At 35.2% G+C, this 126,938-nt stretch overlaps 2 protein-coding genes, 2 long non-coding RNA genes and 3 pseudogenes across 12 annotated transcripts; all 7 read left to right on the top strand.

Annotated features, from left to right (window-relative positions):
• The first annotated feature begins 21,124 nt into the window (after positions 1–21,124).
• Positions 21,125–24,559, top strand: LOC142634062 (pathogen-related protein-like). Of its 2 annotated transcripts, XM_075808332.1 has the most exons (5): positions 21,125–21,365; positions 21,444–21,602; positions 21,679–21,811; positions 22,272–22,570; positions 24,167–24,559. In XM_075808332.1, the coding sequence occupies exons 2-5, from the start codon at positions 21,453–21,455 to the stop codon at positions 24,299–24,301; spliced, it is 717 nt and encodes a 238-aa protein (XP_075664447.1). In that variant the 5' UTR covers positions 21,125–21,365; positions 21,444–21,452; the 3' UTR covers positions 24,302–24,559. The 2 variants fall into 2 exon arrangements, with proteins under 2 accessions (XP_075664447.1, XP_075664446.1); XM_075808331.1 differs by having other exon boundaries at positions 21,126–21,602.
• LOC142635924 (putative disease resistance protein RGA1) lies at positions 24,542–35,128 on the top strand (annotated as a pseudogene).
• Positions 35,129–35,529: 401 nt separating this feature from the next.
• On the top strand, positions 35,530–104,770 carry LOC142634415 (uncharacterized). Its single transcript, XR_012844168.1, has 4 exons — positions 35,530–35,638; positions 103,771–103,949; positions 104,052–104,126; positions 104,439–104,770. It is a non-coding gene; the product is annotated as an uncharacterized LOC142634415 (long non-coding RNA).
• LOC142634412 (putative disease resistance protein RGA3) lies at positions 48,864–57,561 on the top strand. The gene is made up of 4 exons (XM_075808698.1): positions 48,864–52,161; positions 54,247–54,519; positions 56,016–56,165; positions 57,356–57,561. Exon 1 carries the CDS (start codon positions 48,950–48,952, stop codon positions 52,055–52,057), a length of 3,108 nt encoding a protein of 1,035 aa, XP_075664813.1. The 5' UTR covers positions 48,864–48,949; the 3' UTR covers positions 52,058–52,161; positions 54,247–54,519; positions 56,016–56,165; positions 57,356–57,561.
• On the top strand, positions 57,807–65,756 carry LOC142637104 (U-box domain-containing protein 34-like; annotated as a pseudogene).
• On the top strand, positions 99,830–103,004 carry LOC142637109 (putative disease resistance protein RGA1; annotated as a pseudogene).
• Positions 104,771–105,082: 312 nt separating the features above from the next.
• On the top strand, positions 105,083–109,480 carry LOC142634414 (uncharacterized). Of its 8 annotated transcripts, none has more exons than XR_012844163.1 (9): positions 105,083–105,725; positions 105,841–105,922; positions 106,014–106,237; positions 106,662–106,816; positions 107,319–107,580; positions 107,757–107,923; positions 108,009–108,126; positions 108,428–108,765; positions 108,940–109,480. It is a non-coding gene; the product is annotated as an uncharacterized LOC142634414 (long non-coding RNA). The 8 variants fall into 8 exon arrangements; XR_012844167.1 differs by having other exon boundaries at positions 107,401–107,580; XR_012844161.1 differs by having other exon boundaries at positions 105,083–105,357; positions 105,628–105,725; positions 106,662–107,580.
• The last annotated feature ends 17,458 nt before the right edge of the window (positions 109,481–126,938 follow it).

A 126,938-nucleotide genomic window follows, 5' to 3' on the forward strand; every position in this document is an offset into this window, starting at 1 on the left:
GAATTCACTACACTTGAGGAACAGGGGGCAGAAGAGGCGCCCACATGGAGAATTCACATAGACGAATCCTCTAATAAGCATGCGGGAGGAGTCGGAGTTGTACTCCACACCCCGGAAGGAGATAAGATTGAATGCATGATCCGTCTGGAGTTCCCCACTACGAATAACGAAGCGGAGTATGAGGCCCTGATGGCGGGATTGGAGCTTGCAATAGCGGCTGGGGCCAGGAAGGAAGTGGTCTACTCCAATTCCCAAATCGTAGCTAGCCAAGTTAATGGGAGCTATGATTGTAGGAGTGAACGAATGAGAAGGTACCTCGAAGAAGTGAAGGGTCGAACGAGTGACCTCCAATTCACGATAGCTCAGATCCCGAGAGAAGAAAATCAAGAGGCGGATCGACTCGCAAAGGCTGCTTCGGCCGAACCTATGATCGTCCCAGAGCAGGTATTGTCCTTCGTCCAATATTCATCGCTGCTAGATAACGTTCAAGTGCAGGAATTAAGCACTAAAGACGATTGGACGGTTCCAATTGTGGCGTACCTCAAGGACGGCAAACTGCCAGACAGGAAGGAAGACGCAAGGAAATTGAAGGTTAGGGCTGCCCGATTCATACTGATAAAAGACGTCCTCTACAAAAGAGGATTCTCCCGACCATATCTGAGATGCCTTGGCCATGACGAAGCAGACTACGTGATGAGGGAAGTTCATGAAGGAGTTTGTGGAAACCACTCCGGATCCAGGTCTCTGGTACACAAGCTACTCCGAGCAGGGTACTACTGGCCGACAATGCAGAAGGATGCCCATATGTACGTTAGAGCCAGCCATAAGTGTCAACGGTTTGGCAATCTGATAAGACAGCCAACGGAGGAACTCACACCCATGACGGCCCCATGGCCGTTCGCACAATGGGGGTTAGACATCATGGGTCCATTTCCAATAGCGGCAAGACAACTGAAGTTCTTGGTGGTTGGTATCGACTACTTCACCAAGTGGGTGGAAGCAGAAGCTCTTGCTACTATCATGGAGAAAAACATTCGCAACTTTGTATGGAGAAGTATTATTTGCCGATATGGGATCCCGAGAGTGCTCATTTCAGACAATGGGAAGCAATTCGACAACAATGCATTCCGAGACTTTTGTTCTCAGCTGGGAATCAAGAATCATTACTCATCGCCCGCTCATCCACAAGCCAATGGACAAGTTGAAGTCACGAACCGGTCCTTGTTAAAGATTATCAAGACCCGGCTCGAGGGGGCAAAAGGCATTTGGCCAGACGAACTACCAAGTGTGCTATGGGCGTACAGAACAACGGCAAGAACGCCAACAGGAGAGACACCGTTTCGATTGGCATTTGGTGCTGAGGCCCTCATACCGGCAGAAATGGGATTGACGAGCTACCGCATGGAAAGCTATGACGAGAGTAAGAATATTGAAGCATTACATCTAGAGCTTGACCTTGTAGATGAAGTCAGGGCAGCAGCAGCCCAGAGACTGGCACGGTACCAAAACATGATGGCAAAACACTACAACTCCAAGGTCCGGCACCGAGACTTCAAGGTTGGAGATCTAGTGTTACGAAAAGTGTTTGGCGCTACGAAAGATGCATCATTAGGAAAGCTGGGTCCTAACTGGGGAGGCCCGTACAGAATCATCTCATGGCACAAGAAAGGGACATACTACTTGGAGACATTAGACGGAAGGAAGTTGGGCCATCCCTAGAACGCGGAGCACCTGAAGAAGTACTACCAGTAGTGCAACAGTCATAAGACGATACCTACTGCCTTATTTTTAGTTTAATTTTAGACAGTCATGGCTTTTACTTTTTAGAACTCAATTTTTCTTTTCCATTGACAATTTGGTTTGTTGAACTTATGAGAGGAATTTTTATTTAGAAAATATGAAATGCATGCTGTTGGAAAATCTACAAGTCCACAAAGTGGACGGATCATCCAAAGGATGAAATTCTACAAAGGATGAAATTCTACAAAGGATGAAATTCTACAAGTCCACAAAGTGGACGGATCATCCAAGGGATGTAAATCTATAAGTCCACAAAGTGGACAGATCATTTAAAGGATGAAAAACCTACGAATTCACAAAGTGGACGGATCATCCAAAGGATGAAATTCTACAAGTCCATAAAGTGGACGGATCATCCAAGGGATGTAAATCTATAAGTCCACAAAGTGGACGGATCATCCCAAAGGGATGAAAACCTATAAGTCCACAAAGTGGACGGATCATCCCAAAGGGATAAAAAATCTAGTTCACTAAGTGGACGAGTCTTAAAAATACATTTGAAAGTCCAGTCCGAATAAAGGACGGACGCCTAAAATTTTCATTGTAGACGGGTTATATGAATGAGATAAACAAGCATACAATATACAACGGATAATAAGCAAGCAATAGGCAATAAAAGATTTGATAAGTTAAATTTAATAATTACAAACGACTAATCAACAAAGTTCTCTTACAACGGTAAGAATTTTTTTACAAAAAGGAAAGTATCCTACTCATTCTTTGGAGAAGAGTTCCCGACCAATGGACCGTCGTTTGGCTGATTAGGAGGAAGAGCTTCGCCTTCGTCAGCTGGAGCAGTGACGGTAAACACTTCATCTGTGCTTTCTGAACGGACGGACTGTGCAAGTGTTTGCCCTTGAGCTTCAATGGAAATGTGGGATACGTCCAGATTAGGATACGATGACTTCACCTGACGGATGCCGTCATCGAATCTGTCAACAAAGGAGCTCCCAAGCTCCATCAGAAGGAGTTCAGAATCACGGTAGTCCTGGACGGCTATCTCTTTTGCATTGTCAAGTTTGGACATTGTCTCCGTCAGCTGCTTCTCCTTGTCCTTCAAAATCTCGCGCAAATGCCCATTCTCCTTTTCCATCTCACTTCTGACCTGCTCCGAGCACTTGAGCTTTCTGTCTACGTTGATCTTGTAAGTTTTCAGCTCGTGAAGCTCATCCTCCATCGTCTTGTTTTTCTTTCTCAGACGGTCCATGTTTGTCTCGTGATTGAGACAATGGCCAAATAGCCCTTTCATCATCACCATGGCCTGGAAGCGAAATACAACGTCATGATAATGACGGGTGTGAAAGAACTTAGCAACACTAGTAGACGGATTCAAAATTACCTGTGCAAGGGTGAAAAGACCAGTCTCACCCATCGCCTCCGTTGAATGGTTGCCGAGGTCTGTGTAGTCGTCAGCTGTCAGGATAGACGACAGCTTCTCGAGGGCATAGCTTGAATCCTCCCGAAAGAGAACGGGTGGTTTCTCCCCGGAGGGTACTGGACCCTTCATCAAGCCTTTGCCCTTTCCATGCTTGACGGGTGTTTTCTCTGCCTCCAAGCCACGACGGGTTCAGTGGTGGTCTCTTGCTTCTTTGGAGGACGGTCTATTTTTTCATGTTGAGTTCGTTTTGACGGTACAGGTGGGACCGTCCCCTTTGTTTGACCCCCCTCCTGCTTTTTCTTCGCTGCCTGTTGTTTAATGAAGGCTCTCCTCTTGGCGGCGTCCATCTCTGCAAATCAAAGACGGATGTGAAAGGAAAGGTAAGGTAAAACAAAAAAAAGAAGAAAGACGGATAGAGTTTCGACGAACTTACGTTTTCGAATTTTGTTATCGTATCGACGAGCAGCAGATGAAGGTTCGGGTTCGTCACAATACCAATGTAGAGTATCAAGGGTGACGAGTTGAGCCCAAGTCCTCTCCTGCAGTTTCGTCTTGTTAAAAATTTTCTCCAAAAAACTCCACTGCTCCAAGTCAACTTGAGGACGGTCCCGAGTTGCAGGAAAAGACGGTTAGATTTTAAAGAGTAAACTAACTTTTAAAGATAAACTGGACAGAAACAAAAGGAATGCATACCCAACGGAGGCATTATGCCCCATGTTGTGTCGACGAGCATGTAAGTTATATCTCCTGGACGACACATCCATTCGTCCCCTTCCAAAAAGAAATAACGACTCTTCCAGTCTCTGTTTGAGTCTAGAGTATCACTGACGAGCCTCAGTAATGGGCTTCTAGCCACAAAACTATACATCCCCTTGGACTTGACAATCTCTGTTGGACGATAGCAATGGAAGAATTCTTCCACCGCCAACCTTCGGGCACCGTCAGACATTGCCCCATACAAAACTTCAACCCCAATGAACACCCTCCAAGCGTTTGGAGAGATTTGGTTGACGGATAGGCCAAGGTACTGAAGAAGGCGGCGGTGAAGAGAACTTAATGGAAATTTGAGCCCCGCCTTTAAAGTTTGCTCGTAGATTCCAACACCATCTACCCCCCTATAGTAACATTTTTTGGATTTTTCGGGAAGACGTAGACGGATGTTGTCTGGTATTTGGTACTTGGTCCTAAGTGTGTTAAGTTGAGATTCAGTCATAGATGACCTAAAATCATTTACCGTCCAAAGAGGTAGCATGACGAACTCTCTAAGGCCATCTGGGCCGATTACTGACTGGACGGGGCGATCCACACCGTCCAAGCTACTACTGGACGACTCTGAACTCTCCGTCTCCAGACCACCATCAAGGGAAGAAGAGGTACTGGACGGATTCCTCTCTTCACTTGGAGTGTCAGGATCTCTTGGACCTAACGGAAACCTTTCATCGTAGCCCGCCCCCTCGCGGACAAACGGCTGGTTACTTGACGCACTAGACATTACCTACATTTATGACGGTATAACCTAAGACACCAACGGATCTAAAGAAAGCGCATATATGTGAAACAATGAAATTAAAAGAAAGACGGATAAAGGTTTGGAATACATACCGGATCGAGATGGTTTCTAGCGAGGAACGACGGATGAATCTGCTGAACGACAGGAAGGCACAATAGCTGTGACGGTTGCGCTCTGCTCACAAATTTTTGATAAGAAGAGAAAATGAAGGGAGAAATGTCTGGCTTTTATAGAACAAAGGGCGCGGGATACGAAGCGACGCCTCGTTTTGGGGAAACGGACAATCCACAAAGACCACGTGTTCTTCGTCAGAAATGCAGGCTACGTGTCATCCGTTACGGTATACTAAGACCGTCCCCTCTCAGTACATTGCTTTTGGTCATTCCATGAATCTGTCAGGTGTCAAAGATGGATCCAAGGACTGAAGGGGGCAACTGAAGGGGATAAAAATAGGAGATGGGTATTCCCATAGAACTCGAAGGGATTGAGAGCATGAAAACGGATCGACACGGTAGGTGACGCGACTATGACGGTTAAATTTGGCTGAGTATCCGTCATGTACGAATTAATTGAAGATTCCAGGTTGTATGTCATTTGATATGTTTTAAATCAACTTTTGCTTTATCCCCACGCAAGCGTGCATACTTGGACTTCTTGCGACACACGTTTGGGAAGACTCCTATATGGAAAGAAACTTGAGGGGGAAGTTGTATCCTAAAAGAAAGGCAATTCTACGCAATATAAATACCCCGGAAACCCTAGATATGAAGGTACGCACAATATTCTTAACTCTGGCATTCTAGCGTTGAGGAAACAAAATTCTAACTTGACCTTCGGAGGGTTTTTGGCCGGCACCACACCGGTGCTCTCTCCCTTAGGTTCTCTATTTTCTTCTCGCAGGTATTGCTTTGATTTGAGGAGTGCTTGCAACTCACTGGTGATATTTTCGGCATCATCAGGTAGTAAGAGCAAGCAAGGTGAGATTCCCTTTTTACCAGCATGAACATTATGAACATTACATTTAAATCTTATTCCTACTTACGGCTAATATTCCTATTTTGGATTGACTGTTTCAATCCCATTGTGTGTTCAGATCAACAATTATAGTTATCAAAACTACTTTAGTTGTTTATTGATTGGCTTCATTGAATTTTTATGTGTTTGTGCGTCGAGGGTCATGAATTTTAGCTACAAGTAGAGTTTTTGTGTGTTTGCAACATTATATTTACTCTTACGTTAGAGCCAAAAGGGTCAATTCCTCCCCAGCCTCACAGTGCAGGTTTGTGTGCTTTATTGTTTTTGTATCTACTCTTCTTAATGTAATATTTTACTGGTCCTCTGGATTCTATAGTTTAAAAACGTCGTTAAATTTAGTTCAAAGGAAGTTTCATTTATAGTCGTTAATTGGTGTACATCTCATAACAAAAAGACAAGCCCATTGGTGTACACGCCTGAAGATGAATACAATATTAATAGGGGTCTTTAATTTCCTGAAGCAATGATCATGGAAAATGGATGGAATTACATTTTGTGACTTGTGATATTACAATTGCACTAGTGACAACATTTTGGGCTTTGGACAGACCTGGACCCATGTATCATAATATATGTCACGAGTCACGACTCTTAGGCTCCACTTGAAGCCCAGGGGTTCAAATGAACCCCTGAACTGGCAATAAAACATATTAAATATAATTTTTTTTGATCCCTTCAAATAAATATTAAAGCACTTTATCATAATTTTTTTTAAAGCCCACCTGAAATAAGCTTAAATATGATCCTTTTAATAATATTTAGGACTTTTTAAACGCCAAAAAAAAAAAACCCAATAAGAAACTAATTTGATCTAAAATCTAGAAAAATAAAAAATAAAAAACCTAACAAAAAAAGTAGGAATTTGTTAATTTTAAAATTTAGAAAAATGGTAAATCTTAAAAAATTTGAAATAAATCAATCAAATGAGAGATAAGTGGATGAATGATTGATTGACTATGTACATTAAAGAAATGTAGCTCGTAGGATTGATAATGAAAATATAACACAATGATTTCAAAATAAGAAATTTCGTTGAAAGAAATTGTAAAATTTTATTTATCGGGGCTTTTTTTTTTTTGTGATGTAAATATATTCAAGTTATATTTTGTTTTGTTTTGTTTTTGTGTTGGTATTAATGATTTTTTGGTTTTAAGGACTAATTTGGTTAGTTTTGAAAAGTTTTGAACTTGATTGAAATTAGCACAAATATGTGAATGGAATTTACCCAAAAATAAAATACTGTAGTAAAATATTTTCCAAATCCTAACCATCATTGGTACATATATGTGTTTTTTTACTGTACTTTTTGCATGACTCAATTAATATGAGGCCCTCTATAGAATATAGATTACTCATAGACTTTAGTAGCACAGCAATCTGTATATTCTAGTATATATGTATGTGGTTTCTCCTTTCATCAAAGAATCATAACATCTTCCTATGATTTAAAAAACTGAAATAATTAAAATATTATAAAAATGTTTGGTATTCACCATTCAGTTTTTATTGGTTGAATTGGCAGTTTTACGGTTAAACCATTGGGTTTTATGGTTTTTATCGGACCAGTTGAAGGACCGGTTCCTGTTTCCTCGATGGCAGTTTGCTACTAATGATTTTGGTCATGCCCTTCATTATAAAACCTATAATTGTTTGTTATTATAGGTGGTGAATTTTGGTAATTAATTTAATTAGAATTTTAATAAGAAGTTCTTGTATATTTACAAGATTTGTGATTTCTTGTCTTTAGATAATTTTTTATTTAAAAAAATAAAATAAATAAATAAATAAAAAACTCAAACCCACAAGACCAAGACTACTTCAGTTTGGTTCCCCTATATTTGATAGCTAAAATTATGAATGTGCACAATCCTTTTATATTTTATTTTATCCTTTGCTCATAATAACGGTGTATCATATATGTTAAGCGATTTCAAAAGTACGTAAATTGCTTAGGTTAGTGGAAAAATTGTGTATAAGCAGATGAGTTATAAGATAATATTTCAAAAGTGTTATATAATCTTCTCCCAATAACTATAAGCTTGCTTAATATCAAAATAATATCAATAAGTTCACTTTGAGAAGCAGTTGTTTCAATATTTTAAGTTCTCATGTTTGTTCGGGCCTGTAACCATTGCTTAAATTAAATGACTAGTGCAACTAATTAAAATTGAAGTGTTGTTTTTGCTGGTCCTGCTTCCTCCCCTGCTGCTTTCTCTATTTTCATGAAAATGAGTGCCCTTCAATTTTGTACAATTGTGTCCGTTTCTGTAGCCTAGAAGCATTGTCCCATGCACTTATCAGAGTGTCCTAATAATGCAACTTATCACTTGTTGAATTTTTTTTTTTAAGGATATATATATATATATATATATATATATATATATATATATATATATGGTTAAATGAAATGTCAAATAAAAGACTTCAAAATTTTCTAACTTTACTTTTTATATAATTTTTATATTTACTAGAGAATATATATTTTGTAGCTATGATAAGAAATATGGTTTCCCTTATTAGAGTTTGATCAGTAATAAAGCTTGACGGACAAGGACTACTGTGGACCTGAATTGTAGTTTCCATTTATTTTTGGCAACAATCCTTTTTTTTCATTTTTCTTTTTTTTGTAAAAAATGAAGCTAAAAGGACTAGGATTTAAAAATTAATTTCACTTTTAATTTTTAATTAATTATATATTGAACCACATTATTGGGGCCCGCGCCTATTACTGTCACAGGGACAAACATGCTGCAACTTGATCTCACAATTTTTTGTGTTTGATTTATGTTTTACTAGTTATTTATTTTATTTTAAATTTTAACTATTTTATATAAAAAAATCAAATAAATACGTGACATATTATAATTCGATGAAATATAAATTAGATTATAAAAAATATTACTAAGTATTATTTGTATAGGTTAACTGCCAGTATTCAGCACCAAAAAAAAAAAAAAAAAAGAAAGGGATCTAGCTAATGTTTTAATGTAATATGCAAATATCATTAAAAAAAGAAAAGAAAGGGATATTGAAATCAAAATTATTGAATTTAGTAAAAAATAAATCTTACATTATTTTCCAAATTTAAAAGAATATCAAGTCCCATTTTGATAAATTATTGATTTAAAATCTATTGAGAAACAATTATTTTATGTCTTTTTCTTTTGTTTATATCTTGTTATCATTGAATGGATATCAAATTACTTGGTTTTAATATATATTTAGTCTTATATTTTTAATATTTTTGGCTTTTTAAATTCTATACATATTTTTGATAATACCTTAATATCCAAACTTAAAATTGTTTCTTCCATGGCTACATATCAGTCAACTCTTTAAGCCTTAAATGTTGGATGATTATTGTACCATTATTGTACCAGTTTACGCTCCGTTTGTTTCGATGGAAAATTTTGTATAAAGATAGTTTTTCATGTTTTCTAGTGTTTGATAGCATAAAAAAAGATGAGTCAAAGGAAAACTATCTTTGGTCAACATAAAAAATATGGCTTATTTTTAGAGATTTTTTTCCATTAATTTTTTTTGGAAAACAATTATATCTCACAACAAGCTAAATAAGGGAAGTTAGGAGGTTGTTTTTCAACTCATTTAAAGTTGCTACCAAACATTAGAAAATAAGATAATTTTATAAAAAATACTTTTTGAAAAATAACTCATTTTCTAAAAAACGTCATTGCTAAAAGCCTGAAACACTTGCTGAAACGTCTTGAAAAATGACTCGTTTTCTAACAAATGACTCCTTTTATAGAAAGTACTTTGTCGTTTATCTAGCACTTAGCTGGTGAAACTTTTTATTCCCATTTGATAATAACAAAAGAAATCCTAATAACGGTTCTGAATGTTCGAAAGTCAAAGTCGTCTACCAGCTACCTTGAGCATATGATATGAATCCAGCTAATTTTCAATATAATATTAAAAAATGTTGATCATTTGCGATCACTTTGATTCTTAATTTGGATTTGGGATTAATGGGAGTTTCTTATTTAAATAAATTGCTTTTCTAATTTCTCTTTCTCAACCAACTAAAGTTGACTTTTATTTGTATGCGGCTACCTCAATTTATGGATGGAACCTGTCTCTCCTAACATAAATAAATACTTAAATAAAATAAAATAAATTAAGGGATGAAACCAGTCGATCTGTAACATGTTACCTATAATATCATATCCCCAAAGACCCGCATTTTTTCTTAATAAACGTTATATTAATCATGCTTACCCATTAGTATGGTGGCTTCCCAAAATATTATGTAGTAATAGTTTGCAAAAATACCATTTTTGTTCCTCCACTTTGAGATCACAATCAATTTGGTTTAATTTCATATTTTTGTTGGTAATCATTAAGTACTTCCGGAGTATTATAAATGCATTCTATCACTTCTCACATAATTGTGGGTCTTCACTAATTAAATTTATGATAGAACCCACAATTCATGTGAGATAGGGGAGTACATATTTATGGTACTCCCGAAGTATGTATTAATTTCTCATTTTTGTAGTAATCAATTTGGATCTTGTTATTTTTCAACTTGTAGTCAATTTTAACTTAATAACGGAAAATACTTACGTGGCAAACAGTGTGCACAATTAATATATTTGATGTTGACATGGCAAAAAAAATAAAATAAAATATTTATTGAATATTTTTTAATGTCACATCAACATTTAATTTGAAAAAAAAAATTGTAATTTTGAAGATGAAAAAAGAAATCTCAGATTTTCATGTACTTTTCTTGCCAACCAAACATAGAAATACAAATGTCAAATTTTTATTTTTGACATTTGACCAAAATATATATATATATATATATATACACACACACACACACACCATCAATTAGTACATCAATAGAAAGACCAATTTCATTAGAAACATCACAACATTCATAAACTATTAAACCCATCATTTATCCTCCTCACAATCTCAATCACAAATGAAAACAACCAAAATACAACTAATCTTAAATCACCAGACCAATTTTAACTTGAAACCCAGAACCCGACCATTACAGCCAATCTTAAATCCCCAACCCAATTTTGAAAGCCAAAACCCGACCACCACACCTCTTTAATCACCAACCTAGTTTATTAATCTTGAATCCACATGCCGCCTCCTAGAGCTCTTAGGTTACCAAATTGAAGAGAGATAACAAGAGCTTAGGGTTTGGAAAGATTTGCCAATTGAATTCACTAGTTTCATGTTTAGCCGCCGCTAGCCACCCCATTACACCAACTGAAGCTCCATGCATGCTCTAGCCCAGGACGATTTGATTGTTGTTCTCGTCTCACACCATCGTCATCGTTCTTGCCTTGCGTCATTGTAGACGACTAAATTTCTTAGTTCGAAATAAATCAAACAAGTAAAATAGTTTCACAAGTGCAAATTTGTATTGATAAATATGTGGTACAATTCTCTGTAATTACAAAAGAGTGATCCTCTGATTCGATCTCCTTGAAAGATTTATTGATTGGAATTGTGGTAATGTGATTTTGATTTGAACATAAGATATTCTTCAATTTAGCTAAGGGATGGATCGAAGATCTTTGAAATGGAATTACAATGAATCTCTGGCTATGAGCTTGTTAGAAATTCTTTGTTCTTCGTGTTCTTCGTATGTTCTTCGTATGTTCTTCGTGTTTGAAGGTTTGTGGTGGAAATTCTTTGGTGCTTTAGAGGCTTGATTCCGTAGAGCTTCGTTGATTTATGGTTTGTTGAGGTTTCTGGAGGCTTTTGAGCTTGATTCCAGTGAACTTTGAGATCTGGACGAGTAGTTTGGATGATTTTGTTTCGAATGTTGTCTGTATTCGAGGTTGAAGTTCTTGAGATTCTTGAAGGCTTTGGGGTTTGATCCTGGCAGAGCTTCTGGGTTTCTGAACTCAAGATATCTTCTTCCTTCTCTCCCTGTTCTCTCTGTCCTCTGTCTGTCCTGGGAAGGCTTCTATTTATAGGAGTTTAGGGGTGGGTGAGGGACACGTGGCGGAGTCTGATTGGTGACACTTGTCACAGCCTGATTGGTTCGCTTATGTCATCGCTTACACGTGCTGGATTGCTTGTGTCATCGCTTACACGTGCTGGATTGCTTGTGTCATCGCTTACACGTGCAGGGCTGCTTGTGTCATCGCTGATGCATGGCTGCTTGTGTCATCACTGACGCATGCTGATGCAGTTTCATGCCTTTATTTCAATGACACTTGGCAAATTTCTATTGGTTTCTGAATAGTGATGGCAAAACCTAGCAGCAATACGTGGCGCTTTGTAATTGGTTGCATTTTGTGGACTTGATAGTATGATGTGTCAGCTTGTGATAGGTCGGGAATTTTCCCTCTCTACAAATGCCCCCTCGAGACTCGTTCATGCACACAGTTTTGGAGTGTGGTGAGTGAATGAGTCTTGAAAGAAAATGGATTTTTTTTTTTTATACTTGACTCTTCTAGTGAAATAGTTGAAGGTGGTGGAGCTTTTAATAGGATGAAGTAATTGCAGAAGAGTAGACCCATCCATATGAAAGTCTTTGATGAGACCGAGAAGGGGTTTGCGAGTATTTGACTGTGCTCGTGTGACCGAGCTTTCTCAGCAGAGGTTAAGTCGAAGTAATTTCAAAAGAGTGTTCAATGGTACTTGGAGTGGGTTGGTGGGGCTGAAAGTTATTTGCAAGAAGTTGGATGTACTTGCAAGATTGAAACATTTCGGTAGAGGTTAAGCTGAGGTAATTTCAGAAGAGTATTTTGGATTGTTGGTGGCGATCACAGGGTGTTGAAGATAGAGAAGAGGTGAGGATATTGGCTGGGTACAGCATGCAGAGCTCTGGAGCTAGCTTCTTATTTTTAAGGACTTCTGATGAAGTTATATCTAAAGGGTATACTTCGGATCACAGAGAGAACATGTGGGAGTGTGGTTGAATGTGCTTGTGTTATCGCATCACTCAGGTTAAGTTGAGGTAATTTCAGAAGAGTATTGTGGGTTTGTTGATGTTGATGGTGAAGAAGATAGTGATGAAGCAAAGTGAATGGGTGAAACATATGACACCATGGTACTGACCATGTATGTTGGGGATTCTCTGGCGTAGATGTCTCTGGGAAGTACACCTTCGGATGTGGGACTGGCTGCATGCTGAATGAAGTCCGACGGCAAGTCGTTGAATGCGCCTGTATGACTGGACCATACTGACGGACATTAAGTTGAAGTAATTTCAGAAGTATATTTTCTGAAATTCTTCAAGCTGATCTTAAGTTGGAGTAATTCCAGAAAGTGTGCTTTGTGGTACTAGCAATGATGACCTTTGGACCCTATGCTGGTGGAAACATGGAATGAGGCTTTGGTGACCATTCACCGACACCAAAGGCTAATTTCTGATGAGCTGGTACCTTGGAGGTCATCACAAGTGTTGGATGGGAGACAATTTGTAGGATACCCCAACGCTTTTTACCACCTTCACCTGATGCAACTTTATTGGGAAAGCATAACAAATGAAAGATGGAGCTAACTTGTGATCCTGGTTTTAGAAACCAGCCAAGTTGCTGTTTGTTCCGAACCGCTGCTTCTAATGGGAGACCAAACAGTTGGAGAGAGACTACGGAAGCCCTGATTTTAGGAACAGGTGTCTCTGCTGGACTTAGGTTTCCTGGTGAACCAAATCCAAGAAAGCATGGAACAACGATGCCGACCTTGTTATGAATAACTTTATGAACAAATGTGGTCGTTAAGTAGGGAAACAAAATTTGTTTGAAGCCTAAAACAGCGATAATGTTGTGAGAAGGGTTTCTACTGAACCATGAGAGGGCTGATTCCAAACTGATTATGAAGTGATTTTGGTTGCTAGGTATTAAGAATGACGAGGCCATAGTAAGAACTGGCTGTGAGAAGGAGGATTTGAAAATTTGAAAGAAGCAAATCTTCATTTCATGACTCAGTGTATGCGTTTTTTTTTTCTTGATGGATTTAGTGGATCCGGCCCTTCTATTTATAGTGAAGAGATGAAGAATGGTAGCTGGGTGGTTAAGAATGGCGGACGAGACTTTTTGGTGAGAACGGTGGATGGGAACGGTAGGCGCCGAATGAGAATGTTAGGTTGGAGACTGGTAGGTACCGACGGAAATAATTGGCTAAAGTAGTGACCCAATGTAATTTCAATTTTGAGACATACTTGTGAGAGTTCGTCTGTTTTTGAAAGGGGAGCCTTGATCAAGTCTGGAGGATAATTTTGAGGGAATCCAAACCAAATGGATGGATCTCAAATTATGATCTTGAGAGCTTAAATTTTGGACACCGCTAGTACTTTGGAGAAGCGGGTGTAGTTTCTAAGTCCAAAACAAATACCTGGATTTCAAAATCAAAATCTTTGTGAAAACCTAATAGGACAAGCTTTGCTCGAACATCTTGATTTTCGGTCAAAGTTTACATCAAAGCCAATAGTTGTAGAATCACACTATTTGAGCAATTTTAGATTCTCAAATAGACCCCAAAATTGGAAAGTACGCGAAAAATTGAGCAAGACAGGTCAATCTCAAAATTTTTGACTTTTGGTCAAAATTTGTGCAAAGTCAATTTTTCTAGAAATTGGACTGTTGTGCAATTTTTGAGTCTCGGTTGAAGAAACAGACCCCAAAATTAGAAAGTACGCGAAAAATTGAGTAGGACAGGTCAATCTCAAAATTTTTGACTTTTGGTCAAAATTTGTGCAAAAGTCAATTTTTCTAGAAATTGGACTGTTGTGCAATTTTCGAGTCTCAGTTGAAGAAACAGACCCCAAAATTGGAAAGTACGCGAAAAATTGAGTGGGACATGTCCATTTCAGATTTTTTTTTTTTTTTTTTTTGATTTTTGATTTTTGATTTTTGATTTTTTTTTTTTCGGGTGGTCCGGATCCGGGTCGGGTCGAACCGGGCCGAACCGGGTCGGGAGGATGACGTCATCCGTGACGTCATTGGATTGACCTGGCACGTGTGGCGTGTGTGGAGCGTGTGACGCGTGGGGCGCATGTGAGAAGATGATCTGGCGCGTGTGTCGCGTGGAGATGACGATCCGGCACGTGGAAGATGATGGTGGTGCGTGGGAGCGCGTGTGACTTCGTCGGAGCTTCTGGCGGCGCGTGGAGGCGCGTGTGGTGGCCTCTGAACCTAAAATTTTTAAGTTTTGTAGATCTAAGGCCGTTGAAGAGCCCTGTGTGGTCAGCTTTGTGAAATTGTGCGCAGATTTGCACAGTTTTGAGTGAGAAACCCGTGGGTAACTGAGAATTTGTGGCAGCGCGTGGTGGCACGTGGCCGGGTATCTGGGCCTGTAATTTTCAGGTTTGGCGGATCAAAGGCTGTAGAAGACTCCTGTGGTGTCAGATTTGTGAAATAAGGTATGGATTTTCACAAACTTGGACGAGAAAGTCGTGGGTCTTTGTTGGACTTATGGCTTTTTTTTTTCTTTTTTTTTTTGGGTCTAATTTTGTGGCGGCCGCCTTGACAAGATGCAAAAATTCTGGTGGCCGCCCTGACAGGATGAAGACATTATGGTGGCCGCTGAATGTTGATTCTTTGGGTCATCTTTGTCAGAGAACTTTGAAAATGTGGAAGAGAAGCAAGCATTGTTGGACTTCTCTTTTTTTGTTTAAAGTCCTCTGAAGATTGCATGCATTGTTGGACTTCTCTTTATTTGTTTGAAATCCTCCGAAGATTTTTGCGGCCTCTTGTCAGAGGATTTTGAAATTTGGAAGAGAAGCTTTGATTGTTGGACTTTGTTACCTCTCTTTTTTTTTTTCTTTTTTTTTGTCTGTTATCTCAGAGGATTTCTATATAAAGGCATACGGGGTATGCATGATTTATTCAAAGCATAATCTTCTGAAAAAGTGTAGAGATTTTTTTTTCTTTTTTCTTTTTTTCACTTTTTGATTGATTTTTTTTTTTTTTTTTGACAGGCTAGAGATTGGAACTGAAGCTCTCTCTCTTTGTTGATTTTTTTTTTTTTTAGACGTGCCATGAGATTTTCTTCTGACAAGTTCTTTGTGGTTGCTTGTTTTTGTTATGCAGCAATATCAATAATCTTTGCAAAGTAGCCACATCACGACTCTTGGCCATTGAAATCGCACCAGCATTTGTCCTTGTACTGAAGCTGCACTGACGCTCTTTTTTTTTGCCATAAAGCTGCCTCGACACTTTATTTGCATGGCCATGCCAATATTTATTGTTGCCATGAAACCACGTCAACACTTCATCTGCACAGAAGCCATGACAACATTCATCTTTGCCATGAAGCTACGTCAACACTTCATCTGCACAGAAGCCATGACAACATTCATCATTGCCATGAAGCTACGTTAACACTTCCTTTGCACCAAAGCCATGCCGATATTTATCGTTGCCATGAAACCACGTCAACAGTTCATTTGCATCAATGCCATGCGGACATCTGTCTATACCATGAAGCAACGTCAACACTTCATTTGCATCGAAGTTGTGTCGACATTCATTTTTACCATGAAGTTACATCAACACTTTATTCGCATCGAAGCTGGGCCAACATTCATATTTGCCATGAAACTACGTCAACACTTCATCTGCACAGAAGCCATGACAACATTCATCTTTGCCATGAAGCTACGTCAGCACTTCATCTACACAGAAGCCATGACAACATTCATCTTTGCCATGAAGCTACGTCAACACTTTCTTTGCACCAAAGCCATGCCGATATTTATCGTTGCCATGAAACCACGTCAACATTCCACATTGGCACTTGCATTCGCATTGAAGTTGCACTAATATTGGCCTTTATAATAAAGCTTGAAGTTTCAAGAAGCTCCCATTAAGACTTTGAGGATGCAAAGAGATTCCAACAAGACGTTGAAGTTTCAAGAAGAATGCCGCCACGATTTTGACATTGCACGAACATGCCCTTAGAGGAGAGATGATGCAACACCAACTTAAGATGTTGGAGGAAGGTGACATTATCTAGATTTCAGAGACATGATATGAAACAACACCACTCAGAAGGGAGATGATGTGGTTCAAATTTCAGAACTATGAAGTGGCACAACCTAGAAGAGAGATGGTGTAACTTAGACTTGCAAGGTACAAGAAGATGCCCCCCAGAAGATAAGTGATGCAAAGCATACTTCATACACGTTGGAGAATGTCCATAGAAGATGGGGAATGCCATTTTTTTTTCATGTGACTGAACTTAGTGAAAAGTACTAAGCTGCCTACGTACCCCGGAGAGGGATCAAGTCATCACGTAGTTCAACCAAATTTTTTTTGATGATTTTTTTTTCATGGTTTTGATGATTTTTTTTTTTTCATGGTTTTGATGATCTTTTTTTTTTTTTTTCTTTTGTTTTGTTTTTTTTTTGTTTTTTTTTTTCATGATTTTTTTTTTGTTTCTTTTTACAAAAAGGGAGGGCTCACGTGTGTAATCCTCGCCCTACACCCCACGGCATTTCATGGGTACTAATTGTGCAATAGTGGGTATCACCACTAATCGAACCCGAGACCTTGGCCTCAAGGGTGACATGGGCATCCAACCACTACGCCACACTCACAAATGGTGACATAGAGTGGGATTAATTTCTCCTTATTTGTGCACTTTCAAAGGTAATGGGAAAACATCATGTACCCTTGTAGTGCTGCAGTGGGTAGTTTAAGCTCTTACCGAGGAGCAATTCTCGATTTTCAAGCAGAGAAGTGTTTGAGGAACTTCCCATTGATGGGGCCGATCCTTACGCCATCATTGTCAATCAATTTGTAAGCTTTATTGGTGTTTGCCCCCTGCTTGAGAGTTGGCAGTACATCACAAACAACGGTCACATAGTTTGACCCAACAACTTCATCAAGGTCTAGATCAATCTTGTTTTCTTTGGCTAGCTTCATGATTTGTTCTTTGAAGACGAAGCATTTTTGAATTGGGTGGCCAATGATGCGATGATATTTGCAGTAGTTAGGGTTATCAACTTTCCCTATGTCTTCTGGTTGCTTGCATTCTGGCAATTCAATTAGCTTCAATTGCAATAGTTGTTCTAAGATGTTTGGCACATCTTCATCGGGGAACGGATACGCTTTTTGCTCACGTTCCTTAAAGGTCAGACGACGCACTTCGTTCTTTTGCCATCCTTCAAGTTGTTTTTCATTTGCCTTTGCTTCTCTCCTTGGAACCTTAATTATGGCAGTGTTAACAGTTATTGGGTCTTCGCCTTTTGCATTCCTGTCATTCATCTTTACTTCCTTTCTGCTTTCCTCAGGTACGGGAGGTTTCATATTTTCGTGGCAAGAGATACTCAATTCCATGTCATGCGCACGAGTTGCCAATTCTTCGAATGTTCGGGGCTTTATCCCTTGCAGGATGTACAGAAGTCCCCAGTGCATGCCTTGGATGCGCATTTCTACAGCAGATATTTCAGAAAGTCTATCCTTACAGTCTAGACTCAAAAAACACCACCGATTGATGTAGTCAACAACGGGTTCGTCTTTCCATTGCTTAGTATTGGTAAGCTCCATCATGCTTACCGTGCGGCGCGTGCTGTAAAATTGGTTAAGGAACTCCCTTTCCAACTGATCTCAACTATCTATTGACTCAGGTTCCAAATCTGTATACCAATCAAAGGCGTTCCCTTTCAGATAACGAACAAACTGCTTTACAAAGAGGCCTCCTTGAGTCCCTGCGTTCTCACAGGTTTCTACAAAGTGTGCAACGTGTTGCTTAGGGTTTCCCTTGCCATCGAATTGCAAGAACTTGGGGGGTTGATACCCATTTGGCATTCTCATATTGTCAATGCACTTCGTATAAGGTTTTGAATATATGAGAGAATGTGTAGAAGAACCTCCGTATTGTGCTCGTATGGTGTTCGTTATCATGTCCTGCAGTTGTTGGACAGATATCGAGGCCATTGAGGTGGAATGTCCTTGTTGAGAAGTGCCTTCACCTCCTTTTCCCTTATCACCCCTAGCGTTTTCTCCCTTCAAGGTAAAGCCAAGAGGGTGCTCAAGGTCTGGATTTGATTCACCCGAATCTTGGACTTCCAGTTTGTTCATCAGGGTTGCGATTTGGACATCCTTATCTTCAAGTGCTTTCGTGAGAAGGGTGACCCTTTGTTCCATTTCAACCATCTTTTCTTCCACAATAGAGGTGTTGGTCATCATTACTGGCATGACCTCTAGATATGATGGAGAAAACGATGAGACAGGATGAGTCAAAGGCATTTTGTTCCTTAGGCTTCTCATCACGGGTGAAGAGTTGATAGAAAAGGTTTTTGTTGGAGATGATTCATCATTGATCTCAAAATCCTTTGAGACAGATGAATCCTTAGCGGTAGCTTTCCTTTTTGCAAGAAAATCTAGAGAGATGATATTATGAAGCTTGCTTTCTTTGGTTGATTGGGGTTGCGGTTGATCAAGAGCTTTGGATCGACTACGAGTGATTGGGCCGACATAATCATCCGCAACGGAAGCATCCATCACCGATTTTTGAGCATTCTTGTTAGAAGCCATCGAAGCTAGCAGCAAATCGAATTTCTTTTCTTTTAAAGGAGAAAGAGATGAGAGGCAGAGAGGTCCCACCGGGCGTGCCAGAATTTGTAGATGACTAAATTTCTTAGTTCGAAATAAATCAAACAAGTAAAATAGTTTCACAAGTGCAAATTTGTATTGATAAATATGTGGTACAATTCTCTGTAATTACAAAAGAGTGATCCTCTGATTCGATCTCCTTGAAAGATTTATTTATTGGAATTGTGGTAATGTGATTTTGATTTGAACATAAGATATTCTTCAATTTAGCTAAGGGATGGATCGAAGATCTTTGAAATGGAATTACAATGAATCTTTAGCTATGAGCTTGTTAGAAATTCTTTGTTCTTCGTGTTCTTTGTATGTTCTTCGTGTTCTTCGTATGTTCTTCGTGTTTGAAGGTTTGTGGTGGAAATTCTTCGGTGCTTTAGAGGCTTGATTCCGTAGAGCTTCGTTGATTTATGGTTTGTTGAGGTTTCTGGAGGCTTTTGAGCTTGATTCCAGTGAACTTTGAGATCTGGACGAGTAGTTTGGATGATTTTGCTTCGAATGTTGTCTGTATTCGAGGTTGAAGTTCTTGAGATTCTTGAAGGCTTTGGGGTTTGATCCTGGCAGAGCTTCTGGGTTTCTGAACTCAAGATATCTTCTTCCTTCTCTCCCTGTTCTCTCTGTCCTCTGTCTGTCCTGGGAAGGCTTCTATTTATAGGAGTTTAGGGGTGGGTGAGCGACACGTGGCGGAGTCTGATTGGTGACACTTGTCACAGCCTGATTGGTCCGCTTATGTCATCCCTTACACGTACTGGATTGCTTGTGTCATCGCTTACACGTGCAGGGCTGCTTATGTCATCGCTGACGCATGCTGATGCAGGGCTGCTTATGTCATCGCTGACGCATGCTGATGCAGTTTCATGCCTTTGTTTCAATGACACTTGGCAAATTTCTATTGGTTTCTAAATAGTGATGGCAAAACCTAGCAGCAATACGTGGCGCTTTGTAATTGGTTGCATTTTGTGGACTTGGTAGTATGATGTGTCAGCTTGTGATAGGTCGGGAATTTTCCCTCTCTACAGTCGTCATCAACCATCAAACTCAAGCATTGAATGAAGATCTCATTTCAGCCAATAGGGTTTTGGGATTGATTTTAGATCCGTGGTTTTGGTGTTTTGATTTGGGTTTTTGGGGTTTCAAGGGTGTTTTCTAGAAATTTGGCCACCTCATAATCTTGGTTTTATGTAAAAATATTTGGTTGGATTTGTCCCATGGATTGGACTCGAAACAAAAACATTATGATGCTCGCACAAGGCTTGGGACAAGTGCGTCCATGCACTAGAATTGTTGGGATATGGACTTGTAACAAGTGTTTGACACATATCTATAACCTAATGGATCCATTGCATAGGAGCACTAGACCCAAACTAGTTCCATGGAGTTGGTATCTTATGAACTGGTAGTATGGAGCACACCTCTCACATTCGTGAGGCCCGCAGTCATATGAGAGTTGCACTCCATACATCATATGCATATGATAATTTTCTAGTTTGATGATGCTCTACAAATTAAATTCATGTAGGATCTACTATTCATTTAAGAGCAAGGAGTACCACATACTGGACTCCAACAAAATTGAATAAATTTTCATGACACTCTTTGTTTCCTTTTTTTTTTCTTTTTTTCTTTTTTTTCTTTTTTTGAGGGGAGGGGGTAGATAACAATTGCTGTCCGAATTGGACCACATTTAATTTCCATAGTACTAGGATTAATGTGGTGGTCCATGTGGAAATAGATAAGAAAGAAAAAAAGAATGGATATAATGTTAGGGAATCATTTAGTAGGTGGAAAGATAAGGTTTTCAACTACCATTAATAAATGCAAATTGCTTGGTTCATTAAGACACTTGCACAAAGAGTGGGATCTTTCTTTTGATTTTGGTTTTGCGCGCCTTAGAGAGAGAGAGAGAGAGAGAGGTTGAACTATGGTTTAAATATAAGTATAGTTTAGGCTTGAGGTGGTTACACAAATCTTGGAATTTTCATAATAGAGTTTCAGTTGACCGAGTGTCTAACGGGACTCTATTGACAGTGTATGTCTAAGCTTGCATGATCGAAGCTTGATCTCACTCAACCAAGTTCTTCATTTTTGCAAGGTAAACAAGCTTTAACTTTCAACCCTTATCTATATATATAATAATAGGTGAAGCTGAGAGAAAGTTAAACCTACATAGAAATTGAGCATGGCTACAGAAGAAGCTACACTACTTAAAACCATGGGAGATAAGTACAGGTCTTTCTTGTATGATGAAGCAGACGATATTGAATGGAGACATGGTGGGCCTCCAACATATGATGACGTTAACAAGCTCTTCGAAGATGGCAGGACTAAGGTGGAAATTAATTAAATCAAGATTTTTTTTTCTTCTTCTCTCTAGTTAATAGCTTATCTTGTTGCTTGTATTGCAGGAATGGCCTAAAGGGTCACTAGAAGAAATAGTGCAAAATGCTGTGAAGTCCTGGGAGATGGAGCTCTCACACAAGACTCGCTTGAAGGACTTCAAGACAATCAACCCTGAGAAATTCAAGCTCTTTGTTAATGGTAATAAAGATAAATTTCAAGTCATATTTAAAGCCCCCACTTACTTTTCTAATATTAATTACTTTTATCTAATTCATAAATAAATATAACCAAAAAGAAAAATGATCTGTAAATTAATTTCCATAAATCATGATCTACTATGTACATGTGACCTGAAAAAAAATCTAAAAACGCAACTTTTATCATAATTTTGATGTGATTAATTGTGAGCAATAAAAAAAAAAGTAATAAATTCATGTAATATTACATAAATTCATGTGAAAATAATAAATAATCTATCACAATCTGTTAGGTTAAAGTCATGGCATAAAAGTTGTGGTATAGAACAACCATTTGACCCTGATGTTCAAGGCTGTGACAAAAAATTAAAGACAGCTAGCATGACTTATTAATTACGCCGCCATATCTTTCATGATGAGCTAATAATAATAATAATAGGTGGTGAATTTTGGTGACACAGGAAGAGAGGGGTTATCAGGAGAAGAAACTCTAAGACTTGGGAGCTACAATGCGTTGTTGAAGAATTCACTGCCAAAGGAGTTTCAGTACTACAAAGCAGAGGAAGAGAGCTTTGAATCATCTCATGATGTATTTCGATCGGCTTTGCCTCGTGGGTTTGCATGGGAAGTACTTAGCGTTTATACTGGACCTCCTGAAATAGTTTTCAAGTTTAGGCACTGGGGTTTCTTCGAGGGACCCTTCAAAGGACATGCTCCTACTGGAGAGGTCGTTCAATTTTATGGATTGGCTACTCTCAAGGTATATATTTCATATACTGGCCCAAGAAAATAAATAAATCAGGCTTTCATCTAAGATTTTTTATTGTTTCTCCAAAAAAAAAATCTAAGATTTTTTATTCAACTGGTAATAATAAGAGTTCATACTTATTATTATATATATTGATTAGTGTTATAAGCAATATATTTTCATAATAATTGATTCAAAACAAAACTTAAGTGGTAAGTTGTTATAGAGTTTTATTTGAACTCACCATTTATATCACTTTTTCATCTACTGTTTAATTTATTATTAACAATTTAACACTTTAACTTTGTTGTGAAATTCTTCTTAAAAAAAATACCTTTGTTATGAAATTGTCATATCCGTAGCGTTATTTAATTATATTATATTATACGATATTGCTTAATAGAATACATATTTTTGCAAGGTTTTCTAGTGCTATAGGGGAAAAAGAATATTAAAGACAAGGAATCGGTGGTAATCTACTGGTGTAAAATTAGTATGCAGTTGAAAAGTTCAACCTTATAATTGTATTGATCCCACTATTTAGTATTTACTCGCCCACCAAATTGTTGTGGATAAAGTTCCTCAGCGTCATTCAAAAACTATATAATAAAAAAAATCTTATAAAAAAATAAAAATAAAAACACTTATGATTGTTTCGTTAAACTATAGTATGAATCATCCATTTCTTGGACTTTTCAAAAACCCATCACATCAATAATTATAAATTTTTCTTATAAAAAAATATAATTATAAAAATTGTGGTAGAAAATTGTGTCCCCTTTTTCATTATTCCTTATGGTTGAATTTAAAGGCTCAAATGAATTTAAATATAGTCGCATACTTCAATAGTCAAATTGATTGTATCTCTTTTTATTTTTTTTAACCCACCCAAATTCAGATTTAATTCTTAAAATTTAAAAAAAAAAAATGGGAAGAAATTTGGGAGAAATCAAAATCAAACTCACAACAATTTTTCTTAAAAGGAACCTACAACAGATTTTAACAATCAAAAGTATAATTTAATTTTTAAATAATAATAATAATAATAATAAGTTTAGACTACATAGTTTTTCCGTGGTCGGTTAGCCACCATGTTTTGTTTTCTATTTTTTGTTTTTTCTGCATGTGCTAACTGCGGGAGTAGCTTGTTAGCTCAAAAATAAGTATCAATAACAATAAAAAATGTCTCTACCAATTTACCAGCAAATAAGTAATTTTTTTTTTAATTCAAATAATTAGTAAGTTCTAGTTAGCTCAATTTATAAAATCTTTTGTTAAAAAAAAAAATTGATATTTTGGGGTTTGCATACACCAAATATCAATTTGTATCTTGAGCTAATAATAAAAAATAATTATCATAAAGCAAATGCCATAAGCTAAAATATTATTGATATGATATATTAAAAAAAATGTATTTTTTTGGGGAAAAGTATATACTCCTATAACTTCTTTTTTATAGAAAATTTTTTTGTAAACCCTAAACACTATGCTGGACTTTTTTAATAAATTAGTTAAATAATAGATGTAACTTTGTCGGCCTTGGAATTTGCAAGGCCTAAACTAATTAAAATCATTTGCTGGTTAATTACTAAATACATCCCTGCATAGGTTGATGAATCTCTAAGGGTAGAAGAGGTGGAGGTGTACTATGACCCAGCAGAGCTATTTGGAGGCCTTCTAAAGGGACAACCTGCAGCCACTGAAAGCTCCACTGCTACCCATAAATGCCCATTTTCCAAATAAAATTAAAATTAAAATTAAATCTACATTTTACCTAAGTAATGTAATGCTCTATCTGGTCATTTCTCCTCTTTCATGCTTTTGTTGTATTAAGCATGCTTGTCTTTTGTATGTACATTTCCAAATAAAATTGTATGTACATTTTACCTAAGTAATTCTCTATCTTGTCAATTCCTTGCCATCTTTCATGCCTTGGTTGTACCCTACAAGCTTGTAACCTTTTTTTTTAGAGAGATTCAACACATGGCGCTCATTCCGAATAATAGCTCTTTTATGATCAGAGCTCTTTCATTTTTAGACCAAAACACCAGTCAGTTTTTAATGTATGCAGGGATTGAATCCCAGATCTCTTATTCAACCATCAAAGATTTTACCAGTTGAGCTAATTGGAACCCGCTTATCTTCTATAACCTTGTTATGCAAAGGTTTGCATTTTATTTTTAATACATTGAGAGTTGGGGGTGACGGGAATGAAAATATCATAAGGTACTGGTCAAACTACAAGACTCTTGACAATCTGGATTTATTTATGACAATAAATTATATCTCAATACTTCAACAATATGTCACATATGTTCTCTATTGTTTGAGGCCTACAATGATAAATTTAATGAGATATTGTTTATTTCTAAATATAAATTAAATAATAACTATGGGGGGCGTTTGAAAAAAGATACCAAAAGGGCCTGCACTGAAGTATTTGGGCTTTGGTATTAGGCCCACAACAATTTATTTGTAGAGATGGGTGCAACAGACTAACTTATGGGCTCCTAATCTAAGGGCTAAAGTTAACAAGAATAGATGCTGATGAAAAGAGGCGTCGCAATACAAAAATAAAAGAAGTGCAAGGTTTATAAATGTCTTCTCGGTCAGCCAAGGGAGCTAGTCACACTCTTGGGCAGTACAAGTTTAAGAATACTTTCTCCTTAAATCTCTCGATCCCCCGTCTCTGGGGTATCCTCCCCTTTTAATAGTGGTTCCCCTTCTCATCATGGCCCTCCACATATAGGGTGGTTGATCTCCTTTTGATACTTGTCTCATCCCCCTTTGAAGGGTGTTCTGCCAGAGCTATAGGTTGTCCTAGCATTATTCAAATGTCATTCAGTCATTAATGCGGCTGACTTGGTTGGTATAGTATATTTAATGTAGAGGTAATGAGAGCTTCCTTGACAAATTTCCTTCTCTCTTTTCCCGTTCTAGAACTAGTATATATAATAGGGTCATGCTAACGAATGCCCTTAGGGCATTAGTTAACCATTCATTTTAAGAAAGTTTTAATACCACTTTTATGGAAAATGAAAAAAGCTATCAAAATATTAATTGCTTTATTTCATTTTCCCATAAAAACTTTCTTTAAATGGATTATTAACCAATACCCTTAGGGCATTCGTTAGCATTTTCCTATATTATATGATAATAGGTGAAACTGAAAATAAAAAAAAAAAAAAAAAAAAAAAAAAAGAAGAAGTTAAATTAGAATTCCAAATTAAAGTTCTAATTTTGCTCTATGTGTCATAAATTATTTATTCTTAAAGAGTTTTATTTCTTAATTTTAGAATCAAATGTGGGACCACATCATAAATATTCATCCAAGTGAGTTATTAAGTACAAAAATCAAGGAATCTAGAATAAATGAATCGTAAAAAAAAAAAGGTGCTTCACAATAATTAAAAAAAAATGGACAATTTACATTTTATATCTAATAATATCCTTATAAATTTTTTTAAAGAGTTAACAAAATACAAAAAAAAACTATCAATAGTATTTAAATGATATATATATATATATATATGAATTATATTATGCATCTTATTATATATCTTTAAGTGTGTCCATGCATATGCATGGGGTTACAAGCTAGTTACCATAATATACGAAATATAATTTCACAATCCAAATTAAAAAAAAAAAAAAAAAGTTGTCACATAATTAGCCAATACTAAAACTCCTAACTTTCATTCTTGCAAGGGCTCGATTTATTGCTAAAAAATTGTATAGGCTGGAAATATGGTTTTTTTCTAAAGAAAAATATACACCCACTGTAACTACTATAATTGATACAATCTTAACACTGATAATAGTCTCAATCAAAACTGAAACAAAACAATTTTTTTTTTACAAAATAGAAAATTTACTTTATTCTAATCTAAAGATATATGTGTGTGAAATTCCCTCTTAGAGAAATTTGAACCCCGATCTTTGCCCCACTGCCTTACAAAAACTTTGCACTTGTAGTTGTATAGTGACCATTACACTAAGGGTGCATGGTGGACATGGTTTTAAAAAACCGAACGGGGGGCAAAACCGGATTTGCCTCCCATTCCTTGTTTAACACAACTTTTGACTAGTTATTGGGTTTTTCCGGCACCGGACTAGTGGTTATAGCTCGTTCAACCGGCCGGTCCGGTCCGATTTTTAAAACCATGACGATGGAAAACCAAAAAAATTGTTAATGGCCTATAAAAAGTCCCATTGATTGCTAAGAATCTGAAAAGATGTGCTTGTTTGAAATAAAAAATATACCTACCGCTGTAATTGAATTATTGATGTAACAATAATAGTCTCAACTGAAAGAGTAGTTTGATGACCTAGACAAAGTGGAAGGAGGAGTTTATTGCCAAAAAAAAAAACCGTAGGATTATTCACGTACCACTGTTATTGAAGCAACCACAATAGTCTCAACTGAAAGAGTAGTTGATGGCCTAGACATAGTTGAAGGAGGTCTCAGCGATTGCTATAGTCTGTAGGCCTCCTGGTGTATGTCAGGTAGCTCATTTCTCTCCAATATTATAAAGAAACAAAAAAAATCAGTCAAATCCACAAGATTATAAACACCATGAATTCGGTTTAGTTCCCCAATATTTGATACCAAAACTAATGAATATGCATAATCTTTTTTGAAGGACACTGTTTGTATATATGATATTACCCTTTGCTCATATTATAATGGTGTACAGTATATGTCAAGTGGTTTCAAAAGTATGTAAATTGCTTGGGTTAGTGGAAAAATTGTGGATAATATTGCTCAATTGTTAATAATCTTCATCTAGAGAGCTTGCTTAATATCATATATATCTGTTAACATATATAGTGTTGTGGGCTTTAGGCCCAACTAGTTTACTTGTTTAGCACTCTTACTTGTATAGCACTCTTACTTGTACTACACTCATATTTACTTGTACTACACTCATATGCCTCCTATATAAAGGCACTCATGTATATTCTTTCAGTGAGAAATACAATACTATTCAATTCAGTATTTCTAACATGGTATCAGAGCCACTGCTCTGACCTTTTCTTAGCAGTTTTGTCTTTATTGGTGTAACTTCGTTCTCAATATTGCTTCCGCTGTCACGACAACTGCCGCAGCCTTTCGCCGTTGAACCTTCGAGTCTTCCAGACATCGTCCTCAGGTTCCGGACCTGCAGCAGCCGCCGTTGAGGAGTTCGAACACTGCAAAGACCACTGCCTTTTTCGGCACCGCCGTGAATATTGCTCCGAAAAATTTTCCGAAGGTACCACGAAGATCGTCTTGCTCCGATCTGCCTGCTCGTGAAAACCTTACAGTCATCGGAGCTTCCACGTGCCCTAACGCGCCGCCCAAAGGTTCGGCCCTAAAGGTCACGCGCCCACGCGCCTCCACGCGCCGATCTGAGCCGCCACGCGCTGCCACGCGCCGTCACGCACCGTCACGCGCCAGGTCCGTCCTGCTGACGTCAGCCCTAGACACGTCAGCCGCCACGTCAGCCTGCCACGTCATCTGCCACGTCAGCCTGCCACGTCAGCTTGCCACGTCATCGCTGACGTCACCTTCCAGCGCGCTGCTGACGTCACCTTTGACCGTTGACTTGGACCGTTGACCGTTGACTTTTCTGGAGTTGACTTTTTGGGGCCAGGTTCTCCTTACTCAGTTTTTCGCGTAGATTTCATTTTTGCAATCCATTTTTGCATATTTTGCTTCTAAATGAAGAATAAGGACAGGTCTTCTTCCTTTTGCAACAATCATCGCAGACAATCTAGTAAACGCTTTTGCAATTTTTGCAAACGTTTTGGCCATAATATTAAGACTTGCTTTCAGCGCAATAAATCAGCTGTTTCAGGTTCTTTTGCCACTATTGCTAACATTGAGAGTGTCCAACCAATGGCTCCCGTCTTTGCACAGTCTAAGTCTTCAGGTCGCACTTTCACCATGACCACAGATGACCTTAAAAACATCATCGCCAATGTCATTCGTATGGTTGGTAATGCATCTTATTCCTCTTCTCTCTCAGCTTTGTCCGGTATGTCTTCTTCCTCTTGGCTTATGGATTCTGCTTGTTGCAATCACATGACACCTCACTCATCCTTATTTTCTGAACTTAAACCTGCACCACACCCTCTTACTATTCACACAGCAAATGGTTCCACAATGTCTGGTCATAATATAGGTTCCGTTTCAACCTCCAACTTCTCCGTTTCTGGGGTCTTTAATGTTCCTGACCTTTCTTACAATTTGTTTTCTGTGGGACAATTAGCTGAATTGGGTTATCGAATCATATTTGATTATTCCGGGTGTATTGTGCAGGATCCAAGGAAGGGACAGGAGCTAGGGACCGGTCCCAGAGTTGGGCATATGTTTCCCGTGGATAACCTTCGTCTTCCCCTTGTTGCTCCTGTTTCTATTGCCGCAGCTGCTGCAGTTTCCTCTATTCCTTCTCTTGCTCTTTGGCATGCTCGACTTGGTCACGCATCTTCTTCTCGTGTACAACAATTGGCTTCTAGAGGTTTGCTAGGTTCAGTGTCTACAGAAAATTTTGATTGTGTTTCATGCCAATTAGGAAAACAACCAGCTTTGCCTTTCAATTCTAGTGAATCTATATCCACTGATATCTTTGACCTTATTCATTCTGATGTTTGGGGACCTTCTTCTGTCTTTAGTATTGGTGGATCTCGATATTTTGTTATCTTTGTTGATGATTACTCTCGCTATAGCTGGATCTTTAATATGAAACATCGTTCTGAATTATTGCAAGTGTATTCTAATTTTGCAAAAATGGTTGAAACTCAATTTTCTAAACGTATCAAAATTTTTCGATCTGATAATGCTCTTGAGTACACTCAATATGCTTTCCAAGCTGTTTTGCATTCTTATGGCACTGTTCATCAACTAACTTGTCCAGGTACCTCTCAAAGAAATGGTAGAGCCGAACGAAAACTTCGTCATATTCTTGACACTGTTCGTGCTCTTCTTCTCTCTGCCAAAGTTCCTGCTCCTTTTTGGGGCGAAGCTGCTCTTCATGCTGTTCATACTATTAATCGCATCCCCAGTCCTGTCATCCAAAATCAAACTCCATATGAGCGCCTTTTTGGGTCACTTCTAGACTATCACCACCTACGCTCATTCGGCTCTACTTGTTTCGTTCTTCTTCAGCCACATGAGCACAACAAACTCGAGCCTAGGTCAAGACTTTGTTGTTTTCTAGGTTATGGCGAAACTCAAAAGGAGTATCGGTGTTATGATCCTATTTCTCATCGTCTTCGTGTCTCCCGCAATGTTGTCTTTTGGGAACATCGCCTCTTTGTCGAGCTCTCTCACTTCCGTGCTTCTTTATCTTCCTCTTCTGTCTTAGATCTATTTCCGGATGAGACGCAAATTCCTTCTGTAGCTGCTCCTGACCCTCCTATAGCTGATCCTGATCCTTCTGTAGCTGCTCCTGATTCTCCTATTAACTTCTCTGTCCAACCACCAGAAATCCTTGATCCCTTTCCTAGTTCCCCTTTTAATGAACAGGTGGAAGATGAACAGGTTGAAGACGAGCTACCCAACCTTGATCCTGGTTCCCCTGCTCCTGCTCCGCCTGAAGATCATGTACAAGACATTCCACCTCGTCACTCAACTCGGGTAAGGTCCATTCCTGCACATTTACTTGACTATCATTGTTACACTGCCCTTGCTACATTGCACGAGCCTCACACCTATCGTGAGGCTTTCACTGACTCTTTATGGCAGATTGCAATGAAAGAGGAACTTGATGCATTATCTAAAAACCATACTTGGGACTTGGTCACTCTCCCCCCTAGGAAATCTGTGGTTGGTTGTAAGTGGATCTACAAGATTAAGACTCGCTCTGATGGGTCCATTGAGCGCTACAAAGCTCGTCTTGTTGCAAAAGGTTTTTCACAGGAGTATGGGATTGATTATGAAGAGACCTTTGCTCCGGTTGCTCGTATCTCATCTGTTCGTGCCCTCTTAGCTGTTGCTGCTGCCAGTAAATGGGATCTTTTCCAGATGGATGTCAAAAATGCATTCCTTAATGGGGATTTGAGTGAAGAAGTTTATATGCAACCTCCTCCTGGTCTCTCTGTTGAATCAAACAAGGTTTGTCACCTTCGACGTGCACTTTATGGTCTTAAACAAGCTCCACGTGCTTGGTTTGCCAAGTTCAGCTCTACCATCTCTCGTTTGGGTTACATGGCCAGTCATTATGATTACGCCTTATTTCTTCGTCGCACCGACAAAGGCACTATTTTACTTCTCCCCGTATGTGGATGATATGATCATAACCGGTGATGACCTCCCTGGCAGTCAAGAACTCAAAGATTTTCTTCAGCTTGAGATGAAAGATCTTGGACATCTCGCCTACTTGGGTCTTGAAATCACTCATTCTACAGATGGACTTTACATTACTCAAGCCAAGTATGCCTTCGAACTCTTGTCTAGAGCCGGACTCACCGATAGCAAGACCGTTGACACTCCGAGCTTAATGCGCATCCGACTCCCTCGGGGGAAACCATTGTCTAATCCCTCTCTTTATAGACGCTTAGTTGGCAGCCTAGTTTATCTCACCGTTACTCGTCCAGACATTTCCTATGCTGTTCACCAAGTGAGCCAATATCTGTCTACTCCACGATCGACTCACTATGCTGCTGTTTTGCGCATTCTTCGGTACCTAAAGGGCACTCTCTTCCATGGTCTTTTCTACTCTGCTCAGTCTCCTCTTGTTCTCCGTGCGTTTTCTGATGCTGATTGGGCAGGAGATCCCACTGATCGCAGGTCCACCACTGGTTATTGCTTTCTTCTTGGTTCTTCTCTGATTTCTTGGCGAAGCAAGAAACAAACTCATGTGGCCCGTTCTAGTATTGAAGCAGAATATCGTGCCCTTGCTAATACCACATCTGAGCTTCTTTGGCTACGATGGCTTCTCAAAGACTTAGGTGTGTCGTCATCCTCTGCTACTCCTCTTTATTGTGACAACAAGAGTGCCATTCATATTGCTCACAATGATGTCTTCCATGAACGGACTAAACACATCGAGATCGATTGTCATTTTATCCGTTATCATCTTGTCCATGGTGCTCTCAAGCTAATCTCAGTCTCCTCTACAGATCAATTTGCAGATATCTTCACCAAGTCACATCCTAAGAAACGCCTTCGTACTTTGGTTGACAACCTCAAGTTGGTCTCACATCCACCTTGAGTTTGAGGGGGGCTGTTAACATATATAGTGTTGTGGGCTTTAGGCCCAACTAGTTTACTTGTTTAGCACTCTTACTTGTATAGCACTCTTACTTGTACTACACTCATATTTACTTGTACTGCACTCATATGCCTCCTACATAAAGGCACTCATGTATATTCTTTCAGAGTGAAATACAATACTATTCAATTCAGTATTTCTAACAATATCAATGAGTTCACTTTGAGAAGAATTGTTTCAATATTTAAATATTGAAATTGTTTCAACATTTCCTCAGTAAACACAGCAATTATCTTAATAAATAAATATTAAATGTTTTCATTATTCATTGAGACTGCTAGTTCGTTATAAAATCCGAATAGTAGGAGCGAAGAAGCACAAGCACACCTGCTATTGCGTAATCTATTTCTCACTTTGCTCCTTATTTTTGTCATTCGCATTCTGTTTCTTCATTGTATTCTCAGGTTATAACTTTCAGTGTCCATTAACTATGGCTGATGAACTACTGTACTAGCTACTGATCTCTTGAAGCAGTAGGGTTCAATCGCTGTTCAGCAGGCTCAACAAGAGATAAACTTGATTGTTGGCGTTGATGAAGAAATCGAAATGCTTTCTAACAGTTTCAAAATCATCTAGGCAATGCTCAACAACGCTGAGGAAAGACAAGTCACGGACGAAGTTGTGATGCCTTGGTTTGATTAGCTCAGAGACGTGTACTACATGATGGATGACGTGTTGGACAAGTGGAACACTGCAAGGATCAAATCAGAAATTCAAAAAGAAGAAGAAAGAGCTGTTACTAATAACAATCCTGCTGCCCTGAAGAAGAAGGAGGTACCATGCTCATTCTTCCCCTCTCTGTCATGTTGTTTTCGTCAAGTAGATAACCTTTCTCTGCGTCATGAGATTGGTCACAAGATAAAAAACCTAAAACAAACATTAGATAAGATTCTCAAAGATAAAGTGACCTATGGGTTTGACTTGACTAGGCAACCCGTACTAGTTGAGCGACTAAAAACTAGTTCCCCCGTTGATGTGTCCAAAATAATTGGTCGAGATAAGTACAGAGATGACCTGGTGGGTTTGTGTTTCTGATCCTTTTGATCAGTGCATGGTGGCCAAAGCTATCATTCAAGAGGCTAACCCTAAACATGAATCCCTCAGTAATTACTGAATTTGAAACTCTTTTGGGTCAAATTCGTGCTTTAATTGAGGGAAACAAATTTCTTCTTGTCTTAGATAATGCGTGGACTGAAGACCCAACAAAGTGGGAGTCGTTCAAAAATACCCTCGAATGTGGTGCTCAAGGTAGTAGAATTTTAGTTACCACTCATAATAACAAAGTTGCAATGATAATGGAGAGTGCCCATATTATTAATTTGAGGGTATTATCTAACAAGGATTGTTGGTTTTTGTTCAACAATATAGCATTTTTTTTTTATAAGGATGTAGAACAACGTAACGAATTGGAAGACCTTGGCAAACAAATAGCAAATAGGTGTAAAGGCTTGTCATTTGCTGCAAAGACTCTAGGGAGTCTTATGCGTTTCAAAAGAAGTAGAGAAGAGTGGGAGGGAGTTTTGCATAGTAATTTGTGGAAATTAGAATATGTTAAAAAAAGGTCTTTTTGCACCGTTATTATTGAGTTTCTATGATTTACCCTTACCAATGAAACTTTGTTTTTCATATTGTGGTGTCTTTCCAAAAGATTATATCTTTACAAAAGATCAATTGGTCTTCTTATAAATGGCACAAGGATATATTGAGTCAAGGGAAAGTATAGAAATGGAAATCATGGGAGAAAAATACTTTGAAAATCTAGTCATACGCTCTTTCTTCCAAGATGTTGAGAATGATAATGGGGAAATAATAAGTTGCAAAATGCATGATATAGTGCATGACTTTGCCCAATCATTTAGGATAAATGAATGTTTTGAAATCAATGGTGATAAGAATTTGGGGATAGATTGTAAAACTCTTCGCCATTTAAGTTTAGAATTTTCAAAAGAAATGCAAAATCTTGAACTCATTTACCGTGCAAAAAATCTACGCACTCTCTTTCTTCACTATCGTGGAATGGACTATGAGTTTAACATGCACCTATTTGACTCATGCCATCACTTTAGATGTTTACGAACATTAATTTTGGATTGCCCATTTATGGAACTTCCAGATGCGGTGGAAATTTGATACATTTAAGGTGTCTCCATATTTATTGGAATGTTGAAATAGAAGAATTGCCTGAAACCTTATGTAATCTTTGTAATTTGCAAACTTTAAATATTGATAATATTGATTATTTCAAGAAATTACCACAAGGGATGGGTAAACTAATTAATTTAAGACAGCTTAGATTTGATACAAATCATACTGGCTGGTACAGACTAAAATTTCCAAATGGGATTGGGAAATTGACTTGTCTTAGAACATTAAGTGATTTCAACATAGGCGGTAAGGATGATAAAGAAGGATGTAAACTTGGAGAATTAAAAAATTTGAACCAACTTCGAGGGAGCTTTAAAATGCATGGGTTGGGAAATGTAGTAGATGTAGGGGAGGCCCAGAATGCAGAGTTGAAGAAGAAGATACGTCTCCACGATTTGGAACTAGATTTTTTCATTGACGGTCAATTCCATGAGAAAGTGGAAGAGATTAGAAGAAGAATGAAGAGTGATGTAGCAGTTTTGAATGCCTTGCAACCACCTCCACACTTGGAAAAATTATCAATTAGGGGCGTCTTGGGCGCCACAGTGTATTCTAATTGGATGACCAATTTGAAAAGTCTTCATATCAATCGGTGCTCGCAGCTAAAATGTTTGCCACCTTTGGGGAGGTTGCCGTTGCTCAAAGAATTAAATATACAGGGTGCAATATATGTGAAAAAGTTGGGAGATGAATTTTTAGGAATAGAATCCAAAAACAAAAGCAAGAAAGGCGACTGCCACATCATAAATATTTCCCAAACCTGAGAGTTCTCAAAATTGAGTTTTTGTACAGCTGTGAAGAATGGATTGGGATCGGTGGAAAGAGAGAAGAAGTGGAAGAAGAAAAAGATAGTGGTTTGGTTTTAGATCCAATAATAAAAATAATGTCATGGCTTGAAAGCCTGATAATTGGGGGCTGCCGCAAATTAAAGCGTCTGCCAGACTACTTGCGTACTACTCCATTACAAGAATTACACATTTATGATTGTCCAATTCTCAAGCAACGTTGTGAAAGAGAGATCGGAGATTACTGGCCCATTATTTCTCACATCCTAACAATCTACATTAACGGTTTTGATTCAATCAATAAGTTTGAGGCAACTCTCCTTCCTTTCTTCTCTCGTCTTGTTCTTTTATTTTTAATTTTGCAAATTAAATGGAAGTTTTAAGTTTACTTAACTCCAACTCTCATCCATTTAAAGTTGATATATTTTATCAGATTACCCAAATTCACAAACCCACTGCCACCAAATCATTCAATCTCGTATGCCCATTAATTATTTCCAAATCTAACATACTTATTTTTCTTTCTGGGCATTCGTAATGTTCTTTATATCTATAATTCCCATAAGCTGAAAATTCTTTTGCTTAAATTTGATAATTTTTTTTAATGGTCTTGGCCCTAGTTGGCCAAATCTTTTATTAGTATGGGTTTTGATTAAAATTTATTTTTCTTGTTCATTTTTGTTTTAATATCATAATATATGGGTCTTGCAAGTTTTGTTGATTTCCGAATTTAGATTAATCTAACACAACTAATGTGCTTTTCTTTTGGGCTTTAGTATGAGGTGGATGGGCTGAGTATGAGGCGGATGAACTAGTGGAAGAAGACATTGATGAGGGGGATTCGTGAAGCGGACAGATACATATTATGAGATTGGGTAGTAAGAGCAAGCAAGGTGAGATTCCCTTTTTACCAGCATGAACATTATGAACATTACATTTAAGTCTCTGTCCATATTACTATGTTGTGCCTCTTATTCCTACTTACGGCTAATATTCCCATTTTGGATTGACTGTTTCAATCCCATTGTGTGTTCAGATTAACAATTATAGCTATCAAAACTACTTTAGCTGTTTATTGATTGGTTTCATTGAATTTTTGTGTGTTTGTGTGTCGAGGTTCATGAATTTTAGCTACAAGTAGAGTTTTTGTGTGTTTGCAACATTATATTTACTCTTACATTAGAGCCAAAAGGGTCAATTCCTCCCCAGCCTCAAAGTGCAGGTTTGAGTGCTTTATTGTTTTTGCATCTACTATTCTTATTGTAATACTTTACTAGTCCTCTAGACCCTATCGTTTAAAAACGTCTTTAAATTTAGTTCAAAGGAAGTTTCATTTGTAGTCGTTGGTGTACATCTCATAACAAAAAGACAAGCCCATGGGTTGTCTTACATGTTCCTATGCCGTATTGGTGTACATGCCTGAAGATGAATACAACATTAATAAGGGGTCTTCAATTTCTTGAAGCAATGATCATGGAAAAAGGATGAAATTACATTTTGTGACTTGTGATATTACAATTGCACTAGCAACAACATTTTGGGCTTTGGACTGACCTGGACCCATGTATCATAATATATGTCACGAGTCACTACCCTTCGGCTCCACTTGAAGCCCAGGGGTTCAAATGAACCCCTGAACTGGCAATAAAAAAAATTAAATATAATTTTATTTTATTTTTGTTTTGACCCCTTAAAATAAATATTAAAGCACTTTATCATTGTAAGTGCACAATTGCACCTGGACCCAAAGACAACTACGGGCTCAGGCCCAATGAGCCTTAGACAATAAAATTTGTAGAGCGTGGGCTTGAAACCTAGGTTAGAAGTGCTGAGAACTTGATAACGGACTAAGAGTTACAAACACATGTAAATAACAAAAGATAATTGTAAATAGGCTTCCTCGGACGTAAGCCGAGGATTACTTCTGTATTATTTCTATTTCTTACTTAAAAGTTACAATTCTTAGTTTCTTTCTTCGTTTTTTGATCCCCCTTTTCTCTGGCCTTTACCCCCCTTTAATACTTCCTTTTCTGATACCTTTTGGACAGTGACTAGAAGTTTCAGCCCTACTGTTCAGGGGTCACCTCCCCATCAATGCGGCCAGGGAGGTAAGTGCAGAGCTTTTAATGCGGAGGTGGCAGCCTTTCCCCTTGATATTTTTTTTAACACTGGGGCATCTAGAAGGTTCAGGGTGTCCCCCTTTAACCATTAGTCTTCCCAGAGTTGTGCATTGACCTTCATAATGGAGTCTTGAGTTCTCTTGGATCTGTCTGAGGAGAAGCTTGCCCTCGGCTGTACCCTCGGATCCTCGGCGTATGGGCCAATTCATAGAGTTTAATCCTAGAGCAGGTCGGCCCTCCATGCTACAGTCCAAAGGCCCATATGCCCATTTGGGTCCTTTTACTCCCCACAATCATAATTGTTTTTAAAGCCCACCTGAAATAAGCTTAAATATGATCCTTTTAATAATATTTAGGACTTTTTAAACACAAAAAAAAATTTAAAAATTTAAAAAAAATTCAATAAGAAACCAATTTGATCTAAAATCTAGAAAAATAAAAAATAAAAAACCTAACAAAAAAGTAGGAATTTGTTAATTTTAAATTTTAGAAAAATGGTAGATCCTAAAAAATTTGAAATAAATCAATCAAATGAAAGATAAGTGGATAAATGATTGATTGACTATGTACATTAAAGAAATGTAACTCGTAGGATTGATAATGAAAATATAACGCAATGATTTCAAAATAAGAAATTTCGCAGAAATAAATTGTAAAACTTTATATATCGGGGTTTCTATTATGTTTTTGTTTTTGTTTTTTGTGATGTGAATATATTCAAGTTATATTTTGTTTTTGTTTTTGGTTTTTTTTTTCTTTTTTTGTGGAGAGAGTTTCAATTTATGGCATCTACTTTTGATGATAGATCTTTATCATTAGACTAAGATATCAATCAGTTTTGGTGTGGGCAGGAATTGTACCCCAAATCTTTTATTCAAATTATGATGTCCGCTCCTAATGATAGCTCTTTACATTTTGTTTTAGATTTTATATAATATATGTTTTTTATTGACCCCTTAGAAAATAATCCTAGAGCCGCCACTGCGACCCAAACCATAAGATACATATTTTGAGCATTTTAAAATTGATCTTTTCCTACTTTAAATAGTTATACATGAGTTTCTCAAGAAAAAAAAAATTATACATACCAAGAGCTTTGTAGTTTAATTGATTGACACTTCTTGATGTTTCCAAGCGTCAAGGTTTAAATCTCCTCTCCTCCATTGTAACAGCCAAATTAAAAAAAAAAACAAAAACAAACAATCACAAATCTAGGTTGAAATCCCTCACCCAAATATTTAATTATATAAAAAGTCATTACACAAGTTCATGACTAATTTAAAACTATAAATAATATATTTTCCCGGCATTGATGATTAAAATCCTTTGATTCTCTATGAAGAATTTATCTTGGCAATTACTTGTTATCAACTTCAAATAGATAACTCTTCTCAAAAAAAAAAAAAAAAAAAAAAAGACAAAACATAGACACAATTTTGTTTGGGCTGGGCTCATTTTAGAATTACATCTTTTACTCAGCTCTCACTCAAAATTGTCACATGAACGGACAAGCTACGCAAATTTCATTTCTTGGAGAAAAAAAAACATTTTAATCCAATTGCATGGTTACGCTCTATGTTCGGCCGCACTCATGAAATGGTTAAAAGCGTAAGTATAGTTTCATTTTTGAGCTTGCACCAACATTACTTTAATTTTTGGAGAAAAATAATTACTTTAATTAGAAACATAAAATAATATGATCCCTTGCATAATTAATGTACACATTTTTTTAACAGTATGGGCAAACTTTCATCTCTTGATCACAGCATCCAACAAAGCTTGAGCTTAACAAACATCAGAAGCAATGCTTATAGTTGCGTACATGTGAACTGCCTGAAGATAGATAGAACATTAATAAGTAGTCTTCAATTTCTACAAGCAATAACGATCTTGAAAATGGATGGAATTACATTTTGTGACTTGTGAAATTACAATTGCATTAGCAACATTTTGGGCATTGGACAAACCTGGACCCATGTATTGTAATATATTTCACGACCTGAATCCAAAAGATATATTTTTTGAGCTTTCAAAATTGATGTTTCCCTGGTTTAAATACTCACACTATACTCTCTCTCTCTCTCTCTCAAAAAAAAAAAAAAAAAAAAACACACTAACCCATTAATTACTTATTATAATTAATCAAAAAAAATCTTTCACACTCTTTTATATTTAAGATTTCACACATATATCCACAATTAATACAAAAATGCTTATTTTTAACACAAAGTTAAGTGGATATATATATAAGAGACATGAAAAAACCTATGTGAGAGAAGCCTATTTCAAATAGACAAACATGGACCAAAATTTGTTTGGGCTGAGCTCATTCAAGAGTCTAACCCCATTTTTAGCCCACTTTAGAATTTTACATTGAAAAAATTGCTTCATTACCCATAGTATATATGGACCTAGGCTGGAAAGCGTTGATTCATTAAAGCCTATAAGAAGAATAGGGAGAATCCTCGGCTCCCTCCTTAACATTGATCGTACCCATTGAGACTTTGTTCAATGTTGAGGATGAATGGGTTGGAATTGGATTAAGGCAGTTCTAGACATATATCTCAAATGCCATAGAAAGACTTAGCCGATAGACATTATGTGCCAACTACATTGTTTAAAGTTATACTAAGAGTATGTTTGATGAACTATAATAGATACTGTAATAAAAATAAAAAATTATAAAAAAAAAAACTAATCACTCTTTCAAATTTAAAAAATACTATTTTTTAGGAAATATAATTATATGAGTAAAATATTTCTTAAAATATATCTTAATCTTGAAAAACAAAATACTTTCATTCCATTTTCTTCATGGTTTTATTATTATGTTGTCACCAAATAAATGAATGATAATAAGTATAACATTACAACATCTTTTATTCCTTGTAATACTTATTCTTATTCCTATGTAATTACCGTTATAGTCTACTAAACGTTCCCTAGGTTTAACTTGAATCCAACCCTATAGTAACACTACCACTATTATTTTTTTTTTTTTTTTACTTTTTCACAAATCTAGACTAATAACTGATAACTAAATTATAGTTAAAATAATATTATTTGATCTAATTAGATAAAATGATTTTCATATATAAAATAATAAAAAATAGATTCACTAAATGTATATTTTAAAAATTAAACATAATTTGTACTATAAATATGGACTATTTCTACTATCAATAAATTACAAATAATAATTTGATATATTGTCATCTTATTTAAAAATTTATCAAACTCAAGTTCTTTATGATTTTTTTCCAGCAAAGTGGCATAATTCATATAGGTTTTTTCTACATGTAGATTGAAGGCATTTTTTTCTTCATAAGGTTGGGTTCAAATTACATTACTCAATAAGTTGTTAAGCATATACATTGATGGTGCCAAATATTTAGCAATTTGGCTCCACAAAAATCTATTTTATCTATTTTACCACCTTACTTTACAAAAGACCTAACATTAGTGGTTTTATTTTAGTATTGAATACAATATAATAATATAAACAACATAATAAAATAATATATCTACTACAATAAATAATAACAACAACCACCAACACAATAAAATAATATAGCTTTTAATATATATATATATATATTTTTTTTTTTTTTGCCTTCTTAGCTACAGTGCACAACCAAGGATGGTTGTGCACTGGAGCTCAACAGCCAAATTTTTTAGCTTTCCCTCCACCATTACAACATGATTTTTAGTATTAGTAGTGCTAAAAATAGTAATATGAATTTTTAGCACCACTAATGTTAATGCTCAGAAAAAAATCCATTCAGAAACTTCTAAATATCAAATAGACAAAAAAAGAAAAAAGGCTGGTGTACTTAGAAACATACATAGACGAAAGTCATGAAACGTAGTAGTGTAATTGCCTCTCATGGTGGTTAATTAATTCAAATAGTTTACTAGTTATTTGTTGGCCAACTTATGATCAATTATACTGTTCTCTAATTAAATAACGTTTCAGTCTTAGTAATTTGATACTTTTTCTTTGCAATGTTTAACTTCCATAAGAAGAATTTTAACTTAAGGTCACAGCCCGTCTATATAGGCACCGCATCAAGCTTTCAAAAAGGTAAGCTGTCATGTATAGGCTCTTTTATAAACTAACACTAAAACTAGAAGCATAAATATTCCATAAAAATGTACATATTTTAAGAGCAATGGCAAACTTTCATCTCATAATAGCATCCAACAAATTAGCCTTGAGCCTCTCTCTGTGTGCATGCATGGCTGTGCTTTTCTTTGTATAGACAAAGCATTAAGCTTAATTTATTATTTACTTAGGCATTCAAAATATCCAACAGTTTTTGCACCTGATCCTTATTAAATTTAAAATGTCATGGTAAAATCATGTTAAAGTACGGTTATAAACTTTCAATTTAAGTTGTGATTATGTGAAATAGCAAGCTATGTTTGTGGTAGAGTTGATTTTTATTTTTTATTTTATATAAATTTGGAAGGGGAGGGTATGAGTGTGGGTCCAAGGCAAAGTAGCGAATACAATACCATTGGAGTAGAGTATAGAGTTGATATAAAATATATCTTACAAAATACCGTTGTTCCCACTCCTCGTGTAAACGTTCATTACATAAAACCATTGACTACATAAAATGTTGTGACTTGTTACCCTCATGACTTTGTCAAAATAGATTTTTTAAAAAAAAATATATAAAAATATATGATATAGAGAATTATCAAAAAATAGCCAATAGAATATGTTTATTCTCAATTTTCTATGTAAATGTTCCTTACATAAAGACCAATGACTATATACAATGTTGTGATCATGTTACCCTCGTGACTTTGCCTTGAAATGGTAAATAAAAAAAATGATATGATAGCGGGAATTATTAAAGAGTAGCCAATAGAATATATTAATCCTCAATGTTCTATGTAAAAACGTTCCTTAATTTTTTATTTTTTTATTTGAACTTTACATATAGCTTGCTGTGCTTAATTAGTTCAGAAACATGATGAATGAGGCTTGTAAGTGGGGCTACAAGTAACAAGTTTATAATTAAAAGTTCATTAAATGAGTTATTTAAACTGAGGCAGGAGCATATTGGTTTTATTAATGGCAACTAGCCAATAATTAATATATAATATGGATTTGTTTTCTCATAGAGAATAAGTAACATAGAGAATTAGTTAAAAAATAATAATAAAGTGAAATAAAGGTGGAAGGTTAACAGAATAGTATATTGAAAGGTAACCTCTAGAAATGACTTCTTCTAAAAAGAGTAATTACGGGCCTGACATAGCCCATAATACCATGAAAAAAGGGTAAAAGCCTAAAATGGATCTGCTGCAGAACAACTTGAGCAAATTTGATTCATAACAACTTGGGTAAGCCGAAACAAATAGAGCCTAAGACCCTTCCATATTTATAACCCAATAGTGAAAAATGGGCCAGTAAAGGCCCAAACCTTTTATATAAAGGGTAAGAGCAAACCTATCTATCCACATTAGAGAGAACACGCACGAAAGATATTTGGTACATTGTGCTTTATCTTGATTAGGTGGCAAATTAATCTTTTTATACATTTGTAAGCTTCTTCTCATGTGACGTTGCTACTTGCTTGGGAAGAGAGCAATTACATGGTATATAATGCCAAAAGGATATAGTTTTTTGGTTTGGTGGTGGGTTGTGCTTTTCATGGTTAGGTAACAAATTCTTAAAGCTACTTGTTGATTAATTTACTTGTTCCACTACTTGTTGCATGGGAAAGACAAAACTAGATTATATGAAAAAGGTACCAAAACTAGTTTGTTGGTATATTTTTCTCTTTTAATTAACAAAAGCCACATGCATATTTGATTGTTAATAAACAAGTTGCTTTCCACCTAATCAAGAAAAGCACAACTTAGTAACTTACCTAACGGAGTGCACTACTTAAAGCACTCGCATAGGTTCATCTGGGGCAGGAGCATACTGGTTTTTATAATATGGTTTGCTTTCTTGTTTTATGTGTGCAGCCGGTGATATATTGAGAAACAAAAGAATCCCCCACCATCTACGCATCAACAGCTCCACCCTATGCAAAAGGAAAACATTAATGGCTTGGTCATCAATGTAAACACACATATGTATGCAGGGAGTTGTCAATATAAAACTTTGTATCAAGGCTGAAAGACCAATGACTATATACAATGATGTGATCATGTTACCCTCGTGACTTTGCCTTGAAATGGTAAATAAAAAGAATGATATGATAGCAGGAATTATTAAAGAGTAGCCAATAGAATAAAATTTTTACCTAAGCATTCAAAATAAATAAATAAATAAAGAGTAAGTAGTATTAAGATACTCTAAGGTCTGGGCTAATGTCAACTAAGTTTAAGATTTTTCAAAATTTACCCCTTTAGTCCTTAAAGTAAACTTAATCCATCAATATTGTTAGGCCAATTAGTCATTATTTTCAACTATTTCAAAGACTAAGATAGTTTTAGAGACCAAATCAGTCACTTTTGAAAAAATTTGAATCTAATTGACATTAGCATAAAACTCTGGATATATGAATGAAATTTACCCAAAAATAAAATACAGTACTTTTTACTGAGAAAAGATTTTCCAAACCCTAACCATGATTGGTACTTTTGTTTTGGGCTCTACTTTTTTCATGACTTAATTATTATGAGGCCCTCTATAGATTACTCATAGACTTTAGTAGCACAACCAATCTGTATTTTCTATAATGTATGTATGTATGTTTTATTTTTTAGAAGATTCTAGTATGCATGTGGTTTCTCCTTTCATTAATGAATCACATCTTCCTATGGTTTTAAAAACTAAAACAGTTAAAATATTGAAAAAAAAAAGTTTGGTATTCAATTTTTACCACTTGAACTAATAGTTTTTACAGTTAAATCATTGGGTTTTATGGGTTTTATCAGATCAATTACAGGTCTAGTTCCTATTTCCTCTTTTGCAGTCTACTTTTGATTTTGGTCATGCCCATCATTATAAAATCTATAATTGTTTGTTATTATAGGTGATGAATTTCAGTAATTAATTAAATTATAATCTATTTTGGGACCAATGTGGTCCCTACAACCACTCTAAAAATAGGTCTGTGGGGCGATGTCGAATGTCATAAAATATTTGAATGTGTCTTCCTCATCACCAATTGGTTTTGAGGTGAAATGACACAGCTTATAGTATGACAAATGGTATTAGAGCCAAGGCCATGGTATTGTGAGGAAGTGATTATTGAGGGGACCACAACTTAACTCCCTACAACTACTCTAAAAATAGGCTTGCACGATGTTGAATAACATAAAAGATTTGCGTGTCTTCCTCATCACCAATTGGTTTTGAGGTGGAATGGCCTATCTCATAGTCCGACTATCTTAATAAAGAAGTTCTTGTTTACAAGATTTGTGATTTCTTGTCTTTAGAGAATTTTTTTACTAAAAAAAAAAAAAAAAATCAAACCCACAAGACTATAAACACCAAGACTGCTTTAGTTTAGTTCCCCTATATTTGATACTTTTTCTTTGCAATGTTTAACTTCCATAAGAAGAATTTTAACTTATGGTCACAGCCCATCTATATGGGCGGTGCGTCAAGCTTTCAAAAAGGTAAGGTGTCAAGTGTAGGCTCTTTTATAAACTAACACTAAAACTAGAAGCATAAATATTCTATAAAAATTTACATATTTTAAGAGCAATGGCAAACTTTCATCTCTTAGTAGCATCCAACAAATTAGCCTTGAGCCTCTCTCTGTGTGCATGCATGGCTGTGCTTTTCTTTGTATAGACAAAGCATTAAGCTTAATTTATTAATTACTTAGGCATTCAAAATAGCCAACAGTTTTTGCACCAAATCCTTATTAAATTTAAAATGTCATGGTAAAATCATGTTAAAGTCTGATTATAAACTTTTAATTTAAGTTGTGATTATGTGAAATAGCAAGCTATATTTGTGGTAGAGTTGATTTTTATTTTTTATTTTATATAAATTTGGAAGGGGAGGGAATAAGTGTGGTTCTAAGGCAAAGTAGCGAATACAATACCATTGGAGTAGAGTGTAGAGTTGATATATAATATATCTTATAGAATACCGTTGTTCCCACTCCTCATGTAAACGTTCATTACATAAAACTATTGACTACATAAAATGTTGTGACTTGCTACCCTCATAACTTTGCCTTGAAATGGTCAAAATAAACATTTAAAAAAAAAATATGATATAGAGAATTATCAAAAAGTAGCCAGTAGAATATGTTTATTCTCAATTTTCTATGTAAATGTTCCTTACATAAAGACCAATGACTATATACAATGTTGTGATCATGTTACCCTTGTGACTTAATATATAATATGGATTTGTTTTCTCATTTTGTGTGTGCAGGCCGTGATACATAGAAACGAGAATCCTCCACCAACTACGCATCAACAGCTTTAACCCAATGCAAATGGACAGCAATGGCTCGGTCACCAATGTGAACGCACATATGTCAATATAAAACTTGTATCAAGGCAGAAAAACAACATAAAATAAATCGGGATTCAGATCCTCTAGAGTTCTTAGGGTACTCTACCAGTAGAGTTCATTAAATCCTAACCACTCTTTAATGATTTAATGGTTTAGATTGCAGTATCGGCATTTCATTAATAATATTCTTGAAATAATAAAATAATGTTGTAAACAAAACAATTAAGATGATTGTTAATGAAATGCGGCACGTAAAATCAGGCGAATTAAATCGTTAAAGAGTGGTTAGGATTTAATGAACTCTACTTGGTAGAGTACCCTAGGAACTCTAGAGGATCTGAATCCAATAAATCGTGGATGTACGCATTTCAGTGGAACCACGTTAAAAATCTTGTCTTCTTCTACTTCATTGCGTTCATATTTTTACATGGATACAATGCAAATCGATCTCCATTGACCCCTTTGACCATCCCTTTCAATATCTCTCAAACAGTACAGAGCTTGGCTCTGTTTTCTATGTAAACACTCTTTACATTAGGCCAACGACTATACAATACAAAATGCCGTGAAATGTTTCCTAGTGACTTTGCCTTGAAATGGCAAATAAAAATTAGTGTATGATATCACAAATTATAAAAGAGTAGCCAATAGATTAAGTTTTTTAATTATTATTTATTTTTATGGAACCAATAGAATAAATTAATAGTCCTCAATGTTCTATGTAAAAAAGTTGCTTACAAAAGACCAGTGACTATATATATAAAATGTTGTGGCATGTTATCAAGTGACTTTGCGTTGAAATGGTCAATAGAATAGTATATAATAACCATAAAGTTTTGTCTCGAATGTGGCTCCATTTAGTTTTATTGATAAAATATTTTATTGTCGAATAAAAAATTTGGAATTCAATATCAGTTTATAAAAAAAATAATAATAATAATAAAGTTTGGATAGGGTGTGACTTGTGTTCAGTGAAAGTTTCCACTGGACAAGTTGGATGGTACACACGTGTCCACTCTTGATACATGTTTGAATCCGGACGTGTCTAGTGGAAATTTCCACCGGACAGAAGCCTTACCCATTCGGATAACATGTGCCCTCACATCATTTGAAATTACACCTCATCATTTGAAATAAATAAATAAAATCAAAATCCTTATTTCTTTTAATCTTTCCTACCGCCTTTTTTGTTGTGCCAAAAAGATCTTTAAATTCATTTGCTCCAATGCTTCTGACCCGGCTAACAAACTGGGATTTTTTTCTTCTTCAAAATAACATTAATTTTTAAACAATTTTGTTAGTTAGCACTGTTTTCAAACTATTTAGGACTATTTTTGTTAGTTAGCACCATTTTCAAACTGAGTTCATGGACCTTCACGAACTCATCCGTGGTTTCAATCTGCAATCTCAGATTTGGTCATAGAATGACATGCAAACCAAATGTAACAAAGAATCTTCACTTCAAAAAGTGCTAAACCCGAAGTTAGATGAGATCCACTAAAAAGGAAAAAAGTGAAATTGTTTGCAATAAAAAAATTTACTCCTCTGAAAGACACGAAAGAGAAATTTTAGTGTATAAAATATTGAAAAGAGAAGAAGAAGAAGTTGTTTGAAATGAAATTTTTTTTAAAAAAAAATGTTTTTGTAGGTCTGGGATTGGGATGGGAGTCTCAAGTAATACCAAAGCCTCCAAACCAAAGCTCTCCTTCATCTACTCCTTTCTAAGAGAGAGATCTGCACAAATGAAAGGGAAATGAAAAATAGGAGAATATAAAATAAAATAAAAATGAAGAGAGTTTAGATTTGTTTATTTATTTATATAAGAGAAATGATATGTTTACAACATTTTCACAACAAATCTTAAGTGGCAGGTTGTTACTGGCTGTTATTGTTGGGGCAAAAAAGTAATCTTAGTGTTATATTCAAATTTGAACCAATAATAACTAACCACCTATGATTTGTTACGAAAATGTTGTGGACGTAGCATCTCTCTTTCTATAATTTAGATCTGTTTGGTCGTCGTGTGTTGATTTGTGTGATTATTTTTGTAAGAATCTGTGTGATTATTGTATCTGCGGAAACATGCAAGCAACTGAATTTAGATTTGTTTGGTTAGTAAGAAAGGGCAGGAAAAGAGAAAAGAAAATAAGATTTTGAATTTTTTTTTAAAAATCTTTTTTAATGCTAAGGTGAAATTTTTAACGTGAATTAATTATTATTTTTAGCCACAGCAGCTTCAAGTGTGTCACTTGTGCACACTGTTTTTCATGTAGGTATTTTCTATTAGTGAGTTAACAGTTGAGATCAAATTGATTGCAAGTTGAAAATAACAAGGACCAAATTGATTATTGCCAAAATGTAGAGACCAAATTGACTGTGACCCCAAAATGTAGGGACCAAAATAGTATTTTTGTCTTTTATATATATATATAAAGTTTCTAACAATATTTCTTAAACAAATACTATTGTATCTATAAAAACATGAAGGCTATAGGTTTGAAATACTATTGTATCTATTATTTTTTTTTAAATTTCAAAATTATAATTAGTCTTTTCCTCTTAAACTCCCCAACATTTTGTATCATGAGCGACTCCACTTGGAGCTCAAGGGTTCAAATGAACCCTCTAAACTAGCCAAAAAAATAAAAAAGAAATTTTATATATATATATATATATATATATATATATATATATATTGGCACCCTTAAAATAAAAATTTGAACACCATGTCCTTAGATTTTTTTTAAGCCCAGCTAAAATAAGTTTGAATATAATCCTCCTAACAATATACTAGCATTTAAAAAAAAAAAAAAAACCTCCTAACCATTATCCTCTTAACAATATTCTTCGCCAATCTTCTGGGTTCTTTTGAGTGGGTGTGTATCATAGAGAGCTCTGGTTCTTGAGGAAGTGTCGATTTGGACAATCTGACCAATTTCCCTCAGGTTGTTATGCCTCCCAAGTTCAAATTGTCTGAGTTTGTCAAGTACGATAGTATTGGAGATCCTTGCGCCCATTTTTGCATGTTCTGTAAAAAGATGGCACCCTATGGGGGACAATCAACCTTTGCTTTGTCAAATCTTAGAAAGCCCTTGGCATCAATGTTTTAATAGCTCTAAACCTAACCAACTTTTCCTTGGACTTTCTCAAAAAAAAAAAATTCCTTGGAACGGTTAAAAAATAGTATATGATTTCGAGAATTATTAAAGAGTACTAGCCAACAGAATATTTTAGTTATACACTTATTCCTCAATCTTAATGATCCACATGATTCATCCATGAAAATAAAAGTAACTAAATATAAGACCCAAGACATCCTTGGGTTTATGCCAATAATCAAGGTTAACAACTTTCTATCCTTATACTATGCCAATATATTTAACCACATTATTACCGTTGTGTATTGGGGCACGCGCGTATTACTATCACATGGACAAAGTCAAAGATGCTGCAACTTGATCTATAAGTAATTTAAAATGTTCCAACATGCATGTACCACTTAGCCACTTCTTTATAAATAGCTGAATATGAGAAATGAAGAAGCACAAACTCAAGCGCACTATTGCTAATTTCCTACTTTCAGTTCTTTTCTTGCTGTGTTATCAATCCAACTTAACTTTCAGTCTCCATTAACTATGGCTGATGCACTACTTACTGATCTCTCTAAGCAGTTGGCTTCAATCGCTTTTCAGCTGGCTAAACAAGAGATCAAGTTGCTTGTTGGCGTTGATGAAGAAGTCCAAAAGCTTCAAGACAAGCTCGGATTCATCAAGGCAATGCTGGATGATGCCGAGAAAAGACATGCAGTGAAGCGGGATACTGAGAAGCTTTGGTTAGAGCAGCTCCAAGACAAATACTACGAGATGGACGATGTTTTGGACACCTGGAGCACTGCAAGGATCAAAGCAGAGATAGAGAAAGAAGAAGGAAAACCAGCTAATGTTAGTGCTCCTGCTGTTGTGAAGAAGGTATGCTCCTTCTTCCCATCTCCATCATGTTGTTTTAACCTTCCACTGCGTCATGATCTTGGTCACAAGATTAAAAGACTGAATGAAAAATTAGATGAGATTTTCAATGACAGAGAGAAGTATGGGATTGACTTTAACAGGCAACCTGAAGTGGTTGAGCGACCAAGAACTACGTACTTTGTGGATGAGTCCGATATAATTGGTCGTGATAGAAATAGGGATGAGCTACTGAGTGTCCTTTTAGGCAAGGGTAGTCCAAAGGAAAGAAAACCCCATGTCATATCTTTGCTGGGCATGGGAGGTCTTGGAAAGACCACTCTAGCCCAAATAGCCTACAATCATAGTGAGGTGCAGGCCCATTTTGATAAAAGAATGTGGGTTTGTGTTTCTGATCCTTTCGATCAGTGCAAGATTGCCAAAGCAATCATTGAATCTTTTGAGGCTCCTCCCAACACTACTGAATTGCAAAGTTTGTTAGATAGACTTTATAGTTTGATTGGGGGAAGAAAGTTCTTTCTTGTCCTAGATGATGTGTGGACTGAAGACTCTACAAAATGGGAGCTCTTCAAAAATGCACTCAAATGTGGAGCTCAGGGTAGTAGAATTCTAGTGACAACACGTAAAACTAGGGTTGCAAACATGATGGAGAGTGCTTCCATAATCGATTTGGGGGTATTGTCCCCCAATGACTGTTGGTTGATTATCAAGAAAATTGCATTTTCTGATGATTATGGGGAGCAATATAGGGATTTAGAAGAGTTGGGCAAACAACTAGCAGATAAGTGTAAAGGTTTGCCACTTGCTGCAAAGATTCTAGGGAGTTACCTACGTGGCAAGATGAGTAAAAAAGAGTGGGAGAAGGTTTTGCACAATGATTTATGGAAATTAGAAGATATTGAAAATGGTCTTTTGGGGCCATTTTTTTTGAGTTATTATGAATTGTCTCCATCAGAGAAACAATGTTTCTTATTTTGTGCTATCTTTCCGAAAAATTATCGATTCAATAAATTTGAGTTAATCATCAATTGGATGGCACAAGGATATGTCAACTCAAAAGAAAATATGGAGATGGAAGTCAAAGCAGGGCACTACTTTGAAAATTTAGCCATGCACTCTTTTTTTCAAGACTTTTGGAAAGATGATAATGATGGTAAAATTGTAAGTTGCAAAATGCACGATATTGTGCATGACTTTGCTGAATCAATGGCAAAAGATGTGTGCTTCACAATCAATTATAGTGGTGACAAGGTTGAAAAAGACTTTAAGAGGGTTCGCCATTTGTCATTAATTGTTAAAGAAACATTTCCTGAGTATGTCTATGAAGTGAAAAATCTACGCTTTCTCTATTTTGATTTTATGTCTTGTCAGATTGTCCAACCCAAGTTATTGAACCATTTGACATGCCTACGCACATTACATTTGAAAGGTAGATCCATTTTGGAACTTCCAAATGAGGTGGAAAAATTGATACATTTAAGATTACTCAAGTTATCTTGTGAAGAGATTAAAGAATTGCCTGAAAGTATATGTAATTTATGTAATTTACAAAGTTTGGATGTTAGTAAGTGTAAGGAACTTGAGAAATTACCCCAGGGGACAGGTAAACTAATTAATTTAAGACACCTCCTGTTGTTTGATAAAGGACAACTTAAAATAAAATCACTTTCGAAGGGAATTGGGAGATTAACTTGTCTTAAAACATTAAGATACTTTCCTATAGGTGTAGGAGATAAGGGCGAAGAAATATGTAAATTGGGAGAATTAGAATATTTGAACCACATTCAAGGGACACTTTTTATATCCGGGTTGAAAAATGTGGTAGATTTTGATGCGATCGAGAATACATTGAAGAAGAAGAACCACCTCCGTGATTTGTATCTAGTATTTAACACATTAGAGGAAATTAAAGAATTTGAAAAGGAAGAGGAGGAAGAGGAAGAGACAGAGGAAGAAAGAAGAAGAAAAATGGAGAAAGATGTAGCCATTCTAAATGCCTTAGAGCCACCTCCCTGCTTGGAGTCTTTACTAATTGGTTTTTATAAGGGCACCACAATGTATCCCAATTGGATGATGTCCAAATTGACCTATTTAAAAAGGCTTATTATCAGAGACTGCCCAAACCTGAAGCTTTTGCCTCCTTTAGGGAAGTTGCTGTTGCTAGAAGAATTAGAAATAAAGTTCAATCCAAAGATTCGACAGGTGAGAGATGAATTTTCGGGAATAGACATAGAAGAAGAAGAAGAATTATCAGAATCATTAAAAAACAATAGCAGCAAAGACATCATCATATTCCCAAACCTTAAATATCTCAAATTTACTGGATTGGGTAACTGGGAAGAATGGACTGGGATGGGAGGAACAATAGAAGAAGTAGAAGAAGAAAAAGATAATAGTGCTAATGCTTTTGTTACTAATAATACTCCAAAAATTAAAATAATGCCACTTCTTCATTCCTTGCAAATTTGGCATTGCGGCAATCTAAAGTCTCTGCCAGACTACCTGCGTAATACTCCATTACAGGAACTGGAAATCTATGGATGTCCAATTATCGAGCAACGTTGCAAAAGAGTAATAGGAGATTACTGGCCCAACATTTCTCACATTCCAAACATCGAAATTTATGGTAAGTATGTGCAAAGAGACGGTCAACTTCGAGACAGTGCAGATTCAGAGGTGGACAAGATTGAGGACAGTAATCATCAGGAAGATGATGGGGCTGGGTTTGAGGCGGATGAACAAGTAGGGGAAATAAACATTGATGAAGGGGATTTTTAAATCTGGACAATACAGCGCAGTTGACATGCACAGAAGAAGATACATACATTATGATGAGACTGGGTAGTAAGAGCATGGTGTTGAAGAAGACAATGAATGAGGAGGTCAGATTCCCTTTTATATTGCTACTTTATGCCTCTTATTTCTAGTTACCTTTAATATTTCTATCTTCGATTAATTGCTCAAATTCCATTGTGTGTTTAGATTAGTGATTATACTAGATAAAACCATATTAACTTTTTATTGATTGATTGATTTCAATAAATTTTTGTTTTTAGCTACAAGTAGAGTTTTTTCGAATGATGATGGCAAGAGCAAAGAGAGATATAAAGCCTTTGTTTATGAAACTCTCTCCAAGTTTTTGCCTAATATAAGATGTTCTTCTTGTAATACTTTTTTTGTTCTTGATTTCAATTCCATGTTTTTATTGGCTTGCTTGTTATTTGAGCTATATGTTATTTGTTATATTTTCTTTGATTTATTACTAATTCATGTGATTAATCTTAACCATCTTGATAAAAATATGTTTTTGCATTTGCCATTTTGGTGAAATAAAAAAAATATATGTTTTTGCTATTCTTTACTTTTATCTCAAACAAACTTAAGCGTCTTTAAATGATCATCATTGTTCAATCCAGGATGCTGGCTGCGGCACATCCATCAAGTAATTATGCTGCCCAGGTCAATTCTGTTCTCACTGACTTTATTCTTTTTGAAGTGTTTCCCTGCATTAATTCTTCTTGATCAAATCTGCCAATTTTAAAGAGAATCAATCTTTCTTGAATTAGCTTCACCAAATTCTTGTAGGTTAGAAAATTTTATGAAAGATTCATAGCAATGTACATTTCCCTTGTTACCTGAGATGTGGAGTGTTGCTTGATTGTGGAGTCACCATTTTATCTTGAAGGAGCTAGTGGACTGTTTGAATTTAATGTGAAAAGACAAAGAAAATGGGCACATGGTTATAGTAATTGTTGATGTTACAAAACTTCTTCTTGAAATAATGCGTACAAAAGACTAGCAGGACATAAGTATGTGGATATCTCAGGGGATTTAGGTATTGATGCTAAGGATGTAAGTCTTGCTTTGGTGTTAACTGTGTGCCATGCCTGGAAATTGTGAACATCTCAGTTTTGAAATATAGTAAAGAAAGAACTTGGAGAGGATTATTTGTGTAGTGACTAATTCTAACTTTAAGGGCTGCCTATTATTTCCTTCATTTTGCTTTTTGCTTTCTGACATGGTGCTAGAGACGTTAATGTAATTTCAACTGCTTGAGTTGCCCCTTTTCAGTTTAGCAAATGGTAAATGTAGCACTAGAACATGACAGTTCCTTCATCTAGGAACTGTCAGCCTCTATACAAGATGCAAACTTAAGAACCATTGATTTGGTTATAGGTAAATCATGTGGCACTTTACATGTTTTTGTTTTTTTTTTTTGTTTTGTTTTTTTTTTTTTTTTTTTTTCACTCCAGTGAAACCTTTAAGGTCCCTAACACTTTTTATAGTTGTGTAGCAGATTGAGTTATTTTTTGCTTTCTTGATTTGATAAATAACAATTTTGGTGCATTGTGAAGAACATGATCAGGGCAGGGGTTACGCAATAATATAAAGTTGTTTTTGGATGTTAAGATTTAAAAATTCAAAAGAAAAGAAAACATTAAATGGAAAATCTCTACACCCATTATACTGAGCTAAAAATAATATAAAAGCAAGGCATTGAGAGTAATTTGTAGAAAAATAGTATTTGATTAAATGTAATATGGTTTATATAGCAAGTTGGTCTGGTGGAGTGCCTATCAGGAAAGATGTTCAACATGAAGTAAAGGGGGAACCACCTGTAACCTGAGCAGGATTTTGAAGATGAAAACTTGGTCAAACACGGTGAGGTTTATCCATAAAGTTGGCCTTCTGGTGTGCCTATTAAGGAAATTGTGGGTTGCATCAACGTAGAGAAAAAGAACCAGGAATCATTGTTTGTGTAGATTCTTTTTTTTTTTTTCATATAAAAGTTCATTCAAGGGAAATGGTTTCAGAAAGACATTGTACATGAGGTCAAAGAAAAACATGATTATTGTAGTGTAATTGAATGTGGTTTAGGATCAGTTAATATTGTATGGGTCTTTATGGAGTTTTTTTATTTTGGCTATTTAGAATAATGTGACATAAATCTTATGCTTTTCTTTTAGGCATGCATGTGGATTGATGATGATCAAGATAATGAATCTGGGCAAGAAGTCAATGACAAAGATTATGTGGTTAAGGTATACAAGATTGAGGACATTAGTGATGAAGAAGATGGGACTAAGCATAAGGACTTATCAAAAAAGAAGATTGGACTAAGTATCAAGCGGATGAAGAAGTGGAATAGACAATGATAAGAAGGTTTTTTGCAGAGCTGAATAGAACAGGGCGATTGACATATACAGAAGAAGATAGAGACTTTAAAGATGAATGATGAGGTGAAATTCCTTGATTACTTGCATGATCGTCATTTTCAATCTGTGTTTATCAATATTTTAAATCCAATTGTGTTTAGATTAATGATTATAGTTGTTAAAACTATATTAACATTTTATTGATCGGTTATTGAGTTTTTGCATGTTTGTGTGTCAGGGATCATGAAGTTTAGTTACAAGTAGAGTTTTTATAAATGATGATAGTGAGGGATATGAAGCCCCTGTTATTGAAGTTTGGGGTGACTTTAACTCTCCCCTTTTAAGGATTTATTTGACTCTCCCCTTAGAACCAAAAGGATCAATCCCTCCTTGCTGCATTCCTTGCCACTCTTTGGGTTTGTGTTGTTTCCTTGAGATAGATATGATCATTATAAAATAGAGATGAAAATATTTTGAGTCATAGTACGTGGTTTTTTTTAACGCTCTGTTTGATGCAAGAAATTAGGAGTCGTGGCTTACAGTTGCAGTGGTAGGAATGCTGAAGACAATTGACAATGACATTCCAGTACTCCTCGAGGCATACACAAATCTAAAATCTGATGGTCATGTATATCTCCTGATACAAAACCATGATTTGATATTGTGACTCTTATATTAGATATCATGCTCTTCCTAGTGTAGGTTGTAAATTATCCTTTGGTTGCAACACTACTGTCTAGAGTCTCAAGAAATAATTCATGCAATCCATGTTCAATCGTAATATATTAAGAATGGTACCTGTGTTGTCAAGTTAATGGGCACCACAGTGGTAAGCTTCATTCATCTAAGTAGCTATTCTAACAAAACAAAGAGTTGACACTTGAAAATTTATTGGATTGATCTGAACATGTACTTCTTGTTGAAAAGAAAGTTCCTGATGGTTGAGTTGTAATCTTGTATTGATTGTGTATCTTAAGCAATTAATTATGAGTCAGAGAATTATATACTCTCAAAATCTGCAAAGGATACAGGGTAATGAGAAACGATCCATGGGCAACATATATTTTTAGATATCTTTTATGGGCATAGTGATCCTAGAAGTTGCAGTAGAGTTCAGGTTTTTACCAGTAAATCTTAACAAAATGGTCTTGTGCTATTTGCTTTTTTTCTCGCGTACCAACATTTTGTTTATTATTGCAAGCTAAACTCAAAACTATATTCCTTATGGGTAAGCATATCTTGCTTAAGAGGGAGTGGTCATATGGCACATCTGAGACTGTCCAAAGCACACAAGATCACGTCCTATAGTAAATATGTTTTCTTTGCCATTAATAAGTTTTAAGATTTAGCCTACGTAGTTGTCTTCACCTTGCAAACAGCTCCAATTTATTTCTTTGATAATTATTTGTATGTGCATCTCAAGAGCTTATTCATTTTGAGTAGCAAGAGCTCATTATTTTCTCTTTATGCCATGAGAAAATGCCATTCTGTTTTATTTCTATTCATGATACGAGCTTCTTCTTCTTCTTCTTTTTAACCCTTTTCTTTTTATTATTGACATGCACAAATTTTTGTATCAGATACACTGCAATGCACAAATTTTTGTATCAGATACACTGCCTCAATGTCTTACTTGAAGACACAGATATAGGAAAGGCATTAACATAATATGTTTCCTATGCTGCAATAGAGAACTTGGTTCTTGGTGCGTCACATCATGGATTTATGAGGTAATCTCCTTCTAATCTTTTAACATAATCAAGCTCCCAGAAGGGGAAAGAAAAAAGAAAGAAATTGACAATAAGAGGTCAATAGATAAAACCTTCAAATATTAGAGGGGTTTGTAAAAATTCCTTGGATTATTATGCAACTGTGATATGCACAAAATTCCTTGTTTCTCCAAGGTGTTGCACTTCCATAATTGAGTAAACAAGGAAATAGGAAATAAAAATCACAATAATTAACCAATTGATGTTATGACTCATGAATAAGTGAAGTTATAATTAGATTATTGATCTCTAGGAGCAGAACAATTGGAAGTCAGAAAACTGCTAAAAAAGAAGACATCATTAGTTCAACTGTTCAAACTGAAGCACTAGTAATATAGCCTTTTTCTTTTTTTAAGTAGTAGATAGATAACAAAATCATCAACAAAACCTACCTGATTGTAACTCCTAACTGACAAAACTAATCTTAAGTCCCAAGATCAGAGATAGAGCTATGATTAGCAATAATTTCCAAAATCTGATTGTGGGAATGCAGGGTTCCTAAATTGCAAGAGAAAAGTGGTTAAGCTACTTGAGAAATAAAAAACAACGTACCTTATGTTCATTCTTAATTCAAATTATTACAATGTAAATAGAATTGCATTACTGATTGATTGAAAGAAAAAAATATAAACCTTCTCTTATTCAATTATTAAGTAGATTAGCTTAATAAAAAATTAACTAATATCTACTCAGTTTGAAATTGTCAAATGATTAAGTTAATTGCAGCTATATGATCCAAACAAATTAATCAGTAGCACCATTTTTTCTTTTGCCAAAAAATCTTTCTGGATTTGTAGGACGTTCACTATCAAACAACAACGAAAGGGCAAGTACATATTTAGAAAGAATATCCACCCTACTCAAACTTAAAAAAGTTATAGTAGCCCATCTTCAATTGAACAATGTAGTTTTATTTGTTATGTATGAGTCACATACAGTGAAAAATACTTTCATCATGCTTTCTTTGTAGTTTTAACTGAAGTAGCAGACTCATCATTCTAATCAGCTAATCTAATCAATTGTGTGACCTACATTTTAATTAGAACGAATATATGAAGCTGAATATCAGAAAATAAATCCATAATTGGATGAGGCTATAGATGCATTGACTATTGTTAGTATACTTAGTTTCAATTCTTTTTCTTATGCAGATTCAGGTCATCAAGCATTCCAAGCACTGTATCAAAAGGGCCACCAGAATTCTGCTCTATATATGTGATCTCAAAAGGGAAGGTCTCTTCAGTTTGAAATGCTTCTTGTCCAGCCCCCTATACTTCCCCACTACTTGAACATATTCAGAATATAAACAGCAAACATATTCATCCTCCTGCCTCACCCTCCAAACGTACCATGAACTTAAGAGGTTTGCTCCTCTCAATTATAAATATTTCTCAACTTGTCTTCATTTAAGTACTGATACAAGCATCTATCATTTATGTGTAGCAGACAAGACGTCATTTAAGCCTCGTAGCTTGTGTGATAAGCTAGTCAAGTTAGTCATAACAAATCTCCTCAATTGAGAATGACATGATGCAATAAACTTGTTAACACCTTAGTTTTATGGATAATGATATTTGTCAACTATCTGTTGACAAAGTAAAAATGGATTTCATGGTTTCAAGGGGTAAATTTGGCTCGACAAAGAAATGAAATCTTAATATTTAAATCAAATAAAGAATTCTGTTGACTTGAAAAGAAGAAGGCTGAAGCCTATTTAGTAGTCCATTGTTTTGAATACAGAAGCTAAAATTCAAATGTGATTTATTACATGACTGACTTCATCTTGACTGAACACAGGCCACTGCACAAAAGGAGGAAGAGGTTTGAATGCAAAGGCCTATTCGGACTTTTCAGAATCAGATACTAAAATATCATTTATAAGCTCTGATAGGCCAAGCATTGAACGGCTGTCCCCTACAGTCTACGATTTTACTGATTCATGCCGAACATCTCGGCTTTCAACCAACTCAGATCAAAGTTTTCAATCAATCCATTTAGATGCCAAGTTCACTGACCTTCGTTTTCTGCATGATGTCTCATCATTTTCACAGGAGAGTGGCAGAACGTCATGTTCCTGGTCATCCCAAAATTTGGTAAAGACATTCTCTTCTTAAAAACAGCATTTCTTTGCAGAAACCATCTGACAAGTCATACCTAAATGGTTCCTTTAGTCGTACCTTTCTAGGAAATTTCCTAGTAGTTATGAAAAATGGAAGCAAGTACCAGAATTCTGACTTTACATGAGTCTTGAACCTCCATATGCCAGCCCAAACTGATTTCACTGTAATTTATTCTTTAGACAGCTTGAACAAAATTATCCCTTAAACCTTTCTGTTTTCAGAAGTATTTTTTCCCAGAATAAGCACATTTTTTTTGCTTGATGCCTATACAAGGTATCCATTAGATTGAGCACAAAGACATAATACAATGGCTACTTGTGAGATAGCAGAAGACGAACCATTTTCAGTGCATTCATTTCTTCTAAATTAAAACATTCAATTTTATTTCATATGATGCATTGCAATATCATTTGAAGTTCAACAAGGTTAAAAGAATTCAATAGCCAGCACCACATAATAGTACTTGCTCAATTTTTAAATATCAAAATTTCTCATTAAGATGGTACCATACATCAGTCATCCAGATAATTTCCACTTATGGGTATTTAACATGTGCAGGATGATGTGGAAGCGGAGATAAGGAGGCTGAAGCTGGAGCTGAAGCAAACAATGGACATGTACAGTACAGCATGCAAAGAAGCACTTACTGCAAAGCAAAAGGTATGTAAAAGACACATCTAACTTGTGTCTTCGCAAAATTAAAAGATAGTTTCTAAAGTTAAATTTACCATAGGCATCAGAGCTGCATCATTGGAAACTGACAGAAGAACGCAAGTTTGAAGAGGCAAAACACTCCGAGGAGGTTGCACTGGCAATAGCAGAGAAAGAGAGAGCTAGGTCCAAAATAGCCATGGAAACCGCTGAAGCAGCAAATAGGATTGCAAAGTTGGAATCACAAAAAAGAGCAATGCAGAAATCAGAACCCTCAAAGAAGCAGTGCGAGCTAGGGAGGTTTTGGATAATCTAGCCCGAAGTGATCTCAAATACAGGAGATACACTATTGAGGAGATTGAGAAGGCAACAAATTTCTTTGCTGAATCTCAGAAGATTGGGGAAGGAGGTTATGGCCCTGTCTATAGGTGTTACCTTGATCATACACCAGTCACAGTCAATGTTTTACGTCTAGATGCTGCTCACGGGAGATCACAATTTCAGCAAGAGGTGCGTAACCAAGAATGTAGACTGCTTAACATTCATGAATAAATCATATTTCATGCACTTGATTGTATTAGACAACTAGGCATGCAAAAAAACAAAGAAATAATAAGATAGCATACATTTAAAAATGAAAAAGCAAGTGGATCCCAACATGATTTTCCAATTTCAAGTAGCCACCCTATGAGGAATACATAAGTTTTTGTTGAATGGTACTCCTTTCAATTTCAAGGAGCCTTGCACATAGGCTTGATAGGATGGTTACAAACAAAAAGTTATTATGCCAAATCCTATAAGAGTCCTCTCAAGAGCTTGTTAAACAAATATTTGGTTAAACATTTCATTTTCTTAAGCACTTCCTCCCAAACATGACATGCACATTACCAATAAAGAATGAGTTGCTTCTTACATTTTCCTTGATAACTCTAATGCAGATAGACATACTTAGTTGTATAAGACATCCCAATATGGTACTACTTCTAGGAACTTGTCCCGAGTTTGGCATCCTAGTGTATGAATACATGGCTAATGGAAGTTTAGGTGACTGTATCTTCCAGAAAGGACACACTCCACCTCTCTCTTGGCAACTCAGGTTCCGAATTGCTGCAGAAATTGCCACTGGCCTACTCTTCCTCCATGAGACCAAGCTAGAGCCAATGGTGCACCGTGACCTCAAGCCAGGAAACATTTTGATAGACTACAACTATGTCAGTAAGATTAGTGATGTTGGATTGGCCAGGCTTGTACTTGCTGTAGCTGAAAATGCAACACAGTACCACATGACCTCAACCTAGGATTCTGGCTAGGGCACATCCATCAAGTAATTATGCTGGCCAGGTAAATTCTACCCAGGCCAATTTTAAAGAGAATCAATATTTCTTGAATTAGCTTCACCAAATTCTTGTAGGTTAGAAAATTGTATGAAAGATTCATAGCAATGTACGTTTCCCATGTTACCTGAGATGTGGAGTGTTGCTTGATTGTGGAGTCACCATTTTATCTTGAAGGAGCTAGTGGACTGTTTGAATTTATTGTGAAAAAACAAAGAAAATGGGCACATGGTTATAGTAATTGTTGAAGTTACGAAACTTCTTCTTGGAATAATGCATACAAAAGACTAGCAGGATATGAGTATGTGGATATCGCAGGAGATTTAGGTATGGATGCTAGGATGTAAGTCTTGCTTTGGAGTTAATTGTGTTGTTTGCTATGCCTGGAAATTGTGAACATCTCAGTTTTGAAATATAGTAAAGCAAGAACTTGGAGAGGATTATACGTGTAGTGACATATTCTAACTTTAAGGGCTGCCTATTATTTCCTTCATTTTGCTTTTTGACATGGTGCTAGAGACGTTAATATAATTTCAACTGCTTGAGTTGCCCCTTCTCAGTTTAGCAAATGGTAAATGTTGCACTACAACATGACAATTCCTTCATTTAGGAACTGTCAGCTTCTATACAAGATGCAAACTTAAGAGCCATTGATTTGGTTATAGGTAAATCATGTGGCGCTTTACGTTCTTTTTTCTTTTTCTTTTTTTTCCAGTGAAACCTTTAAGGTCCCTGACACTTTTTTTAGTTGTGTAGCAAATTGAGTTATTTTTTGCTTTCTTGATTTGATAAATAATGATTTTGGTGTATTGTGATAAACATGGTCAAAGCAGGGGTTACGCAATAATATAAAAGTTATTTTGGGTGCTAAGATTTAAAAATTAAAAAGAAAAGAAAATAAAAGAAAAGAAAAGATTTAATGGAATTTTTATCTCTACACCCTTTATCTTGAGCTAAAATTAATATAAATGCAAGGCATTGAGAGTAGTTTTTAGAAAAATAGTATTTGATTAAATGTAATATAATTTATTTAGCAAGTTGGTCTGGTGGAGTGCCTATCAGGAAAGATGTTCAACATGAAGTAAAGGGGGAACCACCTGTAACCTGAGCAGGATTTTGAAGATTAAAACTTGGTCACACACAGTGAGGTTTATCTGTCAAGTTGGCCTTCTGGTGTGCCTATTAAAGAAATTGTGGGTTGCATCAGCATAGAGAAAAAGAACCAGGAATCGTTGTTTGTGTAGATTCTTTTTTTTTTTCATATAAAAGTTCATTCAAGGGAAATGGTTTCAGAAAGACATTGTACATGAGGTCAAAGAAAAACATGATTATTGTAGTGTAATTGAATATGGATTACGACTAGTTAATATTGTATGGCTCTTTATGGAGTTTTTTTATTTTGGCTATTTAGAATAATGTGACATAAATCTTATGCTTTTCTTTTAGGCATGCATGTGGATTGATGATGATCAAGATAATGAATCTGGGCAAGAAATCAATGACAAAGATTATGTGGTTAAGGTATACAAGATTGAGGACATTAGTGATGAAGATGGGACTAAGCATAAGGACTTATAAAAAAAGAAGATTGGACCAAGTATGAGGCGGATGAAGAAGTGGAATAGACAATGATAAGAAGGTTTTTTGCACAGCTGAACAAAACAGGGCGATTGACATACACAAAAGAAGATAGAGACTTTAAAGATGAACGATGAGGTGAAATTCCTTGATTACTTGTATGATCATCATTTTCAATCCATGTTTATTGCTACTTTGTCCCTATTATTTCTGGTTACCTTTAATATATATATATATATATATATATATATATATATATATATATATATATATATCTTGGATCAATTTTTTAAATCCAATTGTGTTTAGATTAATGATTATAGTTGTTAAAACTATATTAACATTTTATTGATCGGTTTTGTTGAGTTTTTGCGTGTTTGTGTGTCAGGGATCATGAAGTCTGGTTACAAGTAGAGTTTTTATAAATGATGATAGTGAGCGAAATTAAGCCTCTGTTATTGAAGTTTGGGGTGACTTTAACTCTCCCTTTTTTAGGATTTATTTGACTCTCCCCTCAGAACCAGAAGGATCAATCCCTTCCTGCTCCCTTCCTTGCCACTCTTTGGGTTTGTGTTCTTTCCTTGAGATAGGTATGATCATTAAAATAGAGATGAAAATGATTTCGAGTCATAGTACTTGGTTTTTTTTTAACGCCCTGTTTGGTGCAGGAAATTATGAGGTGTGGCTTACAGTTGCAGTGGTAGGAATGCTGAAAGACAATTGACAATGACATTCCAATACTCCTTGAGGCATACACAACTCTAAAATCTGATGGTCATGTATATCTCCTAATACAAAACCATGATTTGATATTTGAGACTCTTATATTGGATATCATGCTCTTCCTAGTGTAGGTTATAAATTATCCTTTGGTTGCGACACTACTTTCCGAAGGCTCAAGAAATAATTCAGGCAATCCATGTTCAATCATAATGTATTAAGAGTGGTACCTGTGTTGCCAAGTAATGGGCTGCTACAATGGTAAGCTTCATTCATCTAAATAGCTATTTTAACAGAACAAATAGTTGACACTTGAAAATTTATTGGATTGATCTGAACATGTACTTCTTGTTAAAAAGAAAGTTCCTGATGGTTGAGTTGTAATCTTGTATTGATTGTGTATCTTAAGCAATTAATTATGAGTCGGAGAATTTTATACTCTCAAAATCTGCAGAGGATACAAGGTAATGAGAAACGATCCATGGCCAACATATATTGTTAGATATTTTTCATGGGCATAGTGATCCTAGAAGTTGCAGTAGAGTTCAAGTTTAAGACTACAAAATAATTTTACCAGTAAATCTTAACAAAATGGTCTTGTGCTATTTGTTTTTTTTCTCGTGTACCTACATTTTGTTTATTAATGAAAGCTGAACTCAAAACTATATTCCTTATGGGTAAGCATATCTTGCTTAAGAGGGAGTGGTCATATGGCACATATGAGACTGTCTAAAGCACATAGGATCACGCCATATAGTAAATATGTTTTCTTTGCCATTAATAAGTTTTAAGATTTAGCCTACGTAATTGTCTTCACCTTGCGAACAGCTCCAATTTATTTCTTTGATAATTATTCGTTTGTGCATCTCAAGAGTTTATTCATTCAGAGTAGTAGGAGCCCATGAAGGACTTCAGTGGTTTGTAAGGTAATGCAATTTGATTTAGCATTATTTTTGGTTTTCTATGTTATGGTCCCGTGGAGTTAAAATTTGAGATTTTTGAGATCCCTAATTTAAAGTGGATTGGGCTATGGCTATGTGATATTAATAAGTTTCTACACATTGATAATTTGTGGATTGAAATTTGTGTGAAAGATTACTCTTCTCTGTAGGAAATTTGGAGGACAACCCCCAAAGTTTTTTGGTTGGACTTCCTAAAATCATTGACAATTGTCACATTAATTGGAACTCTGGTACTCTCTATTTTTCAAATGATTGTCAACTAGGTCACATCTAGCTCATCTCAAGATAATCTTTATCTGTTTGACACTTATGATTCAAACCAAAGACAGGTCCTTTGGATTTTACAAATAGCATTAGCCCAGCAAATTAACACAAAAAACTTGCAATGGATGATGAAGAAAGATCAAGATCAATCTCAAAGAGAAAACCCCATCTAGGTGGTCACAGATTAACACTACTAGTCATGGTACTTGATATAATTTTCCCTTAACTTGTGTTTTGTTTGTTCAATTGACAAATGAGTCCTTATTTTTGCTCCTTATTGTAAATAAATTACTTTTTTTCTATTCATTTTGTTAATGTAGATCAATTTGGAATAAGATTTGGTAAAAGATTCCAGTTGTTGATTGACAGTGTTTGGTTTGGATTTGTATTGCTATTCCTAAGCATTCCTTCATTTGTTGGCTAACGTCCATGGATAGAATTCTTCCTCATGACAGGGTTGCTAAATGGGGATACAATTGTAATCTTGTTTGTGTGTACTGCGAGAGAAAGCTGGCGTCAATGTTGGGCTGCATAAGATGGGTATCTATATCAACTATAACAGTTAGTTTATTAAAAATTAATTGTTCTTACAATGTCCTATAATCTGATGTGGAGAAACATTTTGGACTGCATAAAACACCCAAAAATCATTTTGAAGATATAAAGTTTCCTGGAACATAGTGTTAGAAATTATTGTTTTGTTTGTAGTTTCCATGTATTTTAAACTTACTTCTTTTTTGGTCATTTTCTTGCATGTTGTCTATAGTAAGCATGTTAGACAAGTGTCAGGCTGTCGTTTGTGTCTAAAGAGACATTCATGTATTTGGAGAAAATTTACAGTTCCTTCCTCTGACCCTTGTCCTACAAATTGATGGGCAAATGATAAGCCTCTGTTTGCTTGTTTTGCAGATCCTAATTACATGTTTTGTGTTGTTCTGAGTAATGCATCTGAAACATGTGCTCAACCCTCCTTGCACACAGGGCTATTCATGGTTTAGTGGCAGGGTATATGGATTCACAGTCGAGCCTATTAATGGGAGGCATGCTTACATTCCATATACTGTAAGTTTCTTCTTGGTTGGAAATTTTTTAACTTCCTTATTCATGTCTAGCTCTCTCTATGAGCTATATGTATGCGTTTGTGGGTTTGCACAAATGTCCAACCGACCTTTAAATATCTGGCCTGTTTTACACATAGCTTGTTGCACCTATTGATCTAGAAACATGATCAATGAATCTGTAAGTGACTACAAGTTTTTATTCAAAAATTCATTCAATGATTAAAGAGTTTTTTCAACAGGGGCAGGAGCATATTGGTTTTATTATTGGCAATTAGCCGGCAATATAATATGGACTTATTTGCTCATTTTGTGCTTGCAGTGTTCAATAGAGAAACAAAGCAAGGTCATGATAAGTGACATGATGTGGGCAAAACTACAGTCTTCAACCAATCAGTCGAGTTTCTTAATGACTTGGACCATACAGATGTCCTTGATCGGGGATAGAATGAAGGGATGTAGCACAAATCTTATCAATATATAGGCAGACCCATTTGGAAGTAACAAGATCTAAGCATGTATGAGTTCCTAAAGATGTCATGAGGACATAGTGAGGAAGAACCACTTGGAACACCATTTTAGAAGCAAAAATGGCTTAATAAAGTGATTAACAGCACTGTCCAATCAGAGTAGCTGTTAATTTGATGTTTTCTGTGTTGTTGATACTAATTATGTCAAGTATGTCCTCTGAAATCTTTGTGGTTTGTTCTAGCAATCTTTGTGGTTTGTTCAAGCATTGTTGATTAGTAAGATTTTTGTGTGAAATTATCCTATGTAGATAGGGCTTACTTGAGGCTCTTGACACAATACTTTTGTAAAGAACCACCGTTTATTATTTTGAATATATAAGAAACTTGAGTCCGCATGTGTATCTTTGAAAAAGGCCTTGAACATCCATATCTACCTTGGGAAATTTTGTCATGTTCTAGTTCTTCCTCTATAAAACCTTTTATTTTAATTATTGACTATTTCTGATATCAAATATGCCACTTCCATGAGAAAGCCCCATTCCTTTGCTCTGAAGGCTACAAAAGCAATTCCATATGTTAGGACTTCGATAAATAATGAAACAAGTCAACCTCCTATCTTATTGTGGTGTCTTTGGAGAGAGAGAAGTAGCTATTTTTCTTTATGGATGGTTGTCATCGAAATGAGTATATATGGATGATTGCTCCACATTGCTTATTATGGTGTCTTTAGAGAGAGAGAAATAGCAGGTACTTTGAAGATAAGGAGAGATCAATCTCAGACTTGAAGCTATTTTTCTTTAGAACCCTATAGATTGGTTGACTGCTTTGCGGAACCAATCATTTTTATTTTTGGAACTATTCCCAATGTGTATATCTTTAGGGCCATTCCCAATCTATTTTGCTTGTTTGCTGGTAATTTTTTGAAGAAGAAATACTTGAAGCTTGTAGTCATCGTAAACTCCTAACATCTATATATAGATGTGAGTTGTAAATGAAGTTCTCTCTCTCTCTCTCTCTCTCTCTCTCTCAAGATGTTACGTTAATGTTTCCAGACCTTGATGGTCACTGAACTATCCAAGGTGCTAGCTCACTGTTTGTATTTTGTTAGTCCCAACTAAAAAGTTTGTGACAAAAAATTTAGAGTATATGATAATTGCAGAATCTAACTGAATTGGTCTGAGGCCCGGCTACCTCAAATTAGCCAGAAAATTACGATTTTCTTCTTTCGATCTATCTATTATGGGTGGTTCCCGTTGTTTTTGTATTGAATCCAAATTTTTTCAACTGGTGATAGAGGAAGGGGGACGGTATTTTTCTGTTAGGATTTTTGAACGAAATAGGTACTTCATGAAGTCGGTCTTCATGGGTAAGAATGTGGCACAATGGTTGATGAAGACTACATAATAGATTGTTGTTGGGATTAGTCCAAAAAAAATTTATTCGTTTAGGGAAGGTGATGTAGCCTACACCCTCCAACGGAGCTCCAATTCTTTTGGCTTGTTCCTTCTATTGTCTGAACTTAAAGTTGGCAGGTCTAAGAGGTCCATCATTATTCCATAAGGCAGAGCTAAGAATGGATGGAGTGTTTTTGGGTTAGAGTTAAGGAAGATGTTGGAATCCGAAAACTATGCGAATGGTGGCTCTGGTCAGTCAAAATTTGTAGCTCAGCTTCATAAGGATAAATTAGGGGTTCAATCATTTAAAACTTTTGCTGATACGGTGCGTGGGCATCAAGTGTAGGTCAGGGGCAGTAATCAGCCAAATCTGTTAAGTGCCCATGATAAAAGGAAAATGCAATTAGGGGATAATATGGGGGAGAAGCAGAACCCAGTCATTGATCAGAGGAGGTTGAGCGATACGCCGGCGAGCATACCAAGTCCGGTGACTCTAGGAGGAAGAGATATGGATCCTCGGCACTGTGATGTGAAATTTACTTTGGGAGAGACAGATCCGATAGGAAATAAATGGAGCTTTCCGTTGAATTTCAAATCAAAGGTGAATGATTCTGTATTTGGAAAAGAATGTGAACCAAGGAATACTCACTGGACAGGAGAAGGCTTGACCATAGAGGTGAATGAGAAAGGTAAAAGGAGTGTAGCATGGAATTCTTATAAAGGTGGACTGAGGACTTCTAAATGGATCACAAGGAGTCAGAGGGAGCACGTGGTGGGTCCTTCTAGTGGGTCACGGGTGCATAAAAATCCTGTGATAGGCTCAACCCATTTTAGGTGTGCTGCAGGGATTTCTAATAAAGGTGATGGGAGGAATTCTAAATGGGTGAAAAGGAATCAGAGGAAGTTTGCTTCACAGGGTCAAGTAAAGCCTGTGGTGGGCTTAGACGAATGTTGTGACACACTCGTGGGCCTTCCACACTTGCTGACCCCAGAGTCCACAGGCCCAATCAAGTTTGAAGTTGGTGAGAGCTCTTCCTTGTCTGACCTGAGACCATTAACACTTGAAGCCCACTTGTCGGTGATGGCAGCAAGCTCCAAAACAGGTCACAATATCTCTGTTGCTCAGACTGAGGTGTTGGGTCAACCTGCGGAGGCTGCGAAGGAGGTTAATGGCTCTGTTTTTGGTGGGTATCACGCTGAGGAGTCACTGATGACATCGGGTAAGGCCGATCGAGTGCAAACTCACTCATTGGTGATGGTGACGAGCTCTGTTTGTGCTCATGAGGTTGCTGTTCCTTAGACCAAGGCGATAGGTCGACTTGCGAACTCATCAATGGAGGTCGAATGCCCTTTTTCTGACGGGTTTCACGCCGATAAGCCTCCAATGACATTGGGTAAGGCAGAAACAGAGAGTGATAGGGTGTCTATGGGTCTTTTTTTGTCCAATTTGTTTATGATTTTATCGAGAGTTGGGATAGCAGAGTTGGGTGTCCAGGGTGGAGATGAAGGTGATTGAATTGATTTTGCAAGGGTTGCTCAGGGGACAGAGACTCCCCATCAAATTGACCAATTAGTGGTATCAACAGATTGTGGCTATCCTGAGGCGAGAGTTTCGACGAAGAGAGAAGTGGTTAGTGCAAACATGGGTTTGGGTGATGTGGATAGTCCCTCCCCCTTTGATGACTATCACTCCTCTAGGGTTGGCTGTGCCGGCTGAGTTGAACAGCGGTAATGAGGTTTTGGGGCTTGAAAATACTTTGAATATTTCTAATTGGGTGAAACATAGAATCCCTGGTTTGAGTAAAATGATGGGGCTTTCTTTGGGTCAACATGAGGAGATGTGTATTAAGCTTTTACAAAGGCTTGAAAGGGAGATTGAAGCTGCCAATCTGCTAAACAAAAAAGATGCAACCCACCGGAAAGCTGTGTCCAAGGACAAAGGGAAGAGGGAGTTGAGAAATTTGATTTCCTCGGTTAATTATGACGGTAGATAGCTTTCTTTGAATGCAATATTGAGATTGGAAGAGGGAGTTAACAGTTGTAATGAAGTTGAAAATGGTGTCATGGAATGTTCAAGGATTGAATGATTCACAAAAACGTTTGGTGGTTAGAAATTTACTACAAGAGTGGAATTGTGATGTAGTTTGCCTTCAAGAAATTAAGCTTGCTAGTATGGATAGACAGTTGGTTTGCAGCTTGTGGAGTTGTCCTTATGTTGAGTGGGTGGCCTTGGATGCGAATCAGACAACTGGTGGGGTTTTGATGATGTGGGATAGGAGGGCCTTAGAAAAATTGGAGGTAATGGTGGGTTACTTTTCCATATCGGTTCGGTGGCAGGGTGTGGGGGATGGTTTTATTTAGGCTTGTTCTAGGGTTTATGGCCCAAATGATAATAATTTAAGGGGGCAGATGTGGGATGAGCTGATTGGAATAAAGCAACTTTGGGATGTTCCATGGTGTTACATAGGGGACTTCAATGTTGTTCGTTTCCCAAGTGAACGGTTAGGGGGTTTGTGCCTTACTCTGGCTATGGAGAATTTTTCTTGATTTCATTGAGGAGCTCAATTTGATTGACTTGCCATTGGAAGGAGGGAGTTATACTTGGTCTAGTGGCTCTGATCAGCCTTCGATGTCCAGGATAGATAAGGTTCTGGTTTCTCATGATTGGGAGGACCATTATCTGGATGTGATCCAGCGGGTCTTACCTCGTTCTCTCTCAGACCACTTCCCCATATTAGTGGAGGCATGGGGGATTTTGAGGGGGAAGAGACCTTTTAGGTTTGAGAACATGCGGTTAAAGACAGAGGGGTTCACAGATAGGGTTCATTCGTGGTAGAATCACTACTCTTTTTCAGGTACTCCCAGTTTTGTGCTTGCTAAGAAGTTGAAGACTCTAAAAGGAGACATTATTTAGTGGAATCGTAGTGAGTTCGGAAATGTAGGTCGTCAAAAGAAAGAGTTGTTGGAGGCCTTGAAATTATTGGATGCTAAGGAAGGGGAGTTTGGCCTTTCTGAAGTGGAGAGAGATGAGAGGGTTGTGATGAGATCTCAAATACAAAACCTTCTTTCTATGGAAGAAGTTTCTTGGAGACAGAAATCAAGGATGCTTTGCATTAAGGAAGGAGATAACAATACCAAATTCTTTCATAAGGTGGCTAACTCCTAGAGAAGGTATAATCATATTAGTATGCTAGAAGTGGATGGGGTTATTTATGAGAATGAATCAGAGATGGCGGACCAAGTAGTACAGTTTTATAAAAACTTGTACAAGGAGACAGAGGAGTGGAGGCTTTTTGTGGATGGTTTGGAGTTTGATCAGATTGAACGGTTGGAAAGGGACTGGCTTGAAAAGAGGTTTGAAAAAGAGGAGATTCTTCATGTTGTTAAAGAATTGGAAGGAGATAATGCTCCAGGTCCTGATGGTTTCTCTATGGCCTTCTATCACCATTGTTGGGGAGTTGTGAAAAGAGAGGTTTCAGCTGTGTTTGAAGAGTTTTATCAACACAGCAAGTTTGAAAAATCTTTTAATGCAACTTTTATTGCCCTAATCCCTAAGAAGAATGGTGCCTCTAATATCCGAGATTTTAGACCTATTAGCTTGGTGGGGAGTGTATACAAGATCTTGGCTAAGGTTTTGGCAAACCGCTTGAAAGAGGTTTTGGATAAGTTGATATCTGAGGCTCAGAATAGTTTTGTGGGTGATAGACAAATACTTGATTCAGTTCTTATTGCTAATGAGTATGTGGATAGTAGGGTGAAGAGTAAGATTTTGGGGGTTATATGTATGCTGGACATTGAGAAAGCCTATGATCATGTGAATTAGGAGGCTCTTCTCGATTTGTTGAAGAGAATGGGATTTGGGGCGAGGTGGTGTAGGTGGATCCGTACATGTATATCCACAGTCCAATTCTCTATTTTGGTCAATGGGGCTCCAGCTGACTTTTTTGGGAGCTCGAGGGGATTGAGACAAGGGGACCCGCTATCTCCTTTGTTGTTTCTATTTATGATGGAGGTTTTCAGTAAGATGATGAAAAGAGTTGAAGCTGCTGGTTTACTTCGAGGTTTCAGGGCAGATGGAAGAAGGGGTGAAGGGGTATGTGTCTCACATCTTTTGTTTGCAGATGATACGATTCTATTTTGTGATGCAAATGAGGAGCAGATTCTGCATGTTCGGATGCTCCTTCTTTGTTTCCAGTCTGTGACAGGATTGAAGGTTAATGCTTTGAAGAGTGAGATGGTTCCTATTAGGGAGGTTCCTAATATTCATGTCTTGGCAGAGATCTTGGGTTGTCGGATTGGGTCTTTGCCTATGACCTATCTAGGTATGCCACTGGGGGCGTCTCACAAGTCTCCTACTATTTGGAATCCTATATTGGAGAAAATTGAGTATAAGTTGGTTGGTTGGAAGAAGATGTATTTGTCAAAAGGTGGAAGACTGACATTGCTTAAGAGTACATTATGTAGTCTTCCGACTTACTTTTTATCTCTTTTTACAATCTCTACGCATGTCGCTAATAAAATTGAGAGGTTGCAAAGGGATTTTTTGTGGAGGGACTCCAAGACACATCTGGTGTGCTCGGATAAGGTGTGTGCACCATTAGAAAATGGTGGGTTAAAATTAACTACTTTTAATAAAGCCTTACTAGGAAAATGGTTATGGCGGTTTAGGGTTAAGGAGACAAGGCTTTGGAGAAGGATAGTAGCTCTAAAGTTTGGGGAAGAATGGGGGGGTTGGACTTCTAAGCTAGATAGAGGAGTACATGGGTGTGGTTTGTGGGGAAGTATCCGAATGAGTTGGGAAGTTTTTAGTAAAAATATTCGGTTTGAGGTAGGGGTGGGGTATAGAGGGAAGCTTTGGACAGATCAATGGTGTGGGGATTCTCCACTTAATTTGACCTATCTGGTTGTGTATGGGATTGCCTCCAATAAAAGGGCATCAGTGGCTTCTTCTATTAAACAGTTGGGGATCGAGGAACGAAGAAGTTGGGATGTTCGTCTCATTCGAAGACCAAATGATTGGAAAATGGGTGATGTGGATTTTTTTCTTCATACTTTGGGCTCTAATTACCTCCAATTGAGAATGGAGACCGTATGCGATGGAAATTGACGAAGAATGGGGATTTTGATATCCGCTCGTTTTATAATAAGTTAAGAGGAACCGTGCCCATTATATTTCCTTGGAAAAGTGTTTGGAAGGTTAAGGCCTCTCAGCATGTTTCTTTCTTTGTGTGGACTGCAGTATGGGATAAAGTCCTTAAAGGTGACAATTTGAGGGGTAGAGGGATAGACTTTGTTGACTGGTATATTATGTGTCGTTGTAATGGGGAAACAGTGGATCATTTGCTATTGCATTGTACTAAGACTTATCAGTTGTGGAGTTTGGTGTTTAGATATTTTGAGATTTCTTAGGTCTTGTCAAGATCAGTTACGGATACTCTCTTTGGTTGGTGGGATTGGCTTGGGAAGCATTCGTCTAGTATTTGGAATTTAGCTCCGCTATGCTTAATGTGGTGCTTGTGGAGTGAGAGAAATTGGAGGACGTTTGAGGACATGGAAAGTTCCGATGATCAATTATTGGCCTCTTTTAGTGGCTCTCTTTTTTATTGGTCTAGGGCTTGGGGACTCACCTCCAGTGATTCTCTCCCTATGTTTCTTAGCTCCCTTCTTTGTAATTAGTATCTTTTCTTTCTGTTTTTTTTCATATTTTTCTATACTTGTTACCTTTGCCTTATGCTTTTCTGCATGAGGTAGTATTTTTGAATATACATCTTTTTTATTTATCAAAAAAAAAAAAATTCTGCCTGTCTTCAGGTTCCTTCTCTAAGACTTGTATGACAACATCTTGCTTTGCTTCTCTAAACTTAGGTGATACTCGAAGTAGTCTACAACATTTCAAAAGAATCTACCGATCACTTGCTTAAGTTGTGAAGAAACCTCTTCCAATGTCACTCACAGCTTTAGGTATTACTCTAGTTTCAATGATCTTTTGTCATTTAACCCTTAAATATTCAACAGATTGCTTACAAACAATGAGATTCTCTGGTTGATTATGTGGCGCATTCTGAATCCACTATTCCTTCTTTCCTTTCTGGGATTTATTCAAAACAAGGGGCTAAAAAAAGTAGGAATGTTGTTTTAGCCTATAGTTTTGTGGCTTGGTAAAACCGTCTCCACAATCATTTTTCTACTATTCTTCGTAAATCGTAATAACGTTTAACACAACCTCCAAAATCGATGGAGATTGCTGGCTACTGCTTTGATTATTAGTCTAATCTATATATATAATATTTATATATATAATAATAGGTAAAACAGAGATAAAATCTAATTAAGTTTTAAATTGAATTTTAATTAGAGTCTATTTTTGCGTCATTTGTTTCATCTAATTTAAATTTTAGAATTTTGTGACAAGTGAGTTAATTTTATGTAAAAATTGAATTTCAATTAGGATTTAATTTTGCGCCACGTGTCCCATCTAATATAAGTTTTAAATTTTTGTGCCAAATTAATTAATTTAGTGTAGAAAATGATGAGTCCAATATAATAAATCATAAAAATAATAATCATATAGCTAAAAAAAAAAAAGTCAAATTTGTAAGTCATATATATATATATATATATATTAATAGGTAAAGCTTAGAGAAAATTGAATTAAAATTTGCAATTATAATCCAATTTTGCGCCATGTTTCTAAATTTATGTGGGAACTACACCATAATTATCCACTTATGCTTGTGTCATGTGTCTACTTAAATTTTTTAATTTTTGTGTCAAGTGAGTTAATGACTGCAAAATACTAAAAATCTAATATTAATAAACTATAAAATTAATAATAATAAAAAACAATCACATATACTGAATAAAATCACCACATATTTCTCAATAAATAAATAAAATAAAAATCACCACATAACAAAATTCATCACACGTTCTATCTTATTAAAAATTAGAAAAAAAAAAGATCATAAATTATATTAAATTTAGATAAGAATTTTAATATGTAACTAATTACATTTACTTTAAAAAAATAATTTGACTAATTATCTATATTTTATGATAAAAATTGTGTTTAATTTTAAATGCATCTATACGTTTACATGAAGTTATATGTTAGTACTTTCTAATTGCAATGTTTAATTTCTATAAGAAGAATTTTAAATTACGGTCACAGCCCATCTGTATGGGCAATGGATCAAGCTTTCAAATAAGGAAGCTATCACATTCATATATAATGCTTATGGCAGCATATAAATTTTGATTGGCTCATTCCTCCTTCCCACGAACCGCAACCTCTCTCTACAGGTTTCTCTACACATATTCAAAATCTCACACAAACACCGGTCACTCCAATCCTATTCAAGTCTCTCTCAACTCTCAATGTCTCTGCAATATAAGGTCAGATAAGTAACAATTTTGAAGTTTGGGTTCCAAATTTCTTCAAAGTAAAGATTCTAATTTTTGTTTTTAAATTGTCTAAGATCAGGGTTTGCTATCAACTACGGATTTAAACGATGTTGGCTTCGTTGAACCTGGGGAAAACCCTATAGAAGATCAGATTCTACGTGGGCTTCGTCTCTTCGCGTTTTAAAGAATGGGTTTGTGATTGATTTCTCATAGTTCCAAAAAAACCCCTACAAAATTCTCTAAGTAGAAACCAATGGTTGTCTAAGTGGGTATGTATGTATGTATTTCTTATTTGAATTGTGATTGTGGGAATTATTGTTGATTGAAGAGATTGGCAATAAAGATTGGGTTTTTAAGGTCGTTTTTGAGAAAATTCAAATAAATTTTTTGGGTGTGTTTTGTTTGATTCTTTGTTTTGTTTCATGTGTTAACTATTAATGCTTTGGAGTGGTTAGATAGTAAATACTTAGTAACTATTTACATCATTCATGTTTTCTTTTACTGGGATAGGAAAACAATACTTCACAGTGATCTTGTTGATGGCACGACTATCAACACACATCCTCCAAGTCCCATCTTTCTTTGGAGTTAAGAGTGCAGGGACTGTACAAGGGCTCATGCTCTCACGAACAAAACCCTTCCTAAGTAGTTCTTCTACTTGCCTTTGCAACTCAGCATGTTCTGCAAGGCTCATCCTATGATGAGGCAAGTTAGGTAGGGTCGCTCCGGGCACAAAATCTATGGCATGTTGGATATCACACATGGGTGGTAAATGATCGGGGAGTTCCTCAGGGAAAACATCCTTAAATTCTTGGAGCACAGACCTCACTTCTTCAGGTTGCTCCTCACAGGTCTCTCCATGAAGTTCCCTAGCAACTAAGACAAACACAATGGATTCCTGAACTACTACCCTTTCAAATGCCTTTGGGCTTATGATGTTCAAACCTTTCGCCTTCGGTACTTCTGGCTTCTTGCTCATGTTGATTGACTTGGGTTTCAAGGGATTAAGCACAATCTTCTTCCCTCCAAACATAAATGAGCAAGAATTGGATCGCCCATGAAGGGTGACATCCAAATCATAAAGCCAAGGTCTACCTAAGATAATATGCCCTACATCCATGGGAATTACGTCACACCATATTTCTGCCTTGTAGGTGAGGAATTGAAGTGGGACAACACATCTTTCTTTTATGGCTATGGAGGAAGTATCCACCTAAGAAACTTTATATGGATTAGGGTGTGGGATCAATCTCAAGCCTAGGCGGGAAACAATGTTAGAGGACACCGCATTAATGCAACTCCCACTATCTATAATAACCTTGCACGTTTTGTCTCCACACTTAGTGTAAGTCTGGAAGATGGCACTTCTTCACCAATCATCAATTTCCCTTTATTCTGTCAAAGCACACCTTACCACATTCACTCTAGGGACACCAAAAACAGCCTTAGAGTCATCAACCTAGGGAGAAATGGCTCTAATGCACGTGAGGTAGCTGGGATCATCTTCCCATCCGGCCTCAACATCTTGGACTTCTTCAGCATTTGGATCATACACTAGCTCTTCAACATTTTCTACTTTTTCATCATCCTCTTGAATGACAAGGGTCCTAAAGGGACATCTAGCTGCGACATGTCCAATCCCATTGCATTTGAAGCATTGGAGGCGAGAGCCTAATCTTGAGGGCTCATTGATCACACCTTTTGCCTTGTCCTCTTTTTCTATCGGGATGCTATTGGGGTTGACCTTAGGGGGTAAGGCAAGTTTAGGTTTGCTACCAAAAGGTTGAGGGTTGGGAGGAACGCTTCGAAGCTCAGAACGTCTCCAAAAGATAGATTTGGATGCTAACTCACAATTCCTAGCTAGGTCATAGGCTTCTCTTAAGGTGGTGACTCCTCGGGTGATAATCTCGCCTAGTAGGTTAACATTTAAACCTTTCTTGAACCTATTGAGTGTGACAACCTCTTCCTCAACTATTCGAATTCGCCTCTGAAATTTCTTGAATTTCTCTATGTATTCGGTCATAGGAGCAGTGCCTTGTTTTAGGCGATCCCATTCCTCAAGAAGGGAGCTCCTATAAGTTGGAGGAAGATAATTCATTGAGAGAGCGTCCTTCATCTCCATCCAATCAATAATGGGGGGCTCACGTCATCGCCTAAGGGTTTCCTCAAGGTCCTCCTAGAAAAGATTAGCTCTCCCAATTAACTTCATCCTAGCATACCTCACTTTCCTATTCTCAGCCCAATGGTAATAGTCAAAGAATTTCTCCATTTGACGTAACCAATCAGTGAAAACCCATGGGTCTAGGCAGCCATCAAAGGTGGGTGCTTCTATCCTTTCCTTAGACATCCTATCATCATAATCCCTAGGACCATGGTGATTATAGTGATCATGTTCAAAGTGTGGAGCCCTATTAAAGTGACCATTGTTATTTTGCCCACGCATGTTATCTCCTTCATGGTTAATGGTCTCTCTTTGAGATGTTTCAATTCGCTATACCCTATCCAGCAAATCACGGACACTCTTTGCTAGGTCTCCTATGGTTTGCTCTAAAGAAGGCCTAGATTCAGAAGTGGATTGAGGTTCAGGGTTTGACATGATGCGACCACTACGTAGATGCATGCAACACAATATTTATGAATGCAGTTGAGATTCCCAAAAAACTCAAGTAATCAATTCTCAATGTAAAATTAAAGGTCAAGCAAGAGTGCATGTAGAGACTAGATCGATGAATCGAAGGAAGGAATTGCAGACAAATAGTGACAATGTTCACAACATTAAGAGATAGCCCAAACAAAAGTCAAATTCCAATAAGTTCCACAATTAATAATAAAAATCAGATATTTCAAAGAAATTGGTTTTTTTTTTTTTTTTTTATGGAGTTTTAGAGTGGGTACTGAAAGAGGACACAAACAGTAAAACAGCTAATTTGAGCACAAAATGGATAGGATAATGGAGTATGGTGGGATATGCACATAAAAAACATAAAGATAATATTTTTTAATAAGACAAAATCGAATCCACAAAAAAAAAATAGAGTCAGAATTGTACCCTAGTCAGTGGCTCCACTTATTGCACTAGATAGCCACGGTCTGCTCCTCAAGTGAGTGAATTTACTTGGGCTGAATGGACCTGTGAAAACAATTTAAGCCCAATACAAGCAATGGGCTGTCACAGCAACAGCGGAGATGCGGCGGAGCAAGCACGAAGCGACGCTGGAGTCAACGACGGAGTTGCAGCCTAGGTTCACCAGCAGCACGATCAGCAGTGCTCGATGGTGCAGATCGGAGCTCGCTTGTCTCGGCCTTGGCATCGGCAGTGGTCGATGTCCTTAGCGGCGATGGTCGAAGGTGAGGTGTTGGGTTTTGCGGCGGCTGATGGTTGGTGGCTGTTGGGTTTCGTGGCGGCTGAAGGCTGGAGGCTGATGGGTTTCGCGATGGTGGGCGTTGGTGTTGTGGGTTTTGGCGGCTGGTGAATGTTGGGTCATGCGTGGGTTGTCTTTTTTTCTTTTTTCTTTTTTCTTTTTTTTTGGGTGTTGGCGGCTGGGTCTTTCGTGTGTCTTTTTTTTTTGGGCTATGGGTTCTGTGATCAGAGGCGGGCACGGATGGTGGGCACCGGCTTGGGAGGCGCCGCTGGCTTCTCTATTGGTTTGGGGGTGAGAAACTCATGTGGGGCTTGGGGGAATACACGGATTGCAGGGGCTGGCTTGGGCTTGTTCAAGATCTCATAGGGCAAAAACTTGAAAGGTACTGTCATGGTTGGCTTGCTCTTTTTTATGGTTTTGCTTTGACGTGGTTGTCTACGGTTGTATTGAATGGATCGGAAGTCTGCTCTGGTACCAAAACTGACGTAGGACAACCACATTAGTATAATAGAACAGAAAAATAATAGAATAACCCTAGGAGTCAGCACCTAAGGGCTGCTTGGAGTCAGCACCAAGCAAACTGGAGTCGGCACCAGTGTAAAAGAAAACAAACGTTTTTTTTTTATAATTCTCAAAAGCTGTCTTACAATAATCAGAAAAAGTGTTTAAATAGCTAACAACACAAAACCCTAATTATTAAATGCTTGGGCTTGCCTAATCTCAAGCCCAATAACTAATAGGCTCCATCCATAAGGCCACAGGTTGGGCCGTCTTCTTTTTGCTCTTCCTCCCATACGTGTGTATAATTGGGGGCCTGTATCTTATGTCCGCACCACTCTTAGTTTGTGAGAATAGGTATTGACTGCTAAATATTCAGTGTGCAACACTTGTAACTTGTAACTTGTAACTCTCATGCTCATTATTGCCATAAATTTGGCCCTTGGATTTCTACCATGTGGGGATGATTCTGCTCATATTGGAGAATTACTGTCAGGATTTTCTCCTTTGCTTCATTCTTTTAGTCTGCAAATCTTCATGCATCAGCATAAGAAATAAATCAGAAATCCAGAAATCCAGGCACAAGTGCTATCAAAATACCTATTATAGGATTACAGCTTTAGTCCTCTTAATTCATGGGTAATTAACTTGAACTTTCTCTGCATTCTCAACTTCTAGTTTAATTATTTGCTATGGAAAAATGATCCAGCCTTGGCTAACCTTTTATTTTTCTTTTGTTTTATCTACCCCAAAAAATTGGCAGATGTGCATATGGATATATCGAGCTTATTAATGGTCAGAAGTCATATAGCCATACAGTCTCCCTTTCTAGAGTATCAAGCAGCTAAATGATTTGTGTCCGTCTATTTGCCTACCTTCAAGCTTTGCAAGTAACAAAACAACTTTTCTAGGGATGCATACACCTCCCATTGCAGTCTTTTAAAGCTGGCCTGCTTGCAGATTGTGCAGCCACTTCTTGCATACTCATGGCCTGGGTACCTAACCATTAGTATTGCACGATTGCATTCATACTCATAATATTTTTAAAGTTATTTTTATGTGTATTATTTTCATATTAAGCTACATTGTATTTCTACAAAATTTAATGCAACACAGGTGGTAAGGGCCCCTAAATGTCTCCTTTTGATATCTACTTCCTATTGCTTCCATGCTTTGGAAACCTAAAGATTTTTTAGCTGATTGCTGAATGGGGAACAATACACAATATATGGTCCAATTAGAATCTACTCACATAGGCTTAATTTATGCAGTAATCTTCCAATCAAAAGTACAAGTTGACATTAGAACATAACCATTAGTAGGAACGTCAATTAAATTTGAAAAAAGAGGTATAGAAAAAGTCGTTTCTTTAACAATTTTATGAAACAAAGTCTAACAAGATACATAGCTACAATAGTATAATTAACACTAAATAAACTGTCTATTACACGTGGAACAAGAACTTGGAGACAAGGTCACTCTGCAAGAAATAGAAGTGGTATCAACTAAAACATAACAAAAGAGAAATGTCCTTTTTTTTTTAAATTTAATTTTTCAAAAAAATTTATTTGTTTAAGGAATGTATATATTTAGTTATTTACCTCAATGCCGCCACTTTTTTTTTTTGGGCGAATGAATTACTTTCTTAGCAAAGTATTAAATAACAGTTAAAAGTTTTTTTTTTTTAAAGAATAAATAACTGTTAATAGTTAATACCCTCTACATGTGTTTCTCTTTTTAAAAAATTTCAATTAATGCCCATTTATACTAGGCCCAAATCCAAGTAAAATTGGCAAACTTCTATTGGTTTGTTTTTGGACTCTAGTTCATATAAAGAAATATTTTCTACAATATTCAAAATCCTTTACTCTATTCCTCATTAAGAATTTGCTACATTTGGTGGGTGGGGAACCAAAACACAAAAAGAGTCTATAAGAGCTTACATGTGCAAATTATTAATGTTGTTTACTAGGAAAGGGAAAATGTAAATGTAGTTTGCATGCATTGTCAATTGATAGAATCATTTTGGTTTCAAACTAAAAGTTTCCATTGGAGTTGCAACAATTAACATAATCAAATTGCTCATAAATATATTTTTTTTCTATTTTCTCCCCTTCTTTTGTCCTGAATCCCTAACCTTTTTTTAAAATTTTGCAGTCTAAACCTATTGGAGAAGTACATTTTATACTGGTGAAAATTGGTAAGCAAGGGCCGCAAGGCTGCTCTCCAGAAAGCCTTATCTTACATTTTGGCACAAGACAGGCAAAGCTCAATAACGAAGCTCCCTTTTTTATATGTTCTGAATCATTGACCTTGTTTATAAAACTCTATGCTCAGTTCATGGATGCAACAAAAACTAATAGATGATGCTCCATTCAACATGATATTTGCTCCCTCCCTCCGATATTTGCTCTCAAAACCTCCAAGACCTGAGCTTTACAAGCTCATCACTGATAAACCACGGCCACAACCACCACCACCAACCACAACCTCAACCCCCAACCACCACAAAAAAAAAAAAAAACCCACGGCACAAACCGAGAAACTTCTCCCTTTCTGTGATATTTGCTCTCAAAACCTCCATGGCCTGAGCTTTACAAGCTCATCACCGATAAACCACGGCCACAGCCACAGCCACCACCAACAACCACAACCTCAACCCCCAACCACCAAAATAAATTAAAAAAAAAAAAAAACCCAAGGCACAAACCGCAGCAAAAACCCACCACAAAACCCACCACCCTAGCAACCCCGATCCCCAATCCTCATCTCAACCCCAATCTTCAACCCACGGCCTCAACCAACTCAACCCACGGTCTCAACCAACCCTAACCACCGTCGGACCCAAACCCACTTGCAGTCATCGAGACCCATCAAACTCACTAGAGAGAGAATTTGAGAAAGAGAAATGAGAGAGAACGAGAATGAGAGAGTGAGAGTGAGATTGACAGTGATATCTGAAGAGAGAGAAAAAAATATTAAAAAAAAGATAGAAGCCTACAACAGTGCGGTCTCAAAAATGAAAGCGCACTGTAGCAATATTGTAAATTTTTACAATATACTAGTTTTGATGGGGTGCGTGTTTTGGAGTTCAGCTGCTAAAAAAAAAGATTTATAGGATTTAGGAGGCTTGATAAGAATGCTCTAAGGGAAATCTTAACAAGCACTACATGGCAAGGTGGTCAATACCGTACCGGTACCGGCCGTACCAACCGGTACATACTATACCGGCTAGTGTACCGGTACTGGTACCGGTACACTTCTATTTTGTACCGAAAAAAATACCGGCCATACCAGCCAATTTCGGGCAATACTGGCCGGTACCAGGCGTACCAGTCGGTACAGAAAAAAGCTTTTTTTTTTTTAGTTTTGTAATTTTTGAATTTTTGTAAGGGCATAATGGTAACTTATTTACATTAAAATTTATTTTCTTAGTATGCAATGAATAACTAAGCTTTCTATTTTTTATATTGTGTGTTTTTTTTTTCCTTTTAATTGATACTAAAGTCTAAAACTATGAATAATTTGTTCTGAATTAAGGTAATGTTTTATGATAAACTTTTATATTTACTATAATATAAATTAAATATTATATGCTTATAAACATGGTTCTAGAGATTTTGGTGTGTGTATATAATATATATATATATATATATATATATATATATATATATATATATATATATATATATATATCTCTATAAAATAGCGGTAAACTCGAAACGGTACACCGGTATCTGAAATATATCGTACCGGTGACCAAACCGGTATAGCTTCTGGTACGGTATTGACTTCCTTACATGGTACTTATTAACATTTCCCTAAATTTATTTAGAATTTTAATAAGTTGTACTTATTTTTGAGATTTGTGATTTCTGGTTTAGTTCCACCAAATATATTTGTATATTTGTATATTACATTACTGCCTTTATTCATGTTATAAAAGTGTACGGTATATGTGAAGTAGTCTCTAAAGTATGTAAATTGCTTGGGTTAGTGGCAAATTTAGACAGGGACTTGTCAGCTTTGTTCTTGGGAAATTGATGTCCTTCAATTTTAATTTGTCATTCGTGAGAAGCCACACTCATCTAACTAGTTAATCATGATTTTTGTCTTTTAATTACCACGAAACTACCTGAACACTTGTTTTTTAAATATCATTTTACACGTGAACAAGAAACTAAGCAATTGCCTTTTAAGTGTATTCGTTAGTGTAAATTATTCTTTCCAAATTTCTATTTGAATGTGAATGACAGGATATCACGTTCATTGCTATCCAAGCAAATACTTGCGTTTGTAGCAAAATTGATTTGTTTAAGCAAGATGCTTTTAAATTTCACTTTTCTCATCGTTAATATCCCAAGATTGTATTGCATCTGAAAGAAGTGTTGGTATTAATAATCTTCGATAAGTGTTGGAATATTTTCATAAAATTATTATGGGTTGTGTTAACGGGTGTAGTAAAATACTAGGTTAACAACATATTTTTTTGGAATAAATTTTTGAATAATTTTTTCAGTTTTTGACAATTTTTTAATTTTTGACAATTTCTTTATGTCTTTTGACATTTTTTTTATAATTTTTTTCCTTTTTTAAGTGAAACATTAAAAAAAAAAAAAAAAAAAGAAGAAGGGGGAAACGTTCACAGTTAATAGCCACATTAAAAGTAGTTGGCTGGAAATTGGTGTTTATCTAAAAAAAAAAGAAAAAAGATTTGATGAGTTGCATTATTAGGACAGCTTTGGATTCCTTTATTAAGAGTCCGTTTGGATAGAACTTATTGCTGAAAACTGAAAATACTGTAGTAAAATAATTTTTAAATGGTAAAAAATACTGTTCATTCCAGAAGTTACTGTTCATTGGCCTAAAATCACTGTTCATGGCCAATGAACAGTAACAAACACGCGTTGAAAAAAAAAAAAAAAACAAAACATGGACACAGCTAAAAGAAGCTGGATCCAAACGTATTCTAAAAGTAGTGCTAGACTGCTAGTACTACTAAAGTCTGTAGAGACGCTCGAAGTAATGTAGTGATAAAACTAGAGACAAGAAGCAAAAGTACCGACTAACGGAATCCAAAGATGTCCTAATAATGGAACTCATCAATTATCTTCAATAAGTGCCGGTGCAGGGACGGAGCCAGGACTTAGAGTTAGGGGGGGCGACTTTGCTGCTAGCTGTATGCGGTGGCTTCGACCCTTGAGTCTATTTTTTTACTACTAAGGATTTTTGTTAAAAATTTTTTAAATGGCCAAGTAGTTTGTTCTGAGTAAAATATATTGATTGGACTTAATTTTTTTAGTTTTATTATATTGGTAATTTTTATTGTTGAGCTAATTTTTTTGAGTTTTTATATTTTGTTTTAGATTTAATCTATTAATTTTTTATGTTCTTTAAAAAGTGAAAAATGCTAAAACTACAAAATTTTTACAAATTGCTAATGTGATAAGTGGTTATTGATATATAAAAAGTTATGCAAGTGTACGAACTAATAAGAATTTGCTACCTTAATAGTTTGTATAAACATTGTAAAAACGTTTTTGGCTATAAGATTGCTCTAAAAAGAATTAATGGCATTATTAAAGGGGGCAAAGTGTAATTTTATTGAACAAAATTGTTAAACTTAGTACCTATTAATATAATAATATTTTTATAAAAAAAATTAGGGGGGCCATTGCCCCCCCTAGTCCAATAACAGCTCCGCCCATGTGCCGGTGGCTTTAAGGACTTTGGTCAGTTTTGAAAAGAATAGCCTAAATACGTTAATAGAATTTACCCAAAAATAGAATATGACAATAAAATATTTTCCAAATCCTAGCAGGGATGGAGCCGGACTTGAAGTTAGAGAGATAGTTTTGCTATTAGTTTTGTGCGGTGGTTTTAGCTTTCGGCTCAGTTGCTTGATAATTAATGGTTATTTATTTATTTATTTATATTTTTTATGTATGCATCTAAGTATGGACAAAATTATTTTGTTTAAAATTTTTTAAAGGGCCAGGTTGTTTGTTTTGGGTAAAATTAGTTGATTGAGTTAAATTGTTTTTAGTTTTATTATTGGTGATTTTTGTTGTTGGGTAATTTATTTGCGCTTGTTTATTTTGTTTTAGGTTTTAGATTTTAGATCTGGCCTTTAAAATGAGGAAAATACTAGTGTTACAAATTTTTTTACAAATTATTAGTAAGTAAAAATTTGATGTAAGCGACGAGCTTATATGCAAACCAAATAAAAATTTACTACCTCAACAGTTTGTAAAAATGTTATAGAAAAGTTTGTGACTATAGTAGCACTTTTAAAAAAATCAATGATAATGTTAAGGGGAAAATGTATGATTTTATGGAACAAAATTGATAAATTGATGCCTATGCATATATTAATTTTAGAAAAACCCCTTTGTCCAAGTCTCCCTCCGTCCCTGAATCCTAACCAACATTGGTACAGTTGTTTTTTACTCTACTTTTTGCATGACTCAATTAATATGAGGCCCCCAGTGGCACAACAATCTGTATTTCCTAGTATATATGTATGTGGTTTCTCCTTTTATCAAATAATTACATCATCTTCCTATGGTTTTAAAAACTAAAAAAGCTAAAACAATCTAAAAAGGTTTGGTATTCAGTTTTTATCTATTGAACTGACGATTTCTATGGTTAAATCACTGGGTTTTATGGTTTTTATCAGACCAATTGAAGGTTTAGTTCTATTTCCTCTTTGGCAATTTGCTGCTAATTTTGGTTATGCCCTTCATTATAAAATATAATTGTTTATTATTATAGGTGATGAATTTTGGTAATTAATTTAATTAGAATCTTAAAAAGAAGCTCTTATTTACAAGATTTGTGATTTCTTGTCTTTAGATAATTTTTTATTATATAAAAAATAAATAAATAAAAACTCAAACCCACAAGATTATAAACACCCGACTATGATACGAAAATGATGTTACTAAGCAATTTAGACCTTTGTACTTAAATCTAGCATGGTTTTGAAACTTAGATCGTTTAATGGACTGAAAAAAGAAGAAATTCAAGGTTTTTGAGGTCAGATCAAGGTTAAACCGTGATGTATCATTTAATTTTTTAATATATTTGATACTTAAATTGGTTTATATTTATTAATTTTTTATTCTTGATCAACAAGATGTGTGTGGCCCAATGATTTGCACACTAGAGATATTATTTCACTTGTTGAGGGAAAGTTTTTAACTTCGTTTGAAAGATGTTACATGATGCTTAATATCTTTACTATTAGTAAATCAACCCTCAACCCTACTTCTTCAATGAGGGTTTTTGATATTTAGTTAGTTCAACTAGTAAAATTTTTTATTTATCAAAAAAAGATTTGGAGTTTGATTCTTTCTTAAAAAAAAAAAACCAATTAAAATCTTGCTTTAATGATAAAACAAAATTATTAAAAGCGGACGCTATGAGTTGAAATTATCTATAAAAAAAAATTTAAATAAAAAGAACCTACTTCACTTAACCTCTAAAATGATCAAAACATCCTTAAAACTTGCAATAATTGAAATATTTCAAACTTAATCGGTGTATTTCTTTTTCTCTATTTCATATCTTATTGCAGGTTGCCTTTGTCCATCTGTGTTGACGGGGAGTTCAACTGACAATTTTCTATATCATCAATTCTAATTGACTTTTCTTTTCCCAGATCTTTATCGTGATTCAATGGATTCGAACTTCTAATCTTTTCCAATCGATGAAAGTATGATGTCTTTCTTAATTTCAGAGAGAATGACACTCACTACAAATTCACGAATCATCTATATACAAATTTGGGGGCAAAAATGGTCAAATACCATATTTGGCTGAAATAATTTGTGTTTTACCACCGTTAAAATTTTTCTTCTTAAGATCATTCCAACTAAACTCAAAAATAAATAAAACTCATTCTCTCACTTTTCTTCCCCATTTTCCATTCCCTAAATTCACTTCATCACTCCGGTGTAAAAGTCCTTACTTTGGTCTCAAAAATCCATCACTTTGTTCGTTAAAAAGTAGTGTTAACTGTTGAGAAAACTTTATAGCTATTTCTCCCCCAAAAAAAAAAAAAAACTTTTATAGCAAATTAAAAAGAAATATAAAAAGAAGAAAAGAACTAGAACCCACAGCATCATGAAACCGAAACCACTATTTCCGCTGGCTCTGGATATTAGTTTTCTCATTGCCATTCAATGGCTGGTCAAAAAACAAGGTAAAACACGAAGCTTCCTTGCAAATTTCGTACGTGACCTGCAACTGAGGTGAATGAAACACGGAATGCCAAAGTAAAAGATAAATTGAATGAAGCTTCTTGGAAATTTCTTACATGCGCGTGACGAAGCCCCAATCTTCACTCTGCTCCTCAAAAGCTGTGCACACTCTCGTGGGGAATACAACAATACAAGGTTTGAAAATTTGCACCCTTTCTTTTATAATTTTTTTTTTAACTAAATATATTGTAGAAAAAAAAAGTAATAAAAAAGTCCCTTCTTTTTTCCTAAAATTCTGCTAAATTAAAATTAAAAAAAAAAAGCAAAAAATCGAGCTCTTTTGATCGGTCTTCGATTGATAGTTGATCAATCGAGCATTCTTTTACATGAATTTAAAATATTAGATTCATAGCATTCTTTTTTGGTTTATATTAATTAATTTTTTATTTTGATCAACAAGATGTGCGTGGTCCGATAATTTGCATGCTAGAGATATTATTTCACTTGCTAAGAGCAAGTTTTTAACTTCGATGTTACATTTTACCATTAGTAAATCAATACTCAAACTTACTTCTTCAATGATGGTTTCGATTTTCAATTAACTCAATTAGTGAAGTTTTTTATTTATGAAAAAGGGATTTAGAGTTCGATTCTTTCTTAAACCAAAAAAAAACCAGTTAGATTCTTGTTTTAATGATAAAACAAAATTATTAAAAGTAAACACTGTGAGTTGAAATTATCTATAAAATAAAATAAAATAAAAAGGAATCTACTTCACTAAACCTCTAAAATGATCAAAACATCCTTAAAACCTACAAACATCTAAAATATTTCAAACTTAATCGGTGTATTTCTTTTTCTCTATTTCATATCTTATTGCAAGTTGCCTTCGTCCATCTGTATTGACGATAAGTTCAACTAACAATTTTCTACATCATCAATTCTAATTTACTTTTCTTTTCCCAGATCTTTATCGTGATTCAATGGATTCGAACTCCTAATCTTCACTAACCGATGAAAGTATGATGTCTTCTTTAGTTTCAGAGGGAATGATACTCACTACAAATTTACGAATCATCTATATACAACTTTGGGGGCAAAAATGGTCAAATACCATATTTGGCTTAAATAATTTGTGTTCTACCACTGTTAAAATTTTTCTTCTTTAGATCATTCCAATTAAACTCAAAAATAAATAAAAGTCATTCCCTCACTTTTCTTCCCTATTTTCCATTACCTAAATTCACTTAGGGCCTGTTTGATAAAGTGATTCAAACCTATATTTTTTATTTTTAAATAACTTTACGCATATTTTTACATACTTTTTCAACCACACATTTTTCAAAAAACTACAAACAACGTTATTAAAACTCTTCTACTAAACGGCCGGGCCCTTAATCACTTCGGTGTAAAAGGTCCTGACTTTGTTCACAAAAATCCATCACTTTGTTCGTTAAAAAGTAGTGTTAACTGTTGAGAAACCTTTAAAAAGACATATAAAAAGAAGAAAAGAGCTAGAACCCACAGCATCATGAAACTGAAACCACTATTTCCACTGGCTCTGGATATCAGTTTTCTCATTGCCATTCACTGGCTGGTCAAAAAGCAAGGTAAAACACGAAGCTTCCTTGCAAATTTTGTACGTGACCTGCAGCTGACGGGAATGAAACACGGTATGCTAAAGTAAAGAATTATGGTAGGGACATAATTTTTGGCATAATTTTATGTTATAACTTGTTGTATAGGAAGTTGTGATTAGTAAAAATATATTTTTACATGACCTGCTAACATATCGTTACCAATCATAACACACCATATGATAAGTTGTGGCATAAAATTGTACCAAAAATGATACCCTAGCATAATTCGAAAGTAAAAGATACATCAGTGAAAGTACAACATGCCAAACCCATCAAAAAAAGTACACCATGCCAAAGTAAATATACATTGAATGAAGCCCCAATCCTCATTAAATGAAGATACATTGAATGAAGCTTCTTGGAAATTTCCTACGTACGCGTACCGAAGCCCCAATCTTCACTCTGTATCATATATGTTAAAGTGATTTGAAAAGTACCTAAATTGCTTGGGTTATAAGAAAAATGATGTATAAGCAAAGGACTTATAAGATAATATTTCTAATGTGGTAATAATTATTAATCTTCTCCAGGTAATTGTAGGTAAAGCTTGCTCAATATATATCATTATATCAATAAGTTCACTTTGAGAAGTAGTTCTTAATTCAAGTCTCATGTTTGTCAGTCTTTTCACCGGACCTATAACCAAATCATCATATAGCTTAAATCAAACGACGAGTGCAACTAAAATTGAAGTGTTGTTTGTTGGTCCGGCTTCATTCCCTGTTCTTGTGTGGACCTGCTGCTTTCTCTGTGTTAATGAAAATTAATGCCCTTCAACTTTGTACAATTGTGTCTGTTTCTGTTGCCTAGAAGCATGTTGCACGTTTTTGTAGGGAAACACTTTTCTAGAAGAGAAGGCATATTAGTCATGGCCCATGACATCTTTTCCTGCAAAGGTGCATAATTCATAAATAGGTATTTGTCCCGTGCTGCACTGATATAAAAAATAATAATGATATTGCTCATTATAAATATAACAAATTAGCAAAATCAAATGCTACACTTCCATTTTTATATAATAAATATATAGATAGTGCATGATCATACTATCAAACCTTGAACATAATTAGAACAATTAAGCTATTTGGTTTAATGTTCAAACATGTTACCATGCAATCACTTTTCCTTGAATAAGTTTAAACAAAGAAAAAAATTGACTCTATTCGAACAGGTCTTAGTCAATTGTTAATGCTAGATTGCCATTTTTTAAGGGAATAAATTTGCACCCTTACCATCAACCATAACTTTTGGTGTAATTGAGAAGTGATTGGTCCTATTAATTGGTATTAGAGCTAGGTCACGAGTTTGACTTCTTTGTTGTGCATGCAGTATTGGGGGTAGGATTGTTGGACAGAGACCTAATGGATCAAGTGCAACATCTTGCAAAGGTTAGGTTGGGACAAGTCTCAGTCAATATATTGACTTGGGCTGCCACCCCTTAAGGGAATAAAATTGCATCCTTACCATTAGCTATAGCTTTTGGTGTAGTAGGTAAGTGCTTGATCCTATCAGACTGGATCCTTGGGTTTATGCCAACAATCAAGGTTAATGACTTTCTATCCTATTCTTTATATTTGATCTTTTTTTAATGCTTGATATATCGAGACCATCACAACTCAAATAAACATTATGAAAACGTTGTAAGATTTTTTTTTTTTTTTTTTGGAATTGACTTTTTCCTATACTAAATTGAGTAAATTCTACTTGATGGTTTTCTAAAATATAAAAAGTAAGAAGTTCCACTTGATGGGTCCAATAAATAAGATGGTTGTCCCTAAGTGTATATTTATTATCCTCTACTGATCTTTACTTTCTTTTTATTTTTTAAGAACTGTAACATGTCTTAATTTAAGTATTGAATTTCTTATATGTTCTATCCAAAAAAAAAAAAAAAAAAAGGAGGAAAGAAACGAAAACATGTTCATTGAGGAAGCTACAAGGACTATGGTGGAACTGAATTTTAGTGTCCATCTTGGCATAAATCCTATTCCTATTTATTTTTGTAAAAAATGAAGCTAGAAGGACTAGGATTTAAAATGTAATTTCACTTTTAGGTTTTATTTAAGTATATATTGAACCACATTATTGGGGCATGCGCCTATTACCATATTGCAAGAGGTTCGTTGGCTATTTTATAAGAAAAGTCAAATAAATACAAGAAATATTATAATTTGTGAAATATAAATTGGAACATAAAAAAATGTATTGGAAGTTTGAAATACAAAAAATAGTACAAAATATTTGTATTGGTTAAGTGCCAGTAATTTAAAATGTTTCAACATATTACCACTTGACCACTTAATTGCTTAGAAAAGATTTTGTGGGTCCCGGCCTTCCAGGCAGCTCAACTAGTGAAATCTCTAATAATTACATGGATGTACGACTAATTAATTTAAAAATAATTGACAAATAAATTAAACTAGAGCTGATCATATAAGTCAGCTTTAAGAGAAGAGATCTATAACAAAATGTTATAGCATTTTTATAATAAGTGTCCATCTAGCATAGATCAACATAAAATAAAATAAAATTATATTGATATACACTACAACTCAAATTAAAAATATTTTACAATTATAATGAGATTTGGTTGTATTACTATATTTGTTCTTGACCTACCGTTCTTGAAGACTTGTTTCACTTGTTGGTTTATTTTTTATTTATTTATGAACACTCATTGGTTAATTAGGTGAGTGGGAAGGAACCAAAAAAAAAGGGAAAACACCTTGTTACAATGAAGAGTGGCATCCCTCCTTACGAACCAAGCGTCGGACACTCACTTAAGCGATATGGAACTCAGCTTTTGTTATGCCTCCAAATAATATCTACACAAATAGGGTGTGGTCATTACAAATGGTATCAAAGTTATGACCTAACCAGAAGTATGGGTCTCACACGCGAGTACTTGTGTGCCCATAAGAGGTGTGGATTGTGAATGACTAAAGGGAGAAGAAATCCTGCTAAGTCCCACATCCATTGGTTAGTTAGGTGAGTCCGTGAGTGGCGAGGAACCAAAAATAAAAATAAAGAAATGACATAGAGCTTTCAATCAATTAAAGCCAACATGCAACTCGTTGGCTTGGAATTTGGAAGCAGCCAGCTACGACAAATATCCACTACATAATGGTCTTCAATTATTATGAATAAAATTTTTACCTTAGCGTTAAAAAAAAAAAATAAAATATGATACTTTTTACTGAGAAAAGATTTTCCAAATCCTAACCATCATTAGTACTTTCGTTTTTTGCTCTACTTTTTTGCATGACTCAATTATTATGAGGACCTCTATAGATTACTCGTAGACTTTAGTTAGTAGCACAATCGATCTGCATTTTCTAGTATGTATGTGGTTTCTTCTTTTATCAATAAATCGCATGGTTTTAAAAACTTAAATGATTAAAATGTTGAAAAAATGTTTGATATTTATTTTTTATTCTATTTGAGCTGACGGTTTTTACAATCAAAATACTGGGTTTTATGGTTTTTATAGAACCAGTTGATGGTCCAGTTCCTGTTTCCTCGGTGACAGTCTGCTACTGATTTTGGTCATGCCTTTCATTAAAAAATCTATAATTGTTTGTTATTACAGGTGATGAATTTCGGTAATTAATTTAATTGGAATCTTAATAAGAAGTTCTTATTTACAAGATTTGTGTTTTATTATCTGTACATAATCTTTATATAATATATATTACCAAAAAAAAAAAAATCAAACCCACAAGATTATAAACACCAAGACTACTTCAGTTTAGTTCCCCTATATTTGATAGCTAAAATTGTGAATATGCACAATCCTTTTGTGAAGGACATGGTTTGTATATTTTATATTACCCTTTGCTCATAATAAGTAATATATGATGATGTATCGTATATGTTAAAGTGATTCCAAAAGTACGTAAATTGCTTGGGCTAGAAGAAAATTTATGTATAAGAAGATGACTTATAAGATAATATTTCCAATGTGTTAATAATTATTAATCTTCTCCAGGTAACTGTACGTAAAACTTGCTTAATATATATCATAATATCAATAAGTTCACTTTGAGAAGCAGTTGTAATTCAAGTCTCATGTTTGTCAGTCTTTTGTCCGGACCTGTAACCAAATCATCATATAACTTAAATTAAATGACTAGTGCAACTAAAATTGAAGTGTTGTTTGTTGGTTCGGCTTCATTCCCTGTTCTTGTGTGGACGGTGGACCTGCTGCTTTCTCTACATTCAACTATGCGGTATTGTCCGTTTTGGCTTCATTAGACCCTATGGCTTTTCTTCTCCTCTTCAGCACAAAGGAAGGAAAAACACCTTGTTACAATGAAGAGTGGCATCCCTCCTTACGAACCAAGCTTAGGACACTCACTTAAGCGGTATGGAACTCAACTTTTGTTAGGCCTCTAGACAATATCTACACAGTTAAGATGTGGTCATTACAAATAGTATCAAAGTTATGCCCCAATCAGAAGTGTGAGACCCACAAGCAAGGACTTGTGTGCCCATATCCCTTAAGAAAGCACATCGGGACCATCACAACTCAAATAAAAGACATTATAAAAATGTTGTAAGTTTTTGTATTTTTTTTTTGGGGAATTGACTTTTTCCTATACTAAGAGGGCGTTTGGATTCAACTTCCAGCGTCCAGCGTCCAGCGTCCACGTTTTGTTTTTTTTTTTCAACGCGTGTTTGTTACTATTCATTGGCCATGAACAGTGATTTTAGGCCAATGAACGGTAACTTCTGGAATGAACAGTGTTTTTTACCCCTTTAAAAATTATTTTGCTACAGTGTTTTCAGTTTTCAGTTTTCAGCAATAAGTTCTACTAGATGGTTTTCTAAAATATAAACAGTAAGAAGTTCCACTTGATGGGTCCTATAAATAAGATGGTTGTCCCTAAGTATATATTTATTATCCTCTACTGATCTTTACTTTCTTTTTCTTTTTTTTCTTTTTTAAGAACTGTAACATGTCTTAATTTAAGTATTGAATTTCTTATATTTTCTATCAAAAAAAGAAAAAAAAAAGAAAAAAAGGAAAGAAACGAAAACAATTTCACTGAGGAAGCTACAAGGACTATGGTGGAACTGAATTTTAGTGTCCATCTTGGCATTAACCCGAAGCTAGAAGGACTAGGATTTAAAATATAAATTCAATTTTAGTTTTTATTTAAGTATATATTGAATCACATTATTGGGGCATGCACCTATTACCATATTGCAACATTATCGTTAACTATTTTATAAAAAAAAGTCAAATAAATACCGGACATATTATAATTTGTAGAATATAAATTGGTAAATAAAAAAATGTATTGGAAGTTTGGAACACAAAAGATAGTACAAAGCATTTGTTTTCATTAAGTGTCAGTAATTTAAAATGTTTCAACATGTTACCACTTGACCACTTAGTAGCTTAGAAAAGATTTTGTGGGTTATAGCCTGCTCAATTGATAAAACTTCTAATAATTACATAAATTTGCGACTAATTAATTTAAAAATAATTGACAAATGAATTAAACTAGAGTTGATCATATCAGATGGCTTTAAGAGAAGAGTTCTCAAACGACCATAACAAAATGTTATAGCATTTTTATAGCAAGTGAAGTGTCAATCTAAAATAAAATAAAATTATATTGATATACAATACAATTCAAATAAAAAATATTTTAAAATTATAATGAGATTTGGTTGTGTTACTAGATTTGTTCTTGAACCACCGTTCTTGAAGACTTGTTTCACTTGTTGGTATTTTTTTTATAAATTTTATGAACCCTAATTGGTTAGTTAGGTGACTGGGGAGGAACCAAAAAAAAATGGCATAGGGCTTTCAATCAATTAAAGCCAACTTGCAACTCGTTGGGTTGGAAAATTTTATTTTATTTTATTTTATTTTATTTTATTTTTTTTTTTTTTTTTTTTTTTTTTTTTTCCGCTGGGTTGGAATTGGGAAACAGCCAGGCACGACAAATTTCCTCTACATAAATATAATGACCTTCAATTATTTTAAGGCCCATTCTATGGACTTCATTATTACCAGTACCACAGACAATTGCAAGGACCTGTCGCACGTTTTACTTTTTTTTTTTTTTTTTTTAAGTAGTGGCTGGCAGGTGCTTTCAATTAATATCAGCCAACGTTGCGTGGACCAACTCTGCCCTTGTAATTTGTAGGTTTTTAAATTTTATTGTGAATAATAAAAAAAAAGGGTAAATTTCTTTTACAAATCTTGAGGGTTAGACTAACGCTAATTAAGTTTAAGATTTTTCAAAATTTATTAATTTAGTTCTTAAAGTTAATTTATTCCCTTAAAATTGTTAGGCAAATTAGTTATTTTTCTCAATTATTTTAGGAACTAAGTTAACTTTAAGAACTAAATTAATTATACAAAATGCTGTGACATGTTACTCTTGTGACTTTGCCTTAAAATGGAAAAAATAAAAAATAGTATATGATATTGTGAATTATAAAAGAGTAGCCAATGGAATAAGTTTCTATGAGAGAGCTTCACACACATATATATTTAGATTAGGTTAGAGTATAAATTTTATCTTGCATAAAAAAAAAAGTTTGTAATATATATATGTTAAAAGATGCCCTTTGAAATGTCATAACTTTTCAAATTTGATATACCAAGAGGTATCTATTGAAAAGTCATAACTCTTCATATTAGATATATCAAAAGATATCTATTAACCGAAAATATGTCTATTCAATAAAAATACACCTCTTGAATGAAAATGTGCTTATTGAATGAAAAGTTGCCTATTAATCAAAAATGAAAATTAAAAAGGCACAACTTTTTAATATTTTTAAATATATATGAAATTAAATTATATAGTGATATAACACAATAAAAAGTGATCAACAAAAAGTTAAATATTTCAATTTTATATTACATGTAAAAGCGAATAGTCGTGGCCGCTCTACCTAGATTCAATGGTTCCAACACTAGTATACGACTAGTTAGGTAATAAGGTTATCTATTACAATAACTGAGCTCCAGGCGATAAAAATATTAGAGTCCATTTGAATACAGTTGAAAATTGAAAACTGAAAACACTATAGTAAAATAATTTTTAAATATATAAATAGTATCGTAGGACTCATTTTTAATTTTTAATAAAAAAGTGGTTAAAAAGTGATATTTATGGGTCTTTAAACAGTGCACGAATGCACTGTTCACACAGAAAAATGGCGGGAAAAATTCATAATTAGCGGTTACTGTTCATGTACTGTGTACATAAACAGTATTCGTTGTCCCTTAAAAGCTGAAAAGCTGGCAAAATATATCGGTAGCCGTTGTTCCATAATTCATTGGTAGCCGTTGTCCCATAATTTATTGAAAAGCTGCATGAACAGTAGTGTTTACTGTTCACGCACAGTATACAGTACATAAACAATAGCAGTTGTCCCATAATTTATTGGTCCTTCACCATCTGTGGGAATGCCTTTTGTCAAGTTGTGGACTTTTGTTACGTACTTTTCCAATCTAGTCATATCACCGTTTATTTTTTAATTATTTCACATTTGTCCAAAGGAGCAGGGACCTTACAAGATTTGTACAATCGTGTCTGTTTCTGAAGCCTAAAAGCATGTCCCATCCATCACCCATGCACGTTTTTGTAGGGACAATCAATTCTTTGAAGTAGTCCAATTTCGAGGAATTTTTTTTAAAGCACATTTCAGTCTTTTAGTCTGATACTTTCTAATTGCAGTGTTTGATTTCCATAAGAAGAATTTTAAATTACGGTCACAGCCCATCTGTATGGGCAATGGATCAAGCTTTCAAATAAGGAAGCTATCACATTCATATATAATGCTTATGGAAGAATATATATGACAGATTTAAAAAGCCCAGAGTCTCTTTTTTTAAACTAACACTAAAACTAGAAGCATATAAATATTCTACTAAAAAGCAAGAATTAATGCTTATGTAATATTACTTGCGTAAATGTACATTTTTAAAGAGCACAGCTTGAGCCTAAAACACATGACAAGGTCCTTTGGCTTTCACTTCTTCTTTTTTTCTTTTTCTTTTTTCTTTGCCTTTTTTTTTTTTTATAAATTTCTTTGCTTTTATTTCACACCGCTAAATCTTATAGCCTCTTTTGCAAGCTATCACTTAAGCGTCCGTTTGGGAAACGCTGAACGCGTCCAGCGTTCAGTGTTTCCCTTCTTTCTTCTTCTTTTTTTTTTTCCCTTTCTTGCACAGATTTCAACCAGCCGACAAGAGCACTATTCCTCACTGTTCATGCACTGTTCATGAACAGTACCAGTACTTTTCAGTTTTTTTATATTTAAAATGGGACCCGCTATACTATTCACACATTTAAAAATTATTTTGCTACAGTGTTTTCAGTTTTCAGTTTTCAGTTTTCAGCTGTATCCAAACGGACCCTAAAAGTAAAACTAGAAACGTAAATATTCTTCCTTGTGTAGATGTTCCTCTCTTAACAGCTCCCAAAAATGCTTGAAGTTTGTGATTTTATTTATTCGGTGGCAAAGACATCTTCTAACAGTTATATGCCAATATGCAATGACAAGATGTCCTTACACTAAATCTTTGTGCTTGTCAAGGGTTTTGTAACTGAATTGACAAATTTTCATGTACAAAGTGCTTGGAAGTTTATGAGAGAAAGTGTTTGAATTGTGGGGTTAATAGCATATTGTAATTGACTCTAGAGTTGTTTATATTTTTTCTTATAAAAAAAAAAAATCAAACATTGTAGTTAACTTTCTCATAATCTATATATCAAATAAAAGTGATATTAATTCTAGGGATTATGGGAAAGTTGAGCTATAAAACTATTTATTATTTTTTGTTGTGTGTCCAACAAAAATGTGTAGGGTTCAAATCCCCTTCAAATTTTTAGTATTTCTCTCCCAATTTCAAATTCCTATCAAGCTAAGCAATTGAATAACTGAATATCCAATAATTGAATATCAAAATTTCAAATATCCTAGCCGTTGAAGCAATTGAATATCCAATAAAAAAATAATTTCAATGCAAATTTAAAATATCAATAAGAGCAAGACCTTACTCAAGATTCACTTATATTTCACCTATACTAATAAGGAAGGATTTACAAATTTTAGAATTTGATTACGAATTGGAAGAACAAAAAGGATTACGAGTAGGAAATTCATTTGGTCACATTTGCTTTCTTGGCGTATCACATGTTTACTACTATTTTTGTTTTATTGTGTCGGCAGAATAATGTTTGTCAAATTTACATTGGTGAAATGTTTTCACCTTTTGTCAATTGTGGACTTTTGTCACATACTTTTGAAGTTTGGTCACACAACTTGTCTTTTTTTAATTCTTTTTTAGGGAATTTTTTAAAAATTATTAATTCTTGTGGGAAGTAGAAGATAATTTTTTAATTTATATATATATATATATATATATATATATCTTAATTATTAAGGGGGAAGGAATATTCAAACTCTTTACTCTCAATTGATATATTAAAAAGCATGAAATGACTTAAAAATTATTGACACATAAATTAATTTAGAGTTGATCATAAAAGACCACTTTAAAAGAAGAGTTCTCATAATGTTACAGCATTTTTATAGCATGTGAAGCGTCAATCTACCATAGATCAACAAAAAATAAAACAAGATTATATTGAGATACACCACAACTCAAAACAAAAATATTTAAAAAATATAATGAGATTGTTTTTTTGCTAAACATATAATGAGATTTTGTTGTATTGCTAGATTTACTCACGAAGACTTGTTTCACTCATTGGTTAGTTAGGTGAGAGGCGAGGAACCAAAAAATAAAAATAAAAAATGGCATGGAGCTTTATATCAATTAAAGCCAATGTGCAACTCGTTGGCTTGGAATTTGGAAGCAGCCAGCCACGACAAATTTCCATTGCATAATGGCCATGGCCTTCAATTATTGCGAATAAAATTTGTACTTAGCGTTAAAAAAAATAAAAAATAAAAATGATACTTTTTACTTATAAGATAAAATTTTCGAATCGTTAATAATTATTAATCTTCTCCAGGTAACTGTACGTAAAACTTGCTTAATATATATCATAATATCAATAAGTTCACTTTGAGAAGCAGTTGTTAATTCAAGTCTCATGTTTGTCAATCTTTTGTTCAGACTTGTAACCAAATCATCATATAGCTTAAATTAAATGTCTAGTGCAACTAAAATTGAAGTGTTGTTTGTTGGTCTTGCCTCATTCTCTGTTCTTGTGTGGACCTGCTGCTTTCTCTATGTTTATGAAAATTAATGCACTTCAACTTTGTACAATTGTGTTTGTTACTGTAGCCTAGACGCGTGGTCCCATCACCCACGCACATTTTTGTAGGGAAACACTTTTTTGGAAGAGAAGGCACATTAGCCATGGCCCATGACTTCCTTTCCTGCAAAGGTGCATAATTCATAAATAGGCATTTGTCCAGTGCTGCATTGATATAAAAAATATTCATGATATTGCTCGTTATAAATATAACAAATTAGCAACATCAAATGCTACAGTTCCATTTTTATATAATAAATATATAAATTGTGCATGACAATAATAAATGTTTGATACCAAAACTTATGAATATGCATAATCTTTTTTGAAGGACACTGTTTGTATATTTGATATGGACAAAGTTTAGTTACAAAATTGTTTATAGAATCTTACTCAATATTTTTTTTATTAGAAGTGAATTTTGACAAATTCACTATTAAATTGCATCTTCTTCTTATATCCTCTGTGCTTGCAAAATTTTAAGAAAATTAAAGATCACTAGTTATGTCATTAATAAATTTTTTAAATTACAAGTTTTTGTAATTTAAAGTTATGTATAAAATATAAGTTTATAGATCATATAATAAATAATATCCAATTGACACAAAATTTGACGTGTATCTAAAGCGTAAAAAACATACAATTTGATGGTTAGATTTTCAAAATATGTAGTAACATTATTTTATTAAGTGAGTTTGTAGCCTTAAACTATAACCAATTTTGTAACTAAATCTCATAGTATAACGGTGTATAGTATATGTCAAGTGGTTTCAAAAGTATGTAAATTGCTTGGGTAAGTGGCAAAATTGTGGATAATATTGCTCACTTGTTAATAATCTTCACCTAGAGAGCTTGCTTAATATCAAATCAATGAGTTCACTTTGAGAAGAATTGTTTCAATATTTAAATTTTCATGTTTGTAGCTATTTTGTGTGGACCTGTAAAAAAATCATCATAGCTTGAATGGCTAGTGCAACTAAAATTGTAGTGTTGTTGCTCCTGCTTCCCTGTTCGATCTTGTGTGGACCGACAACACTTTTTTTTTTTTTTTAAGTAGTTATGGTTTTGTTCAGCAGAATACGGACTGGTTGAAAGTTGGAACCTATGAGTCTATGAACATGACGAGCCATCCTCATTCCACAATACACACTGTAAAATATAAATTCTAATTAAAATTGATATGGATGTTACCATCACATTGGAAAACTTCATGGCCCACATATTCTTAAGATTTTGCTAACAGATATTCTTAGCACATTTTTTAGTAAACTATTATAGTAAAATTTTTAATTATCAAAAAAGAAGAAAAAAATCAAGTGCGATACTTAATGACCAATATTTTCTTTTTACTCGAATAAATAAAGACCAATAATAACATTTAAGACGTAACATCCGATACCATATATTGAGGGCGTTTGGATCCGTGTTTTTGTATCCACGTCTGCGTTTTTGCTTCTGTTTTTTTTTTTTAACCCAGCCGCATGTATTGACTTTTCAGCCATGAACAGTGCACAAATGCACTGTTTATGGGTCCCACAAATTTCACTTTTCAGCAACTTTTTCATTAAAAATGGGTCTCATAGTACTATTCACACATTTAAAAATTATTTTGCTACAGTATTTTCAGTTTTCAGTTTTCAATTTCAGAAAAATAAGTTCTATCCAAACAGACTCATCATGTGCACAGTAAAGACAGAAATTATCTTAATAAATAAATATTAAATGTTTTCATTATTCATTGAGACTGCTAGTTCGTTATAAAAGCCGAATAGGAGGAGTGAAGAAGCACAAGCACACCTGCTATTGCTTTATCTATTTCTCACTTTACTCCTTACTTCTCTCATTCGCATTCTGTTTCTTTATTGTATTCTCAACTTATAACTTTCAGTCTCCATTAACTATGGCTGATGCGCTACTGACACTAGCTACTGATCTCTTGAAGCCGTTGGGTTCAATCGCTGTTCAACAAGAGATAAGCTTGAATGTTGGTGTTGATGAAGAAATCGAAAAGCTTTCTAACAGTTTCAAAATCGTCAAGGCGATGCTCAACAACGCTGAGGAAAGACAATTCACGATGGCAGCTGTGAAGCCTCCGTTAGATCAGCTCAGAGACTTGTACTACATGATGGATGACGTGTTGGACAAGTGGAACACTGTAAGAAGGATCAGATCAGAAACTCAAAATGAAGAAGAAAGAACTGTTAATAATAACAATCCTGCAGCCCTGGTGATGAAGGTACTATGCTCATTCTTCACCTCTCTATCATGTTGTTTTGGTTGTTTTGGTCAAGTAGATAACCTTTCTCTGCGTCATGAGATTGGTCACAAAATAGAAGAACTGAAACAAACATTAGATAACATTGTCAAAGACAAGGCGACCTATGGGTTTGACTTGACTGGGGATTCACCTGTAGAAGTTGAGCGAACACTCACCACGTCCTTTGGGGATGTGTCCGATATAATTGGTCGTGATGACTATAGGGATGAGCTGTTCAGCAACCTGTTAGGCGGGGGTAGTCAGGAAGAAAGTAATCCTCGTGTCATCTCCTTAGTGGGCATGGGCGGGATAGGAAAATCCACTCTTGCCCAACTAGCCTACAATGATGATAAGATACAAGCCCATTTTCAACCAAGAATTTGGGTTTGTGTTTCTGATCCATTTGATCAATGCAAGGTTGCCAAAGCAATCATTGAATCTATTGAGGGTCAATCCCCTAACATTACTGAATTGCAAATTCTATTAGCTTGCATTCGTGATTTGATTAGGGGAAAGAAGTTCTTTCTTGTCTTGGATGATGTGTGGACTGAAGAGTCCACAAAGTGGGAGCAATTCAAAAATGCTCTCAAATGTGGTGCCCAAGGTAGTAGAATTCTTGTCACCACACGTAAAAACAAAGTTTCGGTGATGATGGAGAGTTCTCACAATATCATTTTGCCGGAATTGGTCGTCGATGACTGTTGGTTGATGTTTAGTAAAATAGCGTTTTCTAACAAAGATCTACATCAACGTAGGGATCTAGAAGAGATAGGCAAACAACTAGCAAGTAAGTGCAAAGGCTTGCCACTAGCTGCAAAGACTCTTGGGAGTCACATGCTTAAAAAAAATAGTAAGGAAGAGTGGGAGAGGGTTTTGCGCAATAGTTTGTGGGAAGTAGAAGACTTTAAAGAAGGTCTTTTGGGACCATTGTGGTTGAGTTATAATGAATTGTCCTTATCAGAGAAACAATGTTTCTTATCTTGTGTTATCTACAATAAAGATCACCAATATGATAGACTTGATTTAATCAACCATTGGATGGCACAAGGATATATAAACTCAAAAGAAAACATAGAGATGGAAGACATAGTGGAAGAGTGCTTTGAAAAATTAGCCATGTGCTCTTTTTTCCAAGATTTTAAGAAAGATACCAATGATGATAGAATTATAAGTTGCAAAATGCATGATATTGTGCATGACTTTGCACAGTTAATGACAAAACATGAATGCTTCAGAATCAAAGGTGATGAAGAGGTTCAGATAAACTTTAGAAGGGCCCGACAGTTGTCATTAATAGTTAAAGAAACATTTCTTGAGTCCGTCTATGAAGCGAAAAATCTGCGCACTCTCTTTTTACACACTCCCTCTCTTCTTTCTCATGAAAGGGACTATGAGTTTAACTGGCCCCTATCCAACTCATGCCATCACTTTAGATGTTTACGAACATTAATTTTGGATTGCCCATTTATGGAACTTCCAGATGCGGTGGAAAATTTGATACATTTAAGGTATCTCCATATGTGTGAGATTGTTGAAATAAAAGAATTACCTGAAACCTTATGTAATCTGTGTAATTTGCAAACTTTGAATATTGATAATGCTCGTTCTTTCAAGAAATTCCCACAGGCGATGGGTAAACTAATCAATTTAAGACAGCTTAGATTATAAAATCATACTGGCTGGTACAGACTAAAATTTCCAAATGGGATTGGGAAATTGACTTGTCTTAGAACATTAAGTGATTTCAACATAGGTGGTAAGGATGATAAAGAAGGATGTAAACTTGGAGAATTAAAAAATTTGAACCAACTTCAAGGGAGCTTTAAAATGCATGGGTTGTCAAATGTGGTAGATGTAGAGGAGGCCCAGAATGCACAGTTGAAGAATAAGATACATATCCACGATTTGGAACTAGATTTTTGGGGTGAAGGTCTATTAGAAGAGGCAGAGGAAGAGAATAGAAGAAGAATGGAGATCGATGTTTTGAATGCCTTGGAGCCACCTCCACACTTGGAAAAATTATCAATTAAGCACTTCTTGGGCGCCACAGTGTATTCTAATTGGATGACATCCTTAACCAATTTGAAAAGTCTTCATATCAATCGGTGCTCGCAGCTAGAATGTTTGCCACCTTTGGGGAGGTTGCCGTTGCTCAAAGAATTAAATATACAGTGGGCAAAAAATGTGAAAAAGTTGGGAGACGAATTTTTAGGAATAGAATCCGAAAACAAAAGCAAGAAAAACGACCGTCACATCATAAATATATTCCCAAACCTGAGAGTTCTCGTAATTGCGCATTTGCCAAGCTGTGAAGAATGGATTGGGATGGGTGGAAAGAGAGAAGAAGTGGAAGAAGAAAAAGATAGTGGTTTGGTTTCAGATCCAATAATAAAAATAATGCCAATGCTTGAAAGCCTGACAATTGTGTCCTGCCCCGAATTAAATTGTCTGCCAGACTACTTGCGTACTGCTCCATTACAGAAATTACGCATTTGTGACTGTCCGATTCTCAAGCCACGTTGTAAAAGAGAGGGAGGAGATTACTGGCCCATTATTTCTCACATCCCAACAATCAAAGGCAACTCTCCTTCCTTTCTTCCCTCGTCTTGCTTCTTTTATTTTTAATTTTGCAAATTAAACGGAAGTTTTAAGTTTAGTTAACTCCAACTCTCATCCATTTAAAGTTGAAATATTTTATCAGATTACCCAAATTCACAAACCCACTGCCACCAAATCATTCAATCTCGTATGCCCATTAATTATTTCCAAATCTAACATACTTATTTTTCTTTCTGGGCATTCGTAATGTTCTTTATATCTATAATTCCCCTAAGCTGAAAATTCGTTTTGCTTAAATTTGATAATTTATTTTATGGTTTTTGGTCTTTGTTGGCCCAATCTTTTATTAGTATGGGTTTTGATTAAAATCTATTTTTCTTGTTCATTTTTGGTTTAATATCATAATATATGGGTCTTGCAAGTTTTGTTGATTTTTCGAATTTAGATTAATCTGACCCAACTAATGTGCTTTTCTTTTTTAGTTTCTAGTATATGGGGGATGGTACAGTGAGTCGGATGAACAAGTGGAAGTAGACATTGATGAGGGGGATTTGTGAAGCGGACGGATACATATCATGAGATTGGGTAGTAAGAGCAAGCAAGGTGAGATTCCCTTTTTAGTTTTTACTAGCATGAATATTATGAACATTACATTTAAATCTGTGTCCATATTGCTACATTGTGCCTCTTATTCCTACTTACCGCTAATATTCCTATTTTGGATTGACTGTTTCAATCCCATTGTGTGTTCAGATTAACAATTATAGTTATCAAAACTACTTTAGTTGTTTATTGATTGGTTTTACTGAATTTTTGTGTATTTGTGTGTCAGGGGTTATGAATTTTAAACAAGTAGAGTTTTTTTGGATGATGATACTGATAAAGAAGAGGAATATAAAATTGAAGCTTGGGGTCACCTTAAATCTCCCTTTTGCAACATTATATTTACTCTTACGTTAGAGCCAAAAGGGTCAATTCCTCCCCAGCTTCACAGTGTAGGTTTGAGTGCAGGTTTGTGTGCTTTATTGTTTTTGTATCTACTCTTCTTATTGTAATATTTTACTGGTCTTGATTTCAATTCCATATTTTGATCATATTACTTGATCATGGCAGTGAAATCAATTTAAATGGTGGAAGAGCTTGATGTAAATCCACCTGCAATACTGTCATGTAGCAGCTGAAAATTATGTAAGTGTTGTTGGATCTTAAATCCCATTCTAACATGGTGTATCTTTTAATCGTATCTGTTACCAAATCAATTTTTTTAAATGAAATATTTACATACATGTGGGTTGAGTCCTGATTTTTTATTTTTTAATTCATATCTTTTAATCGTCATATCACTTGTTTTGGTGCTGGAGAAATTGCTCAATTTGTTTGTTGATAAAGCAGTTTTTTTTAATTAATGTAGAATGATATGCAATTTGCAAAATACTCCAGAACTTTGACTTGGTTATGAATTATGACATCCAAAAAGAGACTAAAAATTTGATTTTACAGATCAACTTTGGGATTTGTGCTTTAATGATGATAGTGTTTGACACAAATTTGAAATTGGATGTCAAAAGAATGCATGATCCAAATGGTGTTGACTAAAGAGGCGTTTGTGCTCACATGAGGAGGATATGGAACTTTTATGCTTGAAATGCATTTTCTTTGACACCAAAGGTAGTGAATTACATCCATAAACAAGCTGATATTGTTCTTGGCGCATCATGAGCGGTCCATAGAAATTTTTTACAACATTCAGGTTTGGTGCATTAATCAGATCAACTTGTCTATTCATTCATAAATCCAGATCTAATTGTACACTATTGCGTCTTCTTTTGCCCATATCTGGAATTGAAAATTATTACCATCTCATGTTCTCTTAGGTCAGCGTATTTAAAGGATGCGGATCCCAGAAAATGGCTTCTATGATTTTTGAGGTAATTTAGTTTAATTTGGCATTGGCGCTAATCTGTACTGCAATAAATGCAAACGTTCTTTTGTAACCCAAATTTGGAGAGTAATGGGATATGTTGATATTTATGCAGAAATCATTATTATAAAAATTGAGATGGAATGATTGCTAATCATTATAAAAATTGAGATGGAATGATTGCTAATCATGGTATGCGATTTTTTATAAAGCCCTCTTTCATGCAGAAAATTAGGAGGGATGGGCTTACAGTTGAGGTAGACATACCGAAGGCAATTGATAATGGCATTCCAGTACTCCTCAAGGCATGCTCAACTTTTGAGCTTTGATGGTCTTGTATACCTATCTACCAGTGCAAAACCTTGATTAGGTTATTAATTATCCTTATGGTTTTGACATAACTTTGAGGTGGTTCAATGAACTATTCATGCAGCCAATGTTCAATCATAAAGATTTAGAGTGGTTTCAGTGACATCGAGTTAATGGGCAACTACAATGGTAAGCTACATTCATATGAATAGCTAGCTTAACAGAACACTTGAGAAATTTTCGTATTCATCTGAACCTGTACTTAACTGTTGAAAAGAAAGTTCTTCAAAATTGGGTTGTAATCTTGTATTGATTTTGTATCCTTAGCAATTAATTACTAGTTAGAGCATTTTATACTCTCTAAAGCATCTAGGATCATGTCCTATGCTAAACATGTCTACTTTGCCATAAAAAAAATTAAGATTTTAGCTTACTTATTTGTCTCAACCTTGCAAACAGCTCCAATCTATTTCTTTGATAATTATTCATTTGTGCATCTCATAAGTTTACTCATTGGGAGTAGTAGAAGCACAGGAAGGACTTCAGTGGTTTGTAAGGTAATCCAATTTGATTTAGCATTATTGTTGGTTTTGAGATCCCTAGTTTTGAGTGGACTGTGCTATGTGATATTTTGGAGTTTGAAATTTGTTAAAAGATTACTCTTCTCTGTAGGAATTTTGGAGGACGACCCTCAAAGTTGCTTGCAGCTAGACTTCCTAAAATCATTGACCATTTCACAATAATTGGGACTCTGGTACTCTCTATGCTTCAAATGATTTGTCAACTACAGTTCACATCTAGCTTATCTCAAGATAATCTCAATTGAGCTGTCACTTCTGATTTAGATCAAAGACCAGTCCTCCAGTCTTTACAAATAGCATAAGACTAACAAGTGAATACTTACAATGGATGAGTAAGGAAGATCAAGATCAATCTCAAAGAGAAAACCCCATTTGGGTGGTCACGAATTTAGCTGAAAGAAATAAGCATGAACCTGAGACTACAAGTCATAAAGGAAAGTGGGGACAACAAGGCTGACCAGTTATCAGACAATGACTCTCAAAATATGGTACACACTATACTTTCCCCTTAACTCCTGTTTTGTTTGTTCAATTGACAAAAGAAAACTTATTTTTGCTTATCCTATGCGTGAATGTCTTTGATAGCTCTGTTTTGTGATATTGATTAGTGCTATAAATGCTGGGTTACTTTTATGCTCCTCATCGTGCTTAGGAAGTAATAAGTTGATGATTTTCTATTGATTTTGAAGTTTGTTAATGTAGATCAACTTGGAATAAGATTAGGGAAAAGCATTCAGTTGTTGATTGGAGGGCTTTGGTTTGGTTTTTGTTTCGGCTGCTATTTGCAAGCAATGCCTTCATTTCTTGGATAACTGTCATGGATAAACTTCCCACTCCTGACATGGCTGGTAAATGTGGATACAATTCTGATCTCATTTGTGTGTTCTGTAGGAGATATCTAGTGTTCTGTAGGAGATATCTAGAGTCCAGGCAAGCAGTTGAATGACTGGAATTCTCTCTTATGCTGAAATATTCATTCCTTGAAAGTCATAACTATTGTTTGCAAGTTAGCTTGGGCTGCCTTCATTTATCAGATATGGCGTCAAGGCAATGCTAGAGTTTGCAAGGTGTGCAAAATAGTTTGCAAGGGGTAAAGTGTTATTGTTTGTGTGTTTTGCAGCGGTTTGCTGTTTGTGTTGTGTTCTTGTTTAGAGTAGCCATGTTGGTTGTTTCTATGTTCTGCAGCAATTTGTTGTTTGTGTTGTGTCAAGGTTGAACTATTTTGTGATATCTTTGCTCAATTTGTCTTGAATTTATCTCATTCTTAAAAAAAAAATGTATATTCTACTAGTCACCCAAAAAAATTTATTCTGACTGTACTTTGGATTGCTCAGATGATATGTCTCATCCATCCCTTCTTTTATGGTTATAATTTTAAATTCCTTTTTGCATGTTATATCTCTTTGAAATAGAGATTAGACTTTTAAGATTGATATCTATTTTGGAGCATTTTAATTGTTGTCCAATACGATTTAAGTATTTTATATATATGCCATCATTAAACTTCTTACTTTGAAGTTCTAAATTTCTAATTGATGTTTGTAACCTTGAATAATCCTTGTATGGAAGATGTTGGGCTTCGTATCCCCTACTTTGCAAATCTGCATCCAAGATAATGTGTGTGCAAAACCCCACTCAAACTTTATGCAAGGTTGATAGAAAGAACCCATAGAAACTGATAATGGCAAACAGAATGGCGAGGCTGATGAAGTTAAAGATCAGATCATTGGGGCTTCTTTATTTCTCCCAGCCAGAAGAAACAATCCCCACATTACAAGGAATTTTGGAAAGAACTTGGGGATATGAACAAAGATTCTAAACTGCCAATGAAGTTAGTCTTTCCTTTTTGCATATTGATATTGCCATTGACTAAATCTTATCTAATTGTCCTTCAAGAATTGATCCGATGCTTTATTTCGTTCTATATTTGGCACGTAATTGTTTAAATTTCTTCCTTCATGGCATTTGTATCTTAATTGTGGTTGTCATTCTCAACTCAAATCACAGATGAGGATCATTAAGCTAGTTGCACAAAGTTATAAGCATGGAAAATGGTGTTGTGCGCTATGGTGGTGAGTTTTATAGTGATGATGACTTGAAAAGTTGGGCTTTAGTTTCATTATTTGAAGCCTTAATGTTTCCATTTCCTCCTCATCATCAGGCAAACATTGAAGGTTTTCCTTTTTCTGATTTGAACATCTATTTGTGGTGACTGTGCACAAAACATGTGTTCTTAGCTATCCAATCTTTCTTTTGCAGTCCATTGGCCAAATTGTTTGCTGAGATTGCCCTCAGGCAACCACTTATTAGCAAAGTACCTGAAATTGAACCATATGAAACTTTGGGGTTTTGGTACTGCATATCTCATCAAATACAGGTAGCTATTGTTCTTTTCTGTTAGCCTTTCCATATTATCTATAGTAGAACAATATAAATAGCGGCACCCAGGCTAGTTCATACAAAATGGCTTTGAAGATATTCCCTCTCAATAACTCTCTTGCCCACTACAACAATATTTCTTTACAACAACTCCAGCGTTTATTAATCAAACACAAAAAACACAATTTCATCTTTGTATCCTCACCTGATTAATATGTCAAGCTTTGCTCATAAGTATGTTTTTCTATTTTCTATCCTTTGTCCTGGATCAATGACCTTGTTTGTGAAAATTAATGCAGTTAAAACCCATTGGAGAAGCACAGTTTTATGTTGGTGAAAATTGTTAAGCAAGGATGCACCTCAGATAGCCATGTCTTACATTCTGGGGCAAGATATATTCGATGAGCTCCATCGGTTGCAAGCTTCATATGTTGGAATAACAAAGCTCCCTTCCTCTCTGCCTTATATCATTTACCTTGTCTATAAATTTTTATACCAAGTTCATAGATGCAACTATGCTGAGCGATGAGGCTCCATTCAGCATGTGAATGTAGCTTGTCATGGATGTCAAGATGAAATGAGGTCAACGAGTGATACACATGAATGGGAAACTAGGCAATTGGTGTTATGCATATCTGTAAGTACCATTTTCCATATCTTTTTTGTTTGAATGTGAATGACTGGTTTTCAGGTTTATCAATATAGGGGCAGGTGTTGGTTTCTTAAGTCACAGAAAAGTTTGTTTGTACAAGCACATGATTTTCTTAAATTTCATTTTTCTGATAATTATTGACCTAAGATAATATTGCAGGTGAGAGAAGTGTGTGTGTTAATAATGTTCAATCAGCCAGTGGTGTTTGAATGCTTTGGTTCATCATTCCTGGGTGATTCTCCAAACAATTTGGGAGGCACTTAGTTATCTGATGACACTGGGCATTCAATCAGTCATTATTCTTACCAGTACTTGAGCTGTTGGCACCTTATTAGAGTCGGGTCAGTGTAAGGCAAACAGGGAATTATGTGCTGTGACAAAGGATCTTGGCAGTTTACACATCCCCTTCAGAGTTCCCACATTCTTTCCTGGCTCATCATCGAGCTTGAAACTGGTCAGCTTGCCAGTGGTGCAGCCGCATCTTTTGTACTCATGGCCTGAAGTAGTAAAGCAGCACATCAAAATATATAAAGGAAAATCTAATTAGGGACTGTACATTGTATTTTTACCTTTTTTATGCCATTGTCATACTATTTTTAAAGTATTTTTCATGGTTATCATTTTCATAACTAAGATACATTATATTTATACAAAATATATCACAACACGAAGAGTGATATTGATCTACAGCTTCATTTAAGGACACCCTGAACATGTGTTGATAATCTCTTTCAGATTCCTACAGCCCTATAGTTGTTTCATTTCGTCACTCCCTGAACATGAGTTAATTGTCTCTTTTAGATTTCTATAGCCAATTGCTTCCCTGCTTTAAAGACCTTGAGATCCAGAAGATTTTCTAGCTGATTACTGAATAGGGAACAATACACGTTTTATCACAGGCTGAATTAATTCAGTAATCTTCTATTCAAAAGTAAGAACTGATATCAGAACAGAACCATTAGTAGAGAGTTAATTCCAAGTGAAACTAACAGTATACAAAAATTCGTGTATCTTTAGGAGGAACTTTGTGAAATGAAGTCCAACAAGATGCATGGCTAAAATTAGAGTTGCCTCCCACAAGCTCTTTGGCTTGGATTCCAGTCCTTGCCTCCCACACCTCACACGCACTTAGAGTTGTAAAGTGACCATCGCACCAAGTGGATGGATAATTAATTGGATATGTTAGCTCATAGGATTGATAATGATGATATAATACAATAATTTCAAAATAAAAAATCTCGTAGAAAGCAATTGTAAAACTTTATATATTGGAGTTTTTTCTTTATTTTTTATTTTGTGATGTAGATATATTCAAGTTATATTTTGTTTTAGATTTTATATAATATATGTTTTTTGACCCCTGTAAGTGCACAATTGCACCTGGCCCCAAGGACAGTTATGGGCTCAGGCCCAATGAGCCTTAAACAATATGAATTTGTAGAGTGTGGGCTTGAAACCCAGGTTAGGAGTGTGTGAGGATTCAATGACAAACTAGAGATTGCAAATACTTAGAATCAACAAGGAATATTGTAAATCTGCTTCCTCGGATGTAAGCCGAGAGTTGTTCTTATATTATATCTTTCTCTTTATTTCTTTTTCCTTTTAGGTTACAAAAAATCCGTCCCTTTTTTCTGTCTTCACCCCCCTTTAAATACTACTCCTTCGAATACTTTATACACGTGTTGCCCCACTTCCCCCTTGGCCTAGATATTTCCTTTCTCAGTGCCTTTGAATAGTAACCAGAAGTTTCTCTCTCACTGTTCAGGTGTCACTTCCCCATAAATGCGGCCAGGGTGGTAGGTGCAGGGTCTTTAATGTGGAGGTAGCAGCCTTTATCTTTGACATTTCTCCAACATCGGTGCTTCTGGGGCATTCTAAGGTTCATCCCTTTTAACCATTGGCCTTAACCGTGTCATCCCCTAATCTCTGCTATGAAATCCCGAGTTCTTCGGTGTCTATCCGAGGGTAAGTTCACCCTCGGCTGGAGCCTCGGATCCTCGGCTGGAGCCTCGGATCCTCGGCGTATGGACCGACCCATAGTACTAACAAATTCTAAACCCAGGAGCAGGTCGGCCTTCCTTAATATGGCCCAAAAGGCCCACATTCCCATCGGGATCTTTTTACCCCCCCCACCCCCTATAAAATAATCATAGAGCTGCCACTGCGACCCAAACCATAAGATACATATTTTGAGCATTCTAAAATTGATCTTTTCCTACATTAAATAGTTATACATGAGTTTCTTATAATAAAAAAAAACATAAAACAAAATAATTATACATACCAAGAACCTTGTAGTTTAATTGATTGACACTTCTTAATATTTCCAAAACATCAGAGTTCAAACCTCCTCTCTTCCATTGTAACAACCAAATTAACCACACAAAATAAATGACAAGTCTATGTTCAAATCCCCCACCCAAATATTTAATTATAAAAAGAGTCATTACACAAGTTAATGAATAATTTTAAAACTATAAATAATATATTTTCCCGGCATTGATTAAAATCCTTTTGATTCTATCCCAAGAATTTATCTTGACAATTACTTGTTACCAATTTAAAACAGAGAAACATAGACCTAATTTTTTTTGGGCTGGGCTCATTTTAGAATTACATCTTTTACTCAACTCTAACGCAATAATGGTCACATGAACGGACAACCTACGAAAATTTCATTTCTAGGAGAGAACCCAAAAAAAAAAAAAAAATCGAATTGCGTGGTTACCCTCTACGTTTGGCTGTACTCATGAAATGGTTCAAAGTGTAAGTATAGTTTCTTATCTTTTTTAAGATAAAAAGATAGACCTCATGCAAGGTGCATGGAATTTTATAATGTAATACTCTAACTTTGCATTTAGGGTCCGTTTGGATACAGCTAAAAACTGAAAACTGAAAAATGAAATTGAAAACTGAAAAATATTATAGTAAAATAATTTTTTAATATGTAAAAAACACTGTTCACACTTAAAATCACTGTTCATTGGCTTAAATATACTGTTCATGGCCAATGAATAATGCATGGTATGCGTTCCAGCCAACAAAAAAAAAAATGGAAAGGGCTAAAACGCAGACACTGTGCGTTTCAGCCCTATCCAAACCCATCCTTAGTCTTGATAATTAGAGGCTGTTTGAATTTTCAGTTTTCATTACCCATAACTCAAAATATGTGGGTCCCATGGCTGAATGGTTTGTTTGGGGATGTTTTCAGTTTTTGTTTCCATCACTCAGTTCTTTGATTTTTGAGTGATGAGTTATGGAAACTGAAAACAAATTTTAGGTGTTTTCAAGTTATGGAAATAGAGTTATGGTGACATTTTTGTAAATACACACATTGAGGGACCCACGATCAGAGGTCCGAAATTTCAACTCATAGTCAACGAGAAGAAAAAATTGAAAGAGGTTGTGAGGAAGAGAGGGAAGGTTCCCCTATACCCGTATTTCCACCCTTAAGCTTCAAACTTGTGAGAATGTCTCCTAACTAAGTGGGCTTTTGCTCTCAAATTTCAGATCTAAGGGTATAATGTGGTTCATTGATTTTTGACCTGAAGAGAGAGTTTTATATGGAGTTTGGGGTGTTGCTAATGATAGAGTTTTGGTAGTAGAAGAGGCTTGTATCCCCCATGACACTAATTTGGTGTCTTGATTTGGGTTGCTTTTGCTTAGGGAAGAGTTTAACATGCTTTTAACATGATTTGGAAAATTCTTAACTAAACTCTCATTGGCTCCCCCTTTTCAGTTGTTTCAAACCATTGGGAGACTCACCTAGATGAGAGCTAGTAGTTGAAGTTGGCCAACGAGAGCCAACCATTTTTAAGGGAAAAAAGGGTTCAAATAGAAATTTTGGGTCATAGTCAGTCAGAGCATAAAAGTTATTTTGGGGTGAAAATTTCAGTTACAAAACCTCCTCCATGAGTCTGAGGTGCTACCAATGTCCCTTACCCACATGATAACACGCATGTGTTGAGCTGCTCATGCAAAAGGTCCAAAAAGAACCGACTCATATTCTCCAAACCACATTTCCTCAATTTCTCCAATAACATTAGCCTCACCTTATAAAGTAATCTACAACTACAAGTGGTCCTTACACCAAAATGACGATGATTCATGGTGTTTTTAATGCTAAAAAAAAACCTAGTCCTATATTTTATTTTGTTGCCATTCTCAACTACTTTCATGGAAGCCATGAAATGAGTTGAAACTACTCTCTCATGCACTATATGTGATGTGCAATGTCAACACAAAACTGCTTAGCTTTTGCTTGGTAATTTGATCAAGTTACATAGCCATTTCAAGTGTGAGATGATTATTCCAATCTCCAACTTTACCTTTCCTAAAAAACGTGTCATTTTTAGCTGTCAACTCATTGGCTCTAAATTGCGTGATCCCACTTTTATTAACCTTCAAGCTCTTCGTGTTCTCAAAACTACATAGATTTATAATAGTATTTTACCACACCTTTATCTTCCTTCTCAAAGGAAAAGGGATAACCCATGAACTGAGCCATTTTCTTCACCCAATATATACTCTCATTCTTCAAATCTTTGCACTTTAAAAATAGTATCTTCTCTAGTGATTCCAAACTGTTAAGGGCATATTTTATGTAGTTGACTAATCTTTTGACAAAACGCACTTTACTTGTATTTTGGTAGATCTAGGATGTGTTTAATACTTCAAAGAACAAGAGTTCAAGTCTAGTATTGAAGTCATGCAAATCTATCCAAGAAACAAGTGAAGAAGTGCTAATTCATTAAAGCTCGACATCTGCTCGACAGATAGCTATCTATCGAGGTTTAATGAGGCTCAACAGATACTATCTATCGAGGTATCTATCGAGGTTTCGGAAATCAGAATTTTCAAATCTGATTTTTGGCTCATGCTTATGTATTTGTGTAGGGTTTCTTCTCTCACAACCCTAGGCATATATAAGGCTTATTTTAGAAGTCGTCACATAAGAGAATACAAAAGAACATATGAAAAAGGTGACTGAAACCTTATTCTCTCTGAAAGAAGTTACTGCGTCTTTGCGCTTTAGGGTTATGTAACCAAGTGCTTCTTGATCTTCATTGTTGACTAAGTGAAGAACTTTGCAGCCAACATTCTTCTTCCTCAAGTTAGTGAGTGAGTCATGTACTGGAATTCGTGCAAAGGAGTAAGTCACGTACTGGGATCCGTACATTAAAGGGTGGTGTTCATATATTGAAGAATTCAAAGGTTTTGAAACGGTAGAAGGTTTCTACTGTAAGTTCATTTACGGGGATTGTAGAGTCTAGGGACAAATATTTTGTACTAGATCTAAAACTTCTCTTTACTATGGTGGATTGCTTCTCGGGAAGGTTTCCCCTTAGGTTTTTTTTACTGTGAAACTGGTTGGTTTTATTGGTTTTCCTAGGTCATCATATCTTGTCTTATTTACTTTTCCGCTGCATATGATTTTGACATAATATTGATGTTTGTTTGTTTTAACAAGTTTTATATATAATAGATCTAATTAACAACTTAAGTTTAAAACTTGTTAATTCTATCAAAAGGGGGTCTAAATTTCCCAACAAGTGGTATCAGAGCGAATACACTTTGATTGGATTAATTTCCTGAGTGTGATCCTTGACCCCCGTTGTCATGGATCGTGGACAATCTCTTTTGATTCCTCCTTTATTTGATGGCACTAAACATGTGTACTGAAAAGTTCGTATGAAAATTTTTTTGCAGGCTCTAGGTGAACAGGTATGGCAAGCTATTGAAGTTGGCTGGATTAAGCCAAAGAAATCGTCGGTGGATTAGGATGATGCAACAATCATAGCGGCAAATTTCAATAGTAGGACCTTGAATGCTTTGTTTTGTGGAGTGACCAATGAGGAATTCAAGAAAAGATCATCCACGAAAATTGTCAAGATAGCATGGACCATTCTTAAGACTACCTATGAAGGTATCAAGGCAGTAAAGACTGTGAAGTTTCAAAGACTCACTAGTAGTTTTGAAGAAATAAGGATGGAAGAGGATGAAACCTTTGATAAGTTCTATTTTAAACTTAAGGATATTTTGAATTCTGCCTTCAACCTTGGAGAATCTTTATCAAAATGCAAAATTGTTAGAAAAATCTTTAGGTCCTAACTTGAAAGATTCCATGCCAAGATCACTGTCATTGAAGAAGTGAAGGACATTGATCAACTTCCTTTAACTGAGATTGTAGAGAACCTTCAAACCTATGAGATGGGATTAGGCTCAATGGGAAAAGGTGGAAAGAGTAAAATCTTAGCTCTTAAAGGTATAGAGGAAGAGATTGAGGACTCTGAAGATGAAGATGAAGATGAAGATGATGATAAGGATGAAGATCTAACTTTCATAACTGATGAGATTATCAAGCTTCTTCAATTTAGGAAAAAGGATAAGGGCAAACCTCCTAGGAAATCTAAATCCTTTAGGAAAGGTAAGAATGAGAAACCCCTCATCCAATGCTATGAGTGCAAATGTTTTGGTCATATGAGGATAGAGTGCACAAACTACCTTATGAGGAAAAAGGCCAATAAGTCATAAGATAAAGGGTTAGTTGCTACTTAAAGTGACACTGAGAATGACTCTTCTAATGAGTATATGGATGAATGTAGTCACGTAATGGCATTTGCTACTTCAACCGATAAGGTGATTGTGGAGAGTGCTAGTGACAGTGAGGATTCTTCTGATGAGGAAGTGTCCAAGAAGTTGACCTTTCAAGAAGCTTATGATAAGCTATGCACTGAATTCATAAAACCTGAAAAGACTTCTCATCTTTGTAGAAAATAGCTTAATGAGGTAAAAACTGAAAAAGCTGATCTATTAGTCAAATTAGATGAGACTATAAGGTTGGTTGAGACTCTTGTTAGGGAGAACACCTCATTAGAAAAGAAAGTCAAGAACCTCGAGGTTGAGCTTAGTCAAGCTAGAACTCAGATAAAGAGGATGTCTAGTGCAAAGCTTGAGGACGTCTTGAGTGCTCAAAAGCATAGTTCTGATAAAACTGGCTTAGGATATGCTGTCTCCTCCAACCCCTCCTCTTCCACGGTTTCTAAATCAAGGACTGTCATTGTGCCTCAATCTGAGAAAGGTAATAAAGGTATGAAATCCAAAACTGATTTGGTTAATTCTAAATTCTTTGTTAGACCTCATGTTTGTCACCATTGTGGTATTTTTGGACATATTCGTCCTAATTGCTTTAAGTTGTATCCTTAAAAGCAAGTGTCCAAACAATCACAAGTTTTCTCTCAAGGACCAACATATTTTTTTAGAAAGTTATTAAAAGTTTTGAACTTTTTAACTCAATTTCAAGAGAATTTTAATTCTTCCATGTCCTTTAGTAGATATACTTGGACACATGCCTTTTCATCTTCATGGTGAAAGGCTCGTGCTGTGTAAGTGAGAAATGAGCCTAAGACTTAATTTTCTTTTTTGTTTGTTCTCTGCTTTAATTCTTTCTATCTAAAGTAGGACTCTCTTTGCTTGATTTCTTATCTGCTTTTGAAATCATGCTTTTATGTATTTGCATTTTTTCTATCTTGCTTTCATGCATATGCATCTTTCTTTCATGCTTTTCATATTGTTTGTCTGTTTTTGTTTGGTTGTTTAGTTTTTATTTTGTTTTGTTTTTTTGTTTAGTTTTTATTTTGTTTTGTTTTCAAAATAAATAAAAAAAGGAAAAAATTAGAAAAATACAAAAACTGTGTTTGTGTACATTGGTTCTTGTAAACCTTAAAATGGCCATTGAAACAAAGTTCTTTAAACTTTATATCTTTTGTAACTTTGATGAGCATCCTTATGCACAACTAAACAAGTGAACTTTGTGGTTTATTTGTTTGTGATGAGTAAGGTTAAGTAATCTCTTGTACTTAACACTTGTATCACTCTTTTTAACGGGAAGGACTAGAAAATTCTAAGAGAAAGGCATAAATAACCATCTCACCACTGTTATTTACCAATCATGACATCGCATCTGTATATTTCAGCATAGCAAAAGTGCAATGTCAATGACATCTGTATGCTTCGGCATAGTCAAAGTGCAATATCAAAAAGCTTAACATAATTGGGTATTTTTTTTCTCTCTTTTGTATACTCATGCATGATTTACTTAATAAAATAAAATATGCAAAGAAAATAAAAACAAAAAGAATAAAATGCTTTAAAACATGATTGCAAGCGTGTATTCTAAGAGATGTGGGAGTTATAGGATGTACCTCGAAGGTGATAGTCCCCATCAAACAGTTATGATTGTGTGTGACTTAAAATGATTTTCTCATAGAACAAAGTTTCTCTCCAAACTAGTTTGAAGAGAAACCCTACAAACTCATCATATATCTTTATATTGAGTGCGAATTTTGAAAATCTAACTGTTAGATTACATGTTCTTATTACATTCTTAATGCTTACAAAATTTCAAGAAGATCAAAGATCAATTACCTATGTCATCAAATAAATGTTATAATTTCAAGTTTTTGTGATTTAAAGTTATATGTAAAAAATAAGGTAATTGATCAAATAGTAAATAATATCCAATTTGAACGAAATTTGATACGCATGTTAAGAACATAAGGAACATAAAATTCAACGGTTAGATTCTCAAAATTCACACCCAAAAATGAAATATATAAGAAGTTTGAAGAGTTTCTCTCCAAAATAGTTTGGAAAAAAACTTTATTCTTTCTCATATCTCAAATCGTCAAAACATAGAGACACTTAAGCAATCTTGCTATGTTTTTCACACACAACACGCAATATTCTTTACTACTCTGATACATGTGTAGGTACAATGTGATTTGACCATCATAAAGTTTACATGCATTAATGTATGCTCACTAAACTGTCTTAACTTGTTTTTGAAATATAAAATTGATTAGACTTGTTGTGTGTGTGTGTGTGTGTGTGTGTGTGTGTGTGTGTGTGTGTGTTTTGGATTAAAATTATTAAGAGATGATTTTGAGAAATCAATATGTTGTTTGGATCTTCATACTGGTAGAGATCCAAAGTCCAATTACCCTTTCTTGGGATGACTGACATGATTTCTTTGTATTTGTTATGGATGTTAGGATCAGACCTACACTCTTCTTTCTCATTACTTTTGGACCATGGTTCATTTTGAAAGAAGAAGATTCCATTGGTACAAAGCAAAACTAGTTTGGAATTAATAGGAAATGTGTATGAACCGGGAAAGGTCATTACATTAATACTAAGTTGAGTTCATTTCATTTTGCATTTTAGCCTCCCATTTAGGCCTGGCAATGAACACTATGAAACAAGTATATCTGGTCCCTCCGCCACAAAATAGAGACCAAATAATCTAGTCCTAATGGTCTGTTTGGATGTTTAAAAAAGGAGGGGGAGTAGAGTAGAGGGAAGGGGAGTAATTCAATTACCTTGTTTGGGAGTTTTTTAAGGAAGGAGGGGGAGGAGTTTGGAGGGGTTTGAAGGGGTTTCAACTACCTCCAACCCCCTCATTTTTAATTCCCCCAAATTGGAGAGATTTGGAGGGAGAGTAGAGCACATAAAATTATTGATAAAGTAAATTACCTAATTTACCCTTATTATATTTATAAAATTACAATGTTAAAAACAAGGGGAAGGGCTAATTACTCCCTTCCCCCTTACTAATTATAAAAACATCCAAACAAGGTGGAGGGTAATCATTCTCCTCTACTCTCCTCCCCACTACTTCCCTCCCCTCTACTCCCCTCTACTCTCCTCCCTCTCTAAACTCCCAAACATGCCATAAGTTTTTCTTTTGTCCCTTGGCTTGCCTTTTCCCTCACTGTCTCAATAATGTCTCTGGTGGAGTTTCAATCATACGATTCATATATCATGTGGAATCTGAAAAACCATGGAAACGGATGACCACTAAAAAACCAAATGCTTGGCTGTGGAATGAATAAAGTTGTAGCAGACAGTCTGATGCTAATAGAACTCACGGGCCAAAAAGATGATTCAAGAACTAATTGGTCTTAAATTTGTTCGTACCCAGCCAAAGCCAAGCATTTTTTTCCTTTATTTATTACATGTACGTAACTTATAAGTAGAAAATGGTACTATGATATATATTAGTAGGTGTTAATCCCTTTGTAATGTCGCTTACAACATAACCAATTTTAATTCATATTGAGACTCCCATTAATCAGTCAATTTATATAGCCAAGTTTGTATCACGATTTTAATTAGCTAAGTGTGTGTTGGTGTGGGTGTGTTCCAAGCATTTAGAGCAATCACATCAGTTCTTTAATTTTACACATCCATTTTACACTAAAAACCTACTTTTAGTGTTTTACACATTCAATTTTACAAAACACTAACATTAGTTCATCTATTCTACACATCTTTTAATTAAATAATCAATTTCTTTACATTTTTTATTATTTCTCTAACTACCGGATATATATAAGCACCTCTCTCTCTACCCATTTCTGTTTGTTCTCTCTCTCTCTCTCTCTCTCTCTCTCTCTCTCCCCTGAAAAACTCTCCCTCTCCCCTGAAAAAATCTCCCTCTCGATCAACTCTCCCTCTCTCTTGAAAAACAACTCTCCCTAGCTCCGATTCGCTCCGCTTCGATCCACGAGCTCCGATTTGCTTCGCTCCGATCCACGAGCTTCGATCCGTGAGCTTCCGATCTACGATCGATGATCTCCGAGCTACGAGCTCCGATCCAGTCAATCACCGATCTGAGTTTGTGTTTCTCTTCTTTTCTTTTCTTTTTTTGAGCAAGTGTATCTTTGTGTTGATTTGTCTGTGTTTGTATGTGGGTGTGTTTGTGTGCATTTGAGGAAAAAGAAGTAGATGAACAATTAACTGGGTTTGTTGAGCACGGAGAAGAGAGAAAAAAAGGAACGAACAGAAAATGATAAAATAATGGGATAAACGAGCTTCAGTAACTGTGTAAATATACACGGTTACTGTAGCTCATGGATTTGCACAATTTTAGACATTTTTACACCCACTGATGTGGGTGTTTTTTTGCTCAAAATGTGTAAAATTGGTAGTTTTTTCTATTTTAGAAGTTTTTACATGGATTGATGTGGTTGCTCTTAGGGGCTGTTAGGTAGGGTGTTTTGAACAACAGTTTTTAGTGTTTAAACAACATTATACGTATTTTTACATATTTTTTCACCCACACATATTTCTAAAAAATATAAACGTTACTATAACAACATTACCAAACGGGTCCTTAGTTTGTTTGTTCCAAAAAGTAATTTGGAGTGAGGTTCCTATTATCTTTATAAGTCATTTGACTTCACATTTAGAGATATTTTAAGATAATGGGTCTACTGTGAGGTCTCTCCCATCAAATTATTTTTCTACAAAGTTACAGTTCTCTCTCTCCCACGTTTTTTTTTATGAGATTAACAAATTGCAATTGATGAAAGGCATTAGAAGGTTGTTCTTAAATTGTAATATGTCTAACACACCCACCTACCTCAACTTGTGATGATACTTTAATGGATTAATTGTTCTAATTTGATGCTAAATTTGTCTAAACGGGATGCTATACTGGATTTTTATAGTCTTTCAAGGGATAATCGATTCTTTGAAGCGGTCCAATTTGAGATATAAAGTAATACCATCCCCTTCTGTTTTTCCTCACCATCCATTAGTATCATTCCTTTGCTTAAAACTTTATTTATTTATTTTTTGGATGTTAATTCAACAATTGGGTAAGGGATTTAAACCTTAAATATCTCTTTTGGAAATCTAAGAATATGTCAACTAATTGAGTTTAAAGACTCTTGTCCTTTGTTTGTAGCCCAGCCCTCAATTTGCAGTCCACATCATGATTATATTCCCCTTACCTTTTTGTTTTAAACAAGGCCCATTGACCCATGACCTCCACAAAATTTTCTTAACAATATACAAGGAAATATATTAAACAATACATATCACATTAATTAATCTTCCTATTAAGTCTGTTTGCAATAGAAAACTAGAAGGAAACATCTTTTTTTAATTGCCAATTTAAAAAGTACTTTTCCAAACCTGAAATATAAAAAGTAAAGAGGAACACAATTTTATTTATTTGTGGTCATTATAAAAGAAAATAAATAAATAAAATTATCAGAGAGTCGGAAATTAAATTAGACTCAGGTCAAACAGGCCCAAGTTCAGCCCAACGCCCATTCCCAGCCCTCTTTGCTACGGTCTGTGGAGGTAGCATCAATTAATATGGGCTTTTGAATGGGAGATGACTGTGGACTTCTTTCGCAAGGGGGGGGGGGGGGGGGTGTCATCAGTAAAGCTGCAAATGGCATTGGAGGTGTTGTTGGAACTGCTTTTGCAGCTCGCATTAAGACTATCTTTGGCGCAACATGCGAGTAAGAATACTTTCATGCCTATTAAGTTTCGTGTTTTATACCTGTTTTGTTTCTAGCATTGGCTGCTGCACTTCTGCTACAATCAATCCACTAAGTTGTAAAGTTGAAAGAAGTTCAGTAGATATTAAGATTGGTTTCAATTCCATTCTACGTGCATTTTCCCCGTGTGTTTATTCTTGATTGGCACAATTGATTACTGATGTAATGCTGCAAGCTCTGATGCAACCATCTTCATCCTGAGCTAATTATTTGTGAAAACTGAGAATAGAAATTAATTATCCGTTGTTTAATTATCTGCTAGCAGCTAAAGAACTGATCTTAAGCCAATTCTGTGTCTCATTTACTTATTGGTAAAAACTTTGGCGGCTTGCTTGAAGGATAAATGTGAACTGCCTGAAGATGAATAGAACATTAATAAGTAGTCTTCAATTTCTTGAAGCAATGATCATATGGAAAACGATGATATTACATTTTGTGATTTGTGAGATTACAATTGCACTAGCAACATTTTCGGCATTGGACAAACCTGGACCCATGTATTATATTTCACGACCTAAATACAAAGGATATATTTTTTCGAGCATTCAAAATTGATGTTTCCTAGTTTAAATAGTCACACTAGTCTCTCTCCCAAAAAAAAAGTCACACTAATCCAAAATGTAATATACATACACTTTATATACATACACTCTAATATACATATTTGATTTGGTTTTTACTGTTAGGAGTGGTAAATAATTTTTGTTGGAATTTTTCATAAATTGTACAAATTAGCGATTAGTTTAAAACTATATATATATATATATATATATATATATATATATATATATATATATATATATATATATATATATATTCGGTCACTTAGCACTAATTAAAATCCTTTTTAACTTTTTGAATTTCTTTGATGATTACTTGTTCGGTTAAATATTCTTTAACATTCATTTACATTTAATATTTTATAAATATATCCACAATTGATGCAAAAATGTCCACAATTTAACCCATAAAATTAAGTTGATGTAAAAAAAGGAATGTGAAAGAACTTTTTTTTTTTTGTTGAGAACTAGATGTGAAAGAACCTAGATGAGAGAATAAAAGCCTTTTTTTTGTGGAAAAAAATAAAAGCCTATTTCAAACAGACAAACATGGACCAAAATATGTTTGGGCTGGGCTCATTCTTGAATCTGACCCCATTTTAGCCCTACTTCAGACTTTTACATAGATATAATTGCGTCATTAGTCGTTACAGACGCTCAATGTTTGGCTGCACTGAAATGGTTCATCATTATGCTACTGCCATTTTTATCCTTAATGTCAAAGACAAATTTTGTCTTCGCACAATGGTTGATTCAGCAAAATGAGCACAAGTGCGGAAAGTTCGTGCATGTTCTTTCTCCCATATATATTGTAAAGGGGTAAACTCCATGCATGGATATATATATATATTGGAGAAATGATTAAAAATCAACTTATGTCTCGAAGGGATAATCTTGAAATATACGCATATAGTATGGACCTAGCTAGGCTGAAAAGCGTTGATCAGGCCAATAAGAAGACCAGGGAGCATCCTCAGCCCCCTTCTTAGTTCATACCCATAGAGACTTTGTTCTTTGAAGATATGAATGGGTTGGATTAAGGCAGTTCTAGACATATATCTCAAATGCCGTAGAAAGAGTCTTACAAAGACATTCTGTGCCAACCTGGCCTTGGGTAGGAATGAGATTGCCTAGATAAGATACCTTATCTAAGGTACCGGTAGTAACCGAAGTGCGCCAAGATTAGTCAAGTATTAAAAGTTTAAGATTGTATATGTAATTTTATATTGAACATGAGCTGAATTTGTGCTCATCTCTAAACAAGATTCATGTTCAAGCCTTCATTTCATTGTTAAACAAACTTGAACTTGTTCATAAGTTACTTGATTAAAATATTTTTTTTCATATATATATATATATATATATATATATTAAACACTACCGTATTATATTATTTGATTTAATTAGATAAAATGATTTTCATTAAAAAAACTAATAAAAATTAGATTCACTAAACATATATTGTTAAAAATTATACATAATTTTTACTAAAAATAGACTATTTATATTATCAATAAATTACAAATAATAATTTGATATTTTATCATCTTATTTACAAACTTATCAATCTCAAATTCTTAATGATGTTTTTCTAGAAAAATGGCATAATTCATATGGGGTTTTACCATGAATTTAATATATATATGTGTGTGTGTGTGTAGTAGTCATAAAGAAAACACAACAATTTCGTTGCCGAGTTTTTGGTGAACCACATATGTATAATTCTAGTATTTGTGTGGATGGGTAGGTTTTGGGTGAACCACGTAATCTGGTATTTGTTGGCACCCCATAGATCCAAATTAAGTTAGGTTTCCTATTTCCTAACTGCTAGAAGCTATTGATTTTATTAATTTATCAAACTCAATTTCTTTTTATTTTTGTATTTTGAATTGTTTGATCACATGGATATGGAAGTTAAAGTTCCCTTAAGTGCCAGTGTTCAAAAATCCATTCAAAAAGTTCTGATTAATTATCAAATAGACCAAAAAAAAAAAAAAAAAAGCACGGTGTTTTTTAAAAACATACATAGATGAAAGTCACAAAGTATATATAGTAGTGTACTTGCCTCTCATCACAGTCCAAATAGCTTACTAGTTACTTGTTGGATCTTGATTCGTTACTTGCAGGCCAATATACAATCAATTATACTATTTTTTTTTAAAGAACATTTTCAGTCTTAATACTGGTTTGATACTTTTTATCTGAAATGTATAATTTTCCACAAGAAAATTTTTAATTAAGGTCACTGCTCTTCTGTATTTGGAAAGAATCAAGCTTTGAAAGTGCAAGAAGTAAGCTGTACGTCATCTAGACTCTTTTTTTAAGCTTACTCAAAAACTAGGAGCAAAAAATTCCATCAAAGTCAAGATGCAATGCTTATAATATGATCCCTTGCGTAAAATGTACATATTTTCACAGCATGGGCAAACTTTGATCTTTAAGAGCATCCAACGTACAAAGCTGGAGCTGAACAAACATCAGAAGCAATGATTGTTTAGTCGGTGGCAAAGATCTCTTCTAACAATATTTATATGTCAATATACAATGAAATTAAAAGTTGTGTGGACCTGTAACTAAATTCAAGTGTCGTTGGTCCTGCTTCCCTGTTCTTGTGTGGACCTGCTGCTTCCTGGCACCGCAATGCAACGTTTTCTCTCCATGGTTAGCCTGACAGTCATAAATAATAATATTCTTCATTTTGGGACAAGTTTAAGAATATTATATGCAGTATAAGTAGGTTTGCAAGGTTGTTCAGCAATCCACAACAGCCAAAAATCTAATTAGTGTTTCCAAAAAAAAAAAAAGAGAAGGCTGAACAGAGGCTCTGCCACCTTCTAAACTTTAGGTTAGCGGCCATTACACATAATGAAATTTTATTTTAACCAATTTAGTCCATAAAATTCCTTATAAAAAAAAAAAAAAAAACACTTTGTAAACTCTATACATGTGCCAAAATTAGTACATCAATTAGTCTACATACCATTAATAAAATCACAGACTACATACATGAGACACTACACGTGTAACATAAAAATGATCAAAATCAAACGTTTGAAAGTTTAATTAATCGTCCTTCGATTCTTTGCTACTTATTTCTTTTCTCTCTTTCTCGCCTTCAGGGTTTATGGCTTTATGCTTTACTTTATTCGGTGGCAAAGAACTTCTAGCAATTATATGCCAATATGCAATGACAAGTTATCCCAATAGAATTGCCTTTAATCATAATTAGTTGTAGACCTATGCATTACGTGGGAATAGATAATTTGTTCTCTTTAAAAATTAAACAATTTCTAAAATTATTTTCCATCTATCCATTTCTACAAATATATCTTATTATTTTGGGTGTGTTTGATTAATATTATTCATTTTTGAAGAGACCCATATTTTCTAAATTATATTATGGTACATTATATTTTCATAATTTTTTTTTGTACAACTAAACTCTTTAACTTTCAAATATATTATTCTCTAAAAGAGAAAAAGAATTACAAATATGTTATTCAAATTTCTCATTCTCTTAAATGAGATTATCATGATAATCAAGTCTCATTACAAAATTACACATGATATTACTCAAATAGTTGACAAACACATTCAAGTACATAGCAATATTGTATTTTGATATAAACTCAAATTCTCGCTTTAAAAATAACCAAGTATTATGTCAAACATAAATCAAACAAAAATTATAAGAGAAGAGGGAAGGCTTGTAATGGAGAACTCAAAAAGCACACTACCAAATTATAATAATCCAAAATAGTGTTATAAAAAAACACAATGATTCATCAATTTAAAGTAGAGTTGCAAGAAAGAATAAATTAGAGAGAGAGAGAGAGAGAGAGAGAGAATTTAGAAAATAAGATAAGAATAAGAAGAGTTAAAATGAAAGATATAGTCATTACTCATAAATACCAAATTATTCAAGTCATGCTATATAATATAATAACATTATAATCTTATATACTATCTTTACAATGCAATATGATTACATTTAACAATCAAATAAAAAAAATTAAAAACAAAACCAAATTGCATCGATTTAAAGTAGAGTTTTAGAGAACACAAAAATTCATCAACATAAAGTAGGGATACAAAAAATAAAAAATCTACCAAAAAAAGGAGAGAAAAAATACATGGAGAGAGAGAGGGAGAGTAATAAACTCTTTTGTATGGGAAAATATGTATAAAATGGGAAAGAGAATATCAAATTTATAATAAGAGGATGAGGAAAAAGAGAACCAAAATAAAAATTTTAAGAGAGAGAGAGAGGGACAAAGAAAGAGTGACATTAAAGTTAACAATCGTAAAGAGATGAAAAGGTAAAAGGGATGAGAAAGGTTGGAAGAAATCTAATATTAAGCTACAAAATTAAGAAGAAGAAGAGTAAAAAATAAGAGAGAAATGGTTGGAAATAATAGGTGGGTGATATGGTCATCGACGCAGCTCAACAGAAGCTCTACAACTATGGCCAAGTGGAAATCTTTGGCCTTCTCAGTTCATTATAAAAGCTGGAAAGAAGAACATTAACAACACCTCAGATTACCTTGTCCTCCTCTTTCTGTTTCTTCTGTAGTTATCTACCAAACTTCCATCTCCTAGTATGGCTGACACAAAGTAATTGATCTCTTGAAGCAGTTGGGTTCCCTCGCTGCTCAACAGTCAATACAAGAGATAAACTTGATTGTCGGTGTCAATGAAGAAGTCAAAAAGCTTAAAGACAACTAGGAATCATCCAGGATATGCTGGACGCACTACAAAAAACGCGGGCTATAGCTGCGTTTTTTTGGCCGCGTTTATAAAAAAACGCGGCTATAGGTCCCCCCGGCTGCGTTTTCAAACGTAGCTCCAGCCGAATAAATTTTTTTTAAAAGTGGGGCCTGGAGCTGCGTTTGAAAACGCAACCAGAGGGGGACCTATAGCCGCGTTTTTAAAACGCAGCTATAGGTCCCTCTCAGCAGAATAAATTTTCTTAAAAGAAAGACCTGGAGTTTGCAGCCAGAGGGGGCCTATAGCCAGAGGTAGAGTTGGGAATAATTGGTGTATGGATTTAAAAGCAATCTTTATCACACAACTTAGGAAATGCATTTGTTTTGTGGAAGCAGTGCCAGTAATTAATTGAGAAACATCCAGTATACATACACACACACATTATACACAGCAAGTGTTGTTAGAATTCTAGCAAAAAAAGAAGTAGAACAGAACAGCCATCCGATCAGATCAGATCAGACTTCTGAGGGAGGTC

This window comes from Castanea sativa, chromosome 5 (assembly GCF_040712315.1).
Source record: "Castanea sativa cultivar Marrone di Chiusa Pesio chromosome 5, ASM4071231v1".
Classification (NCBI taxonomy): Eukaryota; Viridiplantae; Streptophyta; class Magnoliopsida; order Fagales; family Fagaceae; genus Castanea; species Castanea sativa.

What these genes read in the sequence shown, in the direction of transcription:
- LOC142634062 (XM_075808332.1), top strand. Translation starts at nt 21,453, where the DNA reads ATGGCTACAGAAGAAGCTACACTACTTAAAACCATGGGAGATAAGTAC. An exon ending in TCGAAGATGGCAGGACTAAG is followed by an intron (nt 21,603 to 21,678) that starts GTGGAAATTAAT and finishes CTTGTATTGCAG; the next exon opens with GAATGGCCTAAAGGGTCACT. An exon ending in ATTCAAGCTCTTTGTTAATG is followed by an intron (nt 21,812 to 22,271) that starts GTAATAAAGATA and finishes TTGGTGACACAG; the next exon opens with GAAGAGAGGGGTTATCAGGA.
- LOC142634412 (XM_075808698.1), top strand. Translation starts at nt 48,950, where the DNA reads ATGGCTGATGCACTACTTACTGATCTCTCTAAGCAGTTGGCTTCAATC.